The sequence below is a fragment of the Nycticebus coucang genome, chromosome 3 (assembly GCF_027406575.1).
Source record: "Nycticebus coucang isolate mNycCou1 chromosome 3, mNycCou1.pri, whole genome shotgun sequence".
Taxonomy (NCBI): domain Eukaryota; kingdom Metazoa; phylum Chordata; class Mammalia; order Primates; family Lorisidae; genus Nycticebus; species Nycticebus coucang.
The window spans coordinates 19,792,709-19,914,604 of record NC_069782.1 but is presented as its reverse complement, the minus strand read 5'-3'; the positions used below and the strand labels follow the sequence as shown (position 1 = coordinate 19,914,604).

The 121,896-nt window shown below is 40.4% G+C and overlaps 1 protein-coding gene across 2 annotated transcripts; it reads right to left on the bottom strand.

The window, feature by feature from the left end:
• Nucleotides 1-2,762: 2,762 nt before the first annotated feature.
• Nucleotides 2,763-82,946, bottom strand: IGF1 (insulin like growth factor 1). Of its 2 annotated transcripts, none has more exons than XM_053584526.1 (4): nucleotides 82,522-82,946; nucleotides 77,878-78,034; nucleotides 26,678-26,859; nucleotides 2,763-9,093 (listed from the first exon to the last, which is right to left on the bottom strand). In XM_053584526.1, the coding sequence occupies exons 1-4, from the start codon at nucleotides 82,582-82,584 to the stop codon at nucleotides 9,034-9,036; spliced, it is 462 nt and encodes a 153-aa protein (XP_053440501.1). In that variant the 5' UTR covers nucleotides 82,585-82,946; the 3' UTR covers nucleotides 2,763-9,033. The 2 variants fall into 2 exon arrangements, with proteins under 2 accessions (XP_053440501.1, XP_053440502.1); XM_053584527.1 differs by lacking the exon at nucleotides 82,522-82,946 and adding an exon at nucleotides 80,705-80,783.
• Nucleotides 82,947-121,896: the final 38,950 nt, after the last annotated feature.

The window sequence follows — 121,896 nt, the reverse complement described above, 5'->3', positions numbered from 1 at the left end:
AAATGATACCTAAACTATAATATGAAGGAGAAATAAAAGAAGAAAGTTTATAATAAAATAGCATGCATTACAAGACAGAATGCTGAACTCTGCTAGAAAATATAATGAAGCAGTTAGATGTTTACACCTAAGTGGAGAATCAGGAATGTGACTAATACAGGTGCAAAGCAGAGAGATTCAAGTAGCACAATTAGGACTGCCATTGATGATGTAATATTCTAAAACAGTAGACAACACTTGGTAAAGTTCTAAATAAAAGGAAGTACAATGTTACATGGTAATTACGTTGCTGAAAATATTTGGTTTATATGAAATCATGCAAAAATGCTTTTGAGTTTATAAATAAATTAGAGTTATATTCTAGACCTAAGTGATTATAAACAGGGTTATCCCTTACGTGAAATGTCTAGAGACCTGGCTCTGCCCAATAAATGCCAGAAACACTTTCCCCAATCCTTGTGACAATTCCATGGGTCCCCACATGTTTCCAAAATGCCATCGAGGACCAGCACTATAATCACTGGGAACCCTAGGGTAGGCTGATTGAGCCCATTTTAAAGGTCATGTAGTTTGATACATGAATGTAGATCTCATGAAATTCAAGGCTATGTGTCCACACTTTTTCTCTGGGAGCTCTGATTCTACCATGCCCCTTGAAACCACACGGATTTTGATAAGCTGTCAAGAGAAAAATTAGGTGGATTGTTGCCAGGGCTCTTGGTAAGATTCTTTATGCTCAGCTTCCAGTTTCACTTAGTGGAAATAGTTTATTTTTGGACTGTCTCAGGGCTAAGACATAACCTTCCTCACTGAGGTATCCTGAGGTTGATTTACCCTGGGATGTTACATACACAATGTGAAACACTGTCTAGAACTGGCTTTGAATGTGAAGGTGAATGAGAAAAGGAATGGCAGTGAGTTGACGATACATTACCTCTATTGGTTATTGTGCAGAAATGCTTGTTTATCTCGATAATATCATAACAAAAATAGTTGATCACTCAGAGTTGCAATTAGCTCTACCTCTGTCTGGAGAAGGTAAAACCAAATTCCAAACTGTCTTTATGTCTGGATTGGGTCTGAATGTTGAAGTAGTCAAAGCACAGCTTCTGATGTCCTCATACCCAAATTTAAGCCTCCTCAGCCTGTCTGTGACCTTCAGTAAATTAAATAATGTCTGAGTTTCCATTTTCTTATCTGAAAAATAGTGTTCATAATAGTGCCTGATGCATGAGATTTTCATAAGAATGGATGAGATACATAGTTAAACCCCTTGGCATAATGACTGACCCACACACAGTAAGTGCCTAGCAAATATAAACCATTGTTATTGTGGGAGTGGTGATAATTATCGCTGCTAAAGATCTTATAGAAAGAAAAAATATTTTTAAAAGAAGCTGTAATTCAATGTAGATGATTTTACAGGAAGATAGAATTCTTCCTAGGGATAGAATTGCTCTTCGTTTAGAAAAGAACACCTTTTGGACATATTCAGTAATGAAAGGTGAACCAGCTCTGCCCCCACCTCCACCATGGACAAAGCTGTGATGGAGGAAGATGGTTCGCACACAAACAAAATAGAATTTTCTTGCAAGTTCTTCCTAAGGAAAGGAATAGAGAGTTGGATAGAAAATAGTTTCCAGGAGAGTTTGCAGAAGACAGGAATGGTTATTACCACGAGGAGCAGAGGTACATGAGTAGCCAGAAATTCCACAGTGACTTTGTGATGATAGTGATGTTTGACATTGAATTGGAAGCCTTTTCCTTCCCTGTGCTTAATTACCTCTCCATTATCTAAGAACCTTTGGTGAAAGGGAGTAGTTAGATTAGCCTAGTGTGCATGAAGGGAGATAGGGATTATTCTGGGCGGAGAGGGTGAAGAGAAGACCAGGGTCACAGGATGCAAAATGTTGAGAGAATGAACAGGAAATTTGGAGGAAGAAGGGGCCTGAGCAATGTTAGTCCCAGGGAGACTAACAGCAGGTTTGGGTGTGAAGGTGAGCTTGGCTACCAATGGCATGTCGGAAAGTATTAAGAAAAACTTTAGAATTGTACCCTCAATGAATCCCCAACAATAAAAAAAAAAAAAACACCTTTAGTATTATTTCCTTAAAATCAAGTATAAAACTTGTGAGCCTTTTTAATATTTGGGTTACTTTCCAAATAGTTAATGATAGATTAAGAAAAAAAAAAAAGAAAAATGGAATGAGATAGTTTTAAACAAGAGGTAAATTACCAATCTTTATGCCTTATACGTCTACAAATGCTGTCGTGAGTTTGATATTCACAGTATCTATTCAGTGAAAGAATTAGGAAAATTTATTGAAACAAAAACTTGATGCTGAGAGATCCTATTCTCAATAGGGGAGTGTACTAAATCTCCCTTATCTATTATGTGCCTTATGTTATTTATATGTTTGGATTTTTTGGCAAGAAAATCTTTTCCCAAACACTTTGCATCATGGAACTCATTGTGAGCGTACCGTGAGTAGGGTCAGTTACTTTAACCTGCTTTATTGTTAATTATATAGTGTACAATTCACAGATCTCTAACATAGTTTGTGCAAGTCCTTTGAAATATTTATTTGTAAATATAATCTGTAAATTCTATAAGATAGCTCCATTTTTGTGTAGCATAAGTTTTACTCTTCTGAGTATGCTTTCATGTTTATTTGGTACGATGACCTTAATAAGACAGCTATATATAATAGTAGTATTCTTAAGAAATGACACATTACACCAATATTATCCAAAAGAACTAATTAATCAAACATGATTAATTTTAATGTAATTACTAAAGAAAGATATACCATTTTATTATGACACTCTAGCCATACATTTTCAAAATATGCTTATTAAACAGTAAATGTAAGATAATGATTCATTTAGTTACATTTTTGAGAAGTCATTAGGATTGATATTCCTCTGCCATAAGTGAATTGAATAACAATTTCAAATATAATCAGAATTAATTTAATAAAAAATATGTTTTTCAACTAAGACAGGTATAATGAATGACCAATCATTAATTCTGGTTTCAAAATAGCAGGGAAAATTAATTCAGTGTCTGTAAGTTTACTTATCACAGTTGACCTATAAGTGTGATAAAAATTCATGAGGCAAAATACATGATGTAATCCCAATTCTCATAGTTCATTAACTCTCTTAGCAAAAAGAGATCTGACTTGATATTTGGGGCCTTTATGTAAACTGAATATAAGCTGCATGATGTTTGAAAGTTTTTGATATTTTGAACAGACATTTTAATGATACATAGACACAGATAAGAGATGTGAGTAGACAGCTTGAGGTTTCAGAGTCCCTCCTGCAGTGTGTTAGCAGCAGGTACAAGATAAATATCAAAACAAAATCAGATTAAGGGATTAACAGGAGTAACTTTGCTATGAGTCAGTAAGTGGGGTCAATGGTGGCTTGAAAGGGATTTTAGAATTCTGTTTTCATTTTTCCTACTTTACATCAGTGCATTTTGGGCAAAAGAAGATGAGTAATGTTTACTTTCAAGCCTGGGCGATTTGACAAAAGGCAGATTCTAAGGACTGTGAAAAGTCACAGGTGATTCAGCTCGAGTTATTAAGTAGGAGAAATCTATCTCCATTTTAGCTTGTATTTCAGATAGGCAGTAACATTTGGATTTTTGTGTCCTCTCCCTCAATTTCTCTCTCTCTTTTTTATTAAATAAAGGGAAGTGTTGTTTTTTTCTTTTCTTGAAACACTGTAACAATCACAGCTGAAAAATGGGGAGAGAGAAGGACCCCGTTTAAGATTAATGTAATCATACATTAAAAGGGAATATGTGAAATGTATGTCTTTAATAAGGTTCCTTTAATTCTAAGGTTTCAGCTTAGTCAGCTCTCTGTGAAATTCTAAGGCAGATACTAAAATAATAAGGACTGGGACGAATAAAGACAATTTCACAAATCCCCTGGGCCTCTGTCTCATCCGTGAGAGATTTCCTTAAAAAAAGAAACATACTATATACTACTTGCTCTAGAGAGGACATGGTTATTTAAATTGTTATCTTTATCCTGTACCATATGCACTTAAAGCTTCAGTCTTCTTGTCCTCTTCTTTTTTTTAAATAGAAATTACACACACACAAAAAAAATCTATGTATCACTTTCTAATAACTAAAGGAAAGTCTTATAGAATATTACAAAGAAATAAGCAGATATGTATTACAGGAATAAATGCTAGCATTGCAAATGAAGCAAAAACAGAGAATCAACAACATTTTCCTTTTGTTGTTGTCCCCTCAGATTCTGGCCGTTATGACCTTTGCAAGGGAGGGGCATAAAGACTCATAATTTTTTATATTTTGAAATAAATGATGCCATAACGCAAATCAGATTTATCTTTGGAAAACATTGATGGGAAGCCCACATAATTTGCATGGGAACACTCTTTCTTATAAGGAGAGCCAAACAGGTTCTGAGCTAATAAGTTAGTACAATCTTTTTAAGATTAAAAATAGCAAAACATTTTAAATAGTCTGATTATAGTTTTAACAAGTCAAACATACATTTCTATCTAGCCTATAGTTTTAAAATCTATATGGGTTTAATATTATCATTCCTCATTCCAATATAAAAAAAAGAAGAAAAGGACCAAGTCATTTTGAACATTAAGATATTCATAAAGACTGTATAGAGTGAAAAAAAAAAAAACCCAAAAAACAAAACAGAAAACAAAAAAAATCTTCACAGATTGTTAGCCATCTCTTTCAACGATTTCTCATAAATTCTTCTCTTTATCAGTAGATAACCCTCATCTCATAAGGAAATACTTCCCAACATTTCCCAGTGAGATCAGTAATTGCTTTTTATGAGAGCTACTGTTCTCTGAGATGTTTGGGTGAAGGAAGAATATCTTCTATAAACCAGTAAATGCCAAAAAATACCCAAGGGGGATGTGGCAGAAGTGATTTTTATCAGATAAATATCTGTATTTTTTCTCTTTTTGTTTTTATTTTCTCCACTTGCTGAATATCTGTTTTAGAACAGAGAGCACAAAAATCAAGAGTAACCTACTCATCTTTTTAGTTCTGCCATTTGCCTACTAAGATCTTTTTTCTTGCTTTCCATTCATACTACATGCTCTTGATCAAGGTGTTCAGATTAGATAATATATTGCTAATTTTGCTAAGTTTGAGAGCCAACAAAATAATGCAGCCTTCTAGCTTTTAAGAGTTTCCATCTCCTGCCCCTGTACCCCCAAATTCACAATTTGGTGAACTGTATACTACTTGCGAGTGATCAAAAGTTGAAAGGTGGTGGTGGCTAGACCTAATGCTATTTTATTAAGCCATCTATCTATAGAATTGTTGTTTTCATACTTTAAAAAAATATGTCTATGCTTTCTTTTTTTATCTTTTTTTTTTTTTTAAGTCAAGTACTTTCTTAAAGAAACAATAGCACCACATTGGCATAGCTGGCCAAACAATAAATGGGAAAGCAAAATGTGCTATGTCTTTCATTCTAAGCCTTCTCCCAAGGGTAGAAACTAGTAACAGAAACCCTGGAGCCACAGTACCAGAGATGGTTTCATCTACACAAACATTGACATTGCAAGAAGGGGAAGGATTCTGAAGGGAGGCAAAGAGTTTTGTTTTTTATTTTTAATAAGAATTTCAAGGAAGTGATTTATTATCAGTATTACATTAGATTCTTAGTATGAATGTTTGCATATGTGTGTATTTGTGTGTGCGTGTAGAGATTTTCTTGTCCCCAGAAGAGCAGATTCTGATGAAGAGATGCATTAATCTTTTCAGCGCAGCCTCCTCATCTTGAAATGTTCAAATAATATTTCATTCTAGTTAGGGAAGTGGGAACAGAAATTTGACCTAGTTATTGAGTATTGTTGATTGTCAGTTAAATTGCAAATAAGCTCATAAGTCGAAAGCTCATTTTTACCAATATGTACAATTCTTTTACAAACATCTTGAAATTGGCCATTTTAAAAGTCTAAAGCCATGTAATTCTAAAGCAAAGCCTATACAGTTTGAGCGGTGAAATTTAGGTGCACCTTCAAGCAAGCTTGGATTACTCTGCTATAGTACTTAGCCATCAACTGACTTTCAGATTAAATCATTTGTCTTCTAGTTTAAATCATTTAAAAATAAAATAGTAGCAGTGGTATCATTAGTTATTTTTAATTAGTTGATTTATAACCAGTTGTAGAGGATTGCCTGGAGGAAAAAGTTAAAAAAGATAATATGGCTTCACATATTTAAGCTTTCCTCATGGAGAGATTTTTGACTATGAATAGAATTAAACGAATAAAATAAATCATGGACACTCTTAGAATTGTCATATCCAATTATGTCAGAGAACCTCTAAGTCTGTGGAAGACTGCCTGTAAAGCTTCGCTGAGGGTCAGTCATTTTAAAAGTACACAGTGGGAACAAAAAATAAAAATCTGAAGTGCTGTTTACAGGCCGAGGGCTAAAATGACATCTAGTTTCTTTTTCATCTGTCTGCAGTGATCAGGACGCTGCCCAGCATGACCCTGGGGGGCCTCAATTCAAGTGTAATAAGGCTGGACTGAGAGTTTAAATGCTCATTGACTGAGCAGGAGTGCTCCACTAAATAGGCCCTTCCTTTTGCATACATTCAGAAATCCAGGAAGTTTTTTTGTTTGTTTATTTTCTGGCCTCTGAATCTTGAGGTGACCCAGTGGGAGGAAAACTGAAGATGTTGTTTTGTTCTTCATTTATACTTTCCAAGAATATAAAGGATAACATTTGCATGTAATAATCAAACCTGGGTGCTTTTTACTGAAATGTTCTAAGGTAAATAAAAAGATCTGAATGCTAGACAGTTCCTTATTCTAATCAGAAAATCTTGATCTACAGACAAGGACCACTTTCTAGGTTACAATGGGCCCATCCTCACCCTGGGATTTTCTTGATACCAATTTTCAGTTGAATGGATAAGACACATCCGCAGAGAGCTATGTGCTATCCTTCCAAGAAGACATAAGGGGAAATTTCTAACTGTGAAGGAAATGTTTGCCACTCAGCTAGCAACATGCTCTAGTTAAGCATGTTTTAACAAAAATTAAAAGAAATGTGTATATGTATATTCAGTTAAGAATAAGAGTAAAGTCCATTAAAGAAAGCAATTTTGTGACTTTTTATTAGATATTATTTCAAAATTTAAAATCTTGGATCATTTTTCTTATTGCCTAGAAAGAAGGAATAAATGTGCTTTTTAAAATTAATAGAGCATCACTTACAATATTAAAAGAGGTTTTATTAGATATTTAGCAAACTGCTTGGAAGAGTCTGTGAGTGCTAGAATTGGGTAGTAATTAATTCCTTTTCACTGATATAGAAATCTTCTCATTTTTCTCCTTTTGTTCTTTTCTTTTCTCTCTTTCCACTTATCTTTATATTCATAAGTCTAAATGCAGCATCCAAAATCGAATACTAAACCAAATATTTCTAACTTTTTAAAAAAGTGTTTAAAACGGTATTGAGCTTTTAACAACGAGTTAGTTGGGCAGTTTAAATGGATAGCTTCACAGACAAGAGTTTGGATGTCAGGATTAATCTCCAATTATGCTGTGAATGGGTTGTTTATAGAATTCCATCCCAGCAATGCAAGGGCTCTGATTTTGTACCCTCATAGCAACCCAGGGTAAAAATCTTACGCTTTATCATTTTAATCCTCATACCACCCCTTTGAGGTAGGTAGATGATGTATTGCCCCCATTTTGCAGATGAGGAAACTGAGGCACAGAGAGGTGAAGTGACTTGCCCAAGGTCACATAGTGGTGAATCCATGGCAGAGCTGGCAGATGTTTGTGTCTGCAGTGAGAAAAAGAAACCAGGACTATTAGAATTCCTAGCCCTCTGCATTTCCCATTCCGAGGCTTCCTCTCTGGACTCGCGAATCAAATTTGTATTAGTAGACTTTTGTGCCTTAAGTTCCTCTTGGAAGGTGTAATTGGGGGGTGCTTTCCCTGCTTTCCCCTATAGATGGATCTGTCAGTCCTCTTTCTCTGTCTTTCCTCTTTGGCTCCAGGCTTCCTTCTGTTTTGCTTTCACCTTTTACCGTTTTAGCCAGACTCTTTCATATAACAAACTACAAAATAGCACCATTGTACTAAAAAACAGAGTTTTACATACTGTTCGATATATCCTGTATTACTGATATGCTAAATTTACATAGTGCTCTATATGGAAAAAATAAAAAGAGAAAAGTTACTAATCGTTTTGCACACTAACTTATCATTTGAGGGAACTGTTTAGAGTTTAAGAGACTTTCTACATTTAAAACATATGCCTAAAAATGATTGGCCTCAAAGTTGTAATAATTGCATTGCTTTTGTAAGCATGATGTGGAAAAATAAAGCTTTGTGTCTAAAATAAGTGCATCCAACTTATATTTGGTATAAATGCCACAGATGGAATCTGGCGGGTTAAAAATTGGTGTGCTACTTGACTACTTGCTGCTCTTTGAGGAGGCCAAATTCGGCAAATATAAAGGTTATGAAGAGAGGTGGTTGGAGACAGACAAACGAGATTATCAGACACTGTAAAACAAACCGCCTGTGTTGTGTAGAAAGAAGTGCAAATAAGGAAACAATTCATAAACCACTTAGACAAGGTTGCTGAAGGAATGGCTCCAGCAGCCAAGATTCAGAGAGGAATTTAGTGCAACTGGATCTATACAACACCCATGCATTTGTGGCTCTTGAGAGGCAGGGACTAAGATATATATATATATATATATATATATTTTGTTTTTTTCTATAGAACATTATTGATAAAGGATCAACAGCAATCTACCAACTCCAGGACCATTTTTGCAAGGTGCAAAGCTTTAACAATCACTCCTAAAGACAATGTTGGAATGTTTACTTGTATATTTCATTGGGGGGAATGCCCATCTTTTAAATGTTATCAAAATTCTTTTTTTTTGGTAGGTGTTCCAATGTTCAACAGGTAACTCGTATAGAGCAAAGGATCCTGTGGTGACATGTCATTCTTCACTCCTCAGGAGAGTCTTCCTACATCCTGTAGTTCTTGTTTCCTGCACTCCCTCGACTTGCGTTCTTCAAATGTACTTCCTATAAATAAGGGAGAAAAAGTGGCATTAACTTGATGAGGCCTTATGTACCCATTCTCTCATTGAACCTTAACCTTTCGTGTCTTATGCCTTACCAGTCAAGCTAATAGGGAACTTGAGTCTTGGTTTTTTTTGAAAGGACCATATTCTATGTATAGGTGGACCTCACTTATTTATTTATTTTTGAGACAGAATCTCATTTTGTGGCCCTTGGTAGAGTGCCGTGGCATCATAGCTCAAACTCTTGAGCTCAAGGGATCCTTTTGCCCAGTTTTTTCATTTTTAGTAGAGACAGGGTCTCACTCTTGCTCAGGCTAATCTCAAACTCCTGAGCTCAAGCAATCCACCTGCCCCGGCCTCCCATAGTGCTAGGATTACAGGCATTAGCTACCATGCCCAGCCACTCAGGTTTTTTCTATGTACCCTGGTGATATGAATACCACAGATTGCTTTATAAGCATACACAGATGCATTTCCATCCATCTGCCTACATCACAGATTCATCAACAGGAAGAGGATTCTGAAAAATCCTGCTTTCTGGCCTATAGCTCTTTTCCTAACCACCACCACCACCACCACAAGAAAAATCAATCACCTTTTGGAGTCATCCTCTGTTGTTTTGTCACAATTTGTTGTGTTTTAATCTTTGTAAAAAAAGATATTTTCCTTTAGAAAACTCCTCCTCTAGAGAAAGGTAGAGTTTTAGAAGTAGAAGGCTGAGAAGTTTTGTAATTAATTTTGAATCTGTAAATTCACAGATATACTAAGCTTATCTCAAATCCTAGCTCTTCCTTTTTCTAGCTATGTGAACTTGTGCAAGTGACAATCTCTTGTATCTCAGTTTCTTCATCTGTAGAATAGGACAGTAATAGTATCTATATCATAGAATTGAAGATTAATGAATTGAAAATCACTTCCAATAAGCTTGGCACATGGTAAATGCTATGCGAGCATTAGCTGCTGTGATTATTTACTCATTTTCTATCTTCCCTTTATTAGCATCTTTATTGAGAAATAACCATTCTAGGAGTAGAAATCCTGGGTCCTTTGGTTTGGTGCTGCCATTCACTCATCATAGGTAATGCTGTTATTTAAGGAATATTGAGTGTTGTTTAGAATATAAGCCCTTTGGGAGCAGGGACTTGTCTGTTCACTGTCATAGTCCTAGTATCTGGGACAGTGCCCAGGATACTGCAGGTGCTTGATAAATATCTGCAAATGAATTGAATGAATGAATGTGAGGTACCCGCCTCATTATGTACAGAACCAAGTCATTATACTTTACCTGTAAATATTATTTTATCCTTGAATATGTTTGTTTGTTTGTTTGTTTTTTGGCTGGGGCTGGGTTTGAACCCGCCACCTCTGGCATATGGGACGGGCGCCCTACTCCTTGAGCCACAGGCGCCGCCCATTATCCTTGAATATGTTTGAATAGCAAAGAATTTAGATTAGGAGATTTGAAAAAATAAAGAAGGAAATGGCATTTACATGCATAAACTTAAGGTACTTCTTTTCTTGGCGTTACTTTTGCTGGAGGGCCCTCTATAGGAAGATGTAATGGGAAGTTATTGATATAAAATGAAGTTTAAGGAGCCACTGTATCCCTTTTCTGTAGGATATGTTTTCAGCAGGACCAAAAACAAGAGTTCTCACCATGATGTCTGGAATTGCCAAACCATTCCTTCCACCTAAGGTGACAAATGCCCACCAGATCACGTTGTTAGGAGCTACCGTACCTTAGAGATCACTCAGACCTGAGACCTGGAGAGGGTGAGAGGTTTAAGTACTGAGACTGGGAAAATAACATCTATTGGCTAAGGCCCGTGGGGATTTGGCGTTTTTTTTCACACATTTTTCAGCTCTTTTTGGAACATCAGCGTTATCACGAAATCCTTCATAAAAAGTCTCTAGTACTTTGTGAGTTGATGGTCAATATCCTACTGACTGAATAGAGAGGAGATGGCATAATAGTGTAAAAGTATTTATTAAACTAGCTAGTTCAGTGGCCACTGCAAAGAAAGCTGTTGGGAAGAATCAGGGCATTTGTATAGAGTAGCTTGAAATGCCACCTATACATTTTAATATACTGGCATGTTTTCTTTAAGTTCATACAAGTCCATTTAACATGCATTTATTGTAGTCCAAAGCATCTACCATTAAGCTATTGGCACACTTGGGTTCCTTATCTCACATCTTATGCTACTTTCCTAAAGGAGTTCTCTAGAAAAATAAAGGAAAGATATATGAGGCCACAGAGTAGCATCACTTATGTTCCCAAACAGTAGTTATCAAATTAATTGATAGGCAGAGAGACACACTAATTTGAATTTTATCTCTTTTTTTTTTTTTTCTGTTTTAGGAGGCTTACCAGCTTTTATAAAAAGATGATTTATAGGAATCTGCAATGCCCAGACTAAGAAAACACTCAAGAATGAAATGATAAAAGAAAGTCTCATGAAGACTTTAATCTCCTCTCAAGTTGAGTTAATTCCAAATTTTTAGAAGAAAACAGTAAGGTATTTTCTGGGCTTCACTCTTCAAATTCATGGGGGCTATAGCAAAAAGAATTGAAGTTAAATTGGCCAGCCATATAGATCTTATCTTTTGTCCTCGACCTAGAGATTCTTTTTCTTTTGCCTCAAAAGGTATGAAGTGCTAAGTCTGAGCAGAGGGACCCTCTGGCCTGTTTCTTTTGTGTCTGTCTCAGCATCACAGCAAAGCCATGGGCTGAAACTCACTTGAGTAAAGTGGATGCTGCTCCAAGTAGCATGGTTCCCATGCACACTCACAAATGGTGAAGGCCATTCAAACCAGCTGGGATGTTGTCTGGTTTGCATTTGGCTCTCTTCCCAGGCTCTCACATGTGACTTCTTTGTTGCAGACAATGACAGGGACAAAACAAAAGCACTCAGGGACTTGGTCTCAGTTGCATCTGTTGTTTTTCTCATTGTCTTAACTTAATTACTCTGGCCACCCTTGACAATGGGTGGCAAGTGGAGGCGGATAGAAGCAGCCTTGCTTGTTGGAGCTGGCACCCACCTTCAATGCACTTCTTGAAGGGTTATGAAACTGTCCCACATTCCACCAAGCAAAAACTTCTCACTTCAACAGTTTGTCCAAGACAAACAAACCAGCTGAAACTGTTTCTAGTATGCAACTAGACAGATTTTTGAAGGGAAAACAGTAGTGAGTAAATACTGTTTCCTATTGACACCAGGGAAGGTAAGACCATTAAAAAATTTTTTTGATCCTTCAGCTTACTAAGGTTGATTAAAGAAACATATCCTTCTGAAGGAAGGGTCAACCAACTCATTAGAAACTAAGTTTGAGAAGAGCTTAGTTAGTGATAGACATTATTACACATTGTGTACACAGATACTTAGGAAGCTAGAAGAGGCCCTGAAGAGACCATTCGCATTCTCTCCTTACCTTCTGCCTCATATCCTAGCATTTTCCTCCTATCCAGAGGAAAGCTATCCACAAACTTTTCAATTAAGAAAATAATAATAATAGCAATAATAATAATGCTGATGATAATAATCTTGCTTAACATTTGCAGAAGCTTTACAGTTTGCAGAATAATCTCACTGAATCCTCACAACCACCTCCTGAGGGGATGTGATGTGGTTCACATCAGTCCCACTTACAAGCTGAGGCTGTCTAAGATTTAGTAACATGCTTTAGTGCACATTGGAACAAACCAATAGGCCTAGGACTGAAATAACAGTTCCCATTGCTTGAACATTTATTATGTGCTGGGTACTATATAATGCAGGTTAATTGCATACGTTTTCTTATTTAGTTATAATTCTTTCTGAGATGAGTGCTGGCATCTTGACCACTTCACCTTTAAGGACTCTGAAGCTTGGAAAGGGTGAACAACTTGCCTGATTTCTTACAGTGAAGACATATGGGACAGTGGTTGGGATTTGCACCAGTTTCTTCAAACTCTATAGCCACTCTGCTATCTTACCTACTCAGAGGGGAAAACATCTGGTGCCTCAGAGTCCAAATCTCTTTCCAACAGCAATAGTTGATGAGCCACCTGTGATCCCAGATGGTGGTAGATGACACTGGTTTAGAGGGTAAGGCAGTGCCTTGGGGCAGAGCACTCTTAACTAGGAGGGTGAGTGCCCTTCCCTTACCATAAGTGGGAGCTGGGCCCTATTTGTAATGGTTATTTATAGAGGACTAGTGCATAGTATTCAGTTAGCAAAAGCTCACCCGCTGGGTATTATAATGCCTTCTTTTCTCCCTGCCTATCTTTATGAGACTTTTCCTGAGAGAGAGAATCTAAAAGAAAGATGATAATAGTCTCTTTACATTTTAGGGAGGAAGCAGTGATGTTTTCAATGGACTATGTTTCCATCTCCACCCACTCCAAACAAGTTAAGTATTGTATGACATAAAGTCTAAGAAAAGCCTGGCACTATAAAAAAATACTGGGAAAATACTGTCCAGCATGGAATATTAGCAGTGCCATACACAACATAAAGTACTAACTTGGCATTGACCCTCTGCCCAAAAAAGGGTTAAATGGGAAAGAAAGAGCAGTGGGTGACTGGAGAGACGGTGGTGTTATCAGCTCTTTACCTGTTGAAAAGGATGTGCGTAGCAATTTTGCAGGCTTGGCCTGGGGATATGTGAAATTTTGGAAGGTGATTTTGATATCTTGGTATCAATTTTAATATCTCTTTCCTTCAGGGAATCCCAAGTTCAAATTCCAGGAGAGTTGGGTCAGCCTTTCATCTCCAGGAGCCAACCAGTTTGTCATGACATCTACTTGGTGCTTTGGGATATGACTTTAGAACCGAAGGACAAGGTGCACCACGTTCTAAGAGACCTGAACTCCCTGTTCATGTGGCTGCCTCTTTAACGAAGAGTGAGAGGTGTGTACTTACTGGACACAAGGTTGGTTTGCCCAGCCTCATGTTTCTTTCCGGAAATCTCATCTCGCTTTTTATGTGACTATGGTGGGAATGGCCTTTTCCCCCTAATATGACCCTCTTCTTTGGCAGGCCCCTCCCATATGCCACTGACTGAGTGTGATGGGGACACCAAGGCACACTCCTTCCTGGGAAATACAGGATGCTTTTTTTGGCCAGTGTTGGCTGAAAGATTCCTTGCTGGCTTTGCTGAACTTTACTTTCTGCAGCAGGTGAGGATATGTCCACCCAATCTTCTCTCCCTCCCTCCTTCACTTGGGGTAGGACTCACTTTCACACAGGGATTCCTCGTGATAAAAGCCCAGTCTCATCTTTTATTTCTCGGAGGCCCTGGGCTTACACACCTGCTTTGGAGTTGTGTGACCTTTGAGAATCGCTGTGTTGGTCTCTCCTTAGTTTCCTGTTCTGTAAAATGAAAGGGCAGGAGAAGAACACCCACCCCGTGGTGTTGCTATCACTGAATGTTATAACACTTACACATTAACTGAGCAGAGGGGATAGTTGTGTGCAGGGGAGTCTACTATTTCAAGGACACTTGATTTAGATCTGTTATGCGAACTTGACTGTTAGCAGTATTCTACCTTTGTTAGAGCATTGATGCGCTACAGGGTAAATCCTGCATGTTTGTCTCACCACTCAAAGGTAAGCTCCTTGAGAACAGGCAAGCATAGTTCCTTCACCTCTGTATCCTCCCCAAATGCAAGTATGGTGCTTTAAGCAAAGTGACAAACTGAGAAATGTTTGTTAAATTGATTTAGATTTGCTGCAGGAGTGGAAGAAAAGTATTCAAGTCAACAGCAAGCATTGTATGGCTGCTTTCTTCCCCCTGTGCTTACAAGGGAAGATAGCACAGAGCCTCTTCCTGTCTCAGAACTTACAAGTACCAGGCTGTGGTATAGTAAGTATCAATTAAGAAATGAAGGAGGCTCGGTGCCTGTGGCTCAAGTGGCTAAAGCACCGGCCACCTACGCTTGAGCTGGCAGGTTCAAATCCAGCCCGGGCCCGCCAAATAACAATGACGGCTGCAACCAAAAAATAGCCGGGCAGGGCGGCGCCTGTGGCTCAGTCCGTAGGGCGCTGGCCCCATATACCAAGGGTGGCGGGTTCAAACTCGGCCCTGGCCAAATTGCAACCAAAAAATAGCCGGGCGTTGTGGCGGGCGCCTGTAGTCCCAGCTGCTCGGGAGGCTGAGGCAAGAGAATCGCTTAAGCCCAGGAATTGGAGGTTGCTGTGAGCTGTGTGAGGCCACGGCACTCTACTGAGGGCCATGAAGTGAGACTCTGTCTCTACAAAAAAAAAAAAAAAATAGCCGGGCATTGTGGTGGGCGCCTGTAGTCCCAGCTACTTGGGAGGCAGAGGCAGGAGAATCGCTTGAGCCCAGCAGTTGGAGGTTGCTGTGAGCTGTGATGCCACAGCACTCTACCCAGGGTGACAGCTTGAGGCTCTGTCTCAAAAAAAAAAAAAAAAAAGAAAGAAAAAGAAATGAAGGAGATAGAGTAATGCACGGTTAGCACACTGGAGTTCATCTCGGGTTTAGGTTCTGATTTGAGCACTTGTTAATGCAAGAGTTTGGCAAGACATTTAGCTGTACTCAGCCTGAGTTTTCCTATCTGTACAGCAGAGATAATTATAATACTCCCCCATCGGCTTATGGTGCAATCAAATGGGGTGATTTGCTATAGGACTTACCACAGGGGATGTGCCTAATCAATATCAGCTATTATTGTTATTAATCATTCATTACTATTTTCAAAGCACTTTTCATGCTAGGGTGCTGCTGCCCTTTGTCTGGCTGAATCTGGGGAAAGAGTAGTTACCATGTGGGTTATCAGAGCTCCCTTGGATGCTGGGGTAGCAGACTTATAGCTCTTTTTTTCCTAGTCACCAGTGCATCAGTAGGATGCCCAGGAATCTTGTATGCTTCCCATTGTTATTCCCAGATTGTCCTGACTTAGCAACCTTCTTTCTCTCTCTCTCTTTTTTTTTTTTGAGACAGTCTCACCTTATCACCCTTGGTAGAGGCATCACAGCTCACAGCAACCTCCAACTCCTGGGCTTAGGTGATTCTCTTGCCTCAGCCTCCGGAGTAGCTGGGACTACAGCAGTCCGCCACAACACCCGGCTATTTTTTTGTTGCATTTTGGCAAGGGCCGGGTTTGAACCTGCCACCCTTGGTATATTGGGCCGGCGCCCTACTCACTGAGCCACAGGTGCCACCTCACCTTCTTTCTCTTTAAAGGACACACCAATGTACTCAGCCCTACTATGAAACTAATTTATAGCTTTCACATGAAAGCTATAACCCAGTTATAACCTAAAAATATGGGGAAGGGGGAGAGGGAGGGGAGGGAGTGGGGAGGATGGGCGGAGGAAGGGTGATTGGTGGGATAACACTTACGGTGCATCTTACAAGGGTACATGTGAAACTTAGTAAATGTAGAGTGTGAATGTCTTAACACAATAACTAAGAAAATGCCAGGAAGGCTATGTTAACCAGTGTGATGAAAATGTGTCAAATGGTCTATCGCATTAATATACACAGCTATGATTTAATGATAATAATAAAAATAAATAAAAAATAAATCTTTTGAAAGCAAAATAGATCAATAAAGGACACACCTGACTCCATCTCAAATAGTTCTGCTTGTGATATAAGAAATCTCTACCAAGATGGTTTAAAAGCTTGGAAGAAAAAAAAAAGAAAGAAAAGAAAGGAAATTAGGCCAAAGCCATACTTTGTCTTTCTGGCAAGAGGTATTTATGTTGCCTTTAATGGTCTTGAAGGATGTTGTAAAATACTTGAGGCTTCAGGGCTGCTTAGATTGTTGATTTTATGGACAGCTTGTTTAGTTAGCTGTTTGTGTTTGTGTTACATTTTTAAATTTAAAAAAAGTTTAAGCACTGTCTTTCCCAGAGGGAGTTGATTTTGGAATTGTTGAAAGGTTCAAATGTGGTATTTTAAAAAGTGAAACACCAGATTCTAGCAATTTTACTGATATGTGCTTAAGATTCAGCACATTCTTACCTAAAAATTGGATTTGATTATTCTTTTTCTCTTGTGCCTCCAAAATGCCATTGTTTCATTCTATGTACAACTTAATAGAGTTAATTAAACTCGTGTATGCAGGAATTTATGTCACAGTGAGTGTCCTTGGGAGATGTGAGGCCCAGGGTTTTACCTTTTGGTATCATTTCAATGCAATAGTGACGAGTTCACAGGGTTATTAGGAAAGGGTGTTACTCTCTTCCACTCATTCTTTGTGTGTGTGACAAATCTGGGGAGAACATTCCAATGCTGTGTTCCAAATTTTCCTCCTCACTGAATTGAGAGAAATTTTGGAATTTTGGAAAGCCTTCCTGAACTTTTAGGATGAACAAAATAACACTATGACAAGTTAAAGTGATTTGCATCTGTTTGAGGTGATGGGAGCCTTCAGCATATAAAAGTAAACACGCAGAGTGCCAGCCAGAGCTATTCCAAGGCAGAAAATGGTGCAAGAACAATTCATGCCTGCATACACTTTGAAAAAACTCAAAATTGGTGTGTTGTGCCAAAAACACCTCTACCTCCATCCTAGCATTCTTTTGAAGAAAGGAACAAATATCATAATTTACAGAGAGACAAACCAGAGCATTCAATAGCGACCTGGGCCAACCAATACTAACAAAATAACAATAATGACCCCATGGACTTATTGATTCATTTACACTCTTTATTTCTGCTAGTCTTCTAATGCCTCATGAGCTAGTCAAGAAGCCAGAGGGCACATTTGCACCATGACATATGCACATTCTCAAGTCTAGATTTTCAACTGATTAAGCGTCTTTATTCAAATCCTCAACTTGCTATGGTCTCCCTTCTAGTCTTTTGGCATTTTTGTCTTGCCATAATTGTTACCCAAAGCTATGAAAATAGGACATTGCATTTTCCCAGGTGGCAGAGCTAGTTGGTCTTTGATTATTTAACCTCTTGGTGATGGTTAGACAGAAAGCCCCATGTAAATGTTTATACATTTTATGCAGAATTTTTGTAGAAAGTTTTGCCATAAATCCCAGCTTGGAAGCCTAGGCCATTTGGCTAGTTTGGGTTAGGTGTAACATTTCTTGGTCTCTCCCTAGGAATTTTGGAGCTATTTTATCCAAAACAAGAGTTGCCATTATGCTCAGCTTTTCATAGATTTTGCTCTTAACATCCAATCTTCTTATGGACATTCTGACAACAATGCCAAGGAGAACAGTGTAACCCATTGCCACCTTTTTTTCCCCAGAGTGACAACAACATGAACCTACTCAAATAAATGTACATTCCCTTATCTGACCCAATCGAATGAAAGCATATGCCAAAGTGAAGAGTGGAAGTAAGAGGTTATGGTTAAGAAAGGGGAAAGTAGTTGAAGAGGCACTGAATAGGTGATGCCAATAATCCCAGTCTAACGGAAGTAGGAGAAGGAGATGATGACAGATTGTCTGGATGTACTGAGCTTTAACTGTAATGATTCAAGAATTAGATCTGGAAGTTTCAGAAGTTGCAAACTGGTTTATGGGAAAGTTAGACCTCAAATGAGATTGATCTACGGAGTCCTTCTCTGTAGATCACACAGACAGTGGCTGAAGTCCTCGGTTTCTTAGAAGATACGATAGAAAGAAGAGTAACTTCTTTCTGCTCCTTCAGTAATGTTCCCTTTATTTCCAGAACGATATTTAATCTAGGACTAGAACCGTAAGGCCTTTGGGAAGACAAAGCATTCCTGCAGTTTTTGGTGAATGAAGATTAGCTTTTTCAGAGGAATTTACCCTCATTGAAAGAAAAGCCAAGAAACCATAATTACCTGTAATTTTGGAAAATCATTTACTCCAAATCACCTCTGGATACAACAGTGCTAGGACACAAAGCTACACATACACACAGACACAAACACAGCAGAGAAAGTAATCCCCTTCCCCATAGAACTGTTTGCTGTAGTTAATTACAGATACAGGGACACTTAAACTTAAAAGCCATTTGGCAGCGTCTCTAGCATTCGTATTTCCAACCAATGAACTTCTACTTCTTTAAAGAGTGAGTTTCTTGACCAATTGATCTTAAAACTGTAACCACAGTAAGTTAATAAAATAAAGATGAGAATTTTCCAAATTGTTTTCTGGCTCCTGTTAACTCATCTACCAAGAGCCCCATCTAATCTATAATTGAGTTCCTGGTGTTTTAAGAACTTTCTTAATGGCTCTTTAGACATATCAGACAGGGACTCATAGACCTACTATTCCATGCCTCTCATCATTTTCCTGCTGTTCTTAATTTCCATTTCTCTCTCCTGAAGTTTAACATAAGTTTGTATTTATAAATCCTCTCTTTTGGTTGCTGGATAAAAGTGGAGTAGTTCTAAAGGCATCAAGGAGTCTAATTAAAGAAGGCCCCCAAATATGTGAGCATCAGGGAAAAGTTCTCATCTCAGGCCCTTGAAGATGCAAAAGCTGATCTGGAAGTTTAGTAGCTCCTGAAGAACCTTTGCTAACCTCAGCTATTCCTTTAAAAGTAGACCTGCCTCGCTTAGATCAAATGAATTGGTAACTGGGCTTTAAATATTGAGGTAAATAAACAAGCTGAGAATTCCACAGCAATTATTCCAAACCTTGTACTGTATAAAATGAGATTCTGTTTCATCTAAAGCTATTAATCTTTTCATTGCTACCAAAGTCTTCCAAATCAACTCTGCCCTAGGATTAAAAATCAACTACTTGTTATATAGGAAATACTGCCAAATTCCTTATTCTGTTACATGGGAAAGTAAAGAGAATAAACCCCATTTTCCACCATGGATGCTAAAATGGATGCGAGAAATTGCAAAATTTATCACCTAAGAAAACATTGTTTTCCTCTAGTGGGAGGGAGGTGGCCAGGGGATGTAGAAGAGAGTAGGGGAACTGGTTTGGGACAACTCATTTCTTTGCCTCCTTTTCCACCCTTGCATCCTAACAGAGTACACATTAGAAGCTGTATGAGGTTTTGTTTGTTTTGAAGAGATGTTTGAGAGAAGATCAAATGCTTGTGAAAAGTACTGCATCGGCGGCAGCCTTAGAAACTGAAGTGTCCCGGAAGTCGTGTAAGCCCGGAAATATCCCACATTTCTATTTATTTTGGCAATTTTACTTAAAAATAGCTAGAGCTAGAGTTCATGCTACAATTAAATTTTCCCCAGGCACCATGAAATGAAAACACATATTATATTTGATTTTAACTAGTTGAGAAAAATGGTGGTTTTCTGAAAGTTCATTGTATGACCCTGAAATAAAAGTTAACAGTTCTTCACGTGGGAGAACTATGCTACCATTTCAGTGGGAAGTATTTATAGAATCAGGGGTTTTCTAGGTTGGAAGAAGTCTTAGGTCACTGAGTTCTCTTCTTCTATCACATGTTTGAAACTCTGCTACCACATTACAGAAAAGTGTTGGCAAGCTTAGACTTGAAGTTTTGGTAGTACAAGACTAACTTCCACTTCAAGATACCACATTTTTTTTTTTTAATATGGCTCTAATTTTCAGAAGGAGGTAAAATAATATCAACTAAAACTTTTGTAGTCCTTACTGTGTGTCAGACATCATTTTAAGCACTATAATATATTTGTGAAGTACATCCCCCCAAAGAGACACATACACAGTCTATATGTATAATATCAATAAACCCTCACAACAACTCTATGAGCTAGATTCAATTGTTACCCCTATTTGACAGATTAGAAAACTGAGGCATATATAAGTTAGATGATTTGTCCAAAGCCACACAGCTAGGAATCGAGAGAATCGGGATCTAAACCCTCTAAACCTAGGCAATCTGACTCTACATTCTATACTCTTTTTTTTTTTTTAAATATATTTTAAGACAGAGTCTCACTTTTTTGCCTTTGGTAGAGTGCCATGGCATCATAGCTCATAGCAACCTCAACTCTTGGGCTCAAGTGATCCTCTTGCCTGAGTTTTTCATTTTTAATAGAGATAGGGTCTCACTCTTGCTCAGGCTGGTCTTGAACTAGTAGTGAGCTCAAGCAATCCACCTGCCTCTGCGTGCCAGAGTGCTAGGATTACAGGCATGAGCCACCGAGACCAGCCATTCTGTCCTCTTAATGATTATATTTCAGCCTCTCTGATGGGTATAACTTTCCTTCATGCCTAATATAGAAGTTTGCATGTTGTAGATGCTTAATAAAAATATTTTTAACCAATTTTATTTCAGGATTATGATTCTATACAAACTCCAATTACTTTTACATACAATCATCAAATTGCCTTAATAAATATAGTTGAAACATCAGAATTTTAAATTATGATTTATAGCCTGCCTACTTCAAGAAAACATGAGGGAAGTAACACTTGGTGGGGTAAGATGATAATTAAATTAAGGCTTATCAGAGCAGTGAACCCATCAGGCCAGTACCTTATTCAGGCAATGCTAAATTCTCCTGCTAAGATGTCCATCATGGGCGGCACCTGTGGCTCAGCGAGTAGGGCGCCAGCCCCATACACCGGGGGTGGTGGGTTCAAACCCAGCCCCAGCCGAAACTGCAACAAAAAAATAGCTGGGCGTTGTGGTGGGCGCCTATAGTCCCAGCTACTCAGGAGACTGAGGCAAGATAATTGCCTAAGCCCAAAAAAGCTGGAGGCTGGGCTCAAGCAATAGTCCTCAAGCAAGAAGGACTATAAAGTGCTTCATTGATGCCTATAGCAATAGGTCCTTGAACCATTTGTGCCATAGAAGGAAATTCCAAACATGCAAGAGCTGTAGAAACATAGCTCCTATGTAGGGTAACAGGAATTACTATGTCTTATCAGTACAACTTATTTTTATGGTCCTTCTACTATTCATTTTATGGTCTTACTACTGTTCATCAGCCTATGTCACTAATTTGTCCATCTGTCCATCCATCCATCCATCCTTTTATCCAGTATTTTATGCCATGTATCACTTGGTGCTTCAATATTGATACTAGAAAGGAATACATGGAAAGGTAATAATAGATTTCCCCTGTTTTCTTAATTCATATTATTTGATAAACACAAGTAGGCATTTAAGATAGTTGCTTTGAGTTGATAGAATTCATTCCAAAAAGAAGTATGTTTTAATGCAGAGTTGGAGCATTAAGCATTCTTTAACTAGGGAAGTTTTTTTCTTTTTCCTCTCTCCCTCCCTACTTCCTTCCTTCTCTACTTCCTTTTTTTCTTTTCTATTTTTTTTTTTTTTTTTTTTTTACTTTAGAAAAGGAATTTAATAGAGGATTTGGGCATCTGAATGATTGGAGGGGGGGCCTACGTAATTCCTTTGCCTCAACCTCCCCAAAAGCTAGGACTACAGGTACGTGACACCACGTCCAGCTGATTTTTTTTTCTTTCTTTGTGGAGTCAGGATATTGTTATATTGACTGAGCTGGTCTTGAAATCCTGGGCTCAAGTAATCCTCCTGGCTTGGCCTCAGCCTCCCAAAGTGCTTAATTTCTCTTGAAGGAAGTTCATCACTGGGTGTAATTATAGTTTACCCAAAACTTTCCATGGGGTATGGATTCTTAATTCTTCTTCTGAATCATGGTCCCTTGAGGAGTCCTCTGTATTTAAAGAATATTCTAAAGTAATGGTTGCAGTAGATACTGGACTGTGCCTGAGGCTGGTTTCAAAGCATGGACATCTTAGCAGGAGAATTTAGCATTGCCTGATAAGGTACTGGCCAGATGGGTTCAATCACTGCTCTGATAAGCCACAATCTACTTTGCAACCACAGCAACAGCGGCTTAATTCCCATCTAGGACTTTGGCAAGCTTGTGATTGGACCTTTTCCTCCCAGATTGAGCCTTAGGCATCTCCTTCAAATTCAAGTGATCCTGAGTTTTCAGTGAACATGGAGAATGGGTGATCCTGGAGTAGAAAGCACAACAGGGGCACAAAGGACCAGACAGAAAGACGATTCCTTTATACCATAGTATAAGGCATCTTCAAAGCAGGCGACTTGAGTTCACCTTTTAATTTAATTGTCATCTTACCCCACCAAGTGTCATCATTTGCTTGGTGGAGCACTTCTCTCTTGTACCCACTCTCAGCTTTTATACTTCACAATTTGGAGGATCTTGAGACTTTTTGTTTTATTACCTATGAGCACCTCCACTGATTTAACCAAGGGAACTAAGACCTGAATTCTGTGATTCTACTGAGCTTTTCTTCACCCTCAGGGAAATCCAGCACTCTTGCTCTCATTTACTCCCTTCCTTCTGGTGGAATAAAAATAGTGGGAGACTGCAGGTGGCCATTTTCTGTCTCCTCCTTTCCTTTTAGAATTCTTTCTCAGTCAATTCACATTGACTATGTGCTGTTATCTCCTGACCAGGAGGAAAGCAGCTTAGAGCTCAAATACATCTTTATCTATTTCTGGATCTCCTATCTTTAAAATGAAGGAATCAAACCAAATGATTTCTGAGCCTCTTCCAGCTCTTCACATAACATGGCCCTAGGGTTTTTATGGAGCAGACATTCATAGGATTTTAGATTTTTAAAATCTAGATCTATGTGTATGAGTGGGGTGGGGTAGGGAAGGGTTTCCTAGGAGATATAATCAAAAGGCAGTAGTCAGACATCAGAAATCTTTTGTTATGGGCTGAATTGTGTCCCCACCCCAGTTCAAATGTTGAAGTTTTAATTTCCAGTCAAAATATGACTGGTCTTATCTACGGTCATACCACCCTGAATGTGCCAATCTCGTCTGTTCTTAGAAGCTAAGCAGGGTCGGACCTGGTTAGTACTTGGATGGGAAATAGTGTTTTTACAGACATAATTATGTTAAAATGAAGTGAATGGGGTAGGCCTTATAAACAGGATATTTGGACACAGAGATAAAGACACAAGGAGAGGAGGCCATTTATAAGCCAAGGAAAGCAGTCTGGGGCAGGCCACCCTCCCTATGGCCTCAAATGGACTGATACCTTGATTTTGTGGCTTTCAACCTACAGAAATGAGAAAATAAATTTCTGTAGTTCATGCCATCCAGTCTGTGGTACTTTGTCATGGCAGACTAAGCAAACTAATACATCTTTTATATCTGATTCCAAAGTGCAAAAAAAAAAAAAAAAGTTCAGTGACCTCCTCTCAAAGGTTACCTCATAGGCCTCACAGGCGTTTAGGCAAATACTGATGCCCTTTGGTATGAACCGTGGACTTGACTAAGAAATACAGCCTCCAATCTCAGCAGGAAATGAAATCTGGGAACTTGTATGACACAATTCAGTCTTGCTGAGAATTTGGGGCTAATATTTAACTCCGAATTGACACAGGCAATTCTTCTATAACAGATTAATACAAAATTTTAAAATGCATATGCAACTCTTGATTTTTATCTAGATATCTGAAATCTTTTACTCTTTTTTAATTGTTTTTTGGGGGGATGAGAAGTGGTATGTGTTATTTGCTGCTTCTTTAATTTTTATTCTTTTTTTCATTCTTGCCACTGTCTTTCTGTGGGCTTTCTTGGGCTTTATATTTTTCTTTTCCATTTTCTCCATGTTTCTTAGCCACATTCCTGTAACAGGTTATTTCTTCTTCCATCACGTCTTCATCCAGCTCCAGCAGGCCTCCTTCTCTTCCATCCCTCTATTACATTTCCTGCCTTTCTTCCTTGCTGTCTGTTCCTCGCTCACCATCTTCACCTCTGTTTGCTTAGTTCTCCTCTCCTCCAGTTTTATTTATTTTTGCCTCTGTGTTCAGCATTTCTAGTTCCAATTTCCCTCCTCTGCTCTTTCTTCCTTGCTCTGATCTGCTGACTTGCTTCTGTTCCCCTCCTGGGCATTTCTTTGGCCCACCTTTCCTTCTCTTCTGAGATTTCATGTTCTTATTGGTAGATGAGAGCTGATACTGTAAACATTACAAAAATAACTGCATTGAGAACAGGTGGTTCCTTCCGTGTCCCCCAAAACAGAGCCTTTGGGTCAGCCCAGAATGCCTGGGCTTCATATGATGCAGGAGACAGCATTGGTGTTGAAGAGGGCTCTGTATCTCAGTCACAAGACCCATCATTCCAGATCTTTAGGACTCCTCACTGACAACTAACCCCACTCCAACAAAAAATTAAGAGGCACTGGGTGACCTGGAAAAAGAAAGAATGAACCTGCCCTCGCCCCTTCAAACCTATGTTCCTGCCAAGTTTCTTCTGTGGTCCTTGCTCCCTGATTCACTATCGAGCTACTGTTCACTGGGTCCTGCCTTTAAATAGTCCCCATCCTTCCCTATGGGTGGCACCCTGAGTCACATCCCTGCTAAGCTTTCCCAGTCCTCCCCCAGCCTCAGGTGCAATTTAGGGTCAGGAAGCAGCAAAATTATCATTGTAAAATCAATCTCTCATCTTGTGCCTTCCTCACAACGTTAGCTCCAAATATTCAGCCCACACCTTGGCATTTATTTTTCAACAGAGCTTCCAAGGATACCTTTCCTTACTCGTCTTTTTCACTTTCTTTTCTTTTTTTTCTTTTGGTAGAGACAGAGTCTCACTTCATGGCCCTCGGTAGAGTGCCGTGGCCTCACACAGCTCACAGCAACCTCCAGCTCTTGGGTTTAAGCGATTCCCTTGCCTCAGCCTCCCGAGTAACTGGGACTACAGGCACCCACCACAACACCCGGCTATTTTTTTGGTTGCAGTTTGGCGGGGGCCGGGTTTGAACTCACCACCCTCGGTATATGGGGCTGGCACCTTACCGACCGAGACACAGGCACCGCCCGTCTTTCTCACTTTCTTTTTCCTCTTTCACCATGTCTTTAGTTCTCTTTCTTTTTTACTTAATGACTCAAGTTTTAGTTACTCCCTTACATTCATTTGTTCATTCATTCATTCTCTCATTCAACAAAAATCTATGAAGTGACAGAAAGTGCACCAGATCCTTTCTGCACTTACAATGGCACAGGTGGTACTTCTAACGTTTGTTTATGGTCTAGCTCTTAGAAAAAGACGCCCGCAAATTTTGATCAATAGAAATTTCTAGGTGTTTTTGTGGCAAAACAGAAATTTCTATTTTTAATGCATTTTTTTCTTTAATTGTGCTTATACTGAATATGAATTTTGAATAGTTTCCATTAGTCTTTTCTTCTCCTTTGCACAATTTCAGAGTTCCAGAACTTGAAAGGATACATGCTTTATTACTAATTATAAGTTTGACGGATATTACCACTGGTCCAATAGGTACTTTGTGCAGGCAGGTGAGAAGCATCTTATGAAGTATATGCATTAATTTTCTTTATTTTGACAACAACTGAATGTGGTAGATATTACCATTATCCTGTTTTACTGATGAAACTGAGTTTTGAATAGGTTATACTTTTAGGCCAAGGGCTTTTACTTGGTGAATAGGGAGGTGAGGACTTCAGTTTTGCCCGATATCAAAGCCCGTGTTTCTTTAGTCACTGTTTTCCAATCCTCAAATAATCCATAGGAGTGGAAGTGGAAATTTGCCATGCTGAGTAACCATAGGGATAGGCCTGGAATCCATCCCTTTGGTTAGAATGGACCTTTTCCAACCCATAAGCCAGGAGGCTAGCGGGCAGAATATCTGTTTGGCCCACCCACACGTGTGAGATAGATCACTGGAAGATAGCAGGATCCCAACCAGGTGGGCCTACCTTTTGAGTCTTGGGCATGTCGGTGTGGCGTTGGGCGCGGACAGAACGAGCAGACTTGGCAGGCTTGAGGGGTGCACAGTACATCTCCAGCCTCCTCAGATCACAGCTCCGGAAGCAACACTCGTCCACAATGCCTGTCTGAGGTGCCCTTCGACTGCTGGAGCCATACCCTGTGGGCTTGTCTGCAAATCAAGCAGAGAGGCTTCATGTAAGGGGACAATCTGCTAACATCACAGTCTTCCACGCTGTTCCTGATGCCTCTCCTCTCCCCACATCTAGTCAGCCAACCATTCTCCAATGTCTCAACTTTTACTTGAAGCTTCCCCAACAATTACTGATCCCATGGCTCCTTCTGGATGTGTGTGTCTCCTGGAGTCAGTGCCATGCTCATTAGCACTCACTCACTCAGCACACTTTTGTGTTAATTCTCCCTGAGTTTTCAGCAGCCTGCCGTCCTGGATCTTATCGATACCCAATTCTAGTCTTTCATCATATATTGCCTTACTTAGAAGGATGGTAGGAATATTAATTAAAGGAAGATACATGCACTGTTTTTTTCATCACTTTAGCAAAGCTGAGTAGTATTTACATACAGAACAGTTCACATGTTTGCTTTTTTGCTTGACTATACAGTCAGGATGAAAAGCAAGGAAGTTTAAGTCTGGAAAAGCCTCCTGAGTTTACTGATGTGAAAACCGAGACTTGGGGTTGGGAATGATTTGCTCGAGGTCATTCGGGCCCCAAGGGCTGGAGTCAGGATTCAGACTCAGATCTACTTGCTACAAAGCCCATGTGCCTCACTGAGTGCAGGACACCCGTTAAATGGCCCCTTGACAAGTTACTTAAGTCTCTGGGTCTCAGTTTGCTCATTTGTATAATGGAGTTAACAATATTTTTCTGTTAAGAATTGTTTGAGAATTACATGAGATAATGTGTGAATAATGATTGGCACAGCTCTTGCCCCAGATTGGGCCCTCAATAAATACTGGTTTGCTTCCTGAGTAGCCTTTCCCAGGTCTTAGATGGTCAGTGAAGAAGCAGTGTCACCACTGACTGCAGGTAGAAGCCTTGGGCCTTGAAACTGATAACAATGCCAAGGCGATAGGACTCCTTCTCCCAACACTCCCGTGAGACCAGAACAATCAATTCTGTTTTCTTATCCAGACTGAGACAATGAACTGACGGGTCCACCTTTTCTGTGATTCTGATTGCCCAGAGGGAACACCATGAATAACAATTCTTTTGATATTTACAAATCAATCAGATCTCTTTACTTGGCAAGTAGGTTTTGGTTTGGTTTGATTTTGTTTTGGTTTGGGCACACTTTTCCTGGCTCTAGATTTTAAAGAGAGGGCAAAACAACTTTACATGGAACTTAAAATGTACCTGAGTTATTTGTAAACTTTTTGTCATAGCAGACGTTTTGTTAAACCAAATCTTACATATGTATCAGTGTATGAAACAGACAAAAGTGAGTCTGCTCTGGCTCAGGCAAGGGCAGAAGGCTTGGATCTTGCTCTTTTCTTCTCTTCCCTTATCTCCTTTGGTGGTGGTGGTGGTGGGGAGAGGAGGGCTGTATCTTCTCCACTAATGTCTAGGCTTTGTGGAAGAAAATTTGTAAACCACTACTACAGAAGCATCCAATCTGATGCATATTCAATCTTAATTCCAGACAGAAGAAAGCATTATATTTTAAATAGAAAGTCTTACGTTTGCATAATAGTGACACCATACTTGAGGATGGGGTTATGAAAGTCAAAATCCTCATGTAGTTTGAACTCCTTCAATTGGGGAGATCAGGCCCTTCGTAATGGCCTGCTACCAAACTAGTTTGGCCGCCTCACTGCTGGCAGGGCCAGCCGTCCATGGTATCCTCTAAGAGCCCAAATGTTTTCCTGATGCTTGGCACAGGAGCCTGGTGGCTGCTTCCTCCTGTGATGCAGGTTTATTGTCATTCTTAGGGCAGTTGGAGATAGTAACTCAGGGTTCATTTGTGGTCTCTGTGGGCGGGATCTGCTGCTCCCTCCCGGAACAAACCCTGTGGGCTCCTCATGGTTGTGAGGCTTGAGAGGGACCCCGCCCTAGCAAGCCAGGAGTCAGCTGGTCCTCTGAGCAATGTAAACAATGTTTTTTTGTTTTTATAATTTTTCTTGGAACTATAAACTAGAGAAAAGACACAAATGGGCTTACAAGGTTCTTTGTAATCCACAGAGGACCTTTACATACTATTTGCTAAGTGGTTAGCCAGTAAAGTGTAGCTGATATACTTTGGTTTTTCTCTTGGGATGGGAAGGAAGCAGAAAGTGACTTGGCCTATTATGTGTTGACTGTCCCTGTAGTCCATCCACCACAGGTAGTGATTGCTATCCGTTGAAACTATAAATTTCTTAATGGGATATATTTGGAATTCATGTGTTGATTGTGAAATAATTTGATGTTTGGGGGTAGGAATTGTTCCAAAAACTTTCAAACTTAGCTAACTCAGAATCAACTGATTTCAAAATTCATGCTTTTGGATTGAACATGGAAAGGGGTAGGCTTTGGGATTCCAGGACCCATTAAGAATTTCCATTTTAAGTGCTTCTAACTTAATCCTGCTTCTGAGATCTCATAGGTGATGGAGCTTCCTGCCTGATACAGGAGGCAGACATCAGCTTTCATCTTGGGATGGCAAAGATTTCTGTGAATTGCATATTCCCTTGTTGGTGACTATCAACAGCCATGAAACTCACCCCACGTTTATTTCCTCTTTTAAAACAGAAAGTGGCTGGGCACCTGTAGCTCAAGTGGCTAAGGAACCAGCCACATACACCAGAGCTGTCGGGTTTGAATCCAGTCTGGGCCTGCCAAACAACAATGACAACTACAACCAAAAAATAGCCAAGCATTGTGGTGAGTGCCTGTAGTCCCAGCTACTAGGGAGGCTGAGGCAAGAGAATCACTTAAGTCCAGGAGTTGGAGGTTGCTGTGAGCTGTGATGTCACAGCACTCTATCCAGGGCGACAGCTTGAGGCTCTGTCTCAAAAAAAAAAAAAAGTTATAAAATAGAAAGTAATCATTATCACAGAAAAAATAACAGCACACACCAGGCATCTGGTTTCTCATCTCTCTTAGATGAGCTCAGAGTAAGATATGGCTCAGCCAATAAAATAGCTATACTTTTTAACCTTTAGATTGATGGATATAAGAACAGAGAATTTTAGGACTTTGCTGTAATGTTCCTTATAAAAGTTTATCTTATGCCTCTGTTTCTTTGAAAGTGTTGTACACAGACTTAGATTTTGCTTTAAACATAACTACCAGTTATCTCTGGCTCCCACAATCCTGGAGAGATACTTTCCTTTGTCTACAAATGGACTCCTATTAGTTAACTGAAAATATTTGAATATAAGAAATGTTTACCTCTTGCCTTTTAAAGTTTAGTTCATTCTTAGTATAGTGTCCTATAAGGCTTGATTTCTGGTTCTACATAAAGATATTAACAACCATCATTTTTCAACAATTGAGAGACTATAGTTGAGGGGCAAAGTTTTCTCCTGTATCTTCAAATACTGTACATTGTTTATTTTTCCAGAACCATAGCAAAAGTATTTGCTACCTTTATTAAAGTTCTAAAACTAGAAGCCTATAATGTGATTGATTAGAAAGGCAATTAAACCATTTTCTCCAGTATTTGAGACTTTCTTATTTGAGAAAAAATCAATTATTGTCATCTTGACTACTTTTTAAATGAGATGGAACAAATTGTTCCAGCCTTGCCTTTGGAAACTCTTCCTCAGGCACCAAGTGATTCTGCTTCAGTGGGCAGAATCAGAATTGGTAGGAGAATAGAAAACAAATATTGGCTTAACGTAAGAACATATTTCAAACATTTTGAACTTAAAAGGTTTAAGGCTTCTTTGAAAAAGTAATGTACTCTCCATTGCAGGAAGTAAAACCTGTATGAACACCTGTCAGAGATCCTTGGAACAGATTCCAGTATTAAACATGGTGGATGACTGTTGTGGTCTTTTCTGTTCCAAAGATTCCATGACAGGTGAAGAGATGAAGGAGCAAATTCATTTGAGCCAAATATTCAGTATGGTTGGAAGCCACTTACATTGTCTTCTAGAAAAAGTTTAAAATATTATCTAATTTAAAAGGTGAAAAATTGTTTTCTACTTAATCTTTTGAGTTTGTCCAGATGCTCAAAATGTTTTATATTGCCCTTACTCAATGCTACAGAAAAGAACAGGTAAGTAGGATAGTCCCTTCTACAAGGAGGTACAGTCCCAAAGTTGTTGTATTGGCATTATAAAATGTCTGTGTATTCACTCAACTGTTAGAGTGAAAAGTAATGTGCAACATTTTTTTGGACAAAGTCTTGACCTTGAAAATTGATATATTTATATATTTATTTTGTCAATAGTTTTGTTTGAACTATTGACAAAATAGTTCAAACCTCTCTTTGTTTGAGAGGTTTCATAGAATGTGGACAGAAAACTTGTCTTGCTTACCAGACAAGTTGACCACCACCAAACCTAGACTTCGACTCCCCTATGAGTAGACACCATGTTTAGTCACAATGCACTGCTGTATCTTGAAAGTTGGGCAACAGAATTCCAATGGATAAACAGTTGGCTTCTGTTAATAATAGCACTTCCTTTTAAATAATGCATGGTCAGTGGAGTAATTCAATAATCTTCAGGGCAAACTTGCTAGTTATAAGGCTTGTGGGCAGAATTGTCACATCATCAAAACCGCACCAATTAGCTGAGTCTCACATTTTGTCATGGATGCAAACAACTCATTCCCCTACCTCTCTGAAGGGAAATGGGTAATGCTGAGATTTAACTGGGATCATCACTTCTAGAACAAAGAACTCTGGTCATTCATCACTGATAAAAATGGGACTAGCTCTACTGGTATAGCATGTATGCTTAAGTTTCTTATGGGTTTCTGGATATCCAGCTGAGATACTATATTTGACTACCTGACTTTAATTTCCTTTGAAAATTTCCTTCTTGCTTACTGAGAATAACATAGTTAAAGGCTATGCTTTAATATGTTAACTCTATTATTGAAAAGGGAAGACATTGGTTTGCAGAATTGGTATTTAAATAATAAAAAATGCAAATATTTTCCAAGTAGGAATACATCTAGTTCTGAAAACATATATTGATACATGTTACTTTTTGGGTTCTAAGGAAGATAACTATTCCCTAGAAATTTGCTAACACTAAGAAGTTTTGAAGTGAATCAGTTTTTTTCAAAAGTAAGAAAAAAAAAGTAAGCTAATTCAAGTTTTTAAGGGTTATTTCTAGAAAATATTCAGTTATGTGCTTGATAGAAAACACAAATGGGATTATTAACAAACAAGAAACTAATTTGTACTTAACTTTGATCAACTAAAGATTGATTATACAGCCAAATATCTTAATTTCTTATTATTCTGTCACTTATCTAAAGAAGCCAGAAAATTAGTTTTTGTAGCAATTATTTATTTTAGACCTTTAGGCACATTGAAAATTTGGAATAACCTGTTAAGGGTTTGCTTGTTAGGGCAATATTGCTCTGGTAGACATCTTATCTAATATAAATTCATCTAGTTGTCATAATTTTGTGTGGGATGCTAGTAGGAAAGTTGGGTAAGATGTGAGTAATCTTAAAGTAGTCTTCAAGCATTTTAATTGCGATTTTCATTCATGGACAAAGATCACTTTCTGATCTTTCCTACACAGCTGATGGCTTTATAAGGAAAACTGGATTCCTTTTATAAATTCCTAATATAAAGAAAATTGTGGTTAGATTATTATCCAAAACCAAAATGTAATAGATTGAACGATTGCTAATTCCTGAATTCATAGAATTTGCATTTAATTTAAGTTATTTTGAGAGTCAGTATTTTACCTTTTAAAATTTTTCTAAAGAGGCTCTGTGCCTGTGGCTCAAGCTGCTAAGGCGCCAGCCACATACACCAGAGCTGGTGGGTTCAAATCCAGCCCGGGCCCACCAAACAATAATGACGACTACAACCAAAAAATAGCCGGGCATTGTGGCCCGTGCCTGTAATTCCAGCTACTTGGGAGGCGAAGGCAGGAGAATCGCTTGAGCCCAGGAGTTGGAGGTGGCTGTGAGCTGTGATGCCACAGCACTCCACCCAGGGTGACAGCTTGAGGCTCTGTCTCAAAAAAAAAAACCTAAAGAAATCACACTTGAATTGAAGAAATTATTGGTTTATATGTATTCATGTGCTTAGTTAAGACCATATGGAAGAAAGCTTTTATTGCTGTCAACTGGCCACAACTATATGCCTGTGGAATGACATTAAGTGTGTACACACACAAACTCAAACGCATATTGAGGAATTAAGGGAATTATTAGCATCAAAGCTGATGTCAAACATTTTGAAATTAAGATTGTTTTTGACAGTTTTTCTACAATATACATATTGCCTACTTTATACTTTGCTGGTGGACCCTGTACATTTCTGATTTTCTGTGGAAGGATATTACCAAGTAAGATTGACCTTTGGCATTTATAAAAGTGAACACTGAGAAAATGTTCTCTTTTTCTATGAACTGTGTGTCATAAACTTTTCTTGAAAACCTATCAAATTTAGGCATTGATTTCACTTTTGGCCTGTGTTAATTTTTAATTGCCAGTGTTTGCTGGTCCCACTGCCTTTCAATTGAACGAGGTCATCTTTTCTAGGAATCATGGCTCTGTAATACCTGCCCCCATCCTAACCACACAGCAACTCTTTCTTGGCTACCAAATTTCCATAACCCAAAAGACCAAAGTCTTCCCGTTACCCCATCAAGTCCATGTTTATATATGTCTGTGTCTAAGAGGATTGAAGCAGAATTCTATGGAGCTGCTCCTTTCCCAAGAGCCTCCTCTCTTTTGGAAGCCCAACTCAAAAGCAGGTGTGAAAAGAGTGCTCTTCAGCCCACCTTGCTTTCTAAGGCCAGGGAGCTAAAGTGCAAGGCCTAGGGGCAATAGCAACTAGAGAGTCAAAGCAGAAACATTACTGTTTTAGGACTCTTTGGAGAAATGGGCCGACAGAGTGGGAAGCACGTGATGTATTACTTTAGCCTAATACAATGCCCTAGAGGATGAGCATCTTGCCAGGACAGCACAATTTACTAGCTTAGGTCTGATTCCAGGGCTTGGAAGAGATAGACGTAGCCAAAAAAATTATACTTTGGCTACAGAAATGCTTTGCTGGACAGAAATTGTCCTAAGAGAATAGTTTGGTTTATCAACGTCTAAGGTGAAAGATAATCAAATGCCAAGGGGTCATTTTTATATTTGAATTATTTCAGTGGGGCTGCTATATAAGTTAGCTACCATTTCCTAGTTACATAGTTTTTATTATTTAGAACGTATTACAAGATTTGAGTATGATCTGCCTGTGACATCTATTATGCTAGTAAGAGAGGCAATACGTGGAGTGATAAAAAGCACAGGTCTGGGAGTCGGACAAGTCTGGATTCTACCACTTATTCACTGTTGACCTACTACTTGGCAAGGTACCAAATCTTCTTAGACTCAGATCCTTTTATGCAACAAAATAAATGGATATAATAAGAGTATCTACCAAGATTGGCATGAAGAATAAATGAGAATCCATGTAAAGTATTTTATATAATATCTAATATGTGGTAAACTGTGTAAATATTGGTTATTATCATCATTACTATTATAGAGTTGAGTTGGTTAACATAGTAAGCTGGGCAGGTATTCTTTTGCTCCGTTAATCTTAAAAATGCATCCTTTAGAAAATTTGGTTAATGAGATGGCCTTTCTAGGTAGAGGAGGACTGTTATTTTTTAAAATAAATGAATAACTGTTCCCTTGAAAGGATATCCAAACTTTATGTTGTATAGACTGTTGTAAAAAACATATATTGTATAATTTTAATCTAGCGTAGACATTCTATGAGAATGGATCTTCCAATCAAGACAATAAGGCAAGTCATATGGGCTTATCTCAATAACACCTTGTCACCTGTGATTTATCCCAAATAATCTACAATTAAAATCATTGTCTCTTCATGCTGAGTGTGGTGGCTTATAACTGTAATTCTAGCACCCTGGGAGACCAAGGTGGGAAGATCATTTGAGCTCAGGAGTTTGAGATCGGCCTGAACAAGAGAAAAAAAAAAAAATTAGCTGGATAGTGGTGCAAGCCTATAGTTGTATCTACCTGGGAGGCTGAGGCAGGAGAATTGTTTGAGCCCAGGAGTTTGAGGTTGCTGTGAGCTATGATGATGCCACTGTACTGTACCCAGGTGACACAGAGAGAGAGAGAGAGAGAGACTGTCTCAAAAAAAAAAAAAAGAAATCATTGGCTTTTCAGTGTTAATATCCATCATCTTGTTTCAAAACAATGCTGCATAGCATAGAATGAGTGTGGTGAAATACATGCTCAGAAGTGGTTTTCAATTACTTTCAACTAGTGTGTGTGTTTCTTTCCTCTTTCTCTACTTTAGGCCTCATCCCTTTTCTTTTTTTTTTATTATTTTTTTATTAAATCATAACTGTATACATTGATATGATCATGGGGCATCATACACTCGCTTCATAAACCATTTGACACATTTTTATCACAGTGGTTAACATAGCCTTTCCGGCGTTATCTCAGTCACTGTGCCAAAACATTTACATTCTACATTTTCACTTCTTTTCTTCTTTCCTCCCCTCCCCTGCTATTGCTAACCATTGATATTCTTTTTACTCACTGAGAAACTTTAGGGCAAAAAGTCTTGTGTCATTGCAGAGTTTATGGGAGGCAAGAAATTAGTTTAGTTCCCTCACTGTAACAAATGAAAATGAGGGCTCCCTCTCCTGTCAGCCATGCTTTGTGAATAAGCGGTCACCAAGTATACGATGTCATCAGGCCCACTTAATCACTACTCCATTTGGACCCATGCCTGAATGAAATGAAAATAGACAATAAGAGAAAGAATAAGAAGGGATGTTGAGGAATCACACATATGGGTGTGGGTTATCTTTTTTTTTTTTTTTTTTGAGAAAGACTGTGACGAAAATTGAAAGCTGAGTCTGGCTCCAACCTGGAGATTGTAGCCATGCCACCAGCATTATCTCCCATACTTACTCTGCTATTGTTAGTTCGCTCTTTCAGATGTGGGAAGAGAGGCCTCGTAGGCAAAACACAAGGCGTTAGTGAATAAAGAGTAACGCCCCTCTTTTTGGTGCCACAGAAAAATGAGTCAGCCAAAAGGGTATTAAAACACATTCTCTTTATTTTTAGTTTCACTCCAAAGTCTATCATTTCTCTTTTCTTTGCAACTTGGCACCTGCCCTGCATTTTCAGGGACCTCCCTCCCTGTCAGTCTCCTCATGCAAGCCTCTGTTTGCACTGCCTGGGGCACATCTGGACATTGTCCCAGGGGTGGGAATGACACAGTCAGAATGGCAGGTGAAGGGGTGGTGGCTGCCAGGGAGGGCTGGCATGTCTGGAGGGGGAGTGTTGGGAGGTGGAGACCCAGGAAAGAGAGGTACCGGGCATGCATCAGGAAGTAAACTTCTGGAAGACAGCCCCCACAGCAGCAGAGATAGCCCTTGGCACTGCCGCAGCAAAGGCAGCAAGGAAGGAGGGAGGGCGGGCGGGAGAAGATGGTTTGGTGTTACATGATTGATATAAATAACTGCATGGTGTACACTGAGTGCCAGTTGGGATGTGTGTGATATCCCTTTTATGCTGGTGTGTCAACAGTGTTGTTCTTGGATTGAGAGGTTCTGGGGAGTGTTTCTAAAGCACCTAGCACAGTGCCATATGCAGCCAGGGAATAAAAAGCAGGCAATATGGTATGTTGAAAACAACACTGGATTCCAGCCCCAGCTCCTCTGTGGACTCACAAGTCACCCAAACTCCCTGAGACGTAGTTTTCTCATGTAGACAACCAAAGTACTGGATAATATCAAGCACCCCTTCTAAAATGTGACTGTAAGTATTATCTGGATGGCGATGCTACTCACTTTCTAGTCTATAATGTATATATATGGCATATCAGTGCTTCTCCTTGATAATGGGAATATAGTAGCAAAGTGAAGTTTGGTGAGAGAACCAGCAGTTTCCTCTTTGTCGGGCTTAATTCTAGATATAAACAAGATTTGAAGGCTGAATTTAAGGAAAACAGAAGTCAGTGATGAAGGCAAATGAGGAAAATCTCCAATTGGGAGTTGGGTTCGAGTAAGAGAAGGAGACAAGACCATCTATGGAGATTGCCGAAGCCAGCACAAGGCAGGATACGAGTGGGAATCCAAGGGAGGACAAGAGAGAGCCTTCAAGGTAAAAGTCATTTTCTGGAGCTGTTGAAACATTAGACAAAGTCAAACTACATTTTGAAAATCAGAGTCCCCAAGGAAGAGGGATGGTCCTTACTTCTGTGGACACTTGGAAATAAGAGTCAATATGAGAAGTCTTTCTAGAAATTGCTGGGTATAGCCTTTTTTTTTGCTATTACCTTTCACAAAACTATATCTTCAAAAGGTAAGTAAGTGACTCTCTCTGCCTGAGGAGGGTTGTTAACACTGTCGACCACGATGCTTAACTTCTAGTGTTCAGCATAGGCCACTGGTGTGCTTTGCTAATTTCCTTAGTGTCTGTCAATATTGTATGAATCCTCTGTGTGATATTTTTTTCCTTTCACATGGACAGATGCACAGTTTCCCTGGAAATTTCCAGCTACAATTACTTTTATCTCATCTCTGACAATGTGAATGAGCTTCCAGACAGACCATCATCTATGCCTTTGGAAGCCAATGCTTGCCCAGAACACAAAATCAGAAGGTGAAGATTATGAACATGGTTCTTCCAATGCCACTCCTTTCTTAAATAAAACAAACTACAGCTAAGATTAGTAAAATTTAAAACCCGTGGAGACTGCTCAAGCAAGTCATAGTAGTGTTCATCAAAACAACAAGCAAGCATGCAGACTGAGGCTGAATAGTTCATTTTGAGTGTGGTTATATTATTTTGGGAAATTTCAGATAAAATTTCAACTCATCAGACCATTCCATTCTTTTTTCTTTTCCTTTCTGTGAAATTTTGCTGCTATAATTTTTCTCCCCTTTCCTCTTAAAATCCGAATGGTTAAATGTGACCAAGAGGCTTTAAGTGTTTTCCTCCAATTACAGTATTTTAGAATTTCATCTATCTTTGGATATTACAGTCAACTCAAGGTCAACTAAAGTGGTTTCCTGTAATCTTCTGATAATCATTGAGCCTGCTAGCTTTTAACCCCTCCTAATGTCTTACCTCCTGAAGATTATTATTATTTTTTTTAATTGAAGAAGTGAACTGTGAATAAGGAGAAAGGGCAAGATAGAGAGGTGTGATTAAGTTGTAGCTTGTGTCCAAGCTAAAGCATGTTCTCATCTTTATTTCATCCAGGACCAACATCATGCCTACATTCCCAACCCTTATTAATGCTTTTGAGCAAATATAATTATCTATCAAGAAAACTCTCTGATTCTCTTATTTATTTTATTAAATTCAGCAAAGAAAAAAATTTTTCAATTTGTGATACTGGCTGGAGAAATCACAGTCTTTTTTATTTTTATTTTTTTCTTACGCACACAGACATACTGAAAATGGCCACATCACTCTGTTCTGGGACCCACTCTGAGGCAATAGACTCCTGGACTTCTGGCCAGTCATTTACTTCTGTGAATTTCCTTTCTGAGAACTAGAGACTGTTGCCCCAGAAGTCATTTTCCAATTTATCACAGAACCTATCCACAGTTGCAGAATTAGTTGGCCTCATTGAGAACAAGCAATATGAGGCCTAATGGGACACACAGCTGGGGAGGCTCCTTTGGTGCAGTGACATTGGGCCAGGATGACTGCTGTGGGCCGTGTTATTTCCCCTGGCACTTGCCTTCTTTCTGCTCTCTTTGGCTCAGCTCTGGGTTGGAGAAAGCTGTGTGAAGGCATTGCTTATGCTAATACTTAGGTGTAATTAGTTCTGCCCAGCTCTAGCAAGAGTGAGGGCCTAAGTTCAGGGGCTAAATGCTCTTTTCTGACACACAGTTTTTTAGCAGGGCAGCCTCCATTCTCTCATTCTATCCTTCTGGCCAATACCTGCTTCCTTGTAACCCCATGTGAAGCTTCTCACCCTTGGGAGAAAGGAGAATATCAAATCCATTGATTTCTTGATGGGTATGGCCTCCCTAATATCCACTAAGTCAGCTAGATGCGTATTTGTTTGTAAAACTTCATCAAAGACCTTTAGGGAAAAAAAAAAAGACCTTTAAGTTGATGAAAGAAATGACTCTCAAGATTTTGCAGCAGCTACCACATAATAGGGATAGGAAGAGAGGAGTGGAGCTGTGGATTGTGAGTAGTAGGATAAGAGAGTGTGGAGAGAACTACACAGATCTTCATTCCTTAACTCTAAGTTTAGCCATTAAAGATGACTCAAAGAAGAGAATTTTAGGAAAAGGGGAGTTGTTGGTTCAAGAACATTTTAATCTACTTCTAAAGACTTGCTAATTTATTTTTCTTCTCAAGAAACTTCTCCTTCTTGTCCTCATCCTTATTTATTCTGGTTCAAGAAGATAATCTGGTAAAGGTCACTGGTGAAGTCCTAGCCGCCTCCTATCTTCTCATCGAACCAGCACTCCCACAGTCCACAGAGATTTGTGTTGGCAGGCATTTCTCTCAGTTGGAATATGAAACATCATAAATTCCTTGCATTTTCTGAACATCTGTGCCTTCTTTTGCCACATCTTTTTTCCCTGGTACTCAACAGGCCACAAATCACCCTGTACTTCTCTTTCCAGGTTGTTGATATCTTAATATTCTCTTTTCAAACCAAATGCCTCTGTTGTCTCTGACTATGGCTCATGGCTTCCCAGCTTCCTCAACTCCCCCATCTGGATTAGTCAAATGTAGCATCACCATCAGGGTCTCCTTCTCTTAGCTTTCTATCTGGCCTGAACTTCTGCATTTCTGTAAATGTCAGAGTTACAGTGCAAACCATGCCAGCTGGCTTGAAGCATAGTTAAGCTCCCCAGCATGATTTAAACACAGTAGTGCAGATAATACCCCTGCACAAGCAAGAGCTTTGAGAAGACTCAAACCTAGAGGATACCAATTAGCTCATCAGAGAGAAGGCATTATAATAAGACTCAAAGGGCTAAGCAAATGAAATTGGAAACTATTCCATTAAACACAAGCTTCTCTTTGATATTTAGAAAAATCGAGACCTTTGAAGTAACACACTACCAGTAGTTTCCCCCATTTATTGAGTGCTTCCTATTAAGCTAGTATGGGAAATATTATTTTTCATGTCTTATCTCATTTACATCCTATAGCCTCTAGATGTAGCAGGAATTATTTCTATATCCATTTTATATATTAGGAGGCTGAGGCTTGGCAAAGTTATGTAACTTGATGCAAATCATACATCTAGTAAGTTGTGAAGCCAGGTCACCTTAAGTGGGGACAAATTTAAAAGAAGGAAAATTCTCTGGTGATGAAGAACTCTGAAGCTGATACTATTACTGGGATTCTCAAGGGTACATGATGTTAATATCCATAAAAAATATGACTGAGGTCATCTAATTATTGGTAAGCCCGCCAATCCCAGAATTAGAGCAAATCATGGAGACAGAGATTTATCCTAGGCATTCTGGGGAATGCCAGAAGGAGGCTATGCATGGCTTATGCCCTTGAGAGAGATCTGTGTACTTGTGTACATTAAGCACTGAATATGCATGGCTGGATATTGGATGCTCACATCTCACCCAGTACACTGTGACTCTTTCAGTTTCAGATGGGTAGAAACTGTCATGTAGCCAGATCATCCTGTTTCCAATCCCCTTGAGTTGCACAAAGTTCTAACAACTTTAGCTGACATCGAAATAGAGTTTTACCCATAATCTTGACTTCCCAAGAAATCACATTATCTTCATTTTAAAAATTTCTTCCTAGTTCTCATCCAGATACATATATTACTTCAATATAACTATAGTCATGGCCTAAATTTAATGTAACATGGTGTTTTCCCCCACTTACCATTATATTGTGAACATTTCCCCTATGGCCACATAGTCTTCATAATTATAATTTTAAGACTGCAGAACTGAGATTTGCCATCCTTTGTTTATTTAATCTTTTTTCCTATTACTAGACATGTAGGCTATTTTCAGTTTTATCATTATTTAAACTAATGCAGCAATAATTGTCTTTTTTCACATAACATTCTACTCATAGGTCATTTATAAGAATAAATTCCCAAGAATGGAATTACTGAGTCAAAGGGTATTATCAGACAATCCTGTTTTGATGAAAGCCCACAATTTTGTATAATGACCAGAGGAATTTAATCAACAAAGCAGTGAATTATATCCAGATTTTCTCCCAGGTTTAGAAAAGAGACAGCCAAGGTGGAGCACAAACAGGAATCTTACCTGCATCTGTGAAGCAGAATAAACGAACCAATTTCTGTTTTCAATTACTAGTGCAGTTTCTTTTGAAGGAAACATGAGTGTAACTAAGACTTGAGCTTGGCATCCAAAGGTTTTTTAAGTGGAAGAAAAACCAAGGAAAACGAAATTGATGACAAGAGACCCCGGTTCTCAACTTTCAAAATCACTAAGTACCTAAGAGATTTCTTCTCTAGGGTAAGGATAGGGGTTTAAAGAACACAGATACCAAGACAACACCAGACCCCAGTGTACGGAGTAGGAGAGTTTGCGTTGTAAGTAACAAAGGTTCTGCTCCCATTCTTCTGAACCTACGTCCTATCTGGAGAACCTGGCTCCTGCCCAACCTGATGTCTTCCAACCTCCTTTTAGGGGGGGTGGTATCCCTGACAACCTGACTTCCCATCCAACCCAATATCTGGCCAAACATATCTGTCCTCCTTTTACCACATTATTCCTCTCCTACTTATGATCACAAATGTTTATGAAGCAACTGTCTACATGCTGTTGTTAGCACTGGGAACAAGAAGCCAACAAAATAGACACAAATGGGACAACTGGTCACCATCCTTTATAACCCTGATTACTGTGACAGCCTTAAAGGAAGCTGCAAAGATGCTAGACTCAATAGGTCCATGACAATTGCCCAAAGCAGCTGTTGAAGTCTCAGTCTAGCAAGAGATAGCACCTCCCCATGAAAATTCTTGTCTATTTTATTCCCATAATCTCTCTGAATGTGTATGATGATTATTTTGTGCATTGTAACTTAGCACTTCACTGTGTATTAGCCTTTATTTTCTGTTTCATCAAAACCAGCCCATTTTTCCAACTTAGTTTTAAGCATCTTGAAGGCACAAACTTTAATCTCTTGCCTCTATCTCTGGAAGCACAACACTGGGCAGTTACGCACCTCGCAAGCGATCACTGGTTAGTGAATTAACAAATTGGGTGCATAAACAGTACCCAGAGAAAAGTAATATAAAGAAATTTATACTTTAGAAAGAAGAAACCTGCCATCAAACTAGCTTTGCATCTCTATTCCCTCTCTTGTTAATAGGGAGTGATAATAGTATTTACCTCTACAGGGTTGCTGTGAATTAAGACACAAAAAGAGCTTGGAATAGGGTGTGGGATGTCATCTCAAATGTCATCTCACATCACCTTCCTTCGCATCACCATTATGACTTGATTGTGAGATTGTGCCGAGAAGTGGTTAGAACAATGGAGCCCATTTGCCTAAATTCAGACGCTGGCTTCTCTATTTTTAAGTCTGTGACTGTAGGTAAATTACTTAATCTCTCAGATCTCATCTGAAAGCGGGCAAATACCCACTTGCTCATAAGGTGCTTTGATGAAAGCATGACTCTTATTTGGCCCAGAGTCAGTGAATGGCCATTATGTAGCTGGACTCAGTGCTCAGAATACAGAAGAGGATAAAAGAGACCCAGGGAGCCGGAGGACCACAATGCATGTCGGCATTATTGATCCATATACCCCACTCTGGAGAATGCCCGGCAGTTCACAAATCACTTTCACACATGCTCTGTGCTTAAGTCAGGTCAGCAACCTGATGAAGCAGATGGAATCACTCCCATTAGGTAGATGAGAAAACTAAGAGTGACTTATGAATCTGGAAGTTCCTTTGATTTCAAATGGCAGGACTGCTCCACCCATATGCCTGTCCCCAAGCCACATGAAAGGATGAATTTCAGGTTTATGTCTGTGGGGGTTTCTGAAGCAGCCAGTGCCCAACATGATCAGCACACCATTGGGTGGGTGAATACACAATTGTACATGCCAGTGGTTTTCAAACTGAAGCCTACATTGGCATCACCTGGAGGGCTTGTTAAACTGCAGGTGGAGGGGCCCCACTTTCAGAATTGCTGCTTCAATAGGTGTGGGAGTGGTGCCCTGGAATCTGCATTTTCAAGGAATTTTCAGGTGGTGCCAATGCCTCTGTGTATATGTGATCAAGTCCTAAGAGTTCAAGGGAGAAGGGAAGAGCTAATAAAGACTGCAATCCTGGAAAGACTTTATACTCTTTAAAAACTGCAGAAAGGCTTCATATCACTTGTGATAATTGCCTAATAAAGGTATCCACATGTTAGTCTGGTAGCAGAACCAGTTTTATTGCAAAACAGAAAGAAAAAAATCATAACTCTCCAAAATAAGAAACTAAGCTGAAACAAAAAACACATGTTGACCTTTTTCCTTCCCAGTACTTTTTATTTGCCACAGTCTGTGTCATTCTGAATTCCAGCTAGCACCTGAACACAACAAGCCAGGTCTCAGGGAAGGAAATCAGAGCCTTAACAAATTTTCCAGCCAAATGGAAAGCTAGGAATACAGGGACATCCCCTGATATTGAAAGCTGCCTTTTTCAAAGTACCAAGTTCAATTTATTTTTTAAGCTTTCAAAATTGTCAGGTGGGTATTCAAGCCAATCTGCTCAATTGTAAAACTTAGCTCAGGAAACAGACTTCCCAAGGACACAAATCTATCTTTTCTATGATTTCATGCTTTCTAACCTCCTACGAGGTAATTCAGGGGAAGCCAAAAAAGGTGAGGTGGGTTTTGAGCACACCATCAAGATCATAATGTCAAAATATCCTTTCATGCATCCTCCAACATTCATGGCAAAGGAGAGCATAAGGGAAACACACCACCAGTGATTGCCTGCAGAACCAAGGTGGTAATACAAACCAGAGGACATTCAATTTGCCAAAAGAAAAATTATGATATGTTATTTGTCAGTCAGGCTACACATAAGCATCACAATTTCTCCAGCAAGTGTCAGGAGTGATCTCGCCGGAAAAGGAGGGTTAATTAATCCAGGAAAACAGGGTTAATTAATCCATCTGATTCCATACAGAAGTGTCAGGAAGAGGGCAAATGACATTCTGTTTCTTTTCCGAGCTTATGAGAGTGTGTGTGAAGCTTTCACAGGTTTAAATCAAACAGTGCCTCACAGGCAGGAAATCCGCCTTGGAAGTGCTGGGAGGGAAGTCAAGGGCTACTGCTGGCTTGGCAATTACGACCTTCCTCCAGGTCCTTATCCCATTTCCCTTTAAAGAAGCTGGGGCCAGGGTGTGGTGGCTCACGCCTTAATTGTTGCATTCTGGGAGGCTGAGGAGGGTGGATTTTATCTGAGCTCAGGAGTTTGAGACAAGCCTAAGCAAGAGCGAGACCCCATGACTACTAAAAAAAATACAAAAAGTAGGGAGGTGTAGTTGTACACACCTGTATGTAGTCCCTGCTTCTTGGGAGGCTAAGGCAAGAGGATTGCTCAAGCCTAAGTGTTTAAGGTTGCTGTAAACTACATTGATGCCACAGCACTCTACCCAGGGTGACAGAGTGAGACTCTGTCTCAAAAAATAAAAAATAAAGAAGTTGGGTTTTTAATGATTGTCTTTTTAGTCACTTCCTTCCCATTGTCTTGCTAGGTCATTTCAGCACATGCTTTCTTCACAAATCCAGTTCTGGAAAAGATCAGAGGAAAAAATAACCTCATTCACTCATGGAGAAGTCAACTGGGTATCCCCCATGCTGATGGGCACTGCTGTGCTGAAGGTTCTCCCTGGCTTCCCTAGCTATTTCTCATGAAGTGGGCCCCTCAGGACCCTCTGGGAAGGAGTTTGCTATAGGCACAGAAATATGTATTAGCCTTCCAGGTGTACTGTGCATTCTACCAAAGTTGAAGGAAGGTAAACCACTTGGTCTGGTCCCAAAGAGCCCACAGGAATTAGAAAAAACATGGACCTTGATGATCTTTCTACTCTGTTGATTGTTTCCTTAGTTGTGCGGAAGCTTTTCAGTTTGAGGTAATGCCATTTGTCTGTTTTTGCTTTTGTTGCCTGTGCTTTTGGGGTCTTATCCAAAAAATCCCTGCCCAGAACCAGTGTCAAAAGACAAATATGGCATGATCTCATATGTGGAATCTGTAAAGAAGTCAATGTTATAGAAGTAGAAAATAGTGGCTACTAGAGGCTGGGGTAGGGAGGAGTGGGATAGGGAGAGACTGGTTAACGTGTACAAAGTTCCAGTTAGAGAAGAGGAATAAGTTCTGGTGTTCTGCACAGTGGGTGACTATGGTTAGCAATGTTGTATATTTCAAAATAGCCAGAACAGAGGATGCTGAATACTCTTACCATAAAGAAATGACAAATGTATGAGGTGATAGTCTAATTAGACTTCTGCACAGTATACATATGTATCAAAATATCACATTGTACCCCATGAGCATGTACAATTATCTCTCAATTAAAGACATGCAAACCTAAAAAAAAAATGACCAAGAGGTCTACATGATCTTGAGCAGAAATTTATTTGAACTTTAGCCCCGGACAGGTCCTCAGAAATCCTCCAGTCTGTGGAACATTTTGGTAGAAGGTCTGTGAACCCTCTGCAAGTGTATAATTATGTGGGTGTGTGTATGTGTGGATTTTTCTGGAAGGAAGCAATTTAGACACTCAGAAGATTCCTTGAAGTCTCCATTGTCTGAGGAAACTGCAGAAGCACAGGCCTGGGCTTGCAGGGAGGCTGAGGCACATGGTCTCTCAGTTAATTATTTACCTTGTCTGCCCTGCCATCTTCTCTCTACTATGCCCTGCAGAAACAGCTGGGAATGGGCTGCCTATTGCGTGCTTGTGATTTGGAATCACACCCCAAATATCAAATCCCATGTCAAAGGATACCAAGGATTCAAAACATCTTCTCAGTGCAGTATTTACCTATTCACCTAAGAGTGTCCTTCAAAAGGCTCCATGCAATAAACTTAGGAACTTGCTGCAAACATTACCTTATTTTGGGGAGTCTTAAAAGTTCACCAGCCTATTCAAAGTTATCAGAAGAGCTTATTCAAGTTCTGCAGTGAAGAAATAGATCTGGCGGTACCAAAGTCCACTCCCCTCACTCTTAATAGACCACTGAATTCCTGTTTTTCGGGAATGTCTATTAACTTTCTGAGGAACTAAGGTACCTGAATCCTGAAATTCCTTCTGTTTATCACTTCTTTTGATTAAAGAACATGGAAGAGTCCTTGGGGAATGTAAATAATTAACTGAGGAACCATGCATTATCAACCATGAACAACCCTGCAAAAGTTGGTTCTGGGTTGGGAGGACAGAACATGAGGAAGGGGTGGTTTGCTAAATGAGATTGGTTCAGAACAACAGAGCTCTGCTAAACTGAAAGGTCTTCAGGGACTCCTCCTCAGGGAGGGGTCTCCTGTCTACTCCATCTAAGGCGACACCACCCTCAGGCCTATCATTCCATTGTTTCTTTTAAAACATTTATCAAGATCTGACAGGGTCCTGTTTATTTATTAGTTGACCTGTACTTTGTCTCCCCTTCTCCTTCCATTGGAATGTGGCAATCAGTGAAGCTAAGAGACATTTATTCTCTCTTCACTGCTATAATCACAACACCCACAACAGCTCTGGGTAGAGTAAGTGCTTAAGAAATATAATTTGTATAAGCGTATGAACCTATTAGTGAACAGAGAAAGAAATGGTGATTTGTTCATTGTGGCATTCCCAGTGCTGATCATTGGTGCTCACTAATAACACCAAATAAACGCATGGAAAGAGGGGGCCTGCATCATTTTTTCATGCTCCCCCATGCTTGGGGATATTGGGAAGAATGAGTGCTATCCAGACCTTGCTAGGACTCATATACATAGAGATTCCTTCCTCAAGGACAAATAATAGAATAGAATGTTTTTCAGCTTCTACTAAGTCAGGAAAAGAAATGTTAGAAGGTAGGATTAGAAGTTATAGACCTTCAGCAATTTAGTAAGGGGGCGTCATTAAAAACAGAAAGATGTTTACAATAGACAAAAATGGGCTCCATCTGGCTGAGACAAGTACTGTAGCAAAATAGCTGTGGGCCCTGAGTGAGTGAGAAAGTACTACAACGAATTGTAATATGAGGCGGGCGTATGTAGAGAATTATGAAACGAAAGAAAGCCTAGAGAGTAATCTTTCCACAAAACTTGGCATTGCTGAGATTTTAATTAGAGTGGGAACTCAGATTTCATCCTCCTGTTTTAAGACTCATTTGGAGAAGCTGGAAAGGATCCAGCAGGAGTAAAAAAAAAAAAAAATGATTAACTGGGTAGAAAATAAAGTTAAGATCTAGCTCAAAAAAGAAAGGGCTAGAAGTGACTTAATCACGAGCACCAGGTATAAGAAGGGTTATTATTACACAGAAGATTCTTCCTCATTTCCACAGAGGACCTGACAAAGGAAAACAGCCATGAGATACATTGGAAGCATTTCCACTTGAACATCAGAAAGAATTTCTTGATTACAAGGGGGAAACATGCTGACCCAGGGTGCTGTGTGAAGCTGAGCAATTGTTACCCTGGAGATCTTTAAACGCAGGATGACAACCATCTGCCTTGGAAGACTTAGATAGAGGCAGGGGACTGGACCTACGGACCTCTTGGCTTTCCTTCCATCTTTGATTCTGTGTTCAGAATCACGGCCACTAAGCCTCCCTATTTTACAGGAATCCTCCATTCCTGTCATAAGACAGACCCCACACTGTCAAAATCCGAATGGCTTCCCCCGGGAGGAGCTGGATTGTTCTCTTCGGAATGGGAAGGAAACTGATCGTGTTGCCTCAGCTGCTTCCGTTCTCCAGCCCCCACAGTGAGAGGCCAGCTTTGGTTCTGATGGGCCTCCCCCAAACTGGGATGGGCCTGCTTCTCCACCTTGTGTGGGACTGAAAGATTTGGATCCACCAGAGGCAGCCAGTTTCTCCAAGCATCATGAAATGCCAGAGCTGCAAGGCATTTCGGAGCTAAACCAGACCCATCCCCTTACTCTTCAAATGAAGAAACTGGGAATTTGTTAGATTAAATGACGCTCTCCAGGTCACACAGCTGCCACTTTTTACATGGGACTAAAATCCAGGCTCTCTGGCTCCTTATCCTGTCTCCGCACTGCCTGTGTTTGTACTTCAGTTAGAAGAAACATTTTCAACACAAATAGAATGTCTAAAAATCATGTCATCAATAGCTGGACTGCAGGTAAAGAAATGAGCAAGAGAGAGCAGAAAGTCTAACAGCAGAATTTCTGGCAGTGTTACTCAGTTTGAAAGAGCAAGGATAGGTCATCCAGACTTTGTAGCAAGTCAGTTTCTCCATATTTAAGTGAGGCATTTGGGCCAGCAACATTTGAAGGCTTATATCAATGGCAGTATGTTATGATTCTGTGATTTGAAATTTTAGCTATAAAAATAATAATGAATTTTTATTCAGCGCACTCAGCTGCTGGGCTAAAGAAATGAGTTTGGGGGGAGATCATTTGTGATATAATTGGATGGTGCTCACTCATTTTTGAGGCTCTAAAATGGCAATTTTCTTTCTATTTTTAGAAATAATTTGCAAATTTAATATGGGGGGAGGAGCATGCTTCAGGTATCACCTGTACAAGGAAACTTTCAGGCCTTTTCGTCTGTGCTGCCCTCTCTGTGAGTTTTCGACTAGCACCCTTAAAACCCACCATAATTATCTTCTGAATGCTCCATTACAATTTAGTATCTCTAAAACAAAAGTCAACATCATTTTCCAATGACCAAAGTCAACATCAACCAAGATCAAGTCAACGAAAGTCAAATCCTCCTCTGCATCATTATTTTCTTGCTCATCCAGACTCAAAATCTTACAGTTATCTTTGTTTTGACTACTTTCTACTGTTTCCCCCTATCTGAGTAGACAACCTATTACATGAAGTCTTTCATTATCATAGGTCTCCAGTCCCCTCTTACTGCCCATTCCTACTGCTCCTATGAAATTTCAGGTATTTACGATTCTCCTGCTTCCAGCTTTTTCCTACTCTTTAAAAAGAGCTGGAAAAAAGGCAAAAGGTGATAGGGAATGTCAGGAGTCAAGAGTGACAAGTAGGGAAGTGGGCTATGGAGTAGATGATGCCCCAAACCTCTTGGGCAGAGGACAGGCTTCTAGAATGTGAGAGTCATAACATCTTTATGAAGATGTTAGAGAAAAATGTGACCCATGGAGACTGGAACACCTGGGGACATCTGGTTTATAAATATACTGTCTCATTTAGTTGTTACAATAGTCCTATGCTATTATCTTTTAGTTGAAAATACTGAGCCATAGAAAAATGTATTACTTTGTCTGAAGGTCACCTGCCTATTCAGTAGCCAAGCTAGGATTCAAACTCAGGACTTAACTGAGCACTACGTCATTCAACTCCACTGCTTCTTACCTTGAGTAGAAACTGCCTGCCTAGACAATGGGAATGAGCTTAATGCATCTCAAAGGATCATGACACAATGGTAAATAAAACCCAGTATTTTTTTTTTTTAACTCATTTACCTGATAGGACAATCTGGATGCTGCAAAATAGGTACATGTTTCTCTACCTTTTCCCACAATGACTTCCTACATTAGTTTGCTTTGCCTGGTAAACAGGGTGAAGTGAAAATGCATGCTTCTTGTACTTTAAAAAGCCCACATCCCCAGAACCTCATCATTTTAGGCTCTTTTTGGAGCTCTGCTGATCCTAATTGTCATCTCCTATGGTGCTGAGAAGTTTATTAATTGTTTGACACCATCCAACAAAGGCAGAGAAAAAAAGGGCAACTGAGGATAAAGGCAGTCTCTTGAGCAGCCGCTCATTTGCTCTAGTGCATCTGCCTAATGGATAGGGTGTGAAATTGCTCAAGAAACATGGCCGCTAGAAGCTTTGTTAATGTTTTTGCACCCAAGTTGATCAACCTTGAGCAGAGACAGTCTTATATGGAGACAGGATGATAATAATAATAAATGTTGACTGAGCATCTACTATATGCCAGGCACCCTGGGTCATTTTCTACCTGTATTGTCCTATGGGGACCTAACAGGGAGGTGCCATTGCTGTTTTAACAGCGTGGGAAATGGCTCGGAGATCACCCAGCTCATTAAGAGATCACAACAGAATTGATGTCTGGAACAGGCTGACACCAGACCGACCTCTGAATTTGCAGTGCCTTGATTTTGGCCACCTTAGTGACAAGATTTAAAGAGTGCAGTGACACTTCTGACAGAGACTCCTAATGATAGACCAATGTTTATTCTCCCTCCTGCAATAATAGAAACCCTAATTTTTAGCTGACTATATATTTCTAGCCTCCCTTACATCTATATATGGTTTTGTGCTCAAGTTCTAGACAATGGAAACAAAATGAAAGTGTCACATGACAGCTTCTGGGATCCTTCTTTACAGGACAATCAGAATGCATCCTTTTTTCTTTTTTTGTAGAGACAGAGTCTCACATTTTCGCCCTCGGTAGAGTGCCATGGCATCACACAGCTCACAGCAACCTCCAACTCCTGGGCTTAGGAGATTCTCTTGCCTCAGCCTCCCGAGTAGCCAGGACTACAGGTGCCCACCACAACACCTGGCTATTTTTTTGTTGTTGAGTTTGGCTGGGGCTGGATTTGAACCCGCCACCCTCGGTATATGGGGCCAGCGCCCTACCCACTGAGCCACAGGCGCTGCCCAGAATGCATCCTTTTTTTGTTTGTTTTTGTTTTTAATCTTCCCACTGGCTGGAGCATGGGTATAATGTTGGACCTCCAGCAACCATCTTGGGCCATGAAGACAATGGCCACAATGCAAGGATAGTACAACAAAACGTTTAGAAAGAACTACATCCTTTAGGATTTTGTGGAGGAGAGCTGCTCTGGTGCAGCAGATAGTTCAGCAGCCCTGAATTATGTATCTTGGGATTACTACAGGAAAGAGAAATAAATTTCCCTCTTACTTAAGCCAGTGTAATGCTGGAACTTTGCGACAGAGTATTTTCATGATAACCTCTTCTTGAATGAACAAAATGATAGGTCACTGTCTGGTTACTGATGCCTTAAATGTCTCCATTACAGATTTGTTCCACTGAATGAGGTTATATTTATACAGAATTTCTGGTAAGGAAGGTAACGGTACTGAGGGTACATGAATAGAGAAGGAGTAGGCAGAAAACTGGCAAGCTTGAGGTGCCTATAATTCTGCAACCCCTAGAATTCTGATGCAGCCATAGGGGTCAGGGGCCAAGATGGAAGGGGAAGAACAGAGTTGGAGCTTCCTTGCTCTTGATATTATAAAAAGAAGAAACCCTACTTATATTTTTTTCTACTTAGCAGTTTTTCCAGAGCTATTCTCTTCTAGGAAATTTACCCCAGATCTGTGATTACACAGAGCAAGAGTTCAGATTACATCAGTACTGGATTGACGGTGATGATGACACCTTTGCATCAGCAATACTAGACTAGAACAGGAGAGTTAGGGGCAGATGAACAAAGCATTCTCCCAAACCTCCCTCAGCTTCACAGGGGAAAAGGGGAACCACCTTCCATCAGCGGTCATTCCTCGATTTATTTACTTATAAATTCATTCAACACATTTATTTACTATCTATTATGTGCAAGGCATACTTTTATTAAATATTAAGGAAATTTAAATCCCTGGTGACAAAACTGTTTCTCATCTAGGTAGCCTTCTTGCAGAACTAAGGTGCAAATCCATTTAAAAACAACTCACTTTAAGAAGCAAGAAAAACTATTGATTATCTGCTATTTTAATGAGCTGCTCTAAGTGCTCTGTAATATGTGAAAATAGATAAGACAAATCTGTGACTTTCAAGGAGTTTGTGATCCATCAAGGAACAGAGATAACTCATAAAAAAGTATACCATAAAGCAGAATAAGGGTAAGTGCCTTAGCAGGTACAAGGTTCAAGGAAGGTTTGGAGGAGGAACTCCACTAAATCACTGAGGCGTGGCCGCCATCAGTACAGGGACGATCATCTCATAGATTAGTATGACACCCCATTGCTGCGCTTTTCTGTTTGCAGAATGGGGGAGGCAGTAGAGTTGGTTTTTGTCCTCGCCCCTGGAGGAATTTCAGCACAGGCCTCTGTCAGGATGTCAATGAAGGGACTATTTTCTCAGCAGAGATATTGTATAAATTTAAGAGTCTTTTCCAACCCTACAACTCTGTGGTCCTTCTACCTCTGTTCTTGACACAAACTAATGCCCTCTGGATTACCTGGGGTTTCTAAGTCTTGTCATGTTATGTTGTAACCACTTGGCAGAAGTGAAGCACAGATGTGCACAGGTAAAGAGCCTTCCAAGGAGCCCCATCTCAAGGGCTCCCCTTCCATCTCATCTAGTTCAGTCGAGAGTGAGGGCACATCCCTAAGAAGGGAGTGCTCTACCTCGTCCAATGTGAGGTCACAGGAGGAAGACTTAAAAAGTGTCTTATTAAAGTGATGAATTTTTTCCAAATGAAGAAAATCCATCTAGGGCATATTTGTTTTATTAGTTGTGAATTTTCACATAGCAGAGTCTCCACAGGGGAAATGCTCTTCTCCAGAGCTTTTCTGTTATTCCTCTGCTTCTTTTTCCTTACTAAATTTAATGCTTTTCTTGCTCAGTTCACTCAGGTACTGCCCCAAACTGAAACTCACCTTACTTTTACACAACTCTCCTAGGAACTTTGAAAAAGAGCAAGAAAGCAGTCCAAAGAGCAAAGTGAACTCTCTTGGATGTGACAGGAAGCTTTCTCTTTGTCTTTGTAAAGCCTCCCTTGCTCTGTTGGCACCTTCATTTATCCATGAGTGAAGACACAACCACCATACAATGACTCCCAATCACTTTGATTATAAATTAAACTGATAAAATTCTGCTTGTCTGGATTTCTTTTCAGCCTCCATTCAAAAGCTAAAAGGTCATGCAAATCCAATTTGGAGATGGTGGTTGTTGCTCCCTTTGTGTTGACAAATATTTCCTTCTTTCTAATCCCTTGGTACACTTAAACAACTTCTCTTGCTATTTTAAAATTCCTTATTCTTGGTATCTCTAGGTTGTTTGTTCATATAATAGACTTCCACTTATGCACCTCGTTTTCCAATTCTACTAAGATTCCAGTAATATCTTGGGTGGATTTTCAGAAGAAAAGTTTTGGGTTATTTATTTTTTCTAAACCTCTGTTAATTAGAGTCAGGATTGGGATCCAGGGATATAGAATCACAGAGAGTCAGCATTGAGAGAGATTTGAAAGGATTTTGTCATGGTAGGTTTGTCCAATGGTGTCAGTGCACAGTAGGGAGAAAGATTTTGGAGAAAAACAGAAAAGCTACTGGTGAGAAAATAAATTTCAAAACATATACTTTAATGTTATATCATGTGAGTCACACAGTTTTGATGAATGGCCACTATACCTAGTCTACCTCATTTATCCCCAGCTCTATTCTGCTAGGTAGACCAGTTGACTCCTGGGTATGAATTGAGTCCATCAATGAAGTTGTGTCAAAACCTGTAACTTCTTTATGCACTTCATCTTCAAAGGTCAGAGACTCCCAGTGCTCCAGAGAGCATTGCAGTACATCTCAAACAAATAGTGTGAAAACTCCTGAATGTTTTCTATCATTCTCTATTTTTTTTCTTTTATTGCAGTTTTGGCCAGGGCAGGGCTTGAACACACCCCCTCCACCACCACCCCCATATGTGGGGCTGGTACCCTATTCCTTGAGCCACAGGCGCTGCCCTCATTTTCTATTTTGTTTGTTTACACAGAGTGGGTAATGAACTTCCAGAAGTTTGAGTTTAGGGACCAGATATATGCCTGTGGACAGTGAGGCCTTCTTGCCACAGTGAATCTAATTCCAGTTGTTTTAACTGTGGGTGTGCAACAACGCATGCTGTAGAGAAGTTTCAACCAGTGTGGCGCAAGAGAGGATCATTAATTAAATTATTTTCTAAAGTTCAAAGCACTTCTTTAAAAAGAGTGTTTTTTTACTCTTTTTTTTTTTTAAATCATCAATGTAATTTAAGTGTGCATAGAAGTTTAACTATGGGTTCAAGTGTGCTGTGAGATTAAAAAAAAAGATGGAAAAACACCACCGTAGAGGGTGAAAGGAAGAAAACGTGAAAAGAAGAAGGTAAAAGATTGATGAGAAAGATATTCCAATGGTTGGTAAGGAAATAAAGCTTGAAGACTAGACTATAGCTCTCCTTTTAGGTGTGTCCAGTATACAGTGTGTCTCTTTTCTTGTTCTTCCTCAGCACTTGCCGTCTGCACCTTCCTGGCTGATGTGTAAACACCGAGGGCAGGAACCCCATCAGTTTGATGTTTAGCATTATATCCCCAGCACTTGCTACAGAGCCTGCCATATAATAGATGCTCAGTAAATATCTGTGCATTTTCCAATCTCACCCTGGCACTCAACCTTTCAGATCTATAACACTTCATCTGTATTAGGGTGCTTGCCAATTAGATAAATGTAGCCCATTCAACCTGCTTGTTTGACATATTTCCAGAAGGCACAGTGGTGTTCTCACTGCTGTCATTGACTCTATGGGTTTGGAGATAACTAATAACAAATATTAAAAGTATACTTTTTAAAAAGATAAGGCATTCTCTGCTTTTTGGCTAACCTTATCTATGGGAGAAAGAAATCTTCTTAGCCAAAAAAAAGTTGGGTGAAAGAAGAAGAGCTTGGGCTGGAATCTGCCAGAGAAATTTGGCCCTTAGAGACATCTAAGCAGCAAAGCAATTTAAGGACATGGGCCCTAAAAAAAAAAACAAAACAGCACCTGCTTTGCTGAGCACTCTTGTCTGGAAATTGCTGGGTTAGCAACACGTTGCACCCTGTGAAAATTTGTGACTTCAGTGTTTTTTAAAAAGGCTTTAATTAAATTGGGTGTTTTTGAATCTCTCTCAGGGAGTCAGGGTTTGGGGATCGAGGAGCTGAGAACTTTATTAGGATGAAAGGAGCCTTCTCAGAAATCCTGGAACCCCACAGTTCCTAGCCATCATCGATGTGTGGCCGTGTTTTTGCCTTTAGAAGCCCTGTTGCCGTTCACATTCTCTTGCAGCCAAGCAAGGCTAAACCTGGAATGGTGTCCTTGGTACGTGGCCTGGGATAGTCCACACTGTGCTTTTCCAAACTTTTTTATGGGTCATAGGTTTGCAGGAGTGGGAAAGTTCCCCATAGGGCTCAGCATTTTTAGGTTTATTGTTTTATTTTGTTTTGAATTTGAAAAGATGATTTTATAGAGGTGTGGTAGGATTAAGGGACATTTCTTCAGACCTCAGCCAGTGGCCTCTTGTATTTAATTCAATTCAGGCAATATTAATTGAGTACTTTCTATATGCAAATCACTTTCCAAGATTCTGAGGATATAAAGAAGGATGTGATGTCAATTCTTGACTGAAGAAGTTCACAGATGAACACAGACTTCAATGTAAGTAAAGCTGGGAAAATTACTGTATGAACAAGTGAATAGGAGCCTGGAATAGGGAATGATAAATTCTTGCTGATGGCATTGGAAGAAGCCTCACTAAGAAAGAAATAGAAGAACTTGGCCTTAGAGGCTACTCAGCATTTTCACAGTGAGGGATGAGAGGACAGAAGAAAAAGCAAAGAATAAAAATTTGCTATGCACAGTATGCTGTCAAGGTTACCAGACACCTAAACCTTGGTGTTGAGGTCAGCTCCATGAATTAAAACCCTTTTGTTTTACCCATTTAGAAGCAATATATCCATGGCCTTATTTATCGAGTAAGGTTAATGATAGTGCCTATTTCACAGACTTGTCTGAGGATCGAATGAGTTAATGCACATAAATGTTTAGAATAGTGCTAAGCATATAATAAGAGCTTCGAAAGTACTAGCTATTCTTATTCTAGAACATTCAATATAAATGTTATGCCAATATCTTTTTCAGCTTATCTTGCACTATTCTATGTTAGCATAAGACTCAAACAACTGCCTACAGGTCTGATGTATCTGCAAACACACTCCTTACTTTGCTGTCTATGTGCTTTTCTACTGACCTAGGTGGGTTCCCTGCCTTATGTTTCTCCATCTATCAAAATCCTACCTAATCCGGACCTACCTTAAATACCAGCTATGACTTCCAGACAAGTATGAGTAACCTCATTGCACTCCATAGGCATTGTGGCAAGTTTTTGGAAGCTCCCCTTCTAAAACTTGCCATTAACCAAGGCTACTACCAATCCTCAAGAGTGACTCATGAGGTCTGGAGAATGACAGTGTTTTCCCTTCCTTCGCCCTAGAAGAAAGTGTATGCACCAGGGGAAAGGATGGATTCGTTTTACTGCTATTCCTAGATTTCCATGAAAGATGATAGCAACACAGAAGGAACAAGATAAACACTAACATCTGACAGTCACCTGCATGTGCCAATATTTACTTCACTGAGTCTGAAGGCCATTGCCACCTTTGTGAATAAACCAGGACTTGACGCTCTTCATGACACTCCCCAGAACATTCTAGGCCAGGCTATTTAAGAATAGAAAAGGTCCTTAGTTCTTCAGTTTTGAAAATTGTTCACAGATTGAGCCAGAGGAATGATTAAACCTGGATGGAAGATTCCCCATGAAGGGATCAATTGAATCAGAAGCCAACATAGGACATATAGCGAGGCTGTTGGGTAGAAACCCAAAAATTTGATTGGGAATGCAGGGATGAGTGGGAAGAAAAATCTGTTCCTATTTGCTGTTTGCAGTCAGGGAACAAATTGGTGATCTCAGGCTCATGCCGCCACCTGCCACTGTGTTAGAGTCCCCTGTTAATGTGGTGCTTGGCAGAGAGGGTCAGGGCTGAACACACAGGACCAGAGCTGCTTTTCCACTTCAGCTCTCTCAGGCCTGGAGAATCTTGGCTGAGAATGTGGGGGAAGGGAGGACATGGCCCCAGCCACCCACCATGCCATTCTTGGGTTTTGATTAAAGAGGAAAATATTGGCTCTGACATTCTTGATTTGCAAGATCCAAATGTATTTTGACTTTTTAGAAGAACTAAGAGCTCAAGTTTCACGGGAATGATCCTGCTTAGAACTTCTGACTCAAACTTAAAGCCATCCGGCTTCTCAGTAGTTGAATGCACAGCAAGTGCAGTTAGCAAAGTGACATTGCTATGGCTGCGGGTTGCACAACAGCACAATGTCAGCCTTCTGATGGGGTTGGGCTGTTGAGCAATGCTGCTTGCTTGGAAGAGAGAGGTCACACATGGAAACCTGTCCAGTGGTTCTAAGCATTTTACATCTTTATAAATATTCAATATATTTCTTTACATGTTGGGACTCAGGTTTTCCAAACCCCTGATTTGTGTTTCTTCCAGAAATCTCAGGTCAGGCAGTGAATTTCCAGTCGACAAGTGAAGTTCATTCTAAAATATCTCCAGTGAAACCAGAATATGGTATTTCAAGGATGGGGAGGAGCTTCTTAGAGGGGTCCCTGCTCATTGCATCTGCCCTCTCCTGCCAGCCGCCTACCCACAGCCCTTTCCTTAGTGCTGAGTCTGGGGTAGGTGAAATCAAAAGCCCCCAGTGAGGCAAGGTAGGTAGACTCAGAAAGGATATCCCATCTCTTCCTCCTAGCAGGGAGGAGACATGCATTCCAGTGTGCCTGGTACAGGACCGAGGCACCTGCAATGACTCGTCCCAGAATGAACCCAGCAGACAGGGTGGGTAGGAAACTGTCAGTTCTCTCCCTGGCCCTGGGAAGAGATGAGTCATGAAAACGGGAGGAGGATAAGGAGTTGGCTAACCAGACCTAAAGAGATCCTTCTGGGTATTGCCCCCTCCAGAATGAAAGAAAAATGGCTCCACAGCTGACAAGCACTTAGTAGCAACAGTCTACGGGGTATGGTCTTTCCCTCCTGATCTTCCCTGTGTCCCATTGGTCACTATGCTAAGGAGTGTTTATTACTAAGGACGTACATGTATGTAGTGATTTGGTAACGAGTCTCCTTCATGAAAAGGAGAACTTTTGTAAGAGGCACAGTGGCTATCTAAGCAGCATCTGAAAAGAAAGTGTTGCCCCCTTTTGAATTCCTAACACTGACATTCAATCTTTTTAGTTAAAGAAAGATGTGTGTGTAAGTGTGGGGGAGTCTAATCTAGAAGGTATGAAAAGATAGTGAGGAACTGATGGAATATGAAGAAATGTACTTCAAAGACTAAAGAGGATTCTAAGCACAAATGAGAAGAAATTTTTCATTTAGGGAAAATCAGGGAGGAAAAGGCATCAAATCTAACTGTTAGCACGTAATAATATTTTGTCAGGAGTTTTTCCGTCATTTCTGTTCAACTACAGAGTTTCAGCTAGCATTAATCTTCTAATCAAAAGGGAACAAATCTATTTATAATTGACATAAATGATAGGCCTATTTATAGTTCTCTTTGGTGTTCCATGTTTCTCTGTGGGAGATTTTCCCTGAAACAAAAGCCTACTTTTTGAAGCTACTGTGTTCCAGGGGCAGCCTTGATCATTTCTGCTGCCCAAGAGATATATTTAATTAGCCTCTCATCCCTACTTATGGGATGGCGAAATGTGCAAAGTACTGACCAATAATACAGCAATTTCTACTTTGCCCTTGTAATTCCAACCCACAGAAATCATACATGACCCCAAAAGAAATGGCAGTGCCCAAGCCCCACAGGAAGGGGCATGAATGCTGTCTGGGCTAACCCACTTTCAACTTCAGAATATACTCAGATCTGGCTCTCTTTCAATTTCAGCAACACTGGAATTATCTCTATAAACCAGTAGCAGACCTGGAAGCTCTGAGAATTTTGTGATGATTTCATAGTCATAATTTCACCTGATACTCGCAAAAAAACCCTTTTGGTAGGCAGGTAGTGATGATTGTACACATTTTACAAAGGAGAGGATTATAACCCAGCTAATTCAGGGCCCTTCAGAGGGTCCAGGTTTCCTCACCTTATATTCAGAACTCTTTTGATGCCCAATGTTGTCTTTCTGATAGCAAAATAAATAGTATTCAATTGTACTCACAGTTGGATTTCTGCTTAATTCAGAAAAATTTATGTTTTAGGGAATTTTTGTACTCAAAGGAAAGTGCTTGTGTTCTCTGCCTCAGATCCTATTTGGACTGGGCGATACAGAGGATTAGGTGAGTGGGTAACCTCACGACTGCAGGTAGAATGTGGATGTGTCATTGAACTGGAGTCAGAAAGATTGGCCTGGCAGGGTCACAAAGGGAGGTTTCTCATGACTCAAAGTCAAAGTAGCTTCTTTCTGGCCTTTCTCAGGCTGCAGTGTGTAAAGGTGGCAAATTCTACCTTTAATTAATTTATTTTTGTAGAGACAAAGTCTCATTTTGTTGCCCTCGGTAGAGTGCCATGGTGTCACACAGCTCACAGCAACCTCCAACTCCTGGGCTTAGGCGATTCTCTTGCCTTATCCTCTTGAGTAACTGGGACTACAGGCGCCCGCCACAATGCCAGGCTATTTTTTTGTTGCAGTTTTCTGGGGCTGGGTTTGAACCGGCCACCCTCAGTATTTGGGGCCAGCACCCTACTCCTGAGCCACAGGCACAGCCTGCAAATTCTACTTTTTAAGCATTAGTGAGAGACCTCAAAAGATTATACATAGAGAGAAGAGAATGAAAATTATTTGTATTCATTTAGAATTTTTATTTTTTTATTTTTTGAGGAAGAGCCTGCCTAGAGTGCCTGGCTAGAGTACAGTGGCATCCTGACAACTCATTGTAACCCCGAACTCCTGGGCTCAAGGAATCCTTTAGTTTCAGCCTCCATAGCAGCTGGGATTACAGGCATGTCCCATCACTCTGGCTAGTTTTTTCTAATTGTGGTTGTGTTTGTTGCGGGGGTGGGGGGGCAGGGGCGGGGGTCAGTAGTTCTTGCTATGTTGCCCAGGCTGGATTGGAACTCCTGGACTCAAGCAATTCTCTTGTCTTAGCCTCCCATAGTGCGAGGATTAAAGGCCCAAGCTACCTTGCCCAGGTTCATTTGGAAATTCAGTAAACATGTTTTGAGATCTGCCGTGTGCAAAAAGAATAGGGAAAAATCCCCCATTTTTATATATTTACTTTAATGCTATAGATTTGTAATGCCTTTTCCTGTGTATGGGTAAGGTTGTTTTCTGAACCATGTTGAAGGTAACCTTAAGGTGGACTTTCCATAAGTTTTTGAGAACATGCTCATTAATTTTAGTTGTCTCCTGTCTTTCTTGTTTTAGCTTTCCCTTGGTTTCTAGCACTATGTTAGGTACATGGTAGTCCATAAAACATTGCTGAATTTAATTACATTAAAAAGAGTGACTTTCTTCTTTTTTGGTCAATATTTTATTACTGATCATTCCTATTAAAATTTACCAACCTGGATCCATTTCTGAAGTCTGAGATTTGACTCTATAACCTTGGAGCTTGATGGTCCTTCCACAGGGCAAACAGAAATGAGAGCCCCGGTCTAGGTATTCAGACACTTTAGAAGTTGGCACCTTCCAATGTAGCATGCAGAGCTGTTTCCACCATGGTATTTGTATTCTCTCTGGCATTGGCTCAATCCATTGTTTCAGCTGGGCCCCCAGGAATAGACTGACCTCTATAATTCTAACACACAAGTTGAGCATACTAAAAGATTTGTTGATGCTCCTTACAGTGTTTTAATCTGGAAATCACAGCCAGCTTCCAACAAAAAGAATCATGTTCTGTTTACCTAAATTCCCTCAGTAATTTTCTTTAGATACAGCATTTCTCGCTCCCTACTTGAAAATGCCTAAAAGTCCATGGAGGCCTTCCTACTCAGCCATGTCTGCATTTCAAATGAGTTACTGCCTTCTTAAGGGCACACGTAACTAATCTAGGCCTGTAGGCTAAAGAAAAATGGACAACTTAATTAATTCCATGCAAACATTGACTGCACTGTGTATGAGGGAGTAAATGGGATCTTTTAGAGATTAAAAATACATAGCCCTCACCTTTGAGGGGCTTACAGTTAAGCAGATGGAATAAGACATGAATACTCCAGAAAACACAATATAAAACAGATTATAAGTGCTATAAGAGTAGTATTATTGCTTTCTTCTTTGGAAGGGACGAGAGCTGACATCTGGTAGAAGATTTTACAGAGGAGGTGACATTTGAGAGAAGAACAGAAGGAAAGTCCAGGAAAATAGAACATGTGATAGTAAGTCATCTAGGTTGGATGTTGGAATATGTAGGGGGCACTTGAAAGCTCAATGAGTCAACTGAGTCAATGTCTTAATGACTAAAGCAAGTCATGTGAAGTGGGAGTGAAGTGTGCCAGCACAAGGCAATAAGGAGTGGTGGGGGTTGGGGTAAGCCAGAAAGCATGTGTCAATATGAAGGGGAGACTCATTTAGTAAATACTAGCAGATAATTCATATTTTTGTAAAAATATTGTATTTACCAAACAAAACCATTACGAAGACTGGATACAACTTAAGACTGTCAGTTTGTAGACCTCTGCTGTAAGGAAACGTTCAAAAATGCAATTGGAAAGTCAGATGGAGGCCTTATATAAAATGCCTTACTGTCTAATTAGGGAATTTGGACTAAATTTACTTTGCCATGGATGGTCACTGGAAGTTGTTTAGAAAAGGGATCAAGTGATTAAAAGTGTGCTTTAGAAAGATTAATCTCATGGGTGGGATGGCTGGTGTCAAGAGAGTGAAGTGAACACAGAGTGATCGCTGAGGAGGTTGTCATAATAGTTTCAGTGAGTAATAAGGACCTCAATGTTGGGTCTGGAAGGATCTTCCAGTGAACTGGGAGCAGCTGTTGTGGATTTGATGCAGAGCAAACTATAATGCTGCAATTTGCTTTGTCTGAAGAGTTGCATTCGATGGTCTTCACTATCCTAGACGCTCCGGGTGATTGCACAACTTGTCTATTGTTTTGTCTGGGAACCTGGCCTTCCCTGCTTCACAAGATCACTGGTCCAAAACTCCACTTGCTCTTGAGGAAATATCCCTTTGATAATGTCCATAGTATTGAATGTTCGTGTTTTTTTTTTTGTTTTTTTTTTTAAAGATCTGTATTGTTCCTTCACTAGGAGGACTTGATTATCTTTTTTGTGTGTGTGTGTGTGTGGCTTTTGGCCGGGGCTGGGTTTGAACCCACCACCTACGGCATATGGGACCAGCGCCCTACTCCTTGAGCCACAGGCGCTGCCCTTGATTATCTTTTATATTCTGGCTGAGCTGTACTCTTGCTATGTTTGAGGAGAGTAATAGAGTTTGATAAAGACCAAATTGTTTCTTCTTCATAGGAACAGGGGATGGTTAGCCTGATGACTGGCTGAAAATGCAAAGGCAGTAAGTGCATGTTGAATTGAGTGGTGTACGGTTGATAGCCAGAGAGCTCTTGCATATATCTGGAGCAGGAGTTGCACGGGGCAATATATGCTGAGGCCAGATGGTAGAATGGATAAAGTGAGCCTGGAAGGCATTGTGGTCAGCCAGAGGGGCACACACCCCGCATAAAAGGCTCAGGCCAAAAGCTCTACCTGAGAAATGCAGGCCCAGCTATGCTGGATCACTCATTTTAACACCAGTTGTTAATTTTTGTTTTTACATAAAATCTCTTGATTTTTTATAATTCCAACATTTAAGGAATATATTGGGTGGATCAAACAAAACATGTCTGTGGGCTAGATTCAGGTGGGGTGAGAGTGAGGACTAAGGACAGCCCCTATTTTTTGACATCTACTTTAAAATATTAACTCCAGGAGCACAGGGCTGGAGTTAATTCCTGTGATCGTCAGTGTTTGGCTCACCAGAAGGCACTCAGTAGATGGTGTGGGCTGGGATATTAAGCTTGGGGGTTTCTGATTTCTATTTCATGGGTCCTTGTACACTAGAGTAAAACCTCTTTGAAGGCATGGCTTTATTTTGCCTTGGGTGTTGCTAAGCTTCTATAATTAAATTGGTTAGTGCTATAATTTTACTTCCATACATTTTACTAAAGCACTGAGCAAGTGTAACAAGCAAAGCAATCTAACAATGAAACAAACAGTAAGCTCCATATCCAGTCCGAATTCTTAAAGGCTTTTAGAGATTTCCATGAACAACAGGAAAAGTTTGTTCTGGAAAAAGTCTTAGAGATTATCTTTTCAGCATTCATTCAGTGAGTAGAGTGCCAAAGAATTAGGGATCCCATTGTATTAAAATAATGTGGATTAACTCTACACAAATCAATTGTATGATTTTGGTCTAAGTCCAGTACCACCTTATCCTAGCCAAGAATATAGTGAAGAGGTAGCATGTACTTAAAGTTCCAAGAAAATACATGTGAAAAAATGTGCAAAGTATATGGATGAAATTTTTTTTTCCCCATAAAATTTGGGAAAAGAGATCACAGTTATCCCATTTTAGGGGTTAAATGTCTTGGTTCATTTTAATATCATTGTCCCAATGGCAACAGGTTTTGAGACCCAGAGGACTCATCATCACATTTACCATGTTATTCAGGGGCAGATTTCTGAGTAAATCTAAGATTTTCTAACTTCCCAATCCAAAGCCCTCCTTTTTCTTTTTTATTTCTAGTGTCATTTAAAACAACAGACTGGCCATCTCAGTGTCATTTAAAGCAACAGATTGGCCATCTCTCACTTCTATCTGCTCTGCTGTGGGGCAACATCCTTCTCAAGAAGCATGTCCTTCCTAAGGTACATAAACTTTCATTATGAGCTCAGGCTGGGCAGTTGAGTTCCAGAATGGGCTTGGGAAAGGCTGGAAGCCAGCTGTGTCTCTCTGAAAGGCAGTGTTCAAGTTTACCCTTCATCTTCCAATAGGTGACAGAAATATGCTTTTCTCATTTTAAAATCATTTCTCTAAAATCTCAGTGGGAGCCCTAATGGAACTAATCAACTTGGACTCCCAAGAAATAATTCTAGAACCTGGCTGAGCATGAAAAAGACAGCAATTTGATATGAGTAAAACACACAGTTGTCCACTCAATGCAATTAGAAATATATTTTTTTGAAACACTCTTGTTTGGCTATTCTTGAAAAATGTAACTATTGAAAAAGAAACTGGCACGATCTTAAGGACTGGAGCTCAGTTCCTGGCCCCAGTGATGGGCTTGGAAATTGCAGCCACAGCAATTAGGAGTTCCAATTTCCAGTTCACAGAAGGTCAGGCAATGGGGTTATCCTTGGAGCAGTTCTGTAATTCCTTGGAGGAAAGACTCTACCAACTTGAAGGAATCAGAACTTGATACAGGTGAATCAGCACATATATTGTTAATGACCACATGCAAGTTTGGCCCCAGCATCATTTTCCAATTCTTCCATGAGAGCTGAGCTCTATTTTGTATCCTCTCACTTATCAGACCAGAGCCACCAAATAGCAAGTTCTTGTTATTTTCTACTCTTCTCAAACCCTAATGTACATTCTAATCCCTTGAGTATCTGGTAAAAATATAGATTTTTATTTAATTGGTTTGGTATCAGGGTCCCCACTCTACTTTTCTAACAAGCTCTTAGGTTGCTTTGCATACAAAGGCTCTGGAATAGATCTATCTTCACACACTAAGCTTTATTTTTACTCAGCCACATTGATAGTGCCCCTTAGATCACTGGTGAATCAAACTGAATCTATCCATTATAAATAAGAGATTGTTTATTGCCATAAAACACGTCCCATAGCCATCAATCAAATCTGGTTTTTTCTAAAAGATAGACTTATCTGTTCTTTATTATTACTGCCGTTTGTTATGTGTATGAGGAACACTGACATCATTCATCTTGACTGAAACAAATCACCACTGAATGACTTTGAGCCACTAAGTGGCCAGTGCCTACTTCAGAACCCATCAGAGGTGAGTCTTTCGTTTACATGTCATGGTGCTTTTATACAATATTACTGAACCCTTTTCTGACTTATCTGGCCAGAGATTTCCGTAATTGCATGCAAAACACTAATAATCTACAGACATGCCCGTCAGATTTGTGGCACTAATACCTTTCACAAGTCTTATGATTCGCATGTCTAATTTAAGGGAAGCCTGAAATGATGCCTATTGTACGTGTGTCATTGATCCTCTCAGAATTTATCCCCACATATCTGTTCCATACTAGGAGGCAAGAATCAGCAGAAAAGAAGGAATCATTAGAGAGCCAAAAACATCTCTGCACCAAATTGAGAGAGTGGAATTATAAGGTGAAGGCAATTAACTGGCAGTTGCGTCTATGCTGAAAGCACAGTCATCCTTTAATAGGGAACATTTGCTGTGCTTGACAAACTCGCAGTGAAATGGTTGGATCCATAGGAAGGAACATGCTGAAAATGGTTTCAGTATGATCCTGTTTTTTCACTCAATAGCCATTGATTGAGGCTGTCCAGCCAAAAACAATGAAAAAATGAGCCAACAATAGTCTTACCCTTTGACCATATTAGATATAGTTGCAGCTGAAATTTGTTATATGTTTCGGGAATAACAAAGCATCCATATGGAACATGTATTTGGCACTGTGGCAGCTGATGAAACCAGGAAAAATTAGACAAATTATCAATCGCTTGCTCCCAAATTACCCCCAAAAGAAATTAGATCCATTTTCAGTAGCTTTGCCTTCAAATTTCTTCATTCCATGAGTCACCACTACCTTCTGCCAAACTAAATATGTCTATGAACGGCTGGAAAGTTTAATGGAAAGAAACATAAAACTCAAAATACGTAGGAAAATTTAAGCTTCTTCATGGAAGACCTTCATGGAAGACCAGCAAGTCAGAAATGTGAGGAGACAGAGACAACACATTGACAATACCTTTTGTTTTGAGTAGACCCTGAGTTAACAAGGCTTACAACATACACATGCTGGTCAACCAGATGATGTGACTTCAAATGAAAATTAGCTGTTAAAAAATTAGCACTTGTATACTTCTTTTTCTTTTCATCAGACCACTGGGGTTGATGAAGATTCATAGCCAAGTTGATCAGATTTGGGATAAAGAGAATTGATAATGTCAAATGGGTGGCAGAAATTGGGGGGAAAAAGTTTTTATGAATGGTGAAGAACTTGAATTTTCAATGACTATGCTGATGTGTGCCATCAGAAGAAAATGTCCTAGCAGTTCACTCTGAGTTTTTGGACTGCGGCTAGGAGGATACATCCTTCACGTGAATGTAAAGAGTCCAGCTGTGCAAAGAGCTCTGGCCTGAGCGTGAGGGGACTGAATTGTAGTTCTGGCTTTCCCACCGGCATGCTTTGCAACTTCATGCAGGTCATGTTTTTTCTGGACCTTTATTCCCTCATCTGGGAAGTGAGAGCACTAGAACAGATTGAGTCTATATGGTTCTTCCTAGCTCTCCAATTCCTCAACTCTGCTTTGGCAAATAGAAACCACTTGTAGAGTTCTGGAGGGCTGCTGCTCCAGCTGTTCTGCCTCCCTCAGGGCTGATTGGTTAGGATGTACCCTCTGTTGCATGCCTTCTCTTGCCTCCCATTGTTCCTTTTAAATAAGTAAATAGAGCAGAGTTTCTGTTCTCAAAACTTTTTCCAGGGGCAGAACCTATCTGTGAGGGTCTTCTAGAACAGTGCTTCTCAACCTTCCTAATGCCTCCTAATGCCCCGACCCTTTCATACATTTCCTCATGTTATGGTGACCCCCAACCATAAAATTATTTTCCTTGCTACTCCATAACTGTAATTTTGCTACTGTTATCAATCGTAATGTAAATATCTGATATGCAGGATGTATTTTCATTGTTACAAAGGGGTCACGACCCACAGGTTGAGAACCGCTGTTCTGGTAGCTTTTGAAAATTCCCTGTTGACTAGAATTAGCTGACACCTGAGCTAAGGTTTTTCAGGATGGCAGCAGTGAAGGGGTGACACCTCAACTAGACTTTTTAACTTTTTTCTTCTATAATTTTAGTCTCAGATCCACGAGGACAGCAGTGGCAAATTGGAAGTGTTGGGATATATTCTGGGGACTGGATGAAGGAAATAGATTTGGAATGACTTTTTCAATGTCAAATCAAGGAGTTTTAAGTAACCCACTCTGGATGCTGTGTGGGACAGAAAAAAAAAAAACTATTAAAACATAGTGTGTGTTTTCCTGAAAGAGCTCAAAATAAAATAGAGAGAATGAAAATTACCAGCAGCAGCAGTAACCAGTATTTGATTGTGTGGTTCAAAAGTGCCATTACTGCGTCAAATGTGCTTTCTCTCTCTGGAAGTCATTGGATGTGAAGTGCTTGGGATAAGAAGAACCACACGGTCCCTGGTCCCTACCGTGGGTGATAAAACTCAACAATTTTGATTTTATCCAAGCTATGCTCAAACAAAAAAATTCAATTCCCCTAAGTCAGCCTGTAATAAGGGAACAGTTTAGATGTGCAACTTGAGAGTGCAAAGATGCTTTTGTGATTAGTGACTATATTCCCTCTGCTGAACACTGCTTTTTTTTTGAGGCTAAGCGGAAATCACCAATAGCTGACTTGCAAGAAAAGAAATCTTTTGCCTGTGTGGGATACCTTAATGACTACCTCACCACCTCATGGGGAACAAACTCTTTTTTTTTTGTAGAGACAGAGTCTCACTTTATGGCCCTCGGTAGAGTGCTGTGGCCTCACACAGCTCACAGCAACCTCCAACTCCTGGGCTTAAGCGATTCTCTTGCCTCAGCCTCCTGAGTAGCTGGGACTACAGGCGCCTGCCACAACGCCCGGCTATTTTTTGGTTTGCAGTTTGGCAGGGGCCGGGTTTGAACCCGCCACCCTTGGTATATGGGGCCGGCGCCCCACCGACTGAGCCACAGGCGCCGCCCGGGAACATACTCTTTAAGCAAGCTCTACTGGAGGTAAAATGATAGGTACCATCTCCTTTCTGCTTCTTCCAATGAGAAGAAATAAAAAGTGATACTGAGTGAGCATTCTGTAGACCATTAATTAACTCTTGGGTGGTCTAAATGTCAAGTGATATGTGAACAGGAGAAACCAACATGCTCTTCTTTTTAATTAATAAGGTTGAGTACTTATACTGCCAAATAATTTTTTTCTAGTTTATAATTAATGCATAAAGTTTTACAGAAGTCACACCATGGACCTAACTGTGGATCACTATTAAGGAGATAAGGCAAAAAGCATCCAATTTCATCCACTAACACTGACATATTTGGATAGCCCTCTCAGTTTCCAAAGCCGTTCTATAGTTGAGCCTCAGAACAGCCTCTGCAGGACAATACTTTTATTCCTCTTTTATGATGAGGAATGTAAGGCTCCAAGACATTAAGCAACTTCTCTAAGGTCACCGGGCTGTTCCACTGGGTAGCTGGGCCAGGCACACATGTGGAATTCCAGAGTGTTTCTGGGCAATCAAATGACTGTGACAATATTCAGATAGGAAAGTTATAAGAAAAACGGAGGAAAATCATGGCCATTATCTTTAAACCAGCCCCCCCTACCCCCCACCACTTATGAAGAATTGAGAGTTTATTATGTAACTGAGAGGGGAACAGCCACAAATGCTCAGGTCAATGATGACCAACTTCTTTTTCATTTCTGCAAGCTGGTCATGATAAAATTTCTAAGCCCACAGGTTTGCTCTGGAGACCAATTCTGCCAGCCCTTATTTGTTTTACTAAAATAAATGAGTTCTGTAGCGATAAGGCAAAAATGAAGTTCTGAAAATACCCTTTAAATAGTCAATAGGAAGAGTTCTTAATTTTCAGAGGAAACCTTTCAAAACCACAGTGACTCTTCTCACTGTTTGCTCTGGACATTTGACCACAGACTCCCGATTAACTAGTGACTGATGGTTTGTGTATTACTTCCACTCATGGTTTGCTAAGTTGCTTCTCTTCTGAAGACTTATCTAGTTCAAGTGGAGGTGATTTCACTCCTCAGGGGACATTTGGCAATGTCTGGAGACATTTTTGATGTCATGACTGGGAAGAGAGGACTACTGGCATCTGGTGGGTAGAGGCCAAGTTTGTTGCCGGGTATCCTACAATGCACATGACAGCCCCTCCCCCATTAGAAAATTATCTGACCCAAAATGTCAATAGTGTCAAGGTCAAAAAACCTTGTTGCCAAGGGCACTGTTGGGGAAAGCTGAGTGGGGAGTATGAGAATGAACCAGAATTTAAAAATGTATCACTTGGTCTCATAAAGGGACTGGAGGTATGGTAAGTGAGGAGGGAGAAATCTATAGTGTCTTCAAATCCCATTTAATCCACCATTCTAGCTCTTGTGCTCCTTTCCCCAGTTTCACAGATAATCAGGAATTGGCTGCATGAGAGTTGGCTCAGCACAGACTTTCTAAATCACTTGCCTCTGATGAAAGACCCATTTCATCAGGGTAAATGGCACAGAGGTAGTAACATCTTCCCAGCAATCTTTACTGAATTGCTTTTATGTATGACAAATTTTCAAAGTTTAAAAAGTTCCCTCAAACAGCTGTTTAGTACCTCATAAAGAGCACAGATGAAAGCAGAAAATCAGAAGAGATTCATAGACTATGCTTGGAAGTCTACAAAAAAATCAGGTGTAAATTTCTTTTGGCCTAGGACTGGCAGAGAAATCTCCCTACCCCCAACACACACATACAAGCAAAGAAAAAAAAAAAGCTGATCCAACAACTGGTCAGACTGTTTCAGATTTTCCAGGAGCACAACTTTGCTAAGTCATTCCAAAGCAGTTCTACCAAAGTTGACATTGGAGAGAATGCCCAAAGAGTAAGAATAATATAATATATAATAATAGTCTAAATAATGACCTTGAGTGGACTTGGAATGCCCAAAGTTCATCTGAAGGCTTTGCACACCATAGAGGAGACAGGCAGGGAATCATTTTTTGTTTGTACAAATTTCTGCAGCAAGTGAACAAAAATACTAACCTAAGTCTCAGGAGAGTTTATTGGAACGAAGGAACCTGGAAGTTCTATGTTCATTTGATGAACTTGATTGGAAGCTTCTTCTGGCCATTTTAATTTAGTTGCTGCTAAACGGAGGAATGTTGCATGGGGGTCAGAAATCAACAGTATTTTATTCTACCTCTGCCACTAATTAGTTGTGTGACCTTAGACATGTCACTTCTGTATGGGTTTTATGCTTAGTGCTGGACTAGGTTATTTTTCATGAGTTTCCAGTGAAATTATTTCCTTTGAACAATCAGGTAGTTTTAAGAGGGAGCTGTTAGAGACATGTATATTTCATCAATAATCATGTTCTTGGGTATCTTCCCTGGGGTTTCAGTATTTTTTTTTTCTTTTGGCATGGAAGCCCTTATCCCTGCAGACAGAACGCCTGACGTTTAATGCAAAAGGTTTTAATTTAAAAGACTGTGTGGTCTTTGCTGGTTGCACAATTTTTCTTTGTGTCTGTACTTCTGCTCATCAAATATTGCAGAGCCATTAATTACCTTAGGACAAATGCAGAGGGCCACCTGCAAAGGTTCTGGCCAATTGCATAAAGCAATATGCCAGATGTAAAGTAAGTGAAGGGTTTTTCTTGGTATTTAAGGTTCAGTGAAAAAGTAAGAGGGGCAGCTATGCCAAGAATGAAAAGCCAGAGCTTGCCAAGTGCTTCTTTAAGTGGCTTTAGCCAATGTGAGACTAAACAATGCATTAAATAGGCATACAACTTACTGCAGTGAAGGAATTGCATGTCAAATAACACCTCTTTGCTATGTTTTAAACATGATCTCACATGTAGATAAAGACAAACAAATGCTGTGTTGTCATCTCCTTAGTCCAACAGCTAATAAGGCCTGGGGGTTTGATCTTCCCAAACAACCCAAAGTAATTCTTTGGGATGTAAGAGCCAGCTGATGCTCCATAGAGAGGTGTAGAATGGGACTCTGCCAGGGCAGCAGCTCAGGGCAAAAATGACTTTTTGTCACCATGGATTGTCAAAGATGTCTGGCTATAGAAAAGAGCAACAAAGCCTTTGCAGCCCGTTGTTGAGAACAAACAGACATTCTCCTTGGGAGAGGACTTCTGTCCATTTCAGTGTGTCTGAATCTTTTGTGTGGGCTATGAAATCAGAAAGAAGGCTGCTAGTGAGAAGTGGGCTTTACTGGCAGCCTCAAGCAATGCTAGCATGGCACAGGATGTCTGGACAAAGAGGCCTACTGACTTTGCAGAATGCCAAAACTTTCTCTTGGATCCAAAATGTATACCCCACAAGCCACTGCCGATGTGAAGCATTCCAACATGAGTGATCTTCAAACAACTGGTTGGGTCTTCTGTGGCTGCTCCCACAACTCCTTACATGGTTAGGTTGGGGACATTTCTTTCTGCCTGGATCATTCTTTGCATTATGGTATCTTGTGAACACCTCCCCCCTTTATCACCACTTTCACAGCACCCCGCGAAAATTCCTGGTCCAGCGAAACAGCCTTTCTTAATCAATTAAATTAACAGATGCGAGAAATGAAGCACTTGAGTTTGCTGGCAGAGGAAGAACACTTGAACCTGGCCAGAGGAGAGGCTCCCCCAGATCATATTGCATATCCTATTACTCACAGGTGAGTGGTAATATTCTGTCTGGGTGGGGATGAGAATCCAGCCTGGGAAGGCTCTTATACAACAGCAGCCTCTAATCAAAGAGGACTTTTCTGGTGCACCCTGAAGAGATTCTATTAGGATTTCCTCAATTTTCCCAGAATGGGTATCCCTTTCCTGCCTTCCTGAAAGGAAGTGTTTAAAATCAATTGAGTCACCCCAGGATCCCTATTCCTCATCCCTCGGAAAAGATTTGTGGTTTTGGAAGCATCTCCCTATGCTACACCACTTTGGGTCTTTAAACAATGCAAAGGACTGAATGAACATGTTTCTTAGAGACAGAAGAGCTTGGCTTTGGTTCTGGACCCATCCGGTGAGGGAGGTCACAAAGTCTCCGTGTCTCACATTTCTCTGATGAAGCAATAGCTCTTGCCCTCCAAGACTGGGGTAAAGAGACAAAGTGAGAGAGCCAATACAACTGGGTTTTTAAAAAGTAAATATACTAGACAAACATTGGGTATTCTTGTCACTGGTACTAATACTACCACCCAATTGTTACTGCTGCTACGTAACAGGCTTTATCAGCCGCCTCCAAGGATAGAAGATGAACATATAATGAATTGGGCTGTTCAGATCGCTCAACCTTTGCAAGAGATTCTGTAACTGATCTCAGAAGAGAATAAATACGTGTAGTAGCTAAGAAGTGTACAATGCTTATTACGTGTCAGGCAATATTCTAAGTTAATATACTCTAACCTTAACTAATTTAATCCTTCCACCAACTCTACAAGGCAGGCATTACATTTTACAGATGAGAAAATTGATTAGCAAAGAGGTCAAGGAACTTGCTCAAGGCCACCCACCAAATAAGTTGCAGAGTGGGGGTCCAAACCTGGATGCTTGGCAACAGAGGCCATGCTCTTGGCCTTGAACCCTTCTCTTTCCTGCTTGTAATTCTGCATCAGGGAGGGGACAGTCTTGAAGAGCATTAACATGTCACAGAAATGTAAATTATTTTCTAATTTTTCACAGAAGCCATCATTTCCTTAGTGGTGCCTTGGTTGTATAGACTGGTCCCCTGGGCATATTTAAAGAGTAGTAGTAGCAAGCATTTGGAATCAATATAAAAACTCATTGCTTTTTTAATTTTAAACAGTATCTGTGGCCTATTAGCTTGGTGGTACTAATGATGGCAGGGTCATAAGATCAAACCCCACATGTACCAATTAGTTTCAAAGAGAAAGTCTTTTCCCTTAGCTAGTAACTATACGGCTAACTTTGACCAGCTGTCACACAGACGCATGGCTGGCCGTCTAAGGAGGATCCAGCAGAGGGATGCAAGTGGCACAGCTCTGATTCGAAACAAAGCTAATGGCAGGTAAGTGTGTCTTTGTCCCGATTTGCACACTCTCTTCTTTAATTGAAAAGATAGTATTGGCTCAGCACCTGTAGCTCAGTGGTAAGGGCACCAGCCACATACACCGGGCCTGGTGGGTTTGAACCCAGTCTGGGCTTGCTAAACAACAATGACAACTACTACAACAACAACAACAAGAACAAAAATAGCTGGGTGTTGTTGTGGGCAGCTGTAGTCCCAGCTACTTGGGAGGCTGAGGCAAGAGAATCGTTTAAGCCCAAGAGTTTGAGGTTGCTGTGAGCTGTGACACCATGGCACTCTACCAGGGGTGACAAAGTGAGACTCTGTCTCAAAAAGAAAAGAAAGAAAGAAAAAGAAAAGCCAGCATCAATAGACTGAGAAAAGGCTTTCAGTGAAGGTTAAAAACCTCAACGTTCTTATTTGTCATCTCGAATTTATCCTCCTTTATTTAGGGCAACTAAGAGCAAACCTGTTCACTTGTCCTCACAGCCAAGAGAGTGAAAAAATGTAAAGATGAGAACTGTCAGCTGGCCCTTCCTAGCCAAAAGAAAAAAAAAAGAAAAGAAAAAATGATGGTCTATTTGCACGAGGCGTGTGCTCCTTTGGTTTCTTTCGTCCAAATGACCTGCATGTGTTTGGTCATATCTGAGCTTCTAGCCATCCCTGAGGAGTTGAAATCCAGCTTAAAACAAAACAAAACAGAGAAGCTGGCTCCTCTTTCTTTAAGTGGGTGGAATCTCCTATCTTTGGGGACCAAGAGAAACTATGTAAATAAGATAAAGGAGACTAAATGTTCTTTGGTCACTACTTAAGTCCAAGGTTCTCCTTTCTTCAATAGCACCAAAGCCTTGTTAATTATAACCTAGACTACAAGTCTGTTAAACTTAGAAGAGGTCATTTACTTTAACAAAATCCCCTTGTTTTATAGACAAGGACATTTCAGCCCAGGAAGTTTAAATGTCTGGCAAAGTCATACAGCTAATGAATGACAGGTCTGGGAGCAGTTTTCTGAGCATGATATATCAAATGAAAGAAGCTTAATAATAATAACCTAGATCTAGGAAGGTTGTTGCGATCAATAACAATGAAAGTTAATTGCAACATTTCATTTAAACGCTTTACAAAACAGCACATTTTAACACATGAAGAATGCCATTTGTTTATCCAAACCTGTTCTTAATAACTATACATTAGAAGTATGTTTTATAAAAGCTATAAATCTGGACTAGCTGAAAGGGTATCCAACTTTCTTTTCTAATTGATTTACTTCTCCTTTTCCCCAGATCGCTGAGGTAAAGCATGTACAGTTTATTTAAGGGACTGTTTATACACTCTTAAAACTCAAAAAGACCTCAGAAACTCTCTTTCTTTGGGTTGCTCTTAATTGAAACCATCCAAGATGGTTGGTTGTCCGTCAATTTTTAAAGTATCTCCAAGGAGAGAAATTCCACATAAAAGCATGTTTTAAAATGGTTAATCACCATGGTTGTCAAAAATTATATCTATGGCAAGCTTAACTTCTATTTCACCCGAAGCTCGTTTCCTCTTGCTGTGTTTCATGCAAAACAAGGTTATAAAGAGCCACCCTGAAGGAGGGCTCCATCGATCTGCTGGGATAATATCTGGCGTTTTCCTTGACGTGCTTTCACCTCTACTAAGCCGACATTTTTCTCCCAGGATAATGAGAGCAAAAGGCTGGCTGATAGACTCTCTTACTCTGATCTATAGGGAAGAATCAGTAATTAGCTCTTCACTGAATCTTTTATTTCTTAAGATGTCTGAGGAAGATGCATTAACTATTCTTGTACTGTTCCACTTATGCTGAGAAGATGTTCATGACACAGATAATCTAGGCAAGGTTGCTTCCACTGTGCCCTGGTAGAATTTGGGCTTGAAAGGAAATAGGAGCTCATTCACAACATTGAGTCAATCCACACAAAATAAGCAATACGCTAATTTTTATTTGGAAAAATTCTAATAGAATTAAAAAAAAACTCTGTTAAATATTCTGTATTGACAGAGAGAGAGAAGCAATTTTTAAAGATGTTTGAGATTAAAACTAAGATCAGAAACTACTTTCCAAGAGGAATTTGAAGCAGCTTAAAATAAAAGGCACAGTCACACTAAAACTTTGAAAATAAGAGTAAATACAATAATAAGAGTGAAGGGACAGAGGATAGAGGTGGGGAAAAATGTTTCCCTCTGAAAAGTATTTCAAAGACTTTAAATACTTAAAGCTGACTTCTCCATACACAGCAAATCTCAGGGGACAAAAAACGAACTCAATAAAATTTGTCGACAACAGTTAATTCTGCAAGAATAATTAGCTCAGACACTAAACAGGTCATCAGTGTAGCTTGGGGATGACCAAAATCAGCCTCTAAGTCATTGTTAGTATGTGTTACATTTAGTTTTAAAAAAAAAAAGAAGAACAGTTTTATCAAATAACTGGGTAAGCTTGAGGCAAGAAGTATTGTCCATAGTACTTGACAACCCTAATTCTTCATGGTTCTTAAGAATAAGATCCCAAACAAGCAATTCCATTCCATTCAATTGTACGTAACTGGATTCAGTTCAATTCAATCTTGTCAGTTCAACAATCAAATATGAGCACTACTATATTAACCATTGAGCTAGGCACTAGGATTCAGGGGTAAATAAACATATCCTCTGGCATCAAGGACCGAGAGGACCTGATAAGGTAATGTCACAAATGAGACACAATAGTCAGGAAAAGCAGAAAGGATATAATCGATACTGCATGGTTATTTTTCCTTTATGACTCTTAACGATATTTATGTGTATTTTTTTTTTTTTTACCACTTAACTGTGAGCTTCTTCAAGGGAAAGTCAATCACTCATTCATTTCTAGGCATTGTACATGATACATAACAGACACTCCATCAACGTCATGAATTAAATTAAAAGAATTCAAAGGAGTTAACTTCTTTTGTGGAAAGGATATCGTCCAATTGGTTAGAAAGTTAACAAGAACACTTTTGTGCATGAGAATCTGTGTCAGACTTACACAGATTAACATAAGCCATGGAATTCTATAAGGCAGAATATATGAAACATACTCTCAATGACAATACTGACGGTAACATGTGATTTATAAAACCACTCCACCTCAGCATCAAGAGTTGCTATATATAATTTTTCCCTTCAAGTTTATTAAAATGGATTTTTTTTTAAATTGGCTAAAATTTTATGATTATAGTAACAGAATAAAAGAACTCTTTCAGTGCCTTGGAATTGGTTTCCATCATAGTTGTCCAATTCTCTTAAGTGTCTGTATGAATATACACAAGTATCATACAGCAATGTGGGACCAAACCATTCCTTCTATCTTTTTTTTCATTATCTAATGCAGATACTGCACACAAGGAAGGATCCAGTTTCCATGCACAGAGCATGGAAATTCTGAGGCATGTCATGCTGAACATCACAACTCAGCCTGGCGCATTACAGAGGACACTTGTAGGCTTGGCAATTACCTAGTGAACTGGATCAAAGGAAATTGCACAAATGGATTATCAAGACCAAAAAAAAAAAATCCTCTTAGGCATAATAATAAGTGAGAACCACTTTTTTCATTTTTTTTTTTAAATGTGGATCACTAGCAGCAAATTATAGAATAATTACAACCCACTGTTGGGTCATGTGGTGTCACTCAGTTACTGTCCACAGGAGGTTTTAAAGGGAAAACAAGTGTACTATTTATTGGAAAAGCACCCACCTGATGTGCTCATTCATCTATCTTGCAACAGAACTGGATGGAATTGCTTTATTGCCAGAAAAATAAATGAATTTCCTCAATTAAAGCACTGACTGGAAGCAGAGCATAGGCATTTGACTATCACACAGGAGAATTCACTTCTGATTGTCTGTCACTAGTGATTCAAAAACTATTTGTTGCCAAATCCATTGTAAGTGCAGGACCGCCCCTTCCTATCTCCCCTATTCACCTCCAGACTGGTATACACAGAACCCTCTCCCCTCTCCCCAGTCATACACTAACAGACACACAATCTGCCTAGAGAAAGGCTGACATTTGGGAAGCAGATGAGAGAGACTTCCAATGTGTGAGTCATCACAGGAGCTATTCAGAGCTTAGTGGGTAACTGAGGTAAGCTGTCTACACTTGAATGATAGGAACCTTTAAGAATGATTCATCCTCAGTTTCCTGGAACTCTCTAAAATTCCAAAGAATTATACAGAATGAGCATCTGGCTTGAAATCTTTCACTGTCCTTTAACATACAATGAGATAGATGCCTGTGAGTCACCTTTAAGTGATCAGTTCCCTCAGGTACCATTGATTTTGTTTATGTTTATTATTTGCAGACCTTGACTTGGCTGTCTAGTTCATATTGACTGTCGACTTTCTAATTGCCTAAGACCTACTTATGAGATAACTGACCCTGAATTTGTCAGAAACTCTTCTCCAGAGGGACATACAACTAAAGAGAAGAACTATGCCAAAAGAGAGCAATAACAACAACAACAACAAATCAAGGTCGATTTACACAGAGGGCAAGTTAGCGCAGCATTTCAGTTTGCATTTAGAGAGAGTCTGTGTCTCTCCAAACATGACCTGGAGTGAAGTTCACCTTTTGCCTGTCTGTTCATGATGATTTCACATTGCATGGGGACAACTGGGGTGTATCCCCTTAATTCTTTCCCAATCCCACAGGACTGGAGAGTTTCTATTATTTTAATCCAAAATACATGGCATTAAAAACAGCCTTACATGTGCTCCATATATTTATGTGTGCACTCATAGGTCTTGAAAACAAACCCCCAATACCCCAGGGTCATTGACAGGAGTGGATAGAGAGGGTAGATCCTAATAGTTGAAGGGAGGCTCAGCAGGAAGTAGTTAAAGACAAACTGTTAAGGAGGAAAATTCCATCCTAAATCTGCAAAACCTGCCAAAGCTCCACTGAAACACTATGCTTACTTTAAGGTGAGGAATCTCGGAGGCCTAGGACGGCTGCCAGCCATGGGCAGTCATTCAGTTATTCACACACTCCCTGCGGTTGTAAATCCACAGAGCCATAGACTTCAGGCTATAGCAGCGCAGTGAGAGGGAGGGCTACTTACTGAAATAAAAGCCCCTGTCTCCACACACAAACTGGAGAGCGTCCACCAGCTCAGCCCCGCACAGCGTCTCGGGTCCGGCCGCGGCAGAGCTGGTGAAGGTGAGTAAGCACAGGGCCAGGTAGAGGAGATGTGAGGAGGACGTGATGTGCATCTTGGCCTGTTGGAAAAACAGAAGAGGGTCAGCTTTCCCCTGGGTCCTCGCAAGGGGGGTGGGGGTGAGATGGGTGCATTTAACCCCCAGTGTTCCCTTACTATCATTCGCCAGAACTGCCTGGCACAGAAGTGCAGCACAGTGCTTGAGAGCCCAGCGGGGGGCGTGGCGTCAAACAACCTGTGTTTAATCCCCTTGCTGCTGTGGACCCTTGGAGAAGTCCTCCCTGAAGCCCTTCTTTATGGTTCTGTTTTAATTAAATAAGATAAAATAGCTCAAAACATTTGCTATGTAGACGAAGGATGCTATTAGGATAGTGAGATCCCACACCGCTCTGAGATCCAGGTGATACTTTCGAATTATCAAAGGTTAAACTGCTCAGTACAGATTTGGCACCAAGTAAGTTTTGTTCATTTAAATTCTCTAAGACAAAAAAGTCGGCTAGCCACAGATGGCATATGCATTCATTATTGACCAGAATATTAAATTAACCAGAACATCATTTCCTGGCTGCTGACTAAAAAGAATATACTGCAGCCAAAAAAAAAAAAAAAAAAAAAAGACTTGTAAAAATAGTATGTATCCTTATAGGCTTTTCTTTCTTTTTCTTTTTTTTTTTTTTTCATTTAATGAAAGAGAGAGAGAGATTTCTTACTTGGGGTGTATCAGCAGTTGCCACAACCACAAATGGAAGGTAAAAACCGGAAACAAGAACAAATGTGAGAAATCAGGAATGAAATTGGCTCATGCTAAGTAGATACTACTCCTGCATTCTAAATCCCCTTGCCTGAAGTCCAATATCAAATCAACACTTGCGCCCTGAGTCCCTCCCCCGTACAAGGCACTGGGCTTAAAACCTACAAAAGCCTTTTTTTTTTTTTTTAAATAGTCACAGGAATTCTGACTTCATCTCCTGGACTGAAGGGACTTATGTGTCACTGTATCCATTTTGCAGCAAAATATACCGAGGGACCCCTGGTTGGCATGACTTAGTCATGATAGACAGCCAAATGGCAGCCTTGCCAAAGCAGGATTCCTGTGGCTCAAGTCTCCATCCTCAGTCCAAGTAGTAGAAACAACACGCTTAGGTGATCATTAAGTTTTTCCCTATTGCTACTTATGGCCCAAAGATGTGGTTTCTTCTAGGAAGCCTCCAAGGTGAGTAGCTTCACCTCTTTCAGCTGTATCTTTCAGCAGCATTGGAAGGGCCACCGACAGGATGTTAAGTGAGGGACCCTATGAAAAAGGTCATGGAGTTATGCTGGAAGCTATAATTATAAAAAGAGGTTCTTTTGACCCTCCCAGTAGTGGCAGGTCCATTCGACCTCATCTCTTTTGGAGAAACGGACTCAGTTGTTTATTCTCTGACCACCCTCCTCGCCCTCCCTGAACTCCCAATGTAATGGCTTAGCATCAGTGGCAGAAGTTTCCTCCATCATTCTAATTAAGATTTCCATTGTGGAGGCCAGACTTTCAGCCCAGCAACTGGGGAGGGGGGCCCCAAACCCCTGACTCTCGTTAACACAACATAAATATTTAGTTAATGCTTGTAAAACAGTTGAACATGAAAAGCACCCTCTCCTTGCAAATCATCATAAATAATGGACATAAAATAAAAGAGGTAAAAGCTCAACTGAACATTTTTTTGCATATTCTCAAGAGGACCTCTGCATGGAAACCTTCCACCCCCACATAGCCAAAGACACTGGGACAGCTAGCAGCCAGTTATCATCCAGTCCTCATTTTTCTTAGTTATAAAAGAAGCAGCAGGGAGTTTCCCCTTTTAATATTTCCAGTGGAAACCTCAACAAATCCAAACCAACTGGACTTCATGGCCATTTTCAAAAGAATAAACCCATAATTGATCTTACACATCACACCCGTATACTCTGGCAATGGGCCAATTCTGGAAAATATACTATTCAACAATCCTATTTCTTCACCTCTCCCTTCTTTGTTGAGTTTACAGTATTGCTGAAGATTAAGCACCTGCCATTATAGACGCCTTCAAGTTCTTCAGTTTTTGTGAAATTTAGTGGGGAGGGGGACATTCAACTTATAGCCTTAATGAATTCAAATGTCATTGGATGTCAAAACGATATTTTTAATAGTCATTCCTGGTATCATACGTGTAAGTCCAGCAATACATATACAACTCTAGCATTTAAGAACTTCACATTTTTAAATAGGTTTTTCTTTTTCTTTCTTTTCTGAGTTAGATGTCAGATAAATACCCGTACTTATAGTTCTAGGACAAGATAGAACCTCTAGTGCATTTCCCTGTAGTTCAGGGAACAGTCCAGTACGCCCACAGAGAACCAGAGAATGTATCACATTATGTTCCCCCCAAAGAAAACAATAACGAACTTGCTTAGGAGTTAAAAGTGTGAAACAAGTGGCCCCATATGCTCATCATTTCCTTGGCCTTTCATTTTGCCAAACACAAAAGAAAGGAATAGAGAGAAAGGAAACATGTGATAGAAAAGAAGGAAGAATCAGAGAAAAGAAGGAAAAAAATTCAGAACACTCTTCCATAAAAATCATTCACAAATCCCAATTTTAAAAGACCTTGCTTTTTATCTTAAATAAATGGAATATCAATTGATTCCAGATGTCTGGGCTACAATGAAAATGCCCAGTAAAATTTGAGGGCAGGAATCATAAGAAAATACTCACTGTAGGTGTAATCATTTTTGTTTGTTCCAGGTCTTTTACGGCAGGTCAGGGTGGGTATTATGAGGCTGATGTGGATGAAACCCTGAGGACTTAAAAACATGTGCTCCTTTGTGGGTGGGGTTTGTGAAAGCATCTAGTTACATTTGGACACCCAGGCAGGTATTCTATGAGCCTTGGTAAACTGCCTTTTGTCCATTCAAACAATGAACAAATTGCACAGCTGGGATTTAAATCAAGCTTTCCCCCCCAATCAAACCACTAACTTCCATTGTGTGCCTATTGAAGCTGCCCAGAACTGTGACCCAAGCTCTGGTGGGCTCCTTTCCTCCATTCCCCCCACCCCCACTCCCTTGGAAATACCTTGAGACTCAAAGTACAATCAGCTTGTGCGTTCTGCCTCTAGGCAGGACACCTTCACTGTCTGGTACATTTGAAAGACCACACAGCTCCCTCAACTCATCCTGATGGAAGCCAGGAGAAAGTAACAACTTAGTAGGAGCTCCACTTCTGAAGTGTTTAGCATACATACACAGCAGGAAAAGTGAATGAGGAGACAGTTTTCTAAACCCGTAATTAATGCAGAAATAATACTCCACAGCCTCTTTTTATGATCATCTAAGTCGGGAGACAAAAACCCCAGCTGCCAGACCACACAGTACACATACGCAGACTGACATCATCTCTTTTAAAGCAGGGCGGCCAGCATGTGTTGGCATCTCAGAAACAGCAGGCTCAGGTGCCTGACGAGGGGCTCTTCCTTAACTCCTGAGCCACTTCTTGGACTAAGAAAAGTCCTAGCAGGGAAGCGTTTGAAAGCAGCGAAAAGAATGCTGCCCTCAGTGGCCGAGAGATGGGAGACGCTTTAGGAATGGAGAGCCCTGGGGCAATTGCAACCCTGGAGCCAGTGACAGCGGCGGAAAAGTGCGTGCAAACTGAAAGAAACACAAGTCTTTAAGGATATGATTCTGCTGAGAACAGAAACTAGAACTTCAGCCAGTGATCGGAAACAGAAGTCGGTGCATTGACAACAGCAGCCAAATTTACCTAAGGAGGCTTTACAACGCAGAGCATAAAACCAGAGTTTTACAACACAGAACCCTCAGTCCAAACTTCACCCATGAAAGCCCTCTTCAAAAGAGAAAAGTTGGGCAAGCAGCTGCTAGAAAGTTTCTGTTTTCCATATACAGTATGCATTTGTTTAAATTACTCGAATATGCAGGACAGCAGGAATTGTCAAGGGGTTCTTTTTTGGAAGAACAAATTAAACTTCACTCTAACTCTCTGGGCATAAGCACAGGGTTCCAGAACCTTAGCTCCAAAGATCATATTTAAAAGCTTTAATATCATCTAAAATGTAAGTCTTCGTATGGGGCATGCCTTATAAATAAAATCCTGGCAAGTTACACACACACAGAGACACACACACTCATGCACACAAACATGGTCTTAAAAATAAAACATCTGCACCTGCAAAAGAAAAAAAAAATCCCCAAGTTCCTATCCATGCTCTATATCCGTTAGCCATAGACAGGATTTAAAGGAATCTTCTATAATAACACCACGGAAGCCCTGCAGAAGTGGAGGATTTAGCATAAGTACCTTGCAATAGTTTCTACTCAGACAGATATCTGCAAATGCATCCATCTCCCCAGATATGTTTTTTAGATCCCACAGAACTGCATATTCAGCAATTTATAAATAACTCCCAGTTCCGAAACAATGAAAATTTTAAAGTGAATAACAGTTGTAGACAGGAGCAAACAGTACACAGTTTAAATAAAATTCCCCAATGACTTCAAAGAGTAAGAAATATTTACCTTCAAGAAATCACACAAGCAGCACTTAAATAATTGGGTTGGAAGACTGCTGATTTTCCCCATTGCTTCTGAAGTACAAAGTCTGGAAATGAATTGGTTAGCAGGAATAATGAAGCAAAAAGAAATCCAGAGAGATGGGAGATGTTGAGAGCAATGTCACATTTCAATTTTGAGGACTTTATTCCATTGCGCAGGCTCTATCTGCTCTGAATTTAGCAGTGACAGTGAGATTTAGCAAACAGAAGAGGGATTTAGAGAAAATCCTCACATTTATCTACAAAACACAGACACTGTAGACAGGAAACAGCTGGGGGAACATTTGCCTTCTCTCTCTCTCCCTCTTCTGGCAAAGTTATCGAGTAAGGACTTTTTTGGGCATGGTGACAAATAACATCATACCTTTGCATTTTAAAACTAGAGCACAGAAGCATTTTTTTTTTTCCCTTAAAAGAATGTGTGTTAGTGACAGGGTTAGGAGATATTAAAATACTTAGGCTGCCACAGAAAATAAGGATCTGTTCCCTGATTAACTTTCTACCGGGCATAAAGACACACACGTCTGCTCATACACCTTACCAGGATGAAAGTAATATATGTGGGGGATGGGTGGGCAAGCATGCATTCTAGAGAAAATGTAAAATTAAAAAAAAAAAAGAAAAGCAGCAGCAAGGAAGAAAAGAGCCTTTCCCGCAAACCCGACAATTTTAACCCTAAAGTGACTGGGGTAAGGTGGATCCGAAGACAGTGCTCCGGTGACCCCTTGCCCTAGTAGCTGAGTAAGGGGAATGATGTCATTTCCTAGAACCTACAGAAGGGGCGGGCAGCTTTGTACAGGCTCCTGTCAGGACGCTGTCTCATCCTTCTTTGCCTGCGAGGAGGCAAAGACTATGCTACGCTGTAAAACCAACTGAAAAATAAAATCTTTTTTCTTCGTTCTTTTACCGGGCTACCTATCACCGTCCCCCACTCCTACTCCCCACACCCCTTGGGGAAGGGCACCTGAGGGGTGAACTATTTTCCCTTTGTGTGTATTTCTCTGCAAAACTTGAACCTGTGTGTATGTGTGTGTTTTCACGTGTGCGTTTGTGAGAGAGAGCGTGTTTTCTTTTTCTAATTTGTGTGTATTCTAAATAACACCAGCTGGCTAGCAATACCCTCTGGAGGGTTGTGATGTCATTTAAATCCCTCAGCTGGGTGAGTGGCCGGCAACATGGTCCAAGCCAGCTGTTTTGCTATTTATAATGCACACTTGCCTTTCCCATTGAGAATTAAGTTCTGATCTTTTGTTGATATAATTTGTACCTATTTCTCTTTGGTTTTGCGAAGCGGTAGATAAGAAAGTGGATTATGAAATAAGGTTGCAAGAGCCCAGAGCAGATGTACCACTTTCCCTACATCTCTCTCCAAGTTTGGTTTCCCAGGAATGGTGGAAATAACCTGGTCCTTGCATTTTTTTTTTTTTTCCCTCATGATTCTCAGGGGACTGATGCACAAATTGAAAATAGAGGTCTGCTGGGAACCCTCGTCTGGCTCTTCTTTATGATATCTTATGGCCTGGAATTTGTAGAGGTGGGTGTCCTCAGAAGAAAACCTGTTTGGTTTTGAAAGGGGGTTGGGTGTGGTCACGTCTTCTGTGGGGTTAATGTCTACCTTCCAGAAATAAGTCTGGGATCGTGTTGTCTCAGTGGTGTGCTCTATTCAGCGTCATTTTGTGAATTCCCACTATGTGCCCAAACCCACATCCCTAGAGAAGCAAAGAGGAATAAGAAAATCCACCCCTCCCCCCAGCCTGGGCCTTTTAGGGGAGCAGCAGAGACAGAGAGGAAGAATGTCACCGTCAGATATTGGGATGTGCTCTTTTAAAAACCGCAGAGTGAGCAGTGGGAGGGCGCAACACATCCTTTGAGAAGACATGGAAATGAAACCTTCTTGAAAATCTAGAATGGGGGAAACAGATTGGGTCAGGGGAAGCTTTGGGGTACAAGATTGGGGAGTTTCAGCAGCTGGGATTTGACCTGAAGGGTATAAAAGAACTGGCTCTGTGGGCATCTGTACACGTGTGGGTCACCCCGCATTCAAGAATACTCCATGGTTTCCTCTAACAAACTATCTTCCTCACTGGATTTATGACTTGATTTACCAAAAATCTTTTTTTCCCCCTGCAGCTTTTACAGATCAGACAGTGAAAAACAAAGTGCACGCTCCTCTAAGGGACTTCAATGACGCTGGTTGTATGGGACCAAAGAGTTGATCTCACCTGTCTCCCGGATGAGAAAGAAGCTTCTTTTTCAAAACTGGAGAGTCAGGTACTAGATGGAGTCTCAGCACGAATTCCTCTTTTCACCACTGGACACCTTCCTGGGTGAAGGTAGGACTTTGTCCCACTCCATCCCCATCGCAGTTTTAACCTATTTTAATTGTTATGAAATGTCCTATGAGCTAACTATATTTCTCCAAGTCTCTCTCTCAGTCTGAGGTGCTCTCTTGGCATGCCCGGGTGCACAGATTCCTTTGTCCAAAACCATTTCATATGAAAGGCTGCTTTGGGGACAGAACACTTACCACTCCTGTGATACCAACACACTGACTCGCAGTCTCTTAGTTTTATAACCCCAATTACCCTTAAAGGATAATTAGGTTTTAATTTATGTCCCAGTTTTTATGTCACAATCAAAGAAAACTGAAATTTCAGTGAATCATAATTGTCATCAGCTGTGCCATGGAAACATTCCGATGAGAGCTATCAGTTTCCAATGGGGGAAGCAATTTCCTGAAGTGATTAATGTACATTTCAATTTGGAGAATGGTCTATATTTCTGGGGAGCCCACAACAGAGCAGGGCAATAATTTCTAAAGAAATGGCCATTTTCTTTGCCAGTTCCAAGAGTCCATATGAAAATGAAAGGGCAATAAACGTGCCACAGGATTACTTTTTAATGACTGAGTTCTGTACCTATTTAAGAGAAAAAGAAACAAAGGCACCTATTACTAGAAAGTCAAGGTTGTGTAGTATATCTTATGCCCAAAATAAGTTCAGGTCATGAAGTCCCGTTGGAAAGAAACATCCAGGGTCATTCGAAAATTAATGAATGATTATGTAGTCTCTCGCCTGGAAAAATCTGACAGTGAGATATGGGAAATGTGTGGCACCAAAATAGCTAACTGCAAGATGTGCTCATCCTGAGAACATCCACTCCTGGAAATTCAGACATTCACAGTTTCACCTTTTGCATGTGCAATGCCTGTGGGATATAAATAACTCTTCCCCTAAAGCCTTCTTGAGTAGTGTATTTGCATAAAGCACACTTCTGACACTTCCATTAAAAAAAAAAAAAAGTTCAGGGCGGCACCTGTGGCTCAGTCGGTAAGGCGCTGGCCCCATATACCGAGTTTCAAACCCAGCCAAACTACAACCAAAAAATAGCCGGGCGTTGTGGCGGGCGCCTGTAGTCCCAGCTACTGGGGAGGCTGAGGCAAGAGAATCGCTTAAGCCCAGGAGTTGGAGGTTGCTGTGAGCTGTGTGAAGCCACGGCACTCTACCGAGGGCAATAAAGTGAGACTCTGTCTCTACAAAAAAAAAAAGTTCATTTCCTTACAGGGTGGGCCGGCTGAGGATCATAGAAAGGGGATGTGGGGTGGGCAAAGCCCTAACCTTTCTCCTTTTTGCTCAAACCATGTTCCCAGTTTCTCCTGTGTCAACTGGAGAGGAGCGCATCCAAAAAGTAATTTTATATTCATGTAAAATGGGGCATATTTACAATTTATTTCATTAATGTCTAGCTGAATCCCAAGAAAAGCTCCCAGAATAGATGTTTGATGATAAGGGAACTTTGGAATCAAATAAGGGGTGAAGCCTAAGGTTCTAGGGCAGCGGTTCTCAACCTGTGGGTCGTGACCCACAGGCACTGTATTAAAGGGCCGTGGCATTAGGAAGGTTGAGAACCAGTGTTCTAGGGCAACCCATCAGGCAAAGAAGTTGGGGAAACTTTTGGATGTTTCCCTTGGATCGTGGTTTGTGGGGAGGGTTGGTCTGGGAGTGTATTCTCCAATGTTTGAGGTCAAGAGCTCATCAATTCAGAATGTGAAACTCAGAGGAAAAGACTGGCCCTCAAAAGCTCAACACGTTGCAGGGCAGGAGGGCTAATGTCAGCTGCAAAGGATCTGCTCGGAAGGAGCCCAGGCAAATCTGTTATTCCCCAGGCAAATCTTCTCTAGCTCAAAGGAACGGCTCTAACTTCTTAAAGGAATATTTTCCCCACAGCTAGAGAAAACAGTAACAGGGAAGAGAAAAGAAATCAATGCTTTCTTTTCAACTTGGATCTTATTTTTTCTAAAATGTCAAAAGGACAAATGCTGGAAACAGAAATGAAACAGTTCTGGTTGTGTGAACAGAGTAAGTCTTCATTGTGGCAGGGGAGGAGGCGCTGCATGGGGGTAAGGATGGGTTGGGGGAAGTGAGAGAATCCTAGGGCTCACCACACTTGCCCCACATCGAATGGAAAGTGGGGAAAAGAGAAGCCAACTCCAAACTTCAAGGGTAATACCCACACTAAGCGCTTTCTTTGGGAACCAAAAATTGTGCGCGCCCTCTAGTGGGCTTCTGGGAAACTGCCATGGCACTGCACTGTGGCTGCGTGGTCTGGCTCGAATGGAGGGAGGAGGAAGGGTATTTGGTGGGATCTAACCTAATGTACATAATGCAATGATACATTTCTAAACTATTAAGATGAATGTACACAATGCAATGATACATTTCTAAACTATTAAGGTGAATGTCTTACCACAACAAATAAGTAAGTGAGGAGATGGTTATGTTAATCAGTTAGATGTAAGCATTCCACATTGTATATCAAATCAGCACAGAGTATCTCATAAATGCATTAATGTTCACAGTTATGATTGAGCAAAGAATTAAAAAAAGAAAGCCCCAAATTTAAATATACTTTCAGCCGCACTTATCTTTAGTTTTCTTAAGTCTTTTGAAATAAGATACATATTCAACTCACTGTAGTTTAAATAGAAAAAAAGTGCTAAGGGACAAAGAAAGGTCGTAAACTTCATGAGGCATGGACGGCTTCTTCACGGCCTCAGTCCCAAGGCTTTGTTCATGGTATGGACTCCACACATTCTGTTGAATGAATGAAAGTTTGGGAGGTAAACGATGATAGAGGGACCCTATAAAAAAATCACAAACTCTTTGAGAGTAAAATGATCAGCTTTCTCATTTTACAAATAAGAAAAATGAGACTGGGAATTGGGTGGGTGTCTGGTGGATAGAAAAATGACTTGTCAAACAAAACAAATTGAGGTGCTGGCAAATGGGGCTCAAACCCAGTCTCTTCATGCGCTCTGCACGCTTTCCATCCCGTCAGTTTTCAAAGTATGGGCTAGAAGTCCTGTGATCAAAGGCCAGGGCATTAAAGACTCATTTAAGTGTAGAAGTGGGGCTGGGCTGGTGGTGCACACCCGTACTCCCTGCTACTTGGGAGGCTTGGAGGATTGCTTTAGCCAGGAGTTCAAGGCCAGCCTAGGCCATATAGAGAGACACTTATTTTAGGAAAAAAAGTATAGAAGTGATTCCATTTTCAATTCTCTTTCTATCCTGAATTTACCAAGGAGTAAGTCTCAGTTTAACACTAGTCTGTCTTCTGTGTTTATCTAGCACTTGCTAATCTCCCTTTTTAACAAACAGAAAGTGAATCTTATTACATAATTTAATAATATTGTTTTTATGTAATTTTTTTTTTTTGAAACAGAGTCTCACTATGTCACCCTTGGTAGAGTGTTGTGGCATCACAGCTCACAGCAACCTCAGACTCTTGGACTCTTGGGATTAAGTGATTCTCTTGCCTCAGCCTCCCAAGTAGCTGGGACTACAGGCGCCTGCCACAACGTTCAGGTGTTTTTGTTGCAGTTGTCATTGTTGTTGAGCTGGCCGGGGCTGGGTGTATGTGGCTGGCACCATAACCCACCACCCTCACTGTATGCGGCTGGCATGTAACCAATGTGCTACGGGGGCCGAGCCCTATGTAATTTTTTTTTTTTAAATATCTTCTATTTAGGGCACGTGATGCTGTATTTAAAATAAATATTTTAAAGTTCAGTTTTAAAACATATGTATCTAAGTCTTGAAGACATCAATTCAAGAAAAAATATGTTTAAAGGAAGTAAATAATAGTACAGGTGGCCAATAGTTATGACTAATAATGTGTAGGTGGTGTTGCAAAGTCTGATGTATGGGATCCCTGCAGTGTAACTTGCCATTTTTTTTTTTTTTTTTTAGACTGAGTTGCACTCTGTCCTCCTGGGTAGAGTGCAGTGGCATCATTATAACTCACAGCAACCTCAAACACTTGGGTTCAGGCAATCCTCTTGTGTCAGCCTCCTGATTAGCTGGGACTATACTTGCCCACCACAACACCTGGCTAATTTTTCCATTTTCAGTAGAGATGGGGTCTTGCTGTTGCTTGGGCTGGTTTGGAGCTCCAGTGATCTACTGGTCTTGGCCTCCCAGAGTGCTAGGATTACAGGTGTGAGCCAGTATCTTGCCATAGGGTTAGGAAAAAATACATAGCCACAATGTAAAGACAGTGAACAAAGAACGGATACATCAAAAATGCCACCGTACAAACATATTAATTATGTTTCTAGATGATTTAGATCCCCTTTAGGGTCACACATTTTTCACTCCAGTCTTTCACAGAACCTGGAGATATCGAAAAGGGGTTGGCAGAGAGAATAAGCGTTTGAATTAGGCCTTGAAGCATAAGTTTACTTCCAAGATGGGAAAAACAGCAAAGGCTATTCCAGGCAGAGGGAACAGCATGAGCAAAGTTATGTAGAAAAGAGGAGGCCTCAGTTGGGTGATGTGGGAGGTGAAGCCGTAGCCATGTTCTCAGAGTCCTGTACTGTGGAGCCCTTTTATCCCCCTCCCACCACCTTCCATCATCAGCCTTCTTGGAATAGTTAAGATAATTCAGAGTCTTAATTTCCTTATGTTTCCTTTGTATACAAAGATTTGTGTGTAACTAAATCTGTGACTAACCCTGGGAGTGGCACAGTGCCTCAAGGTAACATATGACAACAGACCCGGGTTACTTTATAATCTAGGTCCAAGACAACAGTCCTGGGTGAGAACTGAGGGACAGACTGGTTACCTGATCATCTTGCCAGATATTCTATTTTTAAAGATGACTCGTAGTGTTTATACTTTAGGAAGTAGATTTTTCATAGGTAAATGAAAGGATTATACTTGATAAAGATTTTTCACTTAAGGGTTGAGCGGTCTTGTTCTTGGCACATTCTTAATTTCCTAGGAAAACTGGTTCATCAGAGCATCTGCTCTTCATGTGGGTCATTCAAGGACATTTTGTTATCTGCCGTTTGAGTGTTGGGAACACAACATCAGCCTCAATCTTTTACTTAAAACTGCCTACTGGGACACCTTTCAGACTATTTCCTGTTGGGGTTCCCTGCATGAGCAGAAGTTTGAGTACTTAATTGTGAGCACGCTAGAGGAGCCCTTGGTAATGACCCATCTGGTAAGCATATACTCTTGGACATCGTACCCAGTCTTCTGCCCAGCACAGACCCTTGAGCGTGGAACAAACACCTTGCAGCCGCTCAGATGTAACAACACACTTTGCTCCTTTTCATAATACCTTGGTGAAGGCCTCAGCTTCTTTCAGAGCACAAAATACTCTATTAATCCCAGTTGTATTAGTTAGTGTTCTCTAGAGAAATAGAATCAACAGGATGTATACATGTTTATATGGAGAGATTTATTTTAAGGAATTGGCTCAAATGATTGTGACAGCTTGGCAAGTCCAAAGTCTGCAGGGTAGACCAGCAGACTGGAGAGCCAGGGAGGGCTCCACAGGCAGTCTGGGGGTAAAGCTCCCTTTTCTCTGGGGGAAGTCAGCATTTTTCTCCTAAAACATTCAACTGATTAGATGAAGTTTCTAACATGATGGAGGGTAATCTGTTTTTACTCAAACTTTACTCATTTAAATGTTAATCTCATTTACATCTAAAAGCAAATTATGGGAAGATATAGAATGATGCTTGACCAAATGTCCAGTTACCATGGCCTGGAACTCTCCCTGTCAACTCTAAGCTGACACATAGAGTCAGCCATGATACCAGTGGCTCTCAAAGGGTACACTCATTGATCCTCACTTGCTCAAACTGGGAAATCATCATCATCATCATCTTTTCCAAGTTGCAAAAAAGAAAACTCAAGTAAACAGATCATATTTTCCAGTTCTGAATTTTTCCCCATATATTTTTCTTAAACCTGTGTCCCCTGCACTGACAGTTTTCTGATTGTTGCCAGAAGGAAGTCATGGAGCACTTTCCGTGGCTGTCAATAATATTTAATGAAAATGCATCTCATTCGTGACAAGAAAAGAAACCCTGTTTTGTTCTATTCTGCTACTGAGGGTGGACAAATGGGCAGAGAACACACACACACACATTCTCTCTCTCTCTCAGCACTCAAACACATGCTCACAAACTTGTACATACACAGTTGTGCTCAGTTTCTCTAGATAATAGAAAGTATGGTCACTCCCTTGTAAGAACATTTGCTGTTTAGACCAGAAGTTTCAGGCCTAAGGTGGTGTGTGGTATGGGTGATGTCCTGTCTTCTGGCAAAATACAGACAGGAGAGTTTTTCCACATGCCGAAACCTCCAGAGACTTGACTGTGCCTGGCTCAAGGCGGGACCTGGCTCAGTGTGGGACCCGGCTCTTTGGGTAGCAGGATGAGAAATGATTTTCACATTCTTAATACTTTCCTTCATTTTCTAATTTTTTCAGAACTTAAAATTTTTTTAGCAGCTGTTACTTTTATAATGAAGGTAAGTGTCATCAGACACTTGCTGGAAACGTCATTGATAGGTGCTATGTGTGTGATCTGTCCTTGGCGTTGACTGAAGACTTAGCATATACGAGTGTGTGGTTGTGTTCCTAGTCACTCACTTTTCCTCTTTACAAAACTTTTGAGCTTCTAAAAGTCTGACCTTGGTCTTGGCTGGCTTATTGGACATCTATCTGCATTCACTCATCAAGCCTCACCCTCGTTCTTGCACCTTCTGTTATAAAGCCTTTAATATCCATCTTTTTTCTTTTCATTTTTTAGCCAATCTTCTCTCATGCAATCTAGCCAATATCTGCTTGTTAGAATCATCTTTCTCACTTACCACGTTCGGGAGCATGCAGTGGCTCTTGCGGAATGCTCCAGTGACACTGGAGTCTCCCTCCTGCTGTTCACGACACCCCCCTCCTCAGCAGCCTCATCTCTGGCTGATGCCCACCATGGCTTCTTCTTAACTAACCTGTTGTGCATCAGCATACTCCTAGCTCTCAGCACTGTCCTTAGTTTTCAATAGGTGCTCAATAAATATTTATAAATTAATAATTATATTAGTAAAAAAGACCATTGTTGAATTAGTCTTATATTCAGTTCTTTATTTCACATTAATCTTAATGATCTCATTTAATTATCACATACCTCAATACTGGATACTCATATTCTAATACTCATACACATATCCAAAAATGGATACTCTGTTTCCATTTTTATTTCAAAGTGCTCAAGGAGGAAGGGCAGTTCTTGGAACACACCCGTGTAGCAGATTCTCCAAAATACTTGTTGGATAAACAAAAAGAAAATTGAGCAAGGGGAAGTAAAATGATTTGGCTGATGTCACGTGGCTAGCACATTACAGATGCCAGATTCAAATTCAGGTTGGTCTAATACACAACACGACGTGTCCTATGAGTCCAGCAGTACAAGGCCCCGCAGACTTTTCACTGTGTTTTGCTCCCTCTAATAAAACAAAACAAGCAGCCAGAGCGGCAGAAATAGGCAATTACTCTCGAGAAGCAAGAGTCCAAGCCAGAAGCTCAGGCAAAGCCTAACTTCAACAGGCAGCCACTTTGACACTTTCATTTACAATAAGAATGGAGGCTAGGTTTAGATAAGGTATAGCATCTAGGATGCCAGACATCTACTGAATCTGTAGGTAATCAGTGAGTATCTGCTGAATCCCAGTCTGATTTGGATACACTTATTCTGATAAGACAAAGAGGCCTTAATATTTCCCAATTAATAACCAAAGAGGGACTACTTCTCAGAGCCCTAGAGCAGGTGTCCTCAAACTTTTTAAACAGGGGGCCAATTCACTGTCCCTCAGATGATTGGAGGGCTGGACTACAGTTAAAAAAAAAAACAAAACTATGAACAAATTCCTATGCACACTGCACATATCTTATTTTGAAGTAAAAAACAAAACGGGATTTTGTGGTATAGGCTAATCTTACTGGAATTAGATGATATCCCAAAGTAGTTTTGATTTGCATTTCTCTGATGATTAAAGATGATGAGCATTTTTTCATATGTCTGTAGGCCGTGCACCTGTCTTCTTCAGAGATGTTGGTGTGGATGTGGAGAAAAGGGAACACTTCTACACTGCTGGTGGGAATGCAAATTAATACATTCCTTTTGGAAAGATGTTTGGAGAACACTTAGAGATCTAAAAATAGATCTGCCATTCAATCCTATAATTCCTCTACTAGGCATATACCCAGAAGACCAAAAATCACATCATAACAAAGATATTTGTACCAGAATTATTGCAGCCCAATTCATAATTGCTAAGTCATGGAAAAAGCCCAAGTGCCCATCGATCCACAAATGGATTAATAAATTGTGGTATATGTACACCGTGGAATATTATGCAGCCTTAAAGAAAGATGGAGACTTTACCTCTTTCATGTTTACATGGATGGAGCTGGAACATATTCTTCTTAGTAAAGTATCTCAAGAATGGAAGAAAAAGTATCCAATGTACTCAGCCCTACTATGAAACTAATTTATGGCTTTCACATGAAAGCTATAACCCAGTTATAACCCAAGAATAGGGGGAAGGGGGAAAGGGAGGGGAGGGAGGGGGGAGGTTGACAGAGGGAGGGTGATTGGTGGGATTACACCTGCACTGCATCTTACAAGGGTATATGTGAAACTTAGTAAATGTAGAATGTAAATGTCTTAACACAATAACTAAGAAAATGCCAGGAAGGCTATGTTAACCAGTGTGATGAAAATGTGTCAAACGGTCTATAAAACCAGTGTATGGTGCCCCATGATGGCATTAATGTACACAGCTATGATTTAACTAAAAACACAAAACAAAACGGGAACAAATACAATTCACACCACTGCATGTGGCCCGTGGGCCATAGTGTGAGGACCCCTGCCCTAGAGTCTAGGGCAAACTCAGTCTTTGGTGTCTATATTTCTTCAGGCTAAAGAAGCATCTACAGGTTGTCCTAGAGTGTACAACACAGCCAAGTCCTCTCAGTCTGCCCCGAGTCAGTGCAATGGGGGTTCTCAGAGATCTATTACTCTCCCTGTTCAGCAGTTCTCCAGTGAGCTCTTGACAGTTTGGAGGCTTTCCTGCAATTCACAGTGGGATGGTCTTACAGGTTGTGTGCTCACTGACCAGCATTTTGGCTTTGTGTTTGCGGTTTATTCTTTGTGGGTTCCCCCCTCCTTTCTTTCCTCTCTCTCCCTGGCTAACGAATACTAGCTGAACTAGTTCCCTTTAATCAACCGCTCTCCGGCTTCACATCCCTGATTCTTCACAAGGAAAACGGTGACTTCAGATTTGGATCTTGCTGGGGTTCAGGCACTGCTAACCCACTGGCAGGCGCCTGCCCAGCTTGGGTTCCTGTCAAGGTAGCAACCCCACATCCTGGATTGGCAAGCTTCTCTGCAAGGTGCCAAGGTTGTTAAATTCATTCCATTGCTTCGGAGAGCAAGAGACATCAGAGGCGACTGTAGCATTTGCAAAGCTTAGAGAACGCCTGGGGCTTTTCGGTGAGGGTATCTGTTTTCCCCAAGAGGCTATCTAAGCCAAGTCTCCCAACATCAGGCCTTTTCCAACCCCTTCGCTTTTGTGGATTTTGTAGATAAAGCAAATGTTTTCAAACCACAGAACATTCACCAGGTGCTGCCCCCAAGGATAGGCTCAGAAAGGCAAGGAACTGCAGTCCAAATTCAACCAACTCTTAGGACCCAGACACAAAACACAAAACCCAAATCTTCTGGGGATTGAAAAGGATCTTTTCAGTAGGAGGGAAAGCCAGAGGATAACTAGATAATAGCCACCGGGAATAACTAGATAATAGCCGTCATCAGCATTCAGCACCAGTGGTAGTAAATTTGCATTTTTGCTGTTTATGAATACTGGTGTCACAGGGTCTCCATTGAGCCCTTTTAAAAAAAATTTTCAGTGGCACTCATGTCACAAGCATGCCAAACCCAGGGCTGTGTTTATCCTACTGCAGGGAAGGAGAGGGATTTTCTTTGTGAAGGGAAAGCCTTTGTAAGCCATTATTGAAATGCATCTGTGGAAGATGCAACTCTAGAGGGGGGCTGTCTAACCACTCACTGGGAAGCCGGGTCACCCCAAACTGGAGAGAATTTCATTCTCATAGAACCACTAAACTTTGCCACCCAGAGAATATGTGAACATAGATCTAGCAGGTTGGTTAAGTCCAGAAAATGGTCAGGAAATGCCAGGCTGGGCTCACATGGTGCTTTGAGCTCCAGCATCATGTTGAATGGGAACATTATTTACTTTCTGAAATAAATGTCATGTGGCAAAATCATGCCTTATACAAACCAGCTGAAGTGTGTGATGTAACTATGTTAACACGTTTTTATAGTCCTGAAAGAACGCATTGGGATCGGGTCTATCAGTAATCATCTAAAGAAGCCAAGTATACATTCCAGATGTTTATTACGTCTCCACTGTTTGCTGGGAGCAAAGTGGAGGCTTTCTCCTTGTCCAGAAAGTCTCATTTTAGTCACTGAGACAGAGACACACTTGAAATCTGGTATGTTTGGAATTACCATGCTTAATCCCATAGTTCCAGTTAAGTGTGTGCAAAACAAAACAAACACATAAAAAGCAGTGGGAAGGAAAACAGTAAGGAAAAGAGAAAAAAAAGAAAGAGCGAGCAAAGGCAATAACATAGGACCTTTCTGTCTGAGAACTTGCTTTCCCAGGTCAGCCTCACAACGCCTTGCTCGTTTCTCCTGGAAAGGATCAGGGACGCAGAAGTAAAGACAGAAGGGTTGTTCTACTGAGTAACTGACCCGGGTGAAACCAGACAGTTCAATGGCCTGCGCTGTCCGAAAAAGATGCTTTTATTTGTTGCACTGCTTAAATTGCAAAATCTCTTCCAAAAGGAATTAGTTGTAAGCAGCCTCTAATGAGTTCCCTTAAAAAGTATTTAGACTGTGGAAGTCTGCTTCAAAATGTTCTTTGTCCCGGAGGGTGATGAGATGAATCACATCAACTTTTTTCGTTGTTGTTGGAGATATTATGCAATCCGTACACTGTCTCAAGCCCTTTATAATTCAACTCATGCGGACCTTTGCCAACATGCATACATGCGCGCGCGCACACACACGTACCTCACATTATATAATTTTCATCTGTTCTGGACGTATTGGTCTTCTTACTACACTTGAAACACGCTTATCTTATTTGTACCTTTTACCTCTGCCCCGACCCTTTTGGCTGAAAAGTCCAGTGCATTTTACCACCTGTTCTTCATTAATCCTCTGCCATCTCTTCTGTGCCTTCATCCTGCACCAGCTAAGAATGAGGATTCACCTCTATGAACTCCTATTTAATCGGTTCATGTCTTCACTTTTGTAAATATGTAGACATTTATCCATATATTTATTTATTCCTTCACTCATAAAATAGTTATTGAGCCTAATAGGCAACATGTGGAGAACTGGAAATAATAGTGATGTGTAAAGCCACACACCATCCCTCCTCTTGTGGAACGTCCTGTCTCCTGGAGGAAGACAGTCATGAATTAAGTAATCATATTAATGAGTGTATACTTGTAAGTTCAGCAATGTATCGTGCAAGAAATGGCTGTTCTTTTTGTGCTGTTTGCTTGTGGTTTTAAAGATGGTAGCAAAGGGGCCTGATCACAGTCTGGACTGAGAGGGAAGGAGCAGGGGAGTCTTCCTTAGGGAAAATAGGTGTGGGCAGAGAGGACGACCTCTGTTTCTCAGAGCAGGTTTTACTCAGCACCCACCTTTGTCTTTCAGAGCTCCAACAGGGATGCAGGGACTCGGCCCTTTTTGTTGCTGTTGTTGAATGAAAAACACCTTGGGTGAGGGGTGGGCATTTGTATTGTTCCTTCATGTATGCGTCATTTACTCATAAATCACTTCTTTATCCTCTCCCCCTCCCCCCCATGCCAGGTCTTATCCCAGACTCTGCCTATGCAGTGGTGAACTAGACGAAGTCACTGCCTTTGTGGGACTTATATTTTAGTGTGTGTGTGGGTGGGTGGGGGAGATGGAAAATAAACACACACACACAGAATGATAAGATAATTTCAAGAAGTGCTGAGCATAACAGAGAAAGTGAAACAGGGTAACTGCACGTGGAAAAGCCAGTCTAGCTTAGTGAGAGTTAACTTAGAGACACAGTGGAATTGACCCAAAGACGAGGTTGGGTGAGGGGAGAGACCCATTTCTGTCTCATTTCCCTAATTTTCTTCCAGAGGCCACCATTGTATTGGTTGATCTCCTGCAGGGAGAATCTTTTCCTCTCCTATTCTAGGTGTACAGCTGAGACCCCCTCTAACAAAAGATAGATTAACAGGAGGAAGCATACGAATTTAGTTAACATAAATTGCATGAGACACAAATGAAGAGCCAAAGAAAAAGGTAACCCTGAATGTTTTTAGCTAGGTCTGATGGCAAGGTGGAGAGTTGTGCACAGAAATGTGATTAGAAGGTAAAATCGAATGGTCATAAACTAGGGGAAACCTGTCAGCCCCTGTTTGTTCAGGCTCTTCTCTGATCCTTCATCTTCAGACGTAAGGATGCTCCTGTCCTATGGGAATAAGAAGGGAATATTTCACACGAGGCTCTTATGACCTACTTTAGGGGAGAAGGGTCAGGGGAAGGTGAGAGTGATGTTCTTACTTCTTCTGGTTCCTCATATACACTGGGATGTCATATTTTGGGGTAAAGTGTTCTTAACCTCATCACTGTCATCTGCATCTTTCCAGTGCTGTATCATCCGTATTCCTCTACCCAGTACCTGGATTAATTGATTATGACATTGACCCACTTTGAAAAGAGGCCTCCTAGGAACACAAAGGGAAAGAGCTGCTGTGGGCTTTAAATAAACAATTGAACCCAAAGTCATTTTTTAAAATGCAAGGAGAAAGTAGGCTACACTAGAGAGATGGTAGACAATTTTAGTTGAAGAAAGATTAGAAATACATGAATCTAAAGCTAGTTCTTTAAAAAACAATTGGATAGGTAAAAATTACCTGTTATCAGAATTATAGTTTATTTATTTGAGACAGAATCTTGCTCTGGTGCTTGAGCTAAGTGCAGTGGCTTCATTGTAAGCTCACTTCAACCTTGAACTTCTGGGCTTAAGGATTCTCCTGCCTCAGCCTTCTGAGTAGGTGGGACAAAAGGTGAGCGCCACTGTGTCTGGCAAATTAAAAAAAAATTATTTTGTAAAGACAGGGTCTCACTATGTTGCTCAGTCTTGCAATCCTCCCACTTTGGTCTCCCAAAGTGTTGAGGTTACATATAGGAACCACTGTACTCACCTCGTAATCACAGTTTAAAGAAGCAATGATAAAAACTGAAAGCTCAAGTTGCTTCAGACCTCTTAGCTGGCAGAATAAGCTTAGAACATAAGCCAAAGCAAATGTTTTTCTCATTTGAAATGGTAGTTTCTATAAATTAAAAGCACAGAAGTAGGAAACAAATACCTGAATGTTCTTAAGAAATGAGCAAGCAAATAAATTAATAATTCTCAGTTAATTCACGTAAGTGCTACAGGTAAAGATTTAGGTGTATTTGCCACGAGCCAGCTAAGGTTTCCTCAGGAGCACATGTGAAGTCTTCCACAGTGACCTGGGCAGTCTGAAGTCTACCTGAAGCAGACAGATGACTCTCCACTGTGGATATCAGCAGATTCACCGAGGGCCTCTCTAACCGTAACCCTCTAGCCAAAATCTCCATGCAGAAAAGGTCAGGGAGCTCAAAACCAACACCCTAAGCCACATTCTCTCTCTGTGCCAGCCCCAGGATTGCTAGCTCTGCCATACCAGGCCAGTTTTTGATTCTAAAGAGGTAGCAGTCATTGTTCTTATTTACTGTTGTGAGTATTTATGAAACACCTGTTAGGTGCCCCACCCCTTTGGTAGGCACTGTAGGTCTACAAAGAAGTATAACTGATCTACAGCCTTGAGGAGCTTGCCATCCTATTGAAGACACACAAACTGGCTGGGTGTAGAGGTTCATGCCTGAAATCCTAGCACTCTGGGAGGCTGAGGGATGTGGATTGCCTGAGCTCAGGAGATGGAGTGAGACCAGTTTGAGCAAGAGTGAGACCCCATCTCTACTAAAAATACAAAAACTAGCCTGGCATGGTGGTGGGCACCTGTAGTCCCAGCTACATGGGAGGCTGAGTCAAGAGAATCGCTTAAGCCCAAGAGTTTGAGGTTGCTGTGAGCTATGACCATGCCATGGCACTCCACCCAGGGCAACATAGTGAGACTCTGCTTCAAAAAAAAAAAAAAAAAAAGAGAGAGAGAGAGTAGCACAAACTACAAAGAAATTAGAGACAATTTTACCATGAGGTGTTCAATTGAACACACTATCAGTTTCTAAATTATGTGCTTTTTGCTGTGGTGGGCAGAGAAAGGACAATGGCTTAAGTGGGAACCAAGGCAAGCCTCAGACCAGCAATAGATTATTCAGTTTTGATAAAAAAAAAAAAAAAAAAAAACCCTAGAAGAATTACTGATTATGTGACCTTGGGCAAGTTATTTCTTCTCTGGGAATCTCTTTACCTATAAAATTAGCAAATCTACACCTACTCGTAGATTGAGCATACTATCTGTGTGTAGTAGAAGCATTACTCACAGAGTAGGTGTGATTAGTATGAGGATATTTGGACCTATTTGTTAAAACCTACTAACCTATAGCATTCTTCAATTTGGAACTCATCACGTTCCTATCATCTACATACAGAGTTTCCTGACAGCCTCTCCTTGGTAGAAAAATTGGGCCAAGGTCAAGGTGAACTGTTTCAAGTTGATTTTGGTGTTCCAAATTTATTTAAGCCTTGAGAAATAAGCCAGTTAACGCGAATGGTGGCAAAGCCCTTGGGAAGCATTACCTACTATAAAATTCACCACTCCCGTATTAATCCAGAGTGGACACCAAGTCTAAATATTCAAACTTAATAGTTATTTGAAAGAATTCAAAGTTCTGAAATTTAATTCACACCACAAATAGCCCCATTGATCTTTCTATCACATTTACTAGCTGTAATTTAGAGGGCTGTGACATCAGCTATTAGGGGAATACCATGCTTGAGTATTTATTTGATTTTTTATTTGATTTTGATGAGAGAGTGGCAGCTGTAATCTTTGTTATGTTCACTCTCTGGATACTGAGCTGAGGTGAAGTGAGAAGAATGCACAAATGTAGGTCAGAGAGGATCAAATCCCTTCCCTCTGTCTACTCAAGGAAAATGGCTTCCATTAAAAATACAGTGTCTAGAAGGTTACGGTTCCCAGGGATCTTAATAGGAGTTGCTTTGGAGTTTCACATACAACTAATAGAGCTTCCCCTGCTTTTAAGTAAGATTATGTTGCCTTCTAACACTTTCCACCTCATCACTGAAAACTGTGCCCACGACTAGTCTCAGAAAGGAGGCTGCAATCAGGTCCTTCTGAAAGACCACATAGATGAACACGCTTTTGATCCTTCTTCACACCTCAGCACAGGGGCTCTGAACTGCTCTGCCCATCTCTTCATCTGACTTAACTTCCTGCTCCTCCCTCAGTTGTACCCTCTGGAGCTCACAGCTGTCATTAGCAAAACCCCTAATTTCTTCATCTTCTTTTGCTTCCGTTTTGGGCACTGCAACCCATTTGTCTCTTGAGGATGGTTTCTTGATTTCGCCTATTCCCCTCTTTATTCCATGCACAGCATTATGGAGATGATGGATGGGGACCTCCCTATTTCCTCTGACTACTTTCAGATGTTTTTTCTTCTTCTTTCCTGAACCATTCCATTTCCAGATCCTCTCAAGCGTAAGTGATCAGCCAGATGTTTTCATTTAAGTCTCTAAAGTTTCTGGGTAGTATTCTTTTGAGGACTTCTGCTGTAGAGAATTTTGAGTAAAGTGAGATTTGCAAAGGGTTTCTTGTTCTTGAAAATGTGGAAAGACAAAGATTTGTTGTCTGCCTTTCTTTCCACCATTGTTTTTGTTGTCATTCTTAAGTACTCCAGCACATGGATTGTCCATCTGACCACCTGGCTTCTCAACTCCTTGACTTTCCTGCATCCTGTCATCTGTTTCTCTACCCTACCTCAGGTGTCAAGCCTGATCCTTACACCCTAGACTTGGTTAACTGTGTTACCTCCCAGATCTCCATTGCACATACCCCATTGTCTATATACCATAATCTGTTCTTCAGCTCACTTCTTCTAGTACTCTACCTCCAATCTTTATTTCCCCCCAGTGGGATCTCTAACCCTTTGATAATTCCGGTTCCCTTATGCCCTCCATTCCCCATTCCCCATCTCAGATTCTATGACCCCTCACTTGACTCCAACCTCTGTGTGTATAAACCTTGTCTAGGTCTCGCTTCCCATCACACTTGTCTGGCAGAACCCCAACTCTGAATCTCTGTTCACTCCATGCCTGTAGCTGAGCAGCTGAATCTGGCTGGAGAAAACACATCATCAGGCTGAGTGGCCTCACTTTAAATCTTTGACCACAAACACAAACCTTGCCAGTCTTCGGCATTGCCTGGAAATCCAAGACCTCTCCAGAAACAATGTGAAGAATATTGAGGGGGAACTAAACTAGAAGCAAGAAAACGGTAAAGAATTCAGATGAGAGAGTCACATGTGAAATGGTGGGTCCATGGACTAGATAGGTGGTCATAGGGATGTAGGTCATGCCTGTTAGCAACAAGACAAAAGGTAACAATTATCGGTGAGCCTGGGAAGAAAAGGGAACCTTCGTGCACTGCTGATGGGAATGTAAACTGGGATAGCCATTACGGAGAACTGTAAAATGGTGCCTCAAAAAAAAAAAAGGGTAATTTATCCAAAAGATTTGAAATTAGTTTGTTAAAGAGATGTCTACGTCGCCATGCTCACTGTAGTGCTGTTCACAACAGTCCAATTATGGAATCCATAAGTGTCAATAGCTGAATGGATAAGGAAAATGTGGTATATATACATAGGGGAATGCTATTCAGCCTTAAAGGATCCTGACATTTGTGACAGCATGGTTGGAATTGGACAACATTGTGCTAAGTGAAATAAGCCAGGCACAGAAAGATAAACAACTTGGAATCTAAAACAATAGGACTAATAGAAGCAGAGAATAGAATGGTGGTTCCAGGGGGTAGGAGTTGGTGGAAACAATAAGCAACGTGTACGAAATTTCAGTTAGGCAGAAGGAATATGTTTTCTTTTCGTTCTGTTGCACCGTGTGGTGAACATAGCTCATAACAGAATATTGCACATTTCAAAATTGCTAAGAAAGTAAATTTCAAATGTTCTCACCACAAAAAATGTGAAGTATTTGAGGCAATGGATATGTTAACTAGCTTGATTGAATTATTCCACATTGTATTCATAAATCATAACATTGCTTTGTGCCCCATAGATTTATATAATTATAAAATGTCAGTTTACAGTAAAAAAGGGTAGAAGACTGGTTCACAGAAATCAAGTGAGTGAGGGTTTCAAACAGGAGCAGGCGAGGCAGACGACATTGAACTCAAACCCGAAGTATCCCTCGGAGTCACCCAGAGGACCTGCTGAAATGTGGATTGCTGCCCCCATCCTAGAGTTTCTGATTCAGCAGCTCTTGGGTTGGGCCCAAGAATTTAAGTCTCTAAAGTTTCGGGATAGTACTCGTTTCACTTTTGAGGACTTCTGCTGTAGAGAATTTTGAGTAAAGTGAGATTTGCCAAGGGTTTCTTGGTCTTGAAAATGTGGAACAGGAGATCAGTATCTGTGTTGTGTTGGGGGGAAGAAAATGCAGGGTCAGGAATGGCTGGGGGAGAAGATGTGGAGGACAGGCACTTCTTTCAAGGTGTAAAAAATGGAAAAGAGAGGGGTTAGCTAGAGGGACTTGCAGAGGAAGCTTTTTAATGTAAAGATGGAAGAGATTTGGTCATGTTTATTTGAGGGCGTCAAAGAGCCACTGCTTTACTGCCTTGAGAAGCAGAAGATACAGGAGGGGTGGGAGATTGGAGGGGGCCAAGAGAACAGCTCAGGTCCAGGGCAGGAGGCGCCGGTCCCTGAGGGTGGTAAACGGCGGCAGGTGTGGAGAGGCTTGTAGATGGAGGAGCCTGAGTTTGAACTGCCTGTATTTGCCCTTAAGGTAAAGAATAGGCTCATGTGTTTAGATCAAGGGACAAAGCAGAAGAGCAGAGGGTTTAGAGAGCGAGGAGGAAGTTCGAAATAGCTGCTGAGAAGGAAGGGAGAGAGCTGATCGTAGACAAGCATATGCTTTGTTCAGAGCACGGAGAACTCAGCTGGAGTCTGTGACTGCACGGTGGACAGACTTCTCCCAGCAACCCTTGGCAGCCCTAATTTAGGAGCAGAGAAGGCAAGACCAGGCTAAGGGTGACTTTCTTGTTCTTTTGAGAACAATAATACCTCCATTAATGAGTGCTCTGGGAATAAAGTTCTTTACTCTGAAAAACAGGCAGTCTGGAAAACAAAAACATGTCCATAAATCACGGAAGCAGAACATTTGTAGCCTTATGACAAAATTGCTCAGTATGCAGTTTCTTTCTTTTCTTTTCTTTCTTTCTTTTTTTCTTTTTTTTTTGTCTTGGATCAGACCCTAGTATAGATCAACATGTAAAATCTTTGAAGATTATCTTCTGAACCAGGTCCCTGTGACCCAGGTTTGACATCTCCTGTTTTTTCAACCCCACCCCTTAGCAAACCTGGGAAGGGTTTGATAATCAATCTTGTTGCTGATTACAGATAGTTGGAATCCCTCATTCATGTGTTGCTTTGGTCAAGGGTATGTATTTTAAATGCTTTTGCTACAACTGTGGAATGATCCTGGACTTTTCTTCCTTGAAAGAAGTTTAGGTGTTGGCTTAAAGGTGAAGAGAGAAGTCATGGACGTAGTATATCTGCTCCCCATTGCTCTGGATTGGACCCCGGGGCCAGAAAGGTGCCTAGCACAGAAAAGCCTTAACAGATATCTAGTGAATGAATGGACAGATGAATTAATGAAAGAATAAACAGTGATGCTGAACGGGAGTGGGATGGAATTGAGCTGGAAATGGGGACAGACATTGTCGGTGGAAGTACGAGTTATTGTAGCCTTTATGGAGGGTCCCTCTTAGCGGGGTTTCCATAGAAGTAGACCCAAGACAGAGATTTGAGGGCAAGTACTTGTCTTTGTCCACTTTGTGCTGAAACAAGGTAATTTACAAAAAGTGAAAACTTATTTCTCACAGTTCTGGAGGCTGGGAAGCCCAAGATCAAGGTGCTGGTGTCTGGTGAGGCCTTCATGCTGTGTCCTCACGTAGTTGAAAGGGGAAAGGGCAAGAGAAGGTGAATCTATTCCTGCAAGCCCTTCTCATAAGTGCATCAATCCTTTAATGAGGGCAAAACCCTCACAACTAGATAGGATGGCTCCACTAGGCTCCATCTCCCTCACACAGTTGCACTGGGGAGTAGCTTTACAACCTATGAATTTTGAGGGACACATTCAGAACATTAGTAGTTTATTTGGGAGGTGACTCTAGATAGCACCAGTAAGGGAGACGGAAACTGAGAGAGGAAAGAGAAGTCAACGAAAAGACCTGTACAAGACCTGTACAAGAGTGTTACCATTGCGATCAATCAAGACTCAATAACTGGGGACCTCTGGAAGTTGTCTCTGGCCAAAGGGCAAAGAAACTGGGGCATTTATACGTCAACTCCTATTTGTCACTGGCTGAGGACTGCCTTTGGGTTATGTTCACTTTCTGACATTTCCAGACAGCCCTGTGGGTGGTCACAGCCCACTCGTACTGCCAGGGAAATCCCTCAGGAAGAGAAGGCCGGGCACTTACAGCAGAAAGTCATGAATGATTGAGGATGGGGTCCGGCGGGGCATCAAGAGCAAAGTGACAGGGACCATTTGGGAGCATTTTCAATATTTTAAATGCACATGCCCTTCTGTGTTGCAATTCCACTCCTATAAATTCATGTACTGGATAAATGCCCACATGCACAAATACATGTATGTACACACAAGAATATTCATTGCAGAATTATTTTGGCAAGAGAATATTGGACCCAATCTCAATGTTCACTGAAGTCCTATGTAGCTGCCAAATAAATAAAGAAGATCTACATGCTTATACTGATACAGAGGAAGGATCACCAAGAAAGACCACTTTTTATTAAGTTAAAAAAAGCAAAACACATAATAGATTGAATAGAACAGTATGCGAGTTCATGTGCAATTTAGAATAGTGTGCAACTTAAAATGGCACGTAGAATTTATGGCCACCCTGTATGTAATACGTATCATATGTAATAAATATATGTACACGTATTTTTCTATATGTATAAAATATTACTGGAAAATACATAAGACACTGGAAACAGTGATTCCACCAGTGTGGAAATTGGGAATGGAAGAAAAGGCAAAGTAGGAGGGAGACTTTTTTTAAACTATAGGCTGTTCTATTGTATGAAAGTTTTTAAGAAACATGTTCATGTATAAGCTATTTTAGGAAACTAAAAATTTTTTTTTATTAAATCATAGCTGTGTACATTAATGCGATCATGGGGCACCATACACTGGTTTTATAGACCGTTTGACACATTTTCATCACACTGGTTAAGAAAAAGCCTTCCTGGCATTTTCTTAGTTATTGTGTTAAGATATTTATATTCTACATTTACTAAGTTTCACATGTACCCTTGTAAGATGCACCGAGGAAACTAAAATTTTAGGTGAGCAGGAGTTGTTGCCTGTGTACGCGTGTAAACGCATTGTATTTAATACAACAAAATACAAGCTTCTTCCCCTACCTCCACTCCCAACCTTATAATCCCAAGGGAATTGAATCTTAAAGGATTCCAACAGATTTCTGCAGCTCTTAGATGCCCTGCTGTTGGCATTATTCCATTCCAAGCCCATCATGAAAGTGACCCCTCTGGGATTCTTTCCCTGTTGCATTTTTTGGAGATCTCTCCTTTCCTGTGACCCAAAGACATGACAGCAATAAGTGTGTCTTTAAGACAAACACAGACAGCAAATAAGTCCTGGCTCAAACTGGCCTAGATGTTCTTGATAGTACATTTCCACTTGAAATATTCTTTTCCTTGAAGAAAGTCCCTCAGGTGGTCATAACACTCCCTCTGGCATGGAAGTCACTTCTTGAGGACACTCAATGCTTTTCAGCATTTGGCTGGGCAGTGGCGTGTCACAGAAGTGTCTAATTAACATAGACCTTCATTTGAGGAACTGGTGCTTTTTCTGGAGTGCTGGGGGATAGAGGAACTAATTTGCCCTTATGAAACTTGTGAGCTGCTGCTGTTTATTCTGCTTTCTCAGCCTCTTCATGGGGAAAGATTAATCAGCTAATTGCTCAATTTAATCAGTACCAGCAGCCACATTTAGCATAGAATGCCCCGATTAGATTGTTTAATTTTTGGCAAGGGATGGGGGAGAGGTAGAGATTCTCCATTTCTCTTTGTTGGTGCCACTGAATAATAACAACAAAGATCTTAATTTCTCATCTGCATTATTGCAACAGTGACCCAGCAGGCTTTTCCTGTATCCAGCCACTTTTTAAATCATCCTTCAAGATGTGGCCATGGTGATCTTTCTCAAAAGTGAATATGAGTCTGATGATCCATTTCTTGAAAGCTCTCAGGGAAACTCTATTTTTCCTATAAAGTAAAATACATTCCACTTATCAGGGTGCTCAAAGTCTTTCATGGTCTAGTCCTACCAAACTTTCCAGCCACATAACTTACCACTTCCTATATTTTTATGCTTTCTGAAGTGTTTATTAATCTTTATATACAGCTTGTGTTGTCCTTTATTTCCAAGGTCAGAAGGCTAGACCTCTGGGTTCCCATGACCCTGTTAGGATATTTCTCTATCACAGTATTTGTTACACAGTACTATAGTTTTGTGTTTTCTTAACTATATCCCTTGTATGGAAAAATTTTCCAGATAAAGCCTTTTATTTTTATATTCAGAACATTCAGTAGGCACTCAATAAAAGTTGTTTGCATTGATTAACTTCCCTCTATCCTTTTCCTGTCAAGAGCCTCTGCTTGAATGCCTCCACTTCGCCACCTCTGTAAACCTCTCTTACTATTTTAACTGTGGTTAAGAATAGTTCTGTAGATTGGGTTTTCCCAGCCCAAAGACTGGGCAATGGAGATTTGTGTGCAGAAATTTTCGGGGAGGTCTCTCAGGATCAGCACCTGTGGAGGAAGTGAAAGAAGCAGACTGAGAAAAGAGAGAAGCTGGGCTGTGCATGTGGTGATAGCGTGTCCTGAGCTGACCTCACAGAAGGCTCTAGAGCTTGGGTAGTCCTTCAGAGTTGGGACAAAGAGGCTGAGCTTTTATATCCCTGCATCAACCAAACCTTGGATACAGATTGCCCCCGAAAAGGGTCTCTTCAGCCAAGGGCAGTTACTGCGGAGGCCTGTTGGTGGACAACGCATCCAGCATCTGAGGGACTAAGCAGGAATTTCAGTTCTGAATGGGGGCGTGGACAGTACAGTGTATTAACTGCCAACATGGACTCTGGCATCAGATTGCCTGTGTTCAGATAGAAGCACACAAAGTGTTCAAGTTATCCATTGCTTTGTGAGAAATTACCCCCAAACTGAATGGCTTAAGACACAATGGCCCAAAATGTCAAATTTGAGTAGGCTTCAGTGACTTTGGTGGCATGATGTCAGCTGGACGGCTCATCTATGGTTGGAAGAACCACTTCCAATCTCGCTCGCCCACCTGGCTGGCAGTTTTAACCTGGACAACATGGTGAGGGTTTCCTCACAGCATGGTGGCTGGATTGCAAGGATGTACACTCCAAATCAGCTAGGCAGAAGCTGGGCCACCCTTTATGACCCCACCCCAGAAGTCACAGAGCATCGCATTTTGGTAGAGGGTCATTGCTGTGGTGTGAACGTTTGTCTCCTCCCAAAATCACATTGAAAAGCAATTCCTACTGGAACGGTATTAAGAGGTGGGACCTTAAAGAGGTGATTAGGCTGAGAGAGTTCTGCCCTCATGAATAAGTTAATGCTGTTATCACAGGAATGGAGTAAGAGTGAGTTTTTATTAATTTCTGTTCATTATAAATTACCTAGTCTCAAGTATTCTATTATAGTAACACAATTCTATTTTAGCAACACAGGTGTCAATGTTATGTTGCAAGAAGAGGATGTTGTATTGAAGTTACTGTTATGGTTATGTTTGAAAAATATAATTTTTCACACACACCCCCCGGCCAAAATACACTCATAACTCTGTCTCAATAACCCCAAGTGTGGGTTGGGGGGTACATCAGGTGCGGTATCAGGTGTGGCCAGGTCTTAAGTACCATTCTAAAGACCTGACTGAAGGGGAAAGTTATCTGCTTCCCTCCATGTCCACCATATAATGAGGGACAGGCATAGTACAATCCTGATAGCTATTTCTATTCAAATAGGAAGAAAAAAAGAAACACACAACTTCCATGGGGCTATGATAATTTTTAATTCAGACAGATGCTTATTGTTAGTTCCTGGATTAGGGCTCAAGCTATTGCCCAGGAATGGTCTGCACAGCTCTTGGTTCTGCTGCTGACTCTAACGTCCATACTCTTAATTATCCTTCATCTTCCATAAACTGTAGCCCTTGCTTACGGCTGGGTAATTTTCTCAGCTGCAAACTGAGAAAATTCTAGTCCAAAACACTATTTTAATCACGTATAGTCTCTGTAGACCAAATTGGCAGTGCTTTTACCAGAACAATTCTCTTAAAAACTCTGTGGGTTTTCCATGAATCGCATGATATATACCCGTTAGACAATAGGCAAACCCACAAACCTATGTGAGACAGGCTCTTCTTTTTCACTGTCCCTGGGACTGTCCTAAAGGACATCATTCTTAGGATTCTTGGAAAGCCTGTAATTTAGTGGGGAGGATCTGTGAGATATGTGCCTCATACTTTTACAAGTGCTTTTATTTGAACAGAACTCTGAGGTACCACCTTAGATATTTCTGAGGTCTTAATGGGATATATAGTCATACTCTGCTTTGGATCATAGTTGCCTTGAAGACATCTATAGATGTGAAAATCTCGGAGAGGCTGGGAATGAGAAACAGTTTTATTTTCAAACCCAGAAAGTTCTGGCTCATTTGTATGTAACAGTTTGTTCTTTAGCTCCTTTCGCTCCTCTCACATTTTATCATAGATAGTGAGAAGAAACAAGGGGGTTCTTCCAACCTTCTTTTTGGAAATCTCCTTAGATAAATTGTCAATTTTACTAGGTACACTGCCTTTTGACCATGCTCTCCCAGGTGCCTGAATTGCCAAATTTTCTGGCAATACACAATATGGGAACATGTTCCTCTAGTATCAAATAACATTTTATTCTGATAGTCTATCTCCTTGAGGCCTTTTCGGCCTTTTAGATCTGAAAGAGGTGTTTTAGTAACACTCTCTTTCAGATCTTTTAATTATCTGTGTATTTCCCCAAAGCCAATGCCATATATTTTACATTGTTTATGGCAATACTCTATTCCCAGTACAAAAATTTCTTTATCTATTGTTCCATAAGAAACCACCCCCAAAACTTATGGCTTAAAGTAAAACCAGTCATTTGTCTGGTTTATGTATCTTTATCATGGGCAAGGCTCAGGAAGGATGTTTCATCTCTGCTTTACCCATTGGGGTGGCTTATATAGTGCTGGAGGGTCCACTTACAAGATGGCTTATTCACATGACTGGCAAGGAACCAACTATCACTTCCTCTTCACAGGACCCTCCCCAGGCTGACTTAGGCTTTCTCACAGCACTATGTCAAGATTAAAAGGGCAAGAGCCCTAAGAGAACCAGGAGGGTGCCGTATCACCTTTTATGACCTAGTCTTGAAAGTATGCACCACAGTCTTTGCCTCACATCAAAAAGAGGAAACATGGACCCCATTGCTCGATGAGAAGAATGTCAAAATCCCACTGTAAAAGGAGAATGTGTGTTGAGGCATATTGTTAAGGCCGTATTTGAAAAATATAAGCTAACACAGGCATATCGCTTAACTTCTCTGTGCTCCAGCATATTCTAAAAGTGTAGCACTGAGGAGAGGGCACCCTATGCTGCTGTTAGGACTAGCACAGGGTGGAGAAGGGACCCTATGTTTTTTTTTTTTCTTCTTTTTTTAGACAAGATCTCACTTTATTGCCCAGGCTAGAGTGCAGTGGCATCATCATACCTCACTGTCTCGACCTCCAGAGTAGCTGAGGCTGCAGGTGACCACCACCACTCCTGATGGATTTTTCCTTCTTTCTTTTTTTGGTGGAGACAGGGTCTGGCTATGTTGCATAAGCTGATCTGAGGTCCTGGCCTCAAGCAATTCTCACACCTTAGCCTCCCAAAGTACTAGGACTATAGGCATGCCACCATGCCATGAAGGGCCTATAAACTACAGCCCAGGGTCAAATCTGGCCTGCCATCTCTTTGTGCCAATAAAGTTTTATTGGAACATATCACGTTCATTCATATATATATTATCTAGAACTGCTTTCAGATTGTAACAGTAGAGTCAAGTAGTTGTGACAGAGACCATATGGACTGCAAAGACTAAAATACTATCTTTAGAAAAAGTTCAATAATTCCTGCTTTTTATCCTACTCACTCATAGAGTGAGAGATAACCTTTCTGAGTGCACTCTACTCTGTTCTCTGAGGATTAAGTGACAAGTTAGGAGTACAGCAATAACTTTTTCCCCCTATTATTTACTGTGTACTTTGTTCTGCACTGTAAAATATTTTACAAATAGTCTCTCCTTTCATCCGTAATAAATGCAAGGGCAGGCCCTGTTTTGACTCCTAATCTATGTCTGAGACAAAGGAGTACTCAGATTAAGTAATATGTCTCATTGTAAAGGGCTAGAGCTGGAAACCCAGCCCAGGTCTTCCCGAGTGTGGAGCTATGCTCTTGACCCCAGCAGCCCCCCTTTTCAGCAGGCCCTGCAGTCTGCTTGTCTCAGAACAGCCCCTGAGACCTACTGCACCACACACATGCTGTTCTCAAGCTTCTCCACCCTGGCTGGCTCTACACTGGAATTATGTGGGGAGGTTGTTACAAATGCCTGTGCCTATTACAGCTAAAGACCTATGAACTGAGAAAGTTTGTAATGGATCCCCAGGCATTTCTATTTTTGACAAATTTCCTTGGTGATTCTGTTCTCATTCAGGGTTGAGAACCACTACTCTCTATTCTCTAAAATCCTAACTCCTATGTAGGAGTTTAAGGAACAGCACCAGCAGTCCCCACACTTTTTGGCACCAGAGACTGGTTTCATGGAAGACAATTTTTCCAAAGATTGGCAGGGAGGGGAGGATTGGTTTGGGGATGGATTTAAGCACATTACATTAACCGTGCACTTTATTTCTACTATTATTATGTTATAATATATAATGAAACATCGTACAACTCGACATGACGCAGAATCAGTGGGAGCCCTGAGATGCACAGTTCACAGTAGGGCCTGTGCGCCTCTGAGAATCTAAGGGGGCTGCCGATTGGGAAGGAGGCAAACTCAGGTGTTGGTGCCAGCGATGGAGAGCAGCTCAAAATGCGGGCTCGCGTGCTGCTCGCTTCCAGCAGTTTCGACTGGAACTGGTCCACGGGCCGGGGAGTTTGGGACCACAGGATGGTCCCATTGCCCTGCTCACATCTTTCTATCATGCCTCACTCCTTCTATCGTACCGTTTCATCTACCAAGAAACCACGGGCGAGGCTACTAGGAGAGCTGAACCAGCCAGGAGGGAGGCACCTTTGTTCCCACCTGCCCTGGCTCTTCCTTCCTGAGTACATGTTCTCCTGGGAGGTAGGAGGAGCAGAGAGAGGCAGCCCAGAAATGGACGGCTAGGAGAGAAAAGCTGGGAGAGGAAAAGTTGGCAGCTTCTGGGTGCTAGGGAGCAGCTTCTGGACCAGCAGATTGATTGAGTTTTTATCTTCACTTTTCTTCTGCCTTCAAGTATTAACATATTTGCAGAGGATTTGAAAATGAAACTGAAATGCAAATAACGGTTCTTTTGGCTCTAACCAGGCAAAGGCAGAGAAATTAACGATTTTTAAGTCATCATCGCACACAAACTCCTTTAAACCTCAGTACTTTGAAGTAGTGCAGCAATTACATCTCCATTGTACATGAAGTTGTTTAGCTGTTGGTTTTTTTTTGAGCCAGAGTCTCAGTTTGACACCCTCAGTAGAGTGCCATGGTATCATAGCTCATAGCAACTTCAAATTCTTGGATTCAAGCAATCCTCTTGCCTCAGCCTCCCAAGTAGCTGGAACTACAGGTGCCTGCCACAATGCCTGGCTACTTTTTAGAGACCAGGTCTTACTCTTGCTTAGGCTGATCTTGAACTCTTGAGCTCGGGCTATCCACCTGCCTCAGCCACCCAGAGTGCTAGGATTAAAGGCCTGAGCCAGTGGATCTAGCCCAGTTGTTTGGTTTTATTTATAGAAGTTGTGATACCTACATAAACGTTTAGTGAGTTGCCCAATCAGCAGGGCAGGAATTTATTTCATCCCTAGTCTTTGGTTGCAAGAATGGCAAGAGAGAAGCTTTCTAATCAAGGGGCTCACATTCATGAGTAATTGAAAAGCATTGTACGGCTTTGGCAGTGGCTTTTGACAAATTATAGATTCTTTAGCTGTGGGAAGAGATGTTTTCTTGCCAATTTTTCTCATTTAACCCATTGCAAAACTTCATGATGTTTTGCAAAACTTGACAGTCATTTGGATTTTTAAAAATTTATTTTGTAACACAGATGTCAGATGAGTACTCCAACTTCTATAACCAAACATATTACCCGAGAGTGATTAGTTGCCTGGGTTTGCCTCGGACTGAGGAGTTTTTGGGATACAGAACTATCACTACTAAAACTAGGAAAGTCCTGGGTGGTCTGAGATGAGTTGCTCAGTCTGTTGGTTGACCCAACTTGTATCTGGAACTCAGCTAGTTCATGACCTTCCCCCAAACAGTCTATTCATCAGTATTTCATGATGAACATTTCTCATCTCTTTCCTGTCTCCTCATCCCTCCTTCAAATACAATTCTCTTGTCTTCTGCAAAGAGATTCTGCCCCCTTTCCACAAGGGTTCCAGCCATGTCATGTTCCTCCCAGTAAGCCCATCACAACATTCCTTGAAACAAACATTGTGCTCTCCTGAGGAGGAATGTGCCTGACGATTCTCCTCTTGTCATGCTACTGTTTTTCATATACCAACTTGTTCCAAAGGGATAATGTTTTGTGAAGAGCCCTCCCAATCTGTGATAATCTCCCCTCATTTGTCACACGTGTAGGAGCCACGATGCACTTGACACATAGTACCACATATGAAGGACACGACTAGCTCTGTGGTTCACGACAACTCAGTTAGCTCCTTTGAGCTTGGGCACCTCATTTAAGTAATGGGAGAGCAAATCAAAATGATTTCTAAATTCCTTCCTGCCCTGACATTCCTTTGTATTATGCACTCAGAGGAATGCAGCTGGTCACATGAATCTTTCACATGTAGTCTGGAAAACTCACAAAAACATTGTTTTAAACGTGCCCCAGTAGGGAACAGGGAAATAGCAACAAGATTTATATGCAGCCTTTTGCTAACCACAATGTAACAATGACCATTGTTTCAGAGGTTGGGGTCTTTGTTCTTTTCCCCTGTGGCAGGGTATTATTTAGAGCAGCGGTTCTCGCTGTTCTCAACCTGTGGGTCACGACCCAGAGGAACTGTATGAAAGGGCTGTGGCCTTACGAAGGTTGAGAATCACTGATTTAGAGAGCTATTTAGGCAATAACTACTTAGAAACAAACAGATGTGTCCTTTTCCCCACCTCATTTTGAAAGTGTTATAACTATACAGATTTCAGAAAATTTGGAAAATATATAAAGCACAGAAGATGACAAAACTCATCAATAATTCCTCTGTGCGGATCCTGCCGCTGTTAAACTTTTGGTGCATTTGGTTACAAAAAATTGCATCATTTTGTTTTTATAATTAGTTTTATTGACTCAGCAATTGATTATACTTTCTCATTTTGTCACGAGATTTCTAGTGGCTCAATTGAATTCTGTTTTGCAGATAGCCATAATTTATTCAATTAAGACCCTCTGGCTTGATGTAATCAATTGGATATTGAAGGATTTCCCCACCTCCCAAGTTTTTTTTTTTTTAGTAAACAAATATCTAATGAATTACTTTTTTTTTTTTTTATCACATATTCTTATTTCTGGCTACTTCCTTTCCATATATTCTTAGTGATGAATTTCTGGCATATATGTTATATATATTTGGGGGTTTTAATAGGAACTATCTGTCTTCCAAAAGGTGTTCTCCATTTACACTTCCCCTAACAGGATAGAAGAGTGAGTCCTCCTAGCAGCTTTGCAAACAACTGGACATGACCAGTGATTATCTTAGCCAAATGGTTTGTGCAGGGCAAAGTCAAACTCTGGCAACACTGATATTGCTCTTTGATAGGAGCATGTTTATAATACATCCAAAAATAGAACAGGAAAGCAAAAGTGACATGGATCATTTGGGAGAAACCAAATAAGTACTGAAGCATCTAAACACAAATCAGGGATTCTTAACCTGGTGTCTATGAACCTTACCCCAGATTCCCATGCAACTTACTATTAATATAAGGGCCTGCACCAACCTTAACCTTCAGACCTATTAAAACTAGAGACCATGCTACCAGGAGAAAATTTGAGGGCAAAGAGTTTATGAGGGAAGGAGAAGGAAACCAGTCCGCAGTGAGGGCACTTGGCATATGGATCAACTCATTTCATCTTTGAAACATATCCTGGATGTATTTACAGCCATTTTATGGATGAGGGAGCTGACAACTCTGAGAGAGTCTGAAATTTCCCCCATGGTTATGCAGCTATTTATTAATTAAGAACATCCCCGGTAGCTGAACCATGGTTTTTCTGACTCTAGACCATATTAGTTCTTTTTTTTTCCCTTTCCTGACCATTCTATTTATTTAAAAAAATTTTTTTTTATTAAATCATAAACACATAGATCATGCATACATTAATGCATTTATGGGGTACAATGTGCTGATTTCATATAGAATTAGGAGCGTTTACATCACACTGGTTAATATATACCTCATCTCGCTTACTTTATTATTGTATTTAGACATTTATATGCTATACTTAATAGATTCGACATGTACCCTTAGGTGTGAACCCACCATTCACCCTCCCTCGATCTGACCTCCTCTTCCATTCCCCCTCCTCCCTCCTTCATCCTGGGCCATAGTTGTGATCTAGTCTTCATATGAAAGTGTGAGTGATTGGAAATTGGTTTCATAATAGTACTGAGTACATTGGATATTTTTTCTTCTGTTCTTGAGATACTTTACTAAGTAGGATATATTCCAGCTCCATTCATGTAAACGTGAAAGAGGTAAAGTCTCCATCTTTTTTATTTATTTATTTTTTTTTAAGTTTTACTTTTTATTACTTAAATTTTTATCATACATTTTTCTCTATGTTTTCGTATACTCTTCATCCACTTTTAGGAACTGGATAATATTCTACTTGGGGATTATCATACTTTATAAATCCATTTCCTTGGCATTGAATTTCAAACTCACTTTAATTCGCATTTCTTTAATTATTATCTCCATCTTTTTTAAAGGCTGCATAATATACCATGGTATACATATGCCACAATTTATTAATCCATTCATGGGTCGATGGGCACTTGGGCTTCTTCCATGACTTGGCTATTATGAATTGAGCTGCAATGAACAATCTGGTGCAAATATCTTTGTTGCCAAATGATTTTGGTCTTTTGGATATATATCTAGTATAGGAATTGCAGGATTAAATAGCAGGTCTACTTTTATTTTTTTTCAGGTCTACTTTTAGATCCCTGAGTATTCCCCATACTTCTTTCCAAAAGGGATGTATTACCTTGCACTCCCACCAGCAGTGCAGAAGTGTTCCCTTTTCTCCACATCCACGCCAACATCTGTAGTTTTGGGATTTTGTTACGTGAGCCACTCTTACTGGAGTTAGATGATATCTCAAAGTGGTTTTGATTTGCATTTCTCTGATGATTAAAGATGATGGGCATTTTTTCATGTGTCTGGAGGCCATGTGCCTATCTTCTTCAGAGAAACTTCTGTTCAAGTCCCTTGCCCACAATGAAAAGGGATTACTTGTTCTTTTTTTTTTTATTAATAATAAGTTTGAGTTCTCTATGGATTCTGGGTTATCAAACCTTTATCAGAAGAATAACCTACAAATATCCTCTCCCATTCTGAAGGCTGTCTGCTTGCTTTACTTACTGTGTTCTTGGCTGTGCAGAAGCTTTTTAGTTTGATCAGATCCAGTAATATATTTTTGGTGTTGCTTCAATTGCCCAGGGGGTCCTCCTCATAAAGTATTCTCCCAGGCCAATTTCTTCAAGTGTTTCCTGCACTCTCTCCAAGAATCTTTATAGTTTCATGTTTTAAGTTTAAATCTTTTATCCAGTGAGAGTCAATTTTTGTTAATGGTGAAAGGTGTGGGTCCAGTTTTAGTCTTCTACAAGTCGCCAGCCAATTCTCCCAGCACCACTTGTTAAATAGGGAATCTTTCCCCCAATTTATATTTTTGATGGGCTTATCAAAGATCAAATGATGATGTCTGGGTTCATCTCTTGGTTCTCAATTCTGTTCCATACATCTACCTCTCTATTTTTGTGCCAAAACCATGCTGTTTTGATCACTGTAGATTTATAGTATAGTTTGAAGTCTGGTAGCATGATTCCTCCTGATTTTTTTTTACTTCTGAGTAATGTCTTGGCTATTGGAGGTTTTTTCTGGTTCCATATAAAATGAAGTAGTATTTTCTCCAGATCTTTAAAGTATGACTAGGGATTACATTAAATTTGTAATTGCTTTGGGTAACATGAACATTTTAACAATGTTGATTCTTCCCAGCCATTAACATGGTATGTTTTTCCATTTTTTAACGTCTTCAGCTATTTCTTTTCTCAGTTTCATAATTCTCTTTATAAAGATCTTTCAAGTCCTTTGTTAGGTAAATTCCCAAATATTTAATCTTTGGCACAACTGTAAAGAGAATAGAGTCCTTGACTGTTTTTTGACTTGACTATTATCGGTATATATAAAAGTTAGTGATTTGTGAGTATTGATTTTGTATCCTGAGATGCTACTGTATTCTTTGATCACTTCTAAGAGTTTTGTAGTTGAGTTCCTGGGGTTTTCCAGGCATAAAATCATATCATCTGCAAAGAGTGAAAGTTTAATAAGTGTTATAATTTCTGTTATAACACAAAGGCCACTCTGGAAAGAAAAAAATAAAGCCAAGATTGAACACAGAGTGCAAAAGCAACAGAATAATGCCTAGAACACAGCAGAACTTGAATGCATTTTTGCTGAGTAAGTAAATGAATGACCAGTATTTCCTTCTAATCCCTGGCTGTGAATGTCAGAAGCAATGGAAAGGCAGTTGGTAAAGCTTTCTCCTCTACAGAGTTCTTTGGTTTCCATCTTCGCCCTTTTAATTATGCCATATTTTCTTCACTCCATATTCACTTTGTGTGCCATGTCTGGCTGGAAGAGGTGGGCTGGAGATATGTTAGGCTGATATAAGCTTTCTGGTTTTGGTAGGTAGCATACAGGCGCTTTCATGTTGGTTCAACTTAATAGCTTAAATCTGAAATGCTGGTGTTTCTATTTTAAGTGTTTATGATGGAAACAGAACCACTTCCTCTTCTTTCTCAAGATCTTGTGGACACTGTTTTCCTTTCTAAACAGGAGGGAAGACCAAATTTTGCTTGCTCTTAATGTAACAGCACTTGACATAGCACACCATTGGGGCAGAGCTTTGGGCAGAGCTTGTGGAAGGGAGAATGAGACAACCTTTGACAGGGAGGTAAATATAGAGGTGTTTCTTTTGTTCATCAGGAAACTTACTCCCTGACATAGGGATTGGGAGAAGGACCCCGACTCCTTTAAGGAAATTAAATTTGGAGCCTGGAGACCTAAGCCAATTAGGATTCTTTTAACTTTTCCTAGAATCTTAGGCCAAGCTAAGCTATGGTGTATGCAATGGTCTGAATGTTTGTGTTCCCCCAAATTTCCTGTGTTTAAACCTAACTCTTAAGGTGATGGTATTAGGGGCTAGGCCCTTTGAGGAGGTGAAGGTCATGAGGGTGGAACCCTCATGAATGAGATTAGTGCCCTTATAAAAATATTCCGAAGGAGCTCATTTTTTCCTTTCTACCATGTGAGGACATAGCTAGAGGTCATCCTCTATGAACCAGAGAGTGGGTTGTAACCAGACACCAAAGTTTCCAGGATCTTGATGTTAGACTTCACAGGCTCCAGAACTATGAGAAATAAATTTTGCTAATTTATCCCATTTTGTGGTATTTTGTTATAGTAGCCTGATTGGAATAAGACAGTATGTTCAAGGGGCTTTGCAGTGTGCTGGGTTGAGGACCCAGAGATATGACGCAGTTCAGGTAATCTGTATTCATGAGCTTTTGAAAGTTGCCCTTAATTCATCCTTCTAGTGTTATCAAGCCTGTTTTCTCCACCAGGGATTGTACCAGTTTTTGGAAATAGAACAGAAGGTAAGATAAATGTTAGATAAATTATCTTTTTTCATGATTTTTCTATTCTAATGGAGAACAGAGACAAACAAGGGAACAAATAAAGCAAATAAGATAACTGTGTCATGATACTGCTATAAATTGAAAACCCAGGGTGATGAAGTGGAGAGTAATTGGAGAGGCCCATTGGGTTGTCCCAGGACAATTGATCAGATGTTTAGAAGATGAGGATGAACCCATCTTATGGATGAAACAGGCCAGGAAGAGGAAAAGTTAGGCACCAGGGCCTGAGGTGGGAAGGGGTTGGTATGTTCTGGAGTCAGGGAAATGAAAAGAGGCCAGTGTGGGAGGAGAGGCACTAAGAAATGAGTCTGAAAGACAGGCACAAGAGAGGATGAGCTGGAACTTGGGGGCTCCACTTAGGAGTTTGAGTGGCTTTTCTCTAAGAACAGTGGAAATACACTGAAGGGTTTTCAGTGGTAGAATGACGTAAGCAGAATTGCCCTTTAAAAATTTCACTCTGTTTGCTCTCTGGGAATTGTAGATGGGCAACAGAGCATCCGGGTAAGAGACTTCTAAGCCGTTTGGCAAAATCAGTGCTGGTCTTTGACTCTTTGTGAGATCTCCCAGAAAAACACTTGGGAAAACATCACTGCTGCTCTTTATAAGTACCTAAAATTCATATTGAGATGAAATCATGGACTAAGTCTAATGAGAACTATTTGGCACTCTTTTATGAAGATTGTAAAGGAGATATAGAAACAAAAATTTGGAAAAGTACCCCAAAAGTTCATGCATGTTTTAATAAACTTAATTAATAAATCATTCATTTTCTTCATTCTCTTATGTAACAAATATTCACCTGTGTCGTGATTCTGTTATGTATCAAATATTTAGCCTTTTACTTGGTGCCAGAAACTTCTCTCTGTCCAGAGATTTCAATGGGGGAATAAACAGATAAGATCTCTGCTTTCCTGGGGCTTATTGTTTACTCTTGGCAGTTTTCATATCTCTTAAGGACTCAGGCATGTTACAAATTGAATAAGTTCTACAAATCTGCTGAATATCATATTACTATAGTTAACAATACCATTTAGTGCACGTTAAAATGTGGTAAAAGGATAGATCTCATGTTAGGAGTTTTTACAACAAACCAATGAACCCAAACAAGAATAATAGGAAACTTTTGGAGGTAATGAATGTGTTTAATACCTTGATTGTGGTGCTGGTACCATAGGTATACACTTAACGCCCAAAACATTTATACATTAAATAGGTTCAATTATTTGTATAGCAATTATACAAATGAGGGTGTTAAAGCATAAAAATGAAATTATGAGGGTAATAGAGCATAAAAAGGAAAGAAGAAAACAAAAAACAGCTGAGCCAAGTGGAAGCAGTGGAAGAGCAATGGGAAGAGACTTGGCTTTTCCTGGAAGTGGGAAACTCGGTCAATACTGGTGGACAAGCAAGTAATGCTGAACAAGTCATTAACTTCTCTGGACCTGTTCCTTCCTTTGAACAGGGGAGAAGAGCTGGGGAGGGGGCCGTACACTCAGATGAAGTGTAAGGCTTCGTTCAGTGTTGAAATTCTATCATGTAGAAGTTGCGTGAAGGGATCAGAGTGATATCACTTGATCAATCTTAGCACCACTCAAAGTAGGACAAGCGGACATTGTAGGCCTCCAGTGTCACCCTGTGTGACATGGCCCTCTCCATGGACAATAGTCTGGTCAAGTCCCCAGGCCTGCTTACCAGTTCTGGGAAATAATGAGCCAGAAAAGCATTCTGAATGCTTCACAAGGCTTCAGGCTGCAGCCAACCAGGTCTAAGCATGGGAAATTCTACTGTCCGGATGACCTGGTTTCTTTAACACGCACACAGAAATGCCAGCTTTGGGGTGAGGAAGTACTGTTAGATTAAAGAAAATATTCTTCTTAGTAAAGTATCTCAGGAATGGAAAAAAAAATATCCAACGCACTCAGTACTACTGTGAAACCAATTTATAATCACTCACACTTGCATATGAAAAATGAAATATAACTATAGCCTAGGATGAAGGAGGGAAGGGGAGGGAGAGGGTAAGGGAGGGGGGTGGGTTAATAGAGGGAGGGTTAGGAGGGCGACTACACCTATGGAGCATATCGTAAGTACAAGTTGGATCAGGTGTAGAACACAAATGTCTTAATGCTGTAATTGGGCAAATGAGGTGAAGGCTATGTTGATCAGTAGGATGTAAGCACTCCAATTTGTACAAATAATCAACATGTTAAATCGCATAATGGCATAAATGTATTTATGATCTATGTACAAATGACTTAATAAAAAAAAGAAAAAAATGAGAAATATTTCAATCAAAAGCCACGGTGATTCCTTTTGTTTGGATCCTCCTTCCTGTAATCTAAAAGTAGAATGACATTTTTTACACAAATAAAAATAAACCCAGACTGGACATGACATGACACTTAGGAATTATTATGAATTTTGTTAAGGATGATAAGGGTGCTGTGGTTTCGCTACAGAAAAAGAATTCTCAGGTATTTCATGCTACGACCTGAGTGACACTCGATGGAATTATACTAAGTGAAGTAAGATCCCAAGTGACAAATATTGTATGTTTGCACTTACACGAAGTACCCAGGGTAGTCAAATTCTCAGAGGCAAGAAAGACAGGGGCTGGAGGGAGATAGGAATGGGCAGGTAGTGTTTAATGTGGACAGAGTTTCAGTTCGGGAAGCTTAACAAGGTTCAAGATGAGGGTTGTACAAGAGGTGGACATACTTGATCCTGTGAACTTTACACTTAAAAATGGGTAAAATGGTAAATTTCATGTCATGTTTATTCTATCATGATAAAAAAAGAGTCCTTAGGTGTTAGGGATAAATGCTGGGGTACTTATAGGTGAATGAGATAATGCCTGGGATTTGCTTTAGAAACATCTAGTAGAACAAAAAAACCCCCCAGAACATGGAGAATAGGGAGGAAAATGTGTCTACTAGTTGAGGCTGGGTGATGGATAATTGAGGCTAATTATACCATTCTTTTACTTAGACGTGTTCAACGCTTTAGAATACAAAACTTAAAATACCTCTATCATGATTTGGTATGTTGAATTTAATTTTCTAAGATGCTTCTGTGTATTTATACTCATTTTAGGTGATTCAATTAAAAAAAATAAAGTCATACTCTGCAGAGTTCTAGTAACATGAGCTATCATGCCATGAAATTGAGCATAAAATAGGCACAAGCCTTGGGAGGATGTCGTGAAGACTGTCCAATGATGAGCAACCGCGTCCTGTGTTATCCAGGGACCCTTGTGCTGGCCTTGTCAGATTACTGGGAAGAGTAAACAAAATTCTATTTATCAGTGGTCTTCATTGCTGCCTCTGCCTTAGAAGCACTGGGGAGCTTTTTAAAAT

What these genes read in the sequence shown, in the direction of transcription:
- IGF1 (XM_053584526.1), bottom strand. Translation starts at nt 82,584, where the DNA reads ATGGGGAAAATCAGCAGTCTTCCAACCCAATTATTTAAGTGCTGCTTG. An exon ending in GCTTGTGTGATTTCTTGAAG is followed by an intron (nt 78,035 to 82,521) that starts GTAAATATTTCT and finishes TTTTTCCAACAG; the next exon opens with GCCAAGATGCACATCACGTC. An exon ending in ACATGCCCAAGACTCAAAAG is followed by an intron (nt 9,094 to 26,677) that starts GTAGGCCCACCT and finishes CCTTATTTATAG; the next exon opens with GAAGTACATTTGAAGAACGC.